The 132,505-nt window shown below is 45.3% G+C and overlaps 5 protein-coding genes and 86 non-coding genes across 92 annotated transcripts in view; 88 read left to right on the top strand and 3 right to left on the bottom strand.

Annotated features, from left to right (window-relative positions):
* Positions 1–11,205, bottom strand: part of hdac4 (histone deacetylase 4) — a 96,002-nt gene extending 84,797 nt beyond the window's left edge. The window contains exon 1 of the mRNA XM_067257289.1: positions 10,997–11,205. Within this exon, the coding sequence (XP_067113390.1) occupies positions 10,997–11,018 (22 nt within the window). The 5' untranslated portion in view covers positions 11,019–11,205. The remainder of the gene's footprint in view (positions 1–10,996) is intronic.
* A 27,878-nt stretch (positions 11,206–39,083) lies between these two features.
* On the bottom strand, positions 39,084–47,765 carry LOC136959990 (lactase/phlorizin hydrolase). Its single transcript, XM_067254262.1, has 15 exons — positions 47,679–47,765; positions 47,154–47,224; positions 46,974–47,054; positions 46,455–46,548; positions 46,126–46,207; positions 44,581–46,028; positions 43,727–43,995; positions 43,288–43,578; positions 42,982–43,180; positions 42,333–42,535; positions 41,779–41,885; positions 41,178–41,309; positions 40,798–41,021; positions 40,245–40,481; positions 39,084–39,938 (listed from the first exon to the last, which is right to left on the bottom strand). The coding sequence occupies exons 3-15, from the start codon at positions 47,010–47,012 to the stop codon at positions 39,712–39,714; spliced, it is 3,552 nt and encodes a 1,183-aa protein (XP_067110363.1). The 5' UTR covers positions 47,013–47,054; positions 47,154–47,224; positions 47,679–47,765; the 3' UTR covers positions 39,084–39,711.
* Positions 47,766–48,920: 1,155 nt separating this feature from the next.
* On the bottom strand, positions 48,921–54,622 carry gjc4b (gap junction protein gamma 4b). 2 transcript variants are annotated; one of them, XM_067261848.1, is made up of 3 exons: positions 54,441–54,622; positions 50,633–51,821; positions 48,921–50,407 (listed from the first exon to the last, which is right to left on the bottom strand). In XM_067261848.1, the coding sequence occupies exons 2-3, from the start codon at positions 51,786–51,788 to the stop codon at positions 50,394–50,396; spliced, it is 1,170 nt and encodes a 389-aa protein (XP_067117949.1). In that variant the 5' UTR covers positions 51,789–51,821; positions 54,441–54,622; the 3' UTR covers positions 48,921–50,393. The 2 variants fall into 2 exon arrangements, with proteins under 2 accessions (XP_067117949.1, XP_067117957.1); XM_067261856.1 differs by lacking the exon at positions 54,441–54,622 and adding an exon at positions 52,670–52,734.
* Positions 54,623–65,992: 11,370 nt separating this feature from the next.
* Positions 65,993–66,075, top strand: trnal-caa (transfer RNA leucine (anticodon CAA)). The gene has a single exon. It is a non-coding gene; the product is annotated as a tRNA-Leu (tRNA).
* A 448-nt stretch (positions 66,076–66,523) lies between these two features.
* trnal-caa (transfer RNA leucine (anticodon CAA)) lies at positions 66,524–66,606 on the top strand. The gene has a single exon. It is a non-coding gene; the product is annotated as a tRNA-Leu (tRNA).
* Positions 66,607–66,833: 227 nt separating this feature from the next.
* Positions 66,834–66,916, top strand: trnal-uaa (transfer RNA leucine (anticodon UAA)). The gene has a single exon. It is a non-coding gene; the product is annotated as a tRNA-Leu (tRNA).
* Positions 66,917–66,998: 82 nt separating this feature from the next.
* Positions 66,999–67,081, top strand: trnal-caa (transfer RNA leucine (anticodon CAA)). The gene has a single exon. It is a non-coding gene; the product is annotated as a tRNA-Leu (tRNA).
* Positions 67,082–67,251: 170 nt separating this feature from the next.
* trnal-caa (transfer RNA leucine (anticodon CAA)) lies at positions 67,252–67,334 on the top strand. Its single transcript has one exon. It is a non-coding gene; the product is annotated as a tRNA-Leu (tRNA).
* Positions 67,335–67,561: 227 nt separating this feature from the next.
* trnal-uaa (transfer RNA leucine (anticodon UAA)) lies at positions 67,562–67,644 on the top strand. The gene has a single exon. It is a non-coding gene; the product is annotated as a tRNA-Leu (tRNA).
* An 82-nt stretch (positions 67,645–67,726) lies between these two features.
* trnal-caa (transfer RNA leucine (anticodon CAA)) lies at positions 67,727–67,809 on the top strand. Its single transcript has one exon. It is a non-coding gene; the product is annotated as a tRNA-Leu (tRNA).
* Positions 67,810–67,979: 170 nt separating this feature from the next.
* On the top strand, positions 67,980–68,062 carry trnal-caa (transfer RNA leucine (anticodon CAA)). The gene has a single exon. It is a non-coding gene; the product is annotated as a tRNA-Leu (tRNA).
* Positions 68,063–68,289: 227 nt separating this feature from the next.
* trnal-uaa (transfer RNA leucine (anticodon UAA)) lies at positions 68,290–68,372 on the top strand. Its single transcript has one exon. It is a non-coding gene; the product is annotated as a tRNA-Leu (tRNA).
* Positions 68,373–68,454: 82 nt separating this feature from the next.
* On the top strand, positions 68,455–68,537 carry trnal-caa (transfer RNA leucine (anticodon CAA)). The gene has a single exon. It is a non-coding gene; the product is annotated as a tRNA-Leu (tRNA).
* A 170-nt stretch (positions 68,538–68,707) lies between these two features.
* On the top strand, positions 68,708–68,790 carry trnal-caa (transfer RNA leucine (anticodon CAA)). The gene has a single exon. It is a non-coding gene; the product is annotated as a tRNA-Leu (tRNA).
* A 227-nt stretch (positions 68,791–69,017) lies between these two features.
* On the top strand, positions 69,018–69,100 carry trnal-uaa (transfer RNA leucine (anticodon UAA)). Its single transcript has one exon. It is a non-coding gene; the product is annotated as a tRNA-Leu (tRNA).
* An 82-nt stretch (positions 69,101–69,182) lies between these two features.
* trnal-caa (transfer RNA leucine (anticodon CAA)) lies at positions 69,183–69,265 on the top strand. Its single transcript has one exon. It is a non-coding gene; the product is annotated as a tRNA-Leu (tRNA).
* Positions 69,266–69,435: 170 nt separating this feature from the next.
* Positions 69,436–69,518, top strand: trnal-caa (transfer RNA leucine (anticodon CAA)). The gene has a single exon. It is a non-coding gene; the product is annotated as a tRNA-Leu (tRNA).
* Positions 69,519–69,745: 227 nt separating this feature from the next.
* trnal-uaa (transfer RNA leucine (anticodon UAA)) lies at positions 69,746–69,828 on the top strand. Its single transcript has one exon. It is a non-coding gene; the product is annotated as a tRNA-Leu (tRNA).
* Positions 69,829–69,910: 82 nt separating this feature from the next.
* Positions 69,911–69,993, top strand: trnal-caa (transfer RNA leucine (anticodon CAA)). The gene has a single exon. It is a non-coding gene; the product is annotated as a tRNA-Leu (tRNA).
* A 170-nt stretch (positions 69,994–70,163) lies between these two features.
* On the top strand, positions 70,164–70,246 carry trnal-caa (transfer RNA leucine (anticodon CAA)). The gene has a single exon. It is a non-coding gene; the product is annotated as a tRNA-Leu (tRNA).
* Positions 70,247–70,473: 227 nt separating this feature from the next.
* trnal-uaa (transfer RNA leucine (anticodon UAA)) lies at positions 70,474–70,556 on the top strand. Its single transcript has one exon. It is a non-coding gene; the product is annotated as a tRNA-Leu (tRNA).
* Positions 70,557–70,638: 82 nt separating this feature from the next.
* On the top strand, positions 70,639–70,721 carry trnal-caa (transfer RNA leucine (anticodon CAA)). The gene has a single exon. It is a non-coding gene; the product is annotated as a tRNA-Leu (tRNA).
* Positions 70,722–70,891: 170 nt separating this feature from the next.
* Positions 70,892–70,974, top strand: trnal-caa (transfer RNA leucine (anticodon CAA)). Its single transcript has one exon. It is a non-coding gene; the product is annotated as a tRNA-Leu (tRNA).
* Positions 70,975–71,201: 227 nt separating this feature from the next.
* On the top strand, positions 71,202–71,284 carry trnal-uaa (transfer RNA leucine (anticodon UAA)). Its single transcript has one exon. It is a non-coding gene; the product is annotated as a tRNA-Leu (tRNA).
* Positions 71,285–71,366: 82 nt separating this feature from the next.
* Positions 71,367–71,449, top strand: trnal-caa (transfer RNA leucine (anticodon CAA)). Its single transcript has one exon. It is a non-coding gene; the product is annotated as a tRNA-Leu (tRNA).
* Positions 71,450–71,619: 170 nt separating this feature from the next.
* On the top strand, positions 71,620–71,702 carry trnal-caa (transfer RNA leucine (anticodon CAA)). The gene has a single exon. It is a non-coding gene; the product is annotated as a tRNA-Leu (tRNA).
* Positions 71,703–71,929: 227 nt separating this feature from the next.
* Positions 71,930–72,012, top strand: trnal-uaa (transfer RNA leucine (anticodon UAA)). Its single transcript has one exon. It is a non-coding gene; the product is annotated as a tRNA-Leu (tRNA).
* Positions 72,013–72,094: 82 nt separating this feature from the next.
* On the top strand, positions 72,095–72,177 carry trnal-caa (transfer RNA leucine (anticodon CAA)). Its single transcript has one exon. It is a non-coding gene; the product is annotated as a tRNA-Leu (tRNA).
* A 170-nt stretch (positions 72,178–72,347) lies between these two features.
* On the top strand, positions 72,348–72,430 carry trnal-caa (transfer RNA leucine (anticodon CAA)). Its single transcript has one exon. It is a non-coding gene; the product is annotated as a tRNA-Leu (tRNA).
* A 227-nt stretch (positions 72,431–72,657) lies between these two features.
* On the top strand, positions 72,658–72,740 carry trnal-uaa (transfer RNA leucine (anticodon UAA)). Its single transcript has one exon. It is a non-coding gene; the product is annotated as a tRNA-Leu (tRNA).
* An 82-nt stretch (positions 72,741–72,822) lies between these two features.
* On the top strand, positions 72,823–72,905 carry trnal-caa (transfer RNA leucine (anticodon CAA)). Its single transcript has one exon. It is a non-coding gene; the product is annotated as a tRNA-Leu (tRNA).
* Positions 72,906–73,075: 170 nt separating this feature from the next.
* Positions 73,076–73,158, top strand: trnal-caa (transfer RNA leucine (anticodon CAA)). Its single transcript has one exon. It is a non-coding gene; the product is annotated as a tRNA-Leu (tRNA).
* Positions 73,159–73,385: 227 nt separating this feature from the next.
* trnal-uaa (transfer RNA leucine (anticodon UAA)) lies at positions 73,386–73,468 on the top strand. Its single transcript has one exon. It is a non-coding gene; the product is annotated as a tRNA-Leu (tRNA).
* Positions 73,469–73,550: 82 nt separating this feature from the next.
* On the top strand, positions 73,551–73,633 carry trnal-uaa (transfer RNA leucine (anticodon UAA)). Its single transcript has one exon. It is a non-coding gene; the product is annotated as a tRNA-Leu (tRNA).
* Positions 73,634–73,715: 82 nt separating this feature from the next.
* On the top strand, positions 73,716–73,798 carry trnal-caa (transfer RNA leucine (anticodon CAA)). Its single transcript has one exon. It is a non-coding gene; the product is annotated as a tRNA-Leu (tRNA).
* A 170-nt stretch (positions 73,799–73,968) lies between these two features.
* On the top strand, positions 73,969–74,051 carry trnal-caa (transfer RNA leucine (anticodon CAA)). Its single transcript has one exon. It is a non-coding gene; the product is annotated as a tRNA-Leu (tRNA).
* A 227-nt stretch (positions 74,052–74,278) lies between these two features.
* Positions 74,279–74,361, top strand: trnal-uaa (transfer RNA leucine (anticodon UAA)). Its single transcript has one exon. It is a non-coding gene; the product is annotated as a tRNA-Leu (tRNA).
* Positions 74,362–74,443: 82 nt separating this feature from the next.
* trnal-caa (transfer RNA leucine (anticodon CAA)) lies at positions 74,444–74,526 on the top strand. Its single transcript has one exon. It is a non-coding gene; the product is annotated as a tRNA-Leu (tRNA).
* Positions 74,527–74,696: 170 nt separating this feature from the next.
* On the top strand, positions 74,697–74,779 carry trnal-caa (transfer RNA leucine (anticodon CAA)). Its single transcript has one exon. It is a non-coding gene; the product is annotated as a tRNA-Leu (tRNA).
* A 227-nt stretch (positions 74,780–75,006) lies between these two features.
* Positions 75,007–75,089, top strand: trnal-uaa (transfer RNA leucine (anticodon UAA)). Its single transcript has one exon. It is a non-coding gene; the product is annotated as a tRNA-Leu (tRNA).
* An 82-nt stretch (positions 75,090–75,171) lies between these two features.
* trnal-caa (transfer RNA leucine (anticodon CAA)) lies at positions 75,172–75,254 on the top strand. Its single transcript has one exon. It is a non-coding gene; the product is annotated as a tRNA-Leu (tRNA).
* A 227-nt stretch (positions 75,255–75,481) lies between these two features.
* trnal-uaa (transfer RNA leucine (anticodon UAA)) lies at positions 75,482–75,564 on the top strand. Its single transcript has one exon. It is a non-coding gene; the product is annotated as a tRNA-Leu (tRNA).
* Positions 75,565–75,646: 82 nt separating this feature from the next.
* On the top strand, positions 75,647–75,729 carry trnal-caa (transfer RNA leucine (anticodon CAA)). Its single transcript has one exon. It is a non-coding gene; the product is annotated as a tRNA-Leu (tRNA).
* A 170-nt stretch (positions 75,730–75,899) lies between these two features.
* On the top strand, positions 75,900–75,982 carry trnal-caa (transfer RNA leucine (anticodon CAA)). The gene has a single exon. It is a non-coding gene; the product is annotated as a tRNA-Leu (tRNA).
* Positions 75,983–76,209: 227 nt separating this feature from the next.
* On the top strand, positions 76,210–76,292 carry trnal-uaa (transfer RNA leucine (anticodon UAA)). Its single transcript has one exon. It is a non-coding gene; the product is annotated as a tRNA-Leu (tRNA).
* Positions 76,293–76,374: 82 nt separating this feature from the next.
* trnal-caa (transfer RNA leucine (anticodon CAA)) lies at positions 76,375–76,457 on the top strand. The gene has a single exon. It is a non-coding gene; the product is annotated as a tRNA-Leu (tRNA).
* Positions 76,458–76,627: 170 nt separating this feature from the next.
* trnal-caa (transfer RNA leucine (anticodon CAA)) lies at positions 76,628–76,710 on the top strand. Its single transcript has one exon. It is a non-coding gene; the product is annotated as a tRNA-Leu (tRNA).
* An 82-nt stretch (positions 76,711–76,792) lies between these two features.
* trnal-caa (transfer RNA leucine (anticodon CAA)) lies at positions 76,793–76,875 on the top strand. Its single transcript has one exon. It is a non-coding gene; the product is annotated as a tRNA-Leu (tRNA).
* A 227-nt stretch (positions 76,876–77,102) lies between these two features.
* trnal-uaa (transfer RNA leucine (anticodon UAA)) lies at positions 77,103–77,185 on the top strand. Its single transcript has one exon. It is a non-coding gene; the product is annotated as a tRNA-Leu (tRNA).
* Positions 77,186–77,267: 82 nt separating this feature from the next.
* On the top strand, positions 77,268–77,350 carry trnal-caa (transfer RNA leucine (anticodon CAA)). The gene has a single exon. It is a non-coding gene; the product is annotated as a tRNA-Leu (tRNA).
* A 170-nt stretch (positions 77,351–77,520) lies between these two features.
* On the top strand, positions 77,521–77,603 carry trnal-caa (transfer RNA leucine (anticodon CAA)). Its single transcript has one exon. It is a non-coding gene; the product is annotated as a tRNA-Leu (tRNA).
* A 227-nt stretch (positions 77,604–77,830) lies between these two features.
* trnal-uaa (transfer RNA leucine (anticodon UAA)) lies at positions 77,831–77,913 on the top strand. The gene has a single exon. It is a non-coding gene; the product is annotated as a tRNA-Leu (tRNA).
* An 82-nt stretch (positions 77,914–77,995) lies between these two features.
* Positions 77,996–78,078, top strand: trnal-caa (transfer RNA leucine (anticodon CAA)). The gene has a single exon. It is a non-coding gene; the product is annotated as a tRNA-Leu (tRNA).
* Positions 78,079–78,305: 227 nt separating this feature from the next.
* trnal-uaa (transfer RNA leucine (anticodon UAA)) lies at positions 78,306–78,388 on the top strand. Its single transcript has one exon. It is a non-coding gene; the product is annotated as a tRNA-Leu (tRNA).
* An 82-nt stretch (positions 78,389–78,470) lies between these two features.
* On the top strand, positions 78,471–78,553 carry trnal-caa (transfer RNA leucine (anticodon CAA)). Its single transcript has one exon. It is a non-coding gene; the product is annotated as a tRNA-Leu (tRNA).
* Positions 78,554–78,723: 170 nt separating this feature from the next.
* On the top strand, positions 78,724–78,806 carry trnal-caa (transfer RNA leucine (anticodon CAA)). Its single transcript has one exon. It is a non-coding gene; the product is annotated as a tRNA-Leu (tRNA).
* A 227-nt stretch (positions 78,807–79,033) lies between these two features.
* Positions 79,034–79,116, top strand: trnal-uaa (transfer RNA leucine (anticodon UAA)). Its single transcript has one exon. It is a non-coding gene; the product is annotated as a tRNA-Leu (tRNA).
* Positions 79,117–79,198: 82 nt separating this feature from the next.
* Positions 79,199–79,281, top strand: trnal-caa (transfer RNA leucine (anticodon CAA)). Its single transcript has one exon. It is a non-coding gene; the product is annotated as a tRNA-Leu (tRNA).
* Positions 79,282–79,508: 227 nt separating this feature from the next.
* On the top strand, positions 79,509–79,591 carry trnal-uaa (transfer RNA leucine (anticodon UAA)). Its single transcript has one exon. It is a non-coding gene; the product is annotated as a tRNA-Leu (tRNA).
* An 82-nt stretch (positions 79,592–79,673) lies between these two features.
* trnal-caa (transfer RNA leucine (anticodon CAA)) lies at positions 79,674–79,756 on the top strand. The gene has a single exon. It is a non-coding gene; the product is annotated as a tRNA-Leu (tRNA).
* A 170-nt stretch (positions 79,757–79,926) lies between these two features.
* On the top strand, positions 79,927–80,009 carry trnal-caa (transfer RNA leucine (anticodon CAA)). The gene has a single exon. It is a non-coding gene; the product is annotated as a tRNA-Leu (tRNA).
* Positions 80,010–80,236: 227 nt separating this feature from the next.
* On the top strand, positions 80,237–80,319 carry trnal-uaa (transfer RNA leucine (anticodon UAA)). The gene has a single exon. It is a non-coding gene; the product is annotated as a tRNA-Leu (tRNA).
* An 82-nt stretch (positions 80,320–80,401) lies between these two features.
* Positions 80,402–80,484, top strand: trnal-caa (transfer RNA leucine (anticodon CAA)). The gene has a single exon. It is a non-coding gene; the product is annotated as a tRNA-Leu (tRNA).
* A 170-nt stretch (positions 80,485–80,654) lies between these two features.
* trnal-caa (transfer RNA leucine (anticodon CAA)) lies at positions 80,655–80,737 on the top strand. Its single transcript has one exon. It is a non-coding gene; the product is annotated as a tRNA-Leu (tRNA).
* Positions 80,738–80,964: 227 nt separating this feature from the next.
* Positions 80,965–81,047, top strand: trnal-uaa (transfer RNA leucine (anticodon UAA)). The gene has a single exon. It is a non-coding gene; the product is annotated as a tRNA-Leu (tRNA).
* An 82-nt stretch (positions 81,048–81,129) lies between these two features.
* trnal-caa (transfer RNA leucine (anticodon CAA)) lies at positions 81,130–81,212 on the top strand. The gene has a single exon. It is a non-coding gene; the product is annotated as a tRNA-Leu (tRNA).
* Positions 81,213–81,439: 227 nt separating this feature from the next.
* Positions 81,440–81,522, top strand: trnal-uaa (transfer RNA leucine (anticodon UAA)). Its single transcript has one exon. It is a non-coding gene; the product is annotated as a tRNA-Leu (tRNA).
* An 82-nt stretch (positions 81,523–81,604) lies between these two features.
* Positions 81,605–81,687, top strand: trnal-caa (transfer RNA leucine (anticodon CAA)). The gene has a single exon. It is a non-coding gene; the product is annotated as a tRNA-Leu (tRNA).
* A 170-nt stretch (positions 81,688–81,857) lies between these two features.
* Positions 81,858–81,940, top strand: trnal-caa (transfer RNA leucine (anticodon CAA)). Its single transcript has one exon. It is a non-coding gene; the product is annotated as a tRNA-Leu (tRNA).
* Positions 81,941–82,167: 227 nt separating this feature from the next.
* Positions 82,168–82,250, top strand: trnal-uaa (transfer RNA leucine (anticodon UAA)). The gene has a single exon. It is a non-coding gene; the product is annotated as a tRNA-Leu (tRNA).
* Positions 82,251–82,332: 82 nt separating this feature from the next.
* trnal-caa (transfer RNA leucine (anticodon CAA)) lies at positions 82,333–82,415 on the top strand. The gene has a single exon. It is a non-coding gene; the product is annotated as a tRNA-Leu (tRNA).
* Positions 82,416–82,642: 227 nt separating this feature from the next.
* On the top strand, positions 82,643–82,725 carry trnal-uaa (transfer RNA leucine (anticodon UAA)). The gene has a single exon. It is a non-coding gene; the product is annotated as a tRNA-Leu (tRNA).
* An 82-nt stretch (positions 82,726–82,807) lies between these two features.
* trnal-caa (transfer RNA leucine (anticodon CAA)) lies at positions 82,808–82,890 on the top strand. The gene has a single exon. It is a non-coding gene; the product is annotated as a tRNA-Leu (tRNA).
* A 227-nt stretch (positions 82,891–83,117) lies between these two features.
* Positions 83,118–83,200, top strand: trnal-uaa (transfer RNA leucine (anticodon UAA)). The gene has a single exon. It is a non-coding gene; the product is annotated as a tRNA-Leu (tRNA).
* An 82-nt stretch (positions 83,201–83,282) lies between these two features.
* On the top strand, positions 83,283–83,365 carry trnal-caa (transfer RNA leucine (anticodon CAA)). Its single transcript has one exon. It is a non-coding gene; the product is annotated as a tRNA-Leu (tRNA).
* A 227-nt stretch (positions 83,366–83,592) lies between these two features.
* On the top strand, positions 83,593–83,675 carry trnal-uaa (transfer RNA leucine (anticodon UAA)). Its single transcript has one exon. It is a non-coding gene; the product is annotated as a tRNA-Leu (tRNA).
* An 82-nt stretch (positions 83,676–83,757) lies between these two features.
* trnal-caa (transfer RNA leucine (anticodon CAA)) lies at positions 83,758–83,840 on the top strand. Its single transcript has one exon. It is a non-coding gene; the product is annotated as a tRNA-Leu (tRNA).
* Positions 83,841–84,010: 170 nt separating this feature from the next.
* Positions 84,011–84,093, top strand: trnal-caa (transfer RNA leucine (anticodon CAA)). The gene has a single exon. It is a non-coding gene; the product is annotated as a tRNA-Leu (tRNA).
* Positions 84,094–84,320: 227 nt separating this feature from the next.
* On the top strand, positions 84,321–84,403 carry trnal-uaa (transfer RNA leucine (anticodon UAA)). The gene has a single exon. It is a non-coding gene; the product is annotated as a tRNA-Leu (tRNA).
* An 82-nt stretch (positions 84,404–84,485) lies between these two features.
* On the top strand, positions 84,486–84,568 carry trnal-caa (transfer RNA leucine (anticodon CAA)). The gene has a single exon. It is a non-coding gene; the product is annotated as a tRNA-Leu (tRNA).
* A 227-nt stretch (positions 84,569–84,795) lies between these two features.
* On the top strand, positions 84,796–84,878 carry trnal-uaa (transfer RNA leucine (anticodon UAA)). The gene has a single exon. It is a non-coding gene; the product is annotated as a tRNA-Leu (tRNA).
* An 82-nt stretch (positions 84,879–84,960) lies between these two features.
* trnal-caa (transfer RNA leucine (anticodon CAA)) lies at positions 84,961–85,043 on the top strand. The gene has a single exon. It is a non-coding gene; the product is annotated as a tRNA-Leu (tRNA).
* A 170-nt stretch (positions 85,044–85,213) lies between these two features.
* On the top strand, positions 85,214–85,296 carry trnal-caa (transfer RNA leucine (anticodon CAA)). The gene has a single exon. It is a non-coding gene; the product is annotated as a tRNA-Leu (tRNA).
* A 227-nt stretch (positions 85,297–85,523) lies between these two features.
* Positions 85,524–85,606, top strand: trnal-uaa (transfer RNA leucine (anticodon UAA)). Its single transcript has one exon. It is a non-coding gene; the product is annotated as a tRNA-Leu (tRNA).
* Positions 85,607–85,688: 82 nt separating this feature from the next.
* trnal-caa (transfer RNA leucine (anticodon CAA)) lies at positions 85,689–85,771 on the top strand. Its single transcript has one exon. It is a non-coding gene; the product is annotated as a tRNA-Leu (tRNA).
* Positions 85,772–85,941: 170 nt separating this feature from the next.
* Positions 85,942–86,024, top strand: trnal-caa (transfer RNA leucine (anticodon CAA)). The gene has a single exon. It is a non-coding gene; the product is annotated as a tRNA-Leu (tRNA).
* A 227-nt stretch (positions 86,025–86,251) lies between these two features.
* On the top strand, positions 86,252–86,334 carry trnal-uaa (transfer RNA leucine (anticodon UAA)). Its single transcript has one exon. It is a non-coding gene; the product is annotated as a tRNA-Leu (tRNA).
* An 82-nt stretch (positions 86,335–86,416) lies between these two features.
* On the top strand, positions 86,417–86,499 carry trnal-caa (transfer RNA leucine (anticodon CAA)). Its single transcript has one exon. It is a non-coding gene; the product is annotated as a tRNA-Leu (tRNA).
* A 170-nt stretch (positions 86,500–86,669) lies between these two features.
* trnal-uaa (transfer RNA leucine (anticodon UAA)) lies at positions 86,670–86,752 on the top strand. Its single transcript has one exon. It is a non-coding gene; the product is annotated as a tRNA-Leu (tRNA).
* A 543-nt stretch (positions 86,753–87,295) lies between these two features.
* Positions 87,296–89,017, top strand: cxcr2 (chemokine (C-X-C motif) receptor 2). The gene is made up of 2 exons (XM_067260806.1): positions 87,296–87,379; positions 87,771–89,017. Exons 1-2 carry the CDS (start codon positions 87,296–87,298, stop codon positions 88,854–88,856), a joined length of 1,170 nt encoding a protein of 389 aa, XP_067116907.1. The 3' UTR covers positions 88,857–89,017.
* Positions 89,018–95,225: 6,208 nt separating this feature from the next.
* Positions 95,226–110,651, top strand: LOC136967688 (proteoglycan 4-like). The gene is made up of 3 exons (XM_067261580.1): positions 95,226–95,240; positions 108,090–108,374; positions 110,223–110,651. Exons 1-3 carry the CDS (start codon positions 95,226–95,228, stop codon positions 110,649–110,651), a joined length of 729 nt encoding a protein of 242 aa, XP_067117681.1.
* Positions 110,652–132,505: the final 21,854 nt, after the last annotated feature.

The raw sequence follows: 132,505 nt of genomic DNA on the forward strand, positions 1-132,505 counted from the left end.
GACAGAAGCTTACAAAATAAGGTGAATTGAGAATAAACAGACTTGACCAGACGTTGCGAGGTGAGAGGAGATGCATGCAGGACAGCTAGTATCAGTGTTGGTCAGCTGCCCTGCTTTTCCCAGAAGCCTTTTTTTCCTAGAACAGTCCTGATCATTCTCCGCGTACTGACGCAACATCTGGAGACAGAGCGCTAAAAAGGCATTTCCTCTGATGGAGGAGCGAGCGGGTCGTTTGTTTGGACGCTGTCCATCGCGGATTAATATTTATATCAAGACACGGAGAGAGTTGGGGTAATCTGATAAAGAGCAACAATAACCGGGAGAATGGAGACATATGACGCAGTGGATTAAAGCTAAAGTGGAGGATGACGGCCTAGCAGACCATAGGTCCAGCCTAACGCTCTATATCCCCCACTGACACAGCTGTGGCCTGCTAAAAGTACGTCATCGACTCAAAATCGTGTATTGTTATTATAGAACATGCCTAAAAAAAAATATATAAATGCCTTGCAGAAGATTAGGTCGAGCAGGTCAGCTCCCATATTCCTCAAAGCATTTCAGTGGCTCCACTGCGAGCCTTCAGCTCTTTACCTGGGACGACCCAATTCGCTGCTGTTGACACACAGCTGCAGCACTTACAAGACAGACTGGCAAGATCAGATATTTAAACTGATTGAATAACATGTAAACCTAACCGCAAAGTTGGCAAAAGTTAAGCTAACGGTAGCTAACCATAGACATAATAAAGAGTAGACGCCGCATCGACTGCTACTGCCTACTGGCACTGACGAGCTGTGGGGCCGCCATCTTGGAACGGGCACCCGCTCCACTCAGTGTAATCTGTTAGGCTGGGACAATGAGCTGTCAGTGCATTTAATTAATCATACCGAACTGAATACCGAATAGATTTTCACACGGTTTGCTTTGCTGCAAAGGTCATACATGTAGCTATGATACAGGAAATGGTTAATCTTTTCACAAAATACAACCAATAGTATGGTGATGTTAAATCCTACTTGTGAAAAGTAATCCCCCCAGCCCTGTTTGCGATTGTCCGCCGATTTAAGCAGGAATATGCTGCACAGTGCTGGCATCTTGTTTATTCTTAGGGAGTCAGGTGGCTGAGCGGTGAGGGAATCGGGCTAGTAATTCGAAGGTTGCCAGTTCGATTCCCGGTCATGCCAACTGACGTTGTGTCCTTGGGCAAGGCACTTCACCCTACTTGCCTCGGGGGGAATGTCCCTGTACTTACTGTAAGTCGCTCTGGATAAGAGCGTCTGCTAAATGACTAAATGTAAATGTAAATGTATTCTGATGCTACGCAACTAGGAATTTGCCCTGACTATGATGGCGGCCGCATTTCTCGCGCCCAGCAGCCAAGGCGGCGTCTACTCTTTATTATGTCTATGTAGCTAACTAGCTAGCCACAGTCGCAAACATCACTAACGTCAAGATGTCACAAACCTGAGCGCGTTTACCGACACTACAGTAGATCAGTCCAGTAGCTCGTTAGCTTATTGGAGATATCTAAGCAAACTAAAACTAAAAAAAGACAGCTGCAGAAACACCACAAGCACAGACCAAGGTGATAACATCCTATGTAGCTAGCTATGTTTCCAGGCTGTGATATCAAAACCCGGTATTTTCGCCCTTACTGGTTAGCTGTACAGGCAGTGGATAATATCAAACTGGGTTGAGAATGTCTATTGTAGACTATGACTGTAACAACTGCAGTTCTAAGTGTGATGGCGGGTTATGCAAGAGCAGTAGTGCATATGTGGAAAACGAAAGTTGCATTTAATAGAGATAACAACTGCATGTGAGGTAGCAAAGTTAGCGTAGCTGTTTATGTTCGTTGCTATCCGACATGCCAAGTTTCTGCGCCAGGCCAGGGCTACAGCTCGGTGAGCGCTGAGCTAAACGTCTCCGGATCTCAAGGCAGCTTCCGGGTCTGATCAGACGCCACACACCGTGGAGCTGGATCACTCATTATCTTGGCAGCTCATCAACACGGTCTCTCCTCCCTGCTGGGCAGCAGGTATTAACACATGCTGCCTGGACAGAGAACACACCTACTGCCGCCTCAGGTCAGCTGAGGTTCACTTCATCATGGTGCGCTACAAAATATTTGTACTCTGCTATGGTGGGTCACAGAAAGGCCAAATTGTGTTCGTGTGTGTGTGTGTGCGCGCACGCGTGTTGGAGGGTGGAGTGCAGGAATGTGTGGACGTCACAGCAGCTATACTATCACCAGCTGTTCTCAACAATGAGTTGATCAGTCCCATACGCATGCACAAAAACATCACACACACACACACACACACAGGAGGGGGTCACTTGAGCATTTATGAGAAACCCTAACATCCACCAAGTCATTAGAGTTTGCTAGAGATGAATCCATGAGTGTGTAATCAGTGTTGGAATTGGATCTTGTTGTGTCAAAGCTTTTGTTAATGTCACTGAGTGCATCATTAATGTCACTGTGTGTGTGTGTGTTATAGTTGTGCCTCAGTAGGAAATGGTTCCACCACTGAGACAGAGGTTAGTAGTACCAGCTCTCACCATTTCCCTTCCAAGTGTTGATGATGTAGCTGGATTGGAGCTCACATTTTCTCCACTGAAATGTCCACTTCAAACTCTCGATCTCTCTCATTACCATCACATATCACCTGTATGGAATTACAGTTTTGTCCAAGACCTCAACTCACCCCTCCCTCCCTCCCTCCCTCCCAGAGCGATCCCCTCCCCTCTCTCACCCCTCCCTCCCTCCCTCCCTCCCAGAGCGATCCCCTCCCCTCTCTCACCGGGGCACAGGGGAGGGAGATGCACTCCAGGTCAAACCAGGACTCCTCAGCTTTGACGTCTCTGTGTGTGTTGTCAACAGCAGAGGGTAACGGACCCAGAGCCCCCCAGTCCCCCTCCCTGTGTTTGCTCTCTCGCAGCGGGCTGTTTGAGGGTCGCTGGACGCCATTTAACCCTAGAACCTCCACTCCGACCGCCGGTGAAACGAAACAGCGCAGATTGCGTCTTAGAATCATGGGAGAATGAAAAGGTCTGGATGTTTGTGTGCGAGGTCACAGTAAACAGCAGCGCCAGGAGTTAAGGTCTCCGTTTCAGAGCTTATCCCCGGATTAGTGCCTGGAAAAGTTCATTCTGCCCCTGGAGACCCAGGGAGACCCGAGCCAGGCCTACTGGGGTTGTGTAACCGCCCAACTTTGTTTTTTGTTTTGTTTTAGGCTGTAATATCCAGCGGAAGAGGAAATTACAGCCTTGGAACAATCCACCTGACTTCAAACGGGGTCCCTGTCCTAGTTCTGACTCAGTCTCTGCTTATCTGTCCTTCACCAGCCAGACGCCTGCCTGCGCCCCTGCACGCCCCCAGGGCGTCCGGAGTCGGAGGAATCAGGAGGACAGATGAGTGTTCTGGTGACAGAGCTGGAGTGAGCTGGGCCCATCCTCTGCAGGGTTTAAAAAGCGTGGCTCGCTCTAATCTACATTCATCCTCTGATGAACTCTGTTTTAGTTGCCAGATTGGTCAGCTGGCCTTTCCAAATGTAAACCTCTAGGCTGTGAGAGGTCTCCAGAATGCAGGTATGGCTGTAGAGCCAGTCCCCAGACAGATACTGAGAGGTCCCACATGTTGGAACAGGCTAGCATACGTGTGTGTAGGCACCTCCCTCCAGACGTGCCAGCCAGCGCTATAAAACACATAGCATCGTGGAAAGAACTTGGTAATTACAGCGCTAAGACACATGTGGAGTGGTTCAAACCACCCAACGGACAGCCTCACTGGCACACAGTATCAGGGTAAACAAACGGGAATTCAGATATTTCAGGCAGTCATGTATCCTGGTGAATGAAAACCAACTATCATTCTGCCTCCCAAGACACTGTCTTCTGTCAGGGAGCCTCTTTATGTTACAGAAGAAAATTACCAAGAAGAATCGGCATCACTCAACACACAGGACGATGATTTAGAGGATCTTAAAGTCAATTTGCCACAAAAGCACATAGCATTTGAGCACACTTACAATTTAATTGGTAACTTCCCCCTCTAGCGAAGCCCAGCCCAAACCACTCAATACATTCATAACAAAAAGACTAAAAGGATGAGCGTTTCGTTGGAAAATGAGATTAGTCGACTGAGATATTATGGAAAACAGTAGGAGAAATCACAATGAAGAGGCAGTAATCGTATTTCTCCACAGTCTCTTCCATTGTTCTCTTGAGGTTTTGTTTAGCCTGTTCCCACTCTGCCCTCACATCCATCCACCCATTGTGGAAATATTTCCAGCGACTGAATGAGAACAATAACATTTCTGTGATGCTCAACTGCAGCGACTCCAGATATGAAGGGAAGCTACTGAATCCATCAAGCGGTACAGTAAGACTCGTCTGCTAGGAAACAGATGAGAAACTAAGTAAGGCTTCTGTCCCCCGTGCAGTTTGGAGTATTAAACAATACAAAAAAAGACTTTGTAGAAGCCCTCTCCTCTGCTTGACTTCGATCATCTTGAGCCAACTTTAAAAGCCAGAGTCTGAAACACATCAATTAACACCCAGGACCCTGTTCCTGAGATCCTCCCTCCCCCAGATGAGGACTAATGTGGGCGGGGCAGCGGAGGTTAAGCCCCTCTTTTGAAGATTACGCTTCACTTTCCAGTCGCCCGTCCCAGACACTAGCCAGTCCGACATAATCCAGAGCTGTGGGCTTCTGATAGCACCAGGAGAAGGCCCTCCTCACCGGCAGTTATCAGAGGAGACAGACACAGCAGAACAGGGTCAGTAGGAAAGGTCAGATCATTAAGATAACGCAGAACAGTGTTGGAGAGCAGTTAAGGAGATGCCTGCTATGTGTGTCTGGATATCTGACAGTTTAGGCTGACATGCAAAATACATATAGATTTTTCGATATATATATATATATCGCTCTGGATAAGAGCGTCTGCTAAATGACTAAATGTAAATATATTCTGTCCTATAGTATTTAATTTAAAAACAATTATTAAAATCTAAAAACTACAATCTTGATTTGGGAACTGTAAGGAGTGAAACACGTTCCAGTTATTCTGTCCTGCAATGTTGCATCAGCCTGTTTGTCGTCATGGAGCTTGTAAACAGGTAATAACGAACCGCAATCCTCCGTGCTTAATATTGAAGAAAAAGATTAGGGAAGGAGAACTGTTTGTTATCTGTTGTTTACACTCTACTGTTTCTTGCAAGAAGATTAGTCCTCCTTTAAGACTCTGAATCATGTTCCCCCTTCTCTGATATGGAATAATCTTGGGGATAAATCTGCACTTGGCCGTGCACTTCCTGCAAACTTCACATGAATAATTCACAACCATCTGCCACGGATAGAGAGTTAGAAAATAACTCAAAAGGGTTTATGTGAAGCACCAGTCTGTTGTTTAACCCCCCCCCCCCCCCCCCCCAACCCCAAAAAACAAGAACCACACTCTCCCCAACCTAACGGCACTCTGCTTGAGGTGTACAGTTCCAACACGGGTGCTAGATGCAACTCTCACATCAGACAACCTGTTTGCTTAACATGAAATACAAATGTCTTCAAATATTACGTCCACAAAGAGTCCAGCATGAAAGTTATCTTACGAGCGCTTGCTGTGTCGGTTGGACAGCAGACATCTGCTCTGAAAGTGGAGGCTTGTATGGTCTGGATGAGCAGAGCCTGGATGAGCAGAGCCTGGATGAGCAGAGCCTGGATGAGCAGAGCCTGGATGAGCAGAGCCTGGATGAGCAGAGCCTGGATGAGCAGAGCCTGGATGAGCGTGCTGGTGTCTGGCTTGCTGTGTGTGGCTGTCAGGGCCTCTGCTCGCCTGGCTGGGCCTCCGGAGACCTGCCTCTCTCTGTTAGTGTTCCAGCCAGGGGAGTGGCCCCTCGTGACGACTTATTGACGCAAGATTCCCCGGCTGGGCCTGCCAGCAATTACCCACGGAGGGAGAAGAGAGGAGAGGGGGGACCTGGCTCTGACGAGAGAGAGTGCGTGTGTGTGTGTTGGGGTTAGCAAGACCTTGGCCAGGGCTATAACCCAGTTACAAAACGCCAAGCTACATGTCACCCAGCCAGCCACCACCTCCCAAGTATAACAGGAACAAAGGCTCTACAGTGCTCCCAGACCTGTGTTCTGGGAGCAGGAAACAGTTGGACGTGGACAAGTGTCAGCACTACTGTCTAAACAGTTGTCCACAGGTTGGATGAATTCCTTGGCTGCTCAAGGAAATAGACTCGTCTCAAGAGGAGCATACTCTGACATCCATGACCAGGCCAGGGACAGAAGCACTCTGTTGACATAAGTAAAGCTAGCTTTATATGACTTCGACTCCGATACGGACAGACAGACAAACGTATTCGGACGGATTCGATTTACTCTTTTGAATTTATAGTACTCCGAAGGCTGTGGGTGCTGAAAACAATTCACCGCCAGAAAAGTAGGTGGAGCAACATTTTTGAACCTTAGAGAAGCCTGCCACATGACGTATTTGTGTGTGGAACCAATTGCGGACCAATCACAGCCAAGGGGTATCCGTAAAATTCGTACGAGAGTCAGAAAATCAGGAGGTGCACGATGAGCTCTCCCGAGGGGCTCTGCGAGGGCTCGGAGAGGGCGTTCCACATCGGAGAGGGAGTTCCCTGTGTCCGTCTCCTTGAAAACTGAGTTGTATAACTTGGGCTTAAGGTAGCGCAACAAATTCTACATTCACAGACAAGACACCTGTATATACTTTTTCATCTAATCCAGGTTCTCCGCAGACGCACGGTCTTTACAAGGTCTGAAAAAAACACAAAGCTACTCGTCATCCGTGTGATGACATTGACTTCACCTGAACCACCTCCGGTCAATACGCCTACAAGAATAATGTGTTCATTTAGCAGATGCTTTTATCCAAAGACACATGGGGGGGATTTGAAACTGCAACCTTTTGAACTGCAGTGAAATGCATTACTGCTGAGCAACACCCTCTATTAGAACACAGGTCACAGTAAAAGCTTTTGGTTTTAAATGTTTCAAAACATAAACACCAGGAGTGTCTTGAATAACAGTGAAAAAAACTAAACAAAAAGGCACCAAAATATTCTGCTCTGGCCTCTTTCTGAGTTATTGAGATTCAACATCCGCTGCTAAAAGAAACAATCTAAGGCCGAAATGTATGATTCACCACTTCAAAATAAAGAACAAAAGGGAGGTTCAGAACAGCAGACCAAAGCTGAGAGACGTGTCAGTGGCCCTGCGTCACCGCGTGTTGCAGAAGCTGGAGAAGTCGGTTCCCCCGATGAAGGTTGCGCTCAAGGCCAACCATGACATCACCATGACAGCAGCACACCAGGCCTGTGACATCAGCACACCAGGCCTGTGACAATAGCACACCAGGCCTGTGACATCAGCACACCAGGCCTGTGACATCAGCACACCAGGCCTGTGACAATAGCACACCAGGCCTGTGACATCAGCACACCAGGCCTGTGACATCAGCACGCTGGACACAGCCAACACCGCCAGTGAATGTGGGTCTTTTTCAACAATTGCTCTTTTGTGGGAAAGTTCTCATAATCAGGGCAGCCTTTAACGCAGAGAGACTCGTCCAAATGACGCGACCATGCGTGTCAGGAACAGTTGGAAGCGGGAGAGGGCTAGCAAGCCGTTTGTGCAGCCACGAGCAGGACCTGCAGGCAAGATAATCCTGACACATACAAATGCATTCACAGGGAACTAAACTGTAACCTGTCATCATAACTGCAGACAAAAAACACTTTCATCACAACCAAACACATACATCTATGACAAACCACTACAACTACATCAGAGTCCATCCCACTGCCTGTGTGCTTGCAGATGTGGATGACACAGGCGTCTTCTAAACATAATTTTGAAAGAAAACAACACCATAACAAACCCTTTGTGTGGATATGTTAACTGACCAATTTGTCCAATGTTAACACTGTTTATGGAAATGTGAATTCTGTGAACTGTCAACAGGAAACAACCTTTGAACAGGAAACAACCTTTGAACAGGAAACAACCTTCCAGCACGGCATGCTCGTGACCAGGGTTTCTAAGAATCCAGACTTATTCACAGACTGCAAACATGCTGAAGGATGTTATCTAGGAATTGTTAACACAACACTAAAAACGGCAACTTAATAACTTCCTCACTTCTAGAAAGCCATAAAACCGTGCCAGATAAGAGGTGTGTAATCTTCAGTCTCGTGTAGCTACAACTACAAGCAGTAAAACATGCAACCTGGATTACAGGGGAGAGGAATGCCATGCGCCTCTCTGTAGCTCGTATTCCACAGCAGGGACCACTCTTCCCAGAGCCAACGTGACCACGCTTCCCAGAGCCAACGTGACCACGCTTCCCAGACTGAGGGCTGCGACCTGAACCCCAGACTGAGGGCTGCGACCTGAACCCCAGACTGAGGGCTGCGACCTGAACCCCAGACTGAGGGCTGCGACCTGAACCCCAGACTGAGGGCTGCGACCTGAACCCCAGACTGAGGGCTGCGACCTGAACCCCAGATTGAGGGCTGCGACCTGAACCCCAGACTGAGGGCTGCGACCTGAACCCCAGACTGAGGGCTGCGACCTGAACCCCAGACTGAGGGCTGCGACCTGATCACACCTTCCTCCCCTAGCGGCCCAGCAGTGGGTCCAGACCCCGTTCACCATGTGGCGCTCCCGGTGTAGTCCCCTCTCCCCTGCACCGTGTACCTGAGGAGCGTGTACTCCTCACGTACCTGAGCAGGTGTCTGGGACCACACGTACCTGAGCAGGTGTCTGGGACCACACACGTACCTGAGCAGGTGACTGGGACCACACACGTACCTGAGCAGGTGACTGGGAACACACATACCTGAGCAGGTGTCTGGGACCACACGTACCTGAGCAGGTGTCTGGGACCACACGTACCTGAGCAGGTGTCTGGGACCACACGTACCTGAGCAGGTGACTAAGGGGGGAGGGACTGGAGAGGGAGAGAGTTCACACCCTGGACCAGGGTTTAACCAGTAACATCCGAAGAAATGTGTGTTGCTTTCGTTGTTTGTTCCGTTTGTTTCATAAGATTAATCAGATCTAATAACCTACTCATAAAGAATGCCAATACAAATGGTTTTGCAACACATTTACCAGTGAGAAACTTTACACGCAACAAGTTTAAAAGGCAATATTCAGACAAGACAGGCTGATGCACATCAGACGCATGCATGAACAGGTAGAGACAAGACTCGTTGATTCAACATGATCCGAGTCAGGAAGGGAGCCAGTCCGAATACACGCATCACCAACTAGAGAAGCAGAAACACACAGCCTTACAGGATGGACTCCACACACACACACACACACGGCACCCTGCTGAAAATCCCCACTGAGCGCACACGCACACACAGGGCGTTTCGTAATGGGATTCCAAACACAATGAATTGATGATCAACGCTCAAGTCATTTCCTGCACAGTCTGGTATGAGGGCTGGGCAGGCGATCCTCGTCCGTGAATCTGCACCATGACTCAAGAAAAGCTGTGACAACTGGATGTTGCTTCAATACCTGATTTCATTTCCTTCAGGACCAATCCACTGGAATGAGTAAAAAGCTATATTGTGAAAACTAGTTTACAAGTTCTTGGAATTCATTCGTTTCACTGTATGTCATAGAACATTCTGCGGGGGTTTCTTCAAAAGACACACCCTACCTCTACTCAACGCAGCTTAAAGCATCCATCATTCACTTAGCTGTCATCACGGTGGTTAAAAGAGGGAGGAGCTGGAGGGAGGAAGTGAACTGGGAAGGGAATTAAGCATCCATTCAGCGCTGTGCCAACAGCAGTGGCACGGTTAATAAATGATTAAGACTTCCCAATGAGTCTAGACCGGCCTAGCCCAGCCAGCCTCTCAGCACAGCAGTAATCCTCTCCCTCTGGTTGGGGCTAGTACTCTTAGTGCTGCTTGCAGCAACTCGGCTAAGCTCTGAGAATCAAGCTTACCCAACTAGTCTGACACTGGGACAGATAGGAAAGGGGCACAATTTAAATTTCGAACCTCTTATTCCTTCTACTGGCATGACGGCTTAAGAGTCCAGGCAGATTTAATATTCAGACTTTCTGAGTGATCCTCCAGGAGAAAGCAGGAGTCACACATGGAGAGACAGACTGACCTTTTCCGATTAGCAGAACACTTATGTCACTAACATCACTAACCTGAACCCTAACCCCAACCCAACTAGTTACTGGGATGGGAGGGGCGGGTGCCCTAAGGGGCAGTAAACTAACCCTAAAAAGCACCCTACTATCCATGGACCATGAGGACAGGGCCATAGTGAGAGGAACGGTCCAATACCACTAACCCCAATTCCCATCTCTAGAAGAGGAAGCTTGGGTTAGCAGCAGGTGACATGAGGGATCACAGCTCTCCGGCCCAGCTTGTGGCCAGGGTAAAGCCCATTACACTGTTAGTGCAAGCCCCCGGATTACCTGTGAACCCACAGTCTCTCCCTCCACAGACACGGGGCTCAAAGGGGCGGCTAGACGTCTGGAGCCCCCCTAACGGTGCACAGGGTGGGCAACACACGGACAAGGTACAGCTAGATCCAGTGTGGAGTGACCTTGTTGGAGCTTCTGTGAGTGGCAGACACACACACAACACACACATCTAAACCCTCAAGGGGTTTCAACTAGTTTTGTAATGGCGAGCACTACCTTCACCCAACAAGACCTGGTGCTGTGTGCTCACCTGTAGAGACACACCTGCTGTCACTGAACACACCGTTAGAATAGCTCAGGCAGCCATCGGACGCTGATCTGACATCCTCTCACAAATACAGCAAAATAAGGCAACTTCACAGGCTTGACCCGCGCAGTTGTGAGAAAGTTTACAGAAGACTTAACAGGAAATTGTAGAAGAACAGACGCGCACACACAAACACGATTTAAGCGTTTGTTATTGTTCGTATCAAACCACCCAATCAGAGCCATTCTCTTACCTGGGCGACTACGTGAGCTCATTGTTCTGCTGCTTGTCTGGACTGGTGAGGAGGAAGAGGAGGATGAAGAGGTGGGATGAGAAGACCTCAGTGCTCCTCAGCGGGGGTGCTGGAGAACGCCATCTGTTGCCCTGGTGCTCGGGTAGCGTTAGGGAGGCAGCGAGGCGATGGAGAAGAGGGCTGGGTCAGAGGATCATGGTGGCACCATGGAAGGTGTCTGTAGATGTCCACCACCCTGTAGGTCTGCTGCTATGACGACTCTGTAGGCCGGCTGCTATGACGACCCTGTAGGCCTGCTGCTATGACGACCATACAGTGACTCCTCTGAGGCCCCCGGATCTGAGGAGTTAAGGTATTGATGGATGCAGAATGTTTACAACAACCTTGACAGGAACAGTGACTTCTGGTTTAAATGTAAAGTGTTGGCCAATGAACTACTCAATACTCTTGAAATATATTCAATATATTTATATATATAATATATTCAAAACTTCTTACATAGCCACCTCAAACCTTCACCACAGTGAAATACAACTCACAAGCTCTTTGTTTGGATGCGGTGAACTTTTTAGTACAAATGTGAATTGCGCTTTCACAGCCTGTCACAACATGTTACAGGTGACCTCACATACCAGGGTCACACTGACACGCACACCACAATACCACACATAATTGTGCTGATCTGAGTGCTTGTGAACAGCCTAGCCTGCAGGCTAGAATGGGTCTCTTTCAGGCTTCTCCACGATGACTCGTGTGAGGTACAGGGTGTGTGACTGCAGAGACACCGAGAAGTGTTCAACTGCCAACTAACTTTCTAACGTTGCAGTTGACCCCCACGACCCCAAGACGTATAGCAGGTGCCCCCATGTCTTCTCCTGGGAGGTCTCAGGAACACGTTCCCTCAGGAACACAGCGCCACAACCAGCTGCAGCACCTTCTGCTCTGAGGCTCCTACATCAGCCCAAATGGGTGATCAGGTTTTTTCTTTCCTCTGGAAAATTTGTTTCAAACATAAGTGTTTGTATTCCCCCCCACCTCCCTCTCTCTTCTGTGAAGCGCATTGTGTTGCCTCTTGGTATGAAATGCACTATATAAATAGCCCGTTCGCAACACGCCGTTTGAAACGCTGGCGCTCGGAAGAAATATGGTCTTCCTGCAGCGTAATGGAGTTCATTTCCCAGGCACGATGAGATGCTTTGGAGTAATCACGACGGAATAAAAATAACATGTGGTGTGGGATTGTGAGCGGTAAACAACAATTAGGGTCTTACGTGGCGCACGCCAAATGAATCACTGAAACGCACTTCTGCTAAGACAGGAGCAGCCGCCTCTCAGGCCTAATTGACTATGAATAATTCACTCAGGGAGCCGGGTTAGCTTAGCATCCATGTGTACTCCTCCACGCAGCCATAATTGGCATGTTGGTGTTTCGTTTTTATTAGCAGAAGGAACTTCTGTGTTGTTTTGGTTATCGTGACGGTCTCGGTTGAGAGTCATCTCTGAGAGTGATGAAACTGGGAGGGCAGGGGGTAACGGGTGTGGGGGAGGGCAGAAGAGGGGTCTGTATCATGGGGCAGGAGGGTGACGTGAAAGGGCCGCCCCAGTGTTGACACAACACTCACACTCCACCCTAAACTACACCCCCATCCTTTCTCTCCTCAACCGAACGTGGCTTCAGGGCAGCAGCCGACACCACAGTGAGACCATGCCTCAACTTGTGCTTGTTGAGAAATAGTTTCAGTTCCGAAACTTCATTCCATACCCCAACTGTCAGCCTGCTGAAACATTTCTTGTAGGAATGCAATGAAGAGGTAAGTAAGATATTAACACAAGCATGGAGGTGGACCCTGCAGGGTCAGTCAGGACACTGTGCATGGAGGTGGACCCTGCAGGGTCAGTCAGGACACTGTGCATGGAGGTGGACCCTGCAGGGTCAGTCAGGACACTGTGCATGGAGGTGGACCCTGCAGGGTCAGTCAGGACACTGTGCATGGAGGTGGACCCTGCAGGGTCAGTCAGGACACTGTGCATGGAGGTGGACCCTGCAGGGTCAGTCAGGACACTGTGCATGGAGGTGGACCCTGCAGGGTCAGTCAGGACACTGTGCATGGAGGTGGACCCTGCAGGGTCAGTCAGGACACTGTGCCCATCTTCAGACGTGAAATCATCTTCCCATCGTACCAGAACCTCCCTAGCCACATTTCCATGACCTAAACGTACCACGACATGATCCAACAGGCTAAATAGTGGAAGCAGTGTTGCTCTGATGAGACCATCTGGAGGTAGGTGTATCAAAACAAGAGTTCCTGTGACCCACTGCCTACATCACAACCAGCCAAGCCTGAAACAGCTGGACAGTCAGGTTAGTTAGACACAAGGAGACTTGTTTACATCATTATCACGCAACAACAGGACCCCAAGTTTTAGATTCAAATCGGACACAAATGCATGTGTCAATGCAATGTATCATGTGTCAGCTTTACACCCGAGACCACGACGGAAATGTAAGTTGAGACCTGTTCATCTGAAAGTAGTAAAACAAAACACAGTGGAGGGAAGGGGGAGGGTTTGAAAAACGGCCAGATAGTAGCTGGGGACTGCTTGATTTTCTGTGAACTCATAAAGCTTGATGAAGCTTTGTTCACCGTACAAGGCCACAGGAAACACTGCCAACAACAGTTCTCTCTGATGAAGAGCAGAAGATGGGTAGGGAGCCGCTTGTGTGGTGTGGGCCCCACAGGTGCAGAGGGAGGATCATGTTGTCCATACTAGACTCGACTCGGCTCGTTTCCGTCGCTAGCGTGAGCCGTCGCTAGCGTGAGCCGTCGCTAGCGTGAGTCCCGACACCCCCGCACTGTGCCATGGCGACAAAAGGCTTTCTATTCTCAGCCAAACAAAAAACAGGAAGTGGACACTTTCCCTGTCATCAGCCAAGCCTCCTAAACGACAGCTCTCCAGACTGCCTTACACAGCCATCCTCTCCCATCTCCGGAACCCTTTCCTTCATCCCTCTCTCCCTTTTATTCCACTCTCCCCATCAGCAGCAGGCCCCTTCCCCAGCTCTCCTCCCTCGCTCTGCTTCCACAGGGAAGCTTGAAGCCTCCTTCACACTCGAATCTACTACATTAAGCTGAGTGACTTAACACACTGGGGGATGATGGGAGTCTTGAACGCAGGCAGGCTGTTTCTGGAGCCTGGCGGTGTGTGTGTTGTGCTGGACATGCGTGTCGTGCTGTGTGTGTGTGTGAGTGTGTGTGTGTCATGCTGTGTGTGTATGTGTGTGTATGTCATGCTGTGTGTGTATGTGTGTGTGTGTGTGTGTGTCATGCTGTGTGTGTATGTGTGTGGGTGTCGTGCTCGGAGGAGCACATGTCTCTATGTCCCCAAGTAGACAGCCCTATTAACGGCCCTATTAGCTTTCATAAGAGAGACAACGACAACAAACACTCTCTTCTGACTGCCAACTTATCCTAATTGTTGTATTTGTTAGGAAGGGGAGTAGGAGGGCGGGATCAGTACCCTGATAGCCTATCAGGAGGGGCGCTGGACAGGCTTGGAGTGACAGAGAGGGACGGGTTCAGGGGGAACCTGGACCCACTCTCCATGTCTCCTCTCCTTCAGATGAGAGTTTTCAAGCTGTATCCATTCTTTAGCTTTGAAATAAAGTGATCCTTCTTTGATAACGGTGTTTGATACATTTATATTTAGTCATTTAGCAGACGCTCTTATCCAGAGCGACTTACAGTAACTACAGGGACATTACCCCCAAGGCAAGTAGGGTGAAGTGCCTTGCCCAAGGACACAACATAATTTGGCACGGCCGGGAATGGAACTGGCAAACTTCTGATTACTAGCCCAATTCCCTAACAGCTCAGCCACCTGATTCCCTATAACTATTACGAAAAGAATATGATCAACTCTAAGCCACGGGAGTAACCTGTGCTACGGTACAGGATACTGTAGCTTGATGCTCAACCAGGCAACTAATCCCATCAACACCTACCCCTGAGAAGATCGTCTGACAAGTTTAGTCGATCATCCTATGCTCTTATCTTTTAAGGACCTGAATTACACAGACCACGTCAGGTCAGATAAGTCTAATTATTTTACATTTTAGTGTATGGAATACTAGTAGGCTACGTGTAGTTCCATACCCTTAGTCGAGTCGTTATTAAGAAGTTGTCGCCAAGTCGTTAGTAAGAAGTGGTCGCCAGTACCAAGTGTTTGGAAGGCAGCTATGACCGTCTTCCTGGGAGGCCTGGAATTTACGAGTCTGGAGAGTTCTTGGGAGATGGAATGTGGAAGGAATAGCTTCCGCTAGAGCCTAAGCGCAAAAAGCCGAGATACAAACGTGAGGTCCAGTTTAGATAAGCGAACAGACTCCTCGATAGATAATATCGCCTCAACCGAATGATCTGCACCCGCAAACACCTTGTTGAAACTCATGACCATGCTTCTCAAAAAAAAGATGAAGAGATCGAATTCGAAATTAAGTCCATTGTTTGGGAGCAATTGTAGTGTATTGGGATGTTTCATAATGGCAATGTGATACACTGCTTACGTACCAAGTCAAACAAAAACATGTCCCAAATATTTTTGGATCCGTTCGTTTGTCCTAATGTTTTAATATGAATTTTGACGAACTGTGGCCAGTTTTGGGGCAAGAATGTCAGCGATACACACCTAATAAAATATCCTACTGTAGCCCAGGTTAAAATCTCTTCCAACTAAACTCTAAAAACTCTTCGAGCTTCAATTTACGACGTCGGCGATTTACGAACAACATGAAAACAACTGGCCGACAAAATAGAAAAATGAAAACAAACTCACTGACAGTGGCAGATGATTTAAATGGCATCTATTAGTGTCCTGCTACGCAAAATATATCGTCACAGTATGACATACTGCCTGAGAGGTTTTACCACAAACAAATATGGTTAATTTTTCAATGAGCCTAAATGTCAATGAACAGGGAAAAATTACCAGTACCAGCAGGAAAGATGAAAACAATTCCCGTCACAAATTGTTTTATTTACGAGACGTTCATTTGAACCATGTCGCTTATATTTTCCCTGGTAAACTACTTTAAACTGTTGAACAATGTCAATTCTGGTGTCGTAGCACTGTTACCTAAGACAACAATGTTGCACCCTAACGATACCTAAAATGTATTTAAAAATGTATCAAACTCTGAACACAGTAAAGTCTCCCAAATAAAATGCTCTACTCACGTGAAAATTGAGCTAGCACTCGGAGGAGAAAACCATATCAAGTTCACTTTGAGCTCCCGGTAGTAAACTACAGACTTCCAAATCAGACTTTATCCAGATTTTATCCACTTGCAATTTCTGTACTGGAGATGTGTTTAGTGTGTTTCTTTAAAGGCGGAGCGCTAGCAGAAAAACTACCCCCTAAACATTCATTGTTTTGATTGTTTTCTTGTCCCTTAAGGTTTCCTAGGTCCAGCAGCACGGTACCAGATTGTGGGGTTTAGGACCCGTTGGGGAAAGCGCCTGAGATCATTCACTGAAGAATTCCGCCATACTGGATTGTAGCAAATAAATCACGTGTCACGCTCGTTCCTGAATTTCCTCGGGGGCGGGGTCACGGGGCGCTGCAGGGTGAGTTTGACAACAAACTACTACATGAAACAGCAAAACCGGTATTGGATTCACACATTGGTGCGTGTGTTTTTGTGTGACACGGACAAAACTTCCTCAATTGTATATTTACAGTTATTTGTGGATTGTATTATATTGTGAATGTGAGCTATGCAGACTACACCCAAAGACACTCACTCAACAACATTCTTCACATTCACCAATGTTCCCTTTGAGTTTTACCGGTCTTCCAGTGAGTGAACGTGTAAATGAGTTAGTGGAATCAGGGCTGGAGGGTAGGCTAGGAGTGCTCAGTCAAACTCCTGTGCTTCACCTACGTCAACCTTAAAGGAGTAGATGCAAGGTGGTCTTGTATTGGGATATCAGCCACGTTTAACGATATAGAACCGCATGTAGCATGTGCAGCAGATAATCAGTAATCAATAATAATCACTACCCCTCAACCTTACATTCATTATCATTGATTTGTCTTACTCACTGATGAGGATGATGATGATGGTTGTGATGAGGATGATGGTAACTGGATCCCTATTACCACAGAAATGTATATCTTTTAATCGTTACTGTCGTCATAGAAAGCCTTAAATGTGCTTATGGAGAAAGCAATTAATCATTGTAATACATGCAGTTTTATTTTGTAATTTGTCACGACATCCTAAACTGAACAAATGGAGGATGCGTTCAGTAATCTGTTCCCCCAGGCATAGAGCCCTACGTAGGTCATCAGTGATGGGATGATGATATCATACAGAAACAGTATGTTTAAAACCCATTTTTATCTGTCTGAGTTGGACCAATGACGTCACTCAGTTACTGACTGCGCATACCTTCACAAAATAACCAAATAGTGCGGATTAACAAAATGCACAAGTTGAAAGCAGATTTGGATTTCTGCTCAGCGAATGTCGTAATCCCTTGACGCCCATAGCCTTTTTATTCTGTCTCTCTTTCTGTCTGTATCTATCACTCTCTGTTTCTGTGTGTCTCTTCTTGTCTCTCTTTCTGTCTGTATCTATCACTCTCTGTTTCTGTCTCTCTCTTCTTGTCTCTCTTCTTGTCTCTCTTTCTGTCTCTCTCTGTCTTTACATCTTTCTTTGTCCATGCCACAAAAACCTTTGATGCTCTGCAACTTCATGGCCTGTGTTCATAATGAATTGTCATTATTTATAGATGCCTCTCAATCTCTTCTCTTATTCTCTCTATATATCTGATACACCAATATGTACAGTAAAAGTACAGTCTATAAATAACTAAATATCTAAACTGGGCCATAGTCTCAATCTTTCTTTCCTACTCCATCGTTCCACCAGCTTAGTAATGGGGTAGGTGGGAGGACTGACGAGACCAAAACATTCAAATAAACCAGTGGGAGTGTTTGAGTAATCACTTGTTTGGACAACAGTCCATTATTCCTTAGTTACTAACAGATAACAATAACTTGTTTGCTGCCGTGTTTGTTTGCAAATTACCCTCATCTGTGTAATTATAAATGAATGGGAACCTTTACCTAATGCGACAGAAGTATTTGAATAAGAGAAAGCATCATCATAAATGCACCACAGCATTGAGTGGTGCCCTCACAACAGATTAGCATCAAAATACTTTGCCACTGACCAATCACAAGCAAGTGAAATGTTTTTATTTACCAACTGAGCTCTGAATATCCATGAGACTGTCAAACAAACTAAACTTCTTCATGTCTACCTGTGCATGAAGATATTTTCTGTTTAACTCTGTAATACCCAATTAAAAATTAAATTTCAACATCACCTTTAGCTCTCAAAAAAACACATTTGCACGACCACATTTACAAAACCAATGGGTCCTATTGTCTTGCCTTGCAAAGCTATTGGATACATTTGGTCTTTCAAAAAAAAGAAATTTGCAATTAAAGGTGACGTTGTAATTTTACAACAAGGGGTCTTACAGGGTTAACTCTTCGACACCCCAAAAAACGTAACTACAGGGGAGTCAGTTGGCTGAGCGGTGAGGGAATCGGGATAGTAATCCGAAGGTTGCCAGTTCGATTCCTGGTCATGCCAACTGACGTTGTGTCCTTGGGCAAGGCACTTCACCCTCACCTTGCCTCTGGGGAATGTCCCTGTACTTACTGTAAGTCGCTCTGGATAAGAGCGTCTGCTAAATGTAAATGTACAAAATTACCATCCTATGATAGGTGGTCACCTCTTCATTAGGCTTGTTTTCCAGTCTTCTAGCTATACAGTAGTCTTTCATCTCACCCACTGATGAAAGGACAGATGATTAATAGTGCTGTGCAGTACGTCAACAGACGCTCCAGTCCTCTGGAAAGATAATGGGGGGAGATCACTGTCGTTTTGCTCGGTTGTGGAAAAGGTAATCCCTTGCTGGACTGCTTAGTAAATCTGTACTGTAGCAGCAATGATATCACACTCTGCTTGCACAGGCAAGCCATATTTAGAGCATTAAGCCTTTTTGGTTGTTGTGATGGAAGGATAGATGGAGGAAAGGATTGATGTATTAATGGATGTGTTCATAAAGAATTGATGCGTTATGTTTTCAGGTTGGGGTTAGCAGTTTAGGAATTTTAAATGCATTTTATGTCTTAGACTCAAATCAAAACATTGATGAGACAGTTTGTCTACACAACAAATCCTTTACAAATGTACAATCCAATGGCTGTAAAAAAAAAATGGGGGGCAACAATAAAGCTCGGTACCAGGTTCTTCAACAAACTTTGATACAGGCTAGCACTCAGAACAGTTACTTGTATAACGTAAATGAATAGTTAAATAAATGAATGTTTGAGCATGGAGTTTAGTGTGAAATGGTTTCCTAGCAATGACACCTAGCTGGATGCTCTATATGATATTCGGTTGTTGTTTATCCTGTGAATGTGACACTACAGATCAGATGCTACAACTGTGGCATGCTAAGCTCCTTAATTCCCCATCTGAAATGGTGACGTGCATGTCTACAGTACTTGTATCTTGGTTTGTATTTCCGGCCCTAAAGGAGAGCTATTCAAAGGCTTTCATCATGGCTGTGTGACAACCCAGATCTCCCCCCGCTAATTTAATGAGCCCTCATCCCAGAGGGACCCATGGCAGAATCTGAATCACAAAATCATGCTGGAGATGTAACCGCCGGCCACTGACAGAAAATATGGCACATAATCAACCAAAACAAAAACAATGCAGGGGGAAATTAGCTTAATTAACTGTCTTATTTTTTCCGTCCTTTTTCTTTCTTGTAGAGTTATTTTTCGTCAAGAGAATTCCAATCACGCTTCCTCTCAACATTCTGCTGAGCGCTGATAAAAAAGAATTGGACTCCGGTGTAGATAAAGCTAGACTTTTTTCTTTCATTGATCAAAGCAGACCACCCCACCTCCTCCACCTCATCCCCCGAATGAGTAGAGATGTCGGGGGTGGAGAGTAGCAGATGGAGGTGGGTGGATGGGGGGGGTCCTTACCAATGCTACACAAACACTCCCAATCTGACAGAGCGGGGGACTAGACACAGCCACATCAGACCCCCATCCCAAACCTCTTCCATTTCCATGACTACATTTGGAGATTCCGGCCCACATATATGTGTTGAGAATTGAGTTGGTTTTAGCGTGGGAGGGAGTTTCAAACAGGTTTAAAAAAATGTGTCACTTGGTTTGAAATCCAGAATGACATGTGTATATGTGGAGTCTTATGGGAAGCAAAGGGTTATTGGTGTGCATCCTCTCGTAATCTTTAGCAAGCATAATCTTGTACTAGTCTGGGTCTAGCCAAACATACAGTTCCCCTTTCTATCCCTTTTCTTTCCATATCAATCCATAAAATGTACGTAGTTAGTAAAGCTAGGCATTTGGCCTTATGACAAAACCAAAATTGAAAAATAAAAGACCACAAAATTAATCCTGCACTTCAGAAAACTCAACCAATCTCCCGCCGCTGTTTTGGAAACTGCAGCAAACATGAAAGACCTCTTATGGTTAAAGCCTAAAAAGGATGGACTCTTGATGCAGCAAAATACAGATAAGAAGCTGGGAATTACACCAACGTTTCATCTCAGTTCTACATCCTAACTGGAGCAGAGAGTCAGGATCTCTCTATACAGCTTAGCACCCCTGTTAGCACTGCACTCTTTCATTTCAGTACTAGCAGGATTCTCTCAGAGGCTAATAGTTCCACAGAAAAGGAAGTGGAACATGACTCACTACATGTTGGTTGTATTGTTCTGTTCTGTGGAGCGACAGCCATTCCCACTGGTGACATAGTTGATCACTTGTCACTTGCTAAACTGTTGCTGAGCCCTGTTACCAGAGGAGTCTGGAGTGAAAGGTTCCCTTCAATCTCCAGCGGTGAAACATCCACCCATGGTGCATCTCAAATGAAAGGTACTGTATCGTAAGTGTGGATGAGGATTCATAGAATTCCTTTTTTAGGCATCTCACTGAAATGGCTGGTGGACTCTGTTCCTCTTTACTTCTCTCCCTCTCTTTGTCCACCTGCCTGCCAGTCTGTCCGTCTGCCCGTCTGCCTGTCTGCCTGTCTGCCTGCCTGCCTGCCTGTCTGTCTGCCAGTCTGTCCTTCTGCCTGCCTGCCTGCCTGCCTGTCTGTCTGTCTGTCTCCTCATACAAAACCACTATTATTTGTTCCTGAGTGAGAGTAGCGAGCCACAGGTGGTGATTCCATTACGTGGAGGATTTGTTTACATCCCTAAACTGATGCTGTCTCTGTCTTACTGATATTAGATACTTTAAGAGGCTTGACTTTAATTTGTCACTGCAATTAACTGTCAAGCCTCCCTTTCTCTATTGCTTTCCCTCTGTGTCCGTCCTTCTCTCTGTCTCTCCCTTTGTCTCTCTCTCTCTCTGTCTCTCTCTCTGCCTCTCCCTGTCTCTCTCAAACACTCCACTGTATCTAACATTCTCCCTCGTGCCCTGTCTCTCTCTCTCACACATACATTCTCTCCTGCTCTCTGCTTGACACACACTCCCCCTCTGAAACTTCCCAGATTTAGTTACAGTGTATGTGTCTTCTCGGGTATGTGTCACCATCATTTAGCTGGATGTGATGTATACCGGAGCTCCGTATGCAGGAACACAGTGTCCTTGATGCTTATTACTTTACCCTCTCAGTTTGTGAGTCATTCATAAACGTGCCCCTTTTCCTCCTTTACTCTCTCTTCTCTCTCCCTCTCTTCCCCCCTCCCTCGAACTCTTCTCTCATTCCCTCTCTTCCCCTTTCTTTTCTGTCTGCTCAAGCACATGGTGTACCCTCCGATGTAGCCACCTCTCTCGTCCGTCTCTGGAAGATAATTCTGTCTTCCGTTGAACGCAACGTGAACAAGGTGTCCGCTTCAAAAAACGAGGATTCTTTTAGCTTGGAGGAGAGCAGAGAAGGAGGGAGGAGTGTGGAGAAGGAAGGAGGAGGAGAGCAGAGAAGGAGGGAGGAGGAGGAGTGTGGAGAAGGAGGGAGGAAGAGGAGAGCAGAGGAGGAGGGAGGAGGAGGAGGAGAGCGGATAAGGAGGGAGGAAGAGGAGAGCAGAGAAGGAGGGAGGAGGAGGAGAGCAGAGAAGGAGGGAGGAAGAGGAGGGAGGAAGAGGAGAGCAGAGAAGGAGGGAGGAGGAGGAGAGCAGAGAAGGAGGGAGGAGGAGGGAGGAGGAGGAGGAGGAGAGCAGATAAGGAGGGAGGAGGAGGAGAGCAGAGAAGGAGGGAGGAGGAGGAGGAGTGCGGAGGAGGGAAGGGCACTGATAACCCTGGCAAGCTTTGAATGGTATTTATCTCCGATTAACACTGACCCCCCCCACTTCGCCCCCAAGGCACATCCTTCCTCTGACATACACACATCTACTCTCTCTCTAATACACACATCTACTCTCTCTCAAATACACACATCTACTCTCTCTCTAATACACACATCTACTCTCTCTCTCTCTCTCTCTCTCTCTCTCTCTCTCTAATACACACATCTACTCTCTCTCTCTCTCTCTCTCTCTCTCTAATACACACATCTACTCTCTCTCTCTCTCTCTCTCACTAATACACACATCTACTCTCTCTCTCTAATACACACATCTACTCTCTCTCTCTCTAATACACACATCTACTCTCTCTCTCTCTAATACACACATCTACTCTCTCTCTCTCTCTCTCTCTCTCTCTCTCACATCTACTCTCTCTCTCTCTCTAATACACACATCTACTGTGTACTCTGGTGAGGTTCATTGATGTGAGCTCATATGGTCATTCTTATCTCACTTCCTCTCTTCTTCCGCTCTCCTCCACGGGACTCACTGACTTTTCATTTCCCCCTGTCCCACATTCCCCACGTTCCCTTCAGCCAGTGAAGTGTCCTCAGAGAGGGACGGAGCCAGCGCAGTCAGCCTCCTGGTCTGCCACCGGCGCTGGGTAGCCACTGCGTCTCTCTCTGCCTGACAATCAAAACCTCTACCCCCATAGGTTCCTGTTATGTAAGCAAGCCAATTAGCAGGGAGGATGAGAGGCAACATGCCAATCCGGATGATGATTGGCCAGGCGTGCTGGAGACAGCGTGCCATGACACTCGCTGGGTGCCAAGGTGTGCTCTGTCTCTCACCCTGAAGAGCACTTTATTTATCATACCTGAGTGAAATCCTTCAGTGTGAACAAGAAGACGTTTTTAAGTAGGTTCCTATTGTACTAATGTTGTAGCTGTACAAATGGCACCATATGTGTCAGTGGATTTTTGCAAACTACACATTTAGATGACAATGAAAGAGGAAGAAAGGGAACACAGTCAGGGTTTGAAACAGGAAAGTTTGACAAAGTCTGCAGCTTTTCATGACAAGCGCTGTCACTGAGAAACTTCATCCAGAAGAAATGTTTACAGCAAATAGTTTTGAGGATGATTCTGTGTCAAGTTTGTCAGAAATGATGAAATGTAGTTTGGGGATTTCTCATGGAAGAACAGAAAGAATGCGATATGTGATGGTACATCTTTATACAAGTTTAGCCATCCCAGAGTTGATAGGAGACAGCTGAATATGTTTCCTAATTCCATGACAAAATACAGAAACAGTTCACATTTTATTTCTCAGTGTCATGACGCCAAATCCACATATAATTGCTGTCATAAGTCAACATACAGACTGAGATTAGTTACTTTGACAGCTAACATAATTAGATGAAGATTACAATGACAGAAAAGGGGTATCCGATGACAATGATGTAAAGTGACTTTAACTAAAAGAAACCAGAAAAATGGTGCATCGAGCGTGTAATATGTTACCTTCTTTGTCACAAAAGAAAACAGTCTGTTTTGATGTCAGGTGAAACCGGAAGGTGAGTTTGCACACACGACACGAGAGTCGGCAAATTCGGACCCTAAGCCTAGCTTCATGGCTGGATCTTTATGTTTCCAACAGGAATGCAAACACACGTTCCCCCCTAATAACAAAAGCTTCATGAGAAAACAACATTAGTTCCCACCATGGATGATAAATCTATTTAAGCTAAAACACGTCCCTAAGATGTCCAGGAAAAAGCACTGTGCCCTGTCATTGTAATATTGCTTTGACAGCAGTGGCTGGATTTCCTGCCTGTTATGACGGGAAGATCAATTTGCAGCGAAACCTCTGATATCCCTCGACTACCCCAGAGACCAAAGTGCTATCTTTCAGCCAGATAAAGTTAACGTTGGCACATTTGTACACCAAGGCTAATGCAATCTAAGCGGGGAGGAGGGGAGGAGGGATGGAAGGGGAGGAGGGATGGAGGGAGAGTAGCAGGAGAAATACCAGTGCATGTGAACTGTGCACAATTAACTGAAGGAAATGCATAGCCTCTCTCAACCCCATTGCTGGATTGTGGCCTTGCTAGAACAAAGCGTTCCCTTGTAGATTCAACTTAACCCAATAATGCTGCCTCTTTTCCATTATCTTATTTAATTTTGCAATTTCTGAGCCACCCACGGAAGAAGAAATGGCTAACAGGGCTTGAGCTTGTCTGTCCTGCTAACTGGATAAAGCTGCTTCCCTGATGGTCAGCTATGTGGAGACCTGGGTTCAGACTGGTGACCCAACCCTAACCCTTCGTTAGAGTCAGGTCTGAACACAGCGCGGGTGGAGACAACTTTTCATCTCTGTCAACTTGTCTCTCTCTCTTTCTCTCTTTCTCTTTCTCTCTCTCTCTCTCTTTCTCTCTCTCTCTCTCTCTCTCTCTCTCTCTTTCTCTGTCTCTCCCTCTGTCCCCCCTCTCTCTCTCTCTCTCTCTCTCTCTCCTTATTTCGGTGTCTTTGCCACTGGCTTTCTGTTACTTTTCATTTTCCATCTGTTACTGTCCCTGCCTTTCCTTGTTCGTTATCTATTCTCCCTCTTTGTCTCTCTCTCTTTCTCTGTCTCTGCCGCTAACGAGAGCCCCACAGCCCCCACAGCCCCAGCCCCCACAGCCCCCACAGCCCCAGCCCCCACAGCCCCCACAGCCCACACAGCCCCCACAGCCCCAGCCCCTTCAGCCCCCACAGCCACAGCCCCCACAGCCCCCACAGCCCCCACAGCCCCCACAGCCCCCACAGCCCCCACAGCCCCAGCCCCTTCAGCCCCCACAGCCCCAGCCCCCACAGCCCCCACAGCCCCCCAGCCCGCACAGCCCCCACAGCCCCCCAGCCACCTCAGCCCCCACAGACAGCCCAGATCACAGAGGAGCACGCTAACGATCAGAGGGACAGAAGGAGACTTTAGTCAGGAGAACAGTCACGCAGAACCCTTCAAATAGAATGGAACTATATTCTTCTCCCTTTATTTCATTAAAGGGAGCTGTATATTTGTGATTGGCAGGAGCCACAGTTTCCTACGATACTGAAAGCATAAAATGGTAGCCTCAGCAACAAAGACATCTTTTTAGTAACCAAATATTTATACATGCAAGAATTTCATGGAGGCTGTGAACAGTGTGAGAAGAAGAATGCTCCAGATTTCTGTTACTAGCCATGAATAGTTGCAGGAGACAACATCCCACTAACCCACTTACCTGTGAACCGAACCATTCTAGAGAGAACACACGGCTTTGAGCTCCAGTGTATACAAGACCCAGAAGAGAAACATGATGTAAGGCAAGCTCTCCCCTCGCTCCCGCTAAAGCAGGAGGAACACTGCGCTCGCAATTAGCAACAGTTAGCAGCCTCCCGCTATCCCTCCTCCACAGAATAAGCTGCAGTAAGGGGATAAGAAGGATTAATGGCATCCATACCACAGGCCAGTTAACCAATCCTGTTAAGCATAGCCAAGCATGGTGGCAGAGGTACAGCCACACGGACGCCCCTTCTACACTGCCAGGGACAACGCTCTCTGTGACAGCCACACCTGGCAGCCATGACACCTTCCACACACAGTCTCTCCTCCTTGTCTGACTCTCTCTTGTCTTTTTATGCCTTTCCTTCTCACTCTCTCTCTCTCTCTCTCTCTCTCTCTCTCTCTCTCTCTCTCTCTCTCTCTCTCTCTCTCTCTCTCTCTTCTAGCCTTCTTTCTTACTTTATCCACCCCTCTCTCCTTCTGCCAGCCTCATTCTCTCATGGTTCGTTTCAGCAGAGATTATTAGTTGGATTTCCAGTCAGTTCCTCTCAGTCGAGGCCCTGCTCCACATCAGTCAAGCTTCTGATTGACCGGCAGGTGAGGTGGAACGAGCCACGGATGAAAAAGGATCAACAGAACAAGCACAAAGTGAGAGAGTGATGAAAACAGGAACCTCAACAGTAACGCAACATCATTTTTGATAAGCTTTGTATTTGTAAAGTTGCTTGTGTGTGTGTTGAGGATCTAGTACTTAAGGCTTCAGCATATTCAGGCTGGCCTTGTGACCTGCAGTGTATACATTTGCAAATGTCAACGGCAATTTTTTGCAGAATTAATCAATTGTGATTAATTCATTTTAAGCTCTTCTGTTCTGTCTCTGTCTTTCACACACACACACACACACACACACACACACACACACACACACACACACACACACACACACACACACACACACACACTTTCTGATGCTAGTTATTTGTTACACTTTCTCATACTTTGACCTCTCTGTCACCCACTGCAGTAATTAAAAACCAGGTCTGTGTTCTTTGCTCTCCTCTGGCTTATTTTCCACCTGTAACTTCAGCTTGGTCACAGCTGGGTGAGGAGAGGCCTTTTTCTTTCAGCATATTTGTTGAAGACAGAATTGTTTTTCATCAAATGTGACTTAAGGGCTTTAAGACTGTGTTTGTGAGTGTCTCTCCAAAGGTTTGGGTGCATTATTGCTCTTCAACAGAGAATATAAATATTGCTTTAGGTCCCACACATCTACTTGAAACCTCGATCAATTGGCGGCGTACATTGTTTTTGTCTTGTTGTGCATTGAGATTAATTTCGAGCTTTTTTATGTATTTGGAAGTAAGCTCACGCCCGAAGCCCACGTCATGTTGAAGTAGAGTTGAAAGGAAGTGAGCGAGCGAGTGAACGAGCGGGGAGCTCTCTGCCAATAAAGCTCACGACGCAGGGCTGACACGAAACACACCTCTAATCCTCTCCAGCGCACCCTGGCAGCACTGAGACAGTCGAAACACACCTCTAATCCTCTCCAGCGCACCCTGGCAGCACTGAGACAGTCTCTGGCTAGGGGAGAAAACCGGGAAGCTTCGATCCAGCCTACTCGCTCGGACTTGAACCGGGAGAGACGTCTCCATGGTAACGGAGGATGATGGTCTCTTACATAACAGCGGCTATGCACCCTGACCCGGAGGATGGACGGCGACACTGTGATGGTTTTGTAACCGGCACTCTGGGTGTCTGAGGGGGTGGGGGGCGGCTGGGTGAACACAGGACAGATTTGGAAGTCGTGTAAACACATTGGCTGGGGCTAGGTCAGAGGGTTTGCTTGTATAATGATATCATGGACATACACCCTGGCCCAAAATACCTCCAGCTCAAGATTCAGAAGATCACCCTCCCAAGTGAAGTCCCCTTGTTATAGGCTAAGGCTTCTTTGTTAAGCCAAATGTATTTTGCGAGCGTAAAAGTTAACACATTTAGTCAAATATATAATTTAAGACAATACAATTGATGGAAATTGTCTGGTCTGTTTTGAAAGTACCTACACTGTAGTCTGTGAATGTGACTTAATATGTTGTAATTCTTTTACAAATTACCCTCTTATCATTTGAAAATAAACGGAGCGAGAATGTTTTTTCAGAGATTCTTTAAATTCAATTATACTCTATTGTTTGTAAAAGCACAAGTGAGCAGTTGTATGAATTTGTGCTCAACAATCTGTTCATAGAGTCCAATCAGTGATCAAGCACGTAAGTGAAGTGTATTTATTTCCAGTTCAGAATCTGACACGTCGAGCTATATTACAACACCCCAGACTCTTCACCTTGCTCCGCTGTGGGGAGAGGGGCGTCCTACCGCTGCTGTTCATATCAAACCATTACCTCTGACAATTACACAAGGCCATAGATGACTAATGAACACATCTAGATGTGGAAGTGCCTGGAGAGATCAAATTAATCCCTGAAATTTTCCCTGTAGTCTTTTTAGTTATTAGCGATGATACTCGGCTCTCCATAGCGTAGGCTACACAAGCGTTTCCGCCTTGATGTGCGCAGTCAATTTCCTCAAGCTTAATTTCCACCGTGACGGGGGCAATCGCAGAAAGTTGCTTTTGTCGCTTGAATCATCCACTTTGAGAAGTTGAGGAAAATTGATTTTTATAAGGCTTGTTCACGCACCCTAAATAACATTTCAACTGCACGTTATTATGACTTGACTGTGAACACATAGATTTCATTGAATGTCATCTTTGAAATAATATGCGTTTGTGCATTTGTGCATGTGTTTACATGTTGATTTGTGTGTCTTGGCGCGTTGACTTAAATTGCATGTTTGTCTTTCTGGTAGGGTGTCAATGTTTTATGTTGGAAAATAAACACAGTTGAAAGTTTTTTCATAAAGCCAAAGTATAGGCCCTGATTTCTAAAATGCAGTTTAAGCCCATTGTGAAATGTAAGAAGCTCTATTAATTAATTAACTTTTAATCCTTTATACAAATAATTTCAAACTATGGCCAACCAATCACTGTATCCTTTAAAGCAGTCCAGAGTATTCTGGGAACATGAAGACGTCTGTGAATTCCTAAAAGCTTTAGAAAGAGAACCTACTTCCTCAGTCAACCAGTAATCTGCCGGTTTTCAGCAAGATGAAATGCATTACTTGAAATCCATCGCAGTCACACCTGGGACTTAATCACCTCGAGTTGAACCATTTCCTTCTCCCTGCCTTTGGCCATTTGGAGAATGTGTACTTGTGTATGAATGTGGATCACAGTTCCAGTGATATTCGCAGAAGGACAAGGACATGTTTTTCGGAGTTTCAGCGAACTACTTGAAAATAACAAAGAGTGGATCTGTGAACTTAAAATGTGCAGCATTGAGGACCATCCTGAGAAAACCTGCCAACATCTCTCCCCTCACAGCTCGCTGGTAGAGTGGGGTCCATTTCGAATCAGGAACTAGGCGAACACCCAGGATCTTCACATGATTCATCCATAATGCAAACATAGAGGGTGTGTTTTACTGAATTGCAATGCGACATATTCTGTCCCACATCTATCCTAGTCTGGAAATCCCTGAGAATGGCTCTAGCTGGCTGTCTGCGGACTGACTCAAATGGATTCTGAGCTTCAGTCAGAGCATATGGCAGCTGTGCAAATGGCACAATCTGTACGGCTGCCTGCTTTGAAACACTCCAAGAGGCTGTAGTTAGAAAACATGGCTGTCAGCTCCTGCCCTCGTCTCTGCCTGGTGGACATCCTGCCCTCGTCTCTGCCTGGTGGACATCCTGCCCTCGTCTCTGCCTGGTGGACATCCTGCCCTCGTCTCTGCCTGGTGGACATCCTGCCCTCGTCTCTGCCTGGTGGACATCCTGCCCTCGTCTCTGCCTGGTGGACATCCTGCCCTCGTCTCTGCCTGGTGGACATCCTGCCCTCGTCTCTGCCTGGTGGACATCCTTCTCCAGCTTCCACAGACAGTGACAAATACACTGCTGATGTAGAATCGGCTTCCCACGCATCGATATACAAAGGATTTCAAAACACAAGTGCATTATTAGAGGCAGTCATTAGGAAGAGAATGCTTGAGGTGCTTTTGTCTGTGGAATAATCAAAGGCAGAGGAGCCTGATTAACAGGCATGACAAAACCTGGTTGAATGAGTCCTCGGATAAACAGCAGCAAATCTACTTCTCAAGAGGGAAGAAAGAGGAGGGTGAGCGAATGGATGAATCCGGAACAGGAAATGTACTGGATGAGTTTAAGGGCTTGCTGTGGATGACAAGCAGGCTGGTTGGGTAGTTAGGGGGGAAGACACACACACACTTGTCAGGTACTGCAGTTGTTCCCTTCATGTCTGGCCCCAATCCAGGTGCACCTAAACTGGTGTACCAACCAACCAGTGTGGAGGCAGGAGGCAGGAGCCATGAAGCAGGAGCCATGAAGCAGGAGGCAGGAAGCAGGAGGCAGGAGGCAGGAAGCAGGAAGCAGGAGGCAGGAAGCAGGAGGCAGGGGGCAGGAGGCAGGGGGCAGGAAGCAGGAGGCAGGGGGCAGGAAGCAGGAGGCAGGAGGCAGGGGGCAGGAGGCAGGAAGCAGGAGGCAGGGGGCAGGAGGCAGGAGGCAGGGGGCAGGAGGCAGGAAGCAGGAGGCAGGGGGCAGGAGGCAGGAAGCAGGAGGCAGGAAGCAGGAGGCATGAAGCAGGAGGCTTTCTTTACTATATAAATTGTTTTTATCCAATTCTGCCAGGAAGACCTATTCGTATCGGGCGGCCCAATCTGGAGCGCCACAGAGACTTTGCTGCCAAACACACCAAATACAATATCTAACACAGATGTGCTCGCGTGCCAAACAGAGGAGCCTGTTGTGTTGACATCGTGAACGCTCTTTAATAATGTGGCAATATGTCTTCCCTCTTTCTCTCAGCACACTCTCTGGTAATTGGTTTGTTTCAGGTTATGGTTCCACCGCCCAACTATGTGAACTGAAATCATAATGTAGGATGATAAAAATGTGCACGAAACACTTCGAAACGTGTATTTGACGGCTTAATGTGGATTTCGGAATTCTGCCGTGTTAGATCGCTACATTACGTCTTTGTCACCTTTGATGGCCTACCAGCCAAATTGATTAGTCACATCTGGGAGGATTGTATAATGGACTTAATGCAGGGAAATTACATATAATATCTTAGCTAAACCGGAGTGGTAGATGCAAGATAACTGCTCTTCGTGTGAAGTTTCTAAAGAGTTTGTTCATTTGCACTGACAAGTTTTAGGTCTACGTTAATGGAGGCTCAGATCCTCATCAGATCTTATAGAAGACGTTGAAACACTAGCTTAGTTTAGCCTCGATGTCTGAGTCGCTAAAAGGGGACCGTTCACAGTTCCCTCCAGTGCCACCCTCTAATTACAGCAATTATTTGAGAGCAATAAGTAGACTTTTCCCTCCGTACAAGATGCTAACGCTGTAACCTGAGATGGTGTATTAATAGCTCTTCCTTACTTTCATGCATCCGTTGCTAAGTGAAATCAAGGTACACAATAGAGCCGCAAGCAGTATTAAAAATGTTACATGTCATCAAATCAGTTTTCAAAAGAACAGTGGGTGAGTCGGCTCCGAATCGAAGCTCAATACGGTTCTCTTTACAAATACACAACTTAGCTTTATGTATTCAAAAAAGTATACTCATCAAACATCTATTTAATCGGAAACGTAAACAGTCACGAACACAACGATTAAGAATTCAAGTGATTTTAAGATGTTACTAAAATAAACAAACATCCACGCAACAACAAACATCCTCCTACAGTGATGAAGTGTTCCTTCCCATGTGTGGGTCCACAAGGGATAGAAGCCCTCCCATTCTAGGTCGATGTTGCATCACCAGCACAGCACAGCACTAGTAACCACCAGCCCCATGCTTCCTCAACTGAACCCCAATGTGCATGGCACTGTAACAGCCCCCTATAAGCCCCAGCCTGGCACCCGCACACAAACAGAAGGCCAGCACACCAACCGCCTGGCACCACACAGCACCCAGACATCACTGGGGGAAGGGCCTTGCGGGGGGAATGCTGGGACACATCCTGTCAGCCTGGTGGTGCTATTAATTGTTTCCGGAAAAACTGTGGCAGACCGGGAGGAATATTGAGAACTAATTGAAGGGCTGGATGTGTACATCTGTCAGATGTGGCCGATCAAACGATCCGTCTGAGCCTGGCCCCATGAGGGGTGGAAGGATGAGTCAGCAGACAACTTGTCTGTGATGAGACAAGGTTTTAAAACTTTTAACGCAAGGTTAAACATGGCTGTGTGACAGATGCCAGAGTGGCTGTCTGATGTAAGTCAAACTAGGATGGTGGCGTGTTTTCCGCTGGGTTGCGTGTTTGTCACACGTGTGCGTGAAAACAACGTTTGAGAACACAACAGCGGAACAGGTTGGTTGCATGAGGTTCAGTGGCGTCAAATGATTTGAACCATTACAGCTCCTATTAACTTGTGGACCTGCTAAACCTTTTTGTACTTTCGTATTTTATTGTTAAATCCACATGATTAAACGCCTCAACATGAAAAGGCTCACCAGGGGGAAACAGGTAGCTGCTGGGTTTGATTTGATTTAACAGTCTACTCACACTGTGAGATAAATGAAGGATATATCAAAGTCACTTGCGTGTCACATGCAACACGACGGATGTGGCTGATGTTACCGGGGTAATTATCTATCTCTACAAATAGCAGCTAAGTGATGTAGTGTGTTCAGGGACTTCTAGTGAGCTCTGAAAGGTTACAGCTATTTATTCTCTCACAAACAAGGAATCAATCAGAGCCATGCTCTTCAGGAGCAATCAGTCAAATAACCAAATTAACCTTTTATAAAACAGATAATTTCTCTGAATAACCCAGCAACAAAGGCCCTGCATGTCAGCCTATGACCCAGCCATGTAATGGCTATGCTAATCAGCACAGTCGGGTGATCACAACTGTCTTCACAAGGGAACAGAAAAGAGAGAGAAGGGAATCAGAATCAAGTTTAATCGCCAAGTAAGTGTACACAAACAAGGAGTTACTATTTACTATGGAGGGCATTTGCATACAGGAAATGTATAATAAACATATTGAATAGAACAGGATAAGGGAGGGTTGAAATGTGCGTCCTCAGATTATGTGTGTGGGGCTGAAACCTGATGGAAATCTGTGTGACTTCAGTCTGCGTGACTTCAGTCGGCGTGACTTCAGTCTGCGAGACTTCAGTCTGTGAGAGTCAGTTGTTCGCAGGAAGCTGAAATTGTATTTGACCCTTGGTAAACATCGATGCATTTTGTTCATCCTGCAAACCTTCAGTTGGCTGTTCGCCAGCTGTTGGCAATCCTGCTGTTTCACTGCAAGTGCCAGAAACAGCCAGCCAGCCAGCCAGTCAGTCAACCTTGGGAATGCACCAATACTCACACAGCCCCCAAATGTCTTTGAATGACCAATCCAGACCTGCCAAAATCAGCACCACACCATCCTCCATCAACTCAAAACTTTGAGGTATTTTTTTTCTCAAACTCTCAGAGGGGTCTAGACAAACCAACATCTGGTGGCTAGAAGTGACTGGCGTGTTCAAAGGAAAGATCCGGAAAGCACAGTGGTACCCACAACAGGGATCACTCTTTTCAATTTCCTGCTCCAGTTTCCACTCCAGTTTTATTTTGTGTAGGGACCTGTAAACTGCCAACCACACAGAGACCAAACACAGTATTTAGCTAGTAAAACGGCGTAAGGGAGTGAAGAAGAAATTAGATTCTGCAATAGCATGATGGAGGAGCTGCAGGACTGTTCTCGTGCTGAGATGACCGGGGTTTCTTTTACCGAGCAGGGGTTTCAAACTCAAGGAGCTGAGACATGTAGCCACCATAACACTGTGCAGATCTGATTAAATGGACTGTGACTAATGCTGTCACTGGTCTATCCAAGGCAGTTTTAGAAACTCCTACTCACAATCATTTCATTTCAGTAGATATAAAATGTCTGGTGTGGAGCTGGAGGCCACTTGCTGTACCCAGCAGCCTCTCTCATCAGATGCCCCTCACCCACACGTGTGTTACTGTGTGTGCCCGCTTCACTAATGAGCCTTGTAAAACTTTACAGACAGCTACATGCTAACCAACCTGAATGACCACATCCAAGGTTGCCACAGAGACCAGACACAACAACAACCCAATGAACATTTATAAGCCTACAATATTTTGAATATTTTTTTTAAATATAAAAGTGCACAAAATGCAAAATCTCTAAAGTTGCCACATGTTGCATGTCACAACTATTTTTGTTGAATTGTTATACTCACACACTCATTTCTTTTAAATGTACAGTAACATAAATGACCTCTACACTGTGATTTATTTAACAAGCAGTTTCTATGAGGGGACATAAATAACCAAATTCAATACCTTTGCATGAATTATTTGTGAAGCATATCTGTGTCTAACAGCAGTGTCCTCTCTATGAACATGAGGCTTTTTACGGTCAACATGACTCTAAGCTACATCGTATGACTCAGGGAAACCAAAGACTTGCTTCCCCCAAAAACAGAAACTGTGAGAACAGCTCTGTTTCTTCTTGTGAAATCGAAGCCATTTTCCCCTCTTTGAGGTTCCCAGGGCCAAGCCTGTCTGAGGCCATGGAAAAGGATTTCAGTAAAAAGATTTGCACTTCATCTTCAGCATGTGAGGATTGTCATCAGGAACGTTATTTCCCATCCTTAGTCCATCCCACTAGCACGTCAGATGAACGGAAAAGGAGCTTGCGATTCACAAATACATCAAACTGAGTGTCTCTGGTAGGATCAAGTGTAACATAGAAGGTACTGGGTGGGACTAGTATGTCCACTGTACTGTATTTGTCATCCATCTTTTTCCATTCAGGGATTACGCTAAATCGAATTATTCCACTATGTATATCTTGATAAAAAGTAAGTATTCACACAAGATGTTCTGCTGTCAACACCCAGACAGCGCAGCAGTTAAAGCAAAACACTGGTCTGAAATATAGTCACCGTACTCTACACTGGAGTAGCACTTACAAACATACTCTGCATCAACACTCTGCTGAGCTCAGAAGGGTTACAGAGAAGCCCGCAGGCTGTATGTTTTTAAGAGGGTGGTGGATCATATCGCTGGCTCCCAGCTGGAAACATTCTTCCAGTATTACATTGCTATTATTGAAGAGAAAATATTCCTGCTCGGTTTGGGGCGGGGTTGGAGGGGGGGGGGCTCCCATTCCTTGTCCCATCCCGGGGGGGGGGGCTCCCATCCCGTACCAATAATGTTTTCCTGCTCTAGCGTTTCCAGTGGGAAGAAGCCCTCTGCCTCTTTCCTGGAAAGGGAGTGTGTGACACAACCAAGGCTCTGCAGAGAGAGAAAAACACACCACTGTGTTCATACACAAAACCCCTTTTCCTCAATGAAAGTGAATATATGTAGCTCCATGAATTGACTTTCTCTTCAATACAGAGATGTACACGAGGTTTAACACATAGGATAACGTAACCACATGAACTACATGAAATACCAAACTATAGGTTCGCCTGGCTATAGCTTTGTTTCATTCTTGGTATTTTAGGTTTGATTCTAGTCATTCCAAGCCTAAAACAAACTGTTGAGTTTTACAAAAGTTTATTTCAAATGCCACAAATATACCATCATAGATTGTAGAGCACGATCTCTCCAGTCACAGGCTTTGCAAGAACCCTGTCGGACCTCTTGCTCCTGCAGACACCATCCCTCCCTCACACAGACCAGCACAACTCTTTCTCATTGTTCCTGAAAGAACTACTAAGAAATGGCTTGGGTGCAATGTGATATTCAAGCAAGATAAAAATCAATGGACATTTAACAAAAAATGGTTGGTAAATGTCACCTGCTTCCACTTAACAATACAATAAGAATCTTCTACATTCACAGACAAAGCGTGTCAGTTCTAAAAGCAAACATACCCAAAGTACTGGAAAAAAGTACCCTTTGTTTATCCAGGCAAGTGAACGTGGAACCGGCATCGAAGGTGTTTGGCAGCGTTGCGTGAGTCGGAGCAGTCTGCTGGCTCAGGGTGTTGAGGGGATTGACCGGACTCCCTGCTGGGCGGGACCACTGAGGGGGGGGGGACCATGCAGAAGATCCACCTGTGGAGAGCTAACGCGCACTTCCTGTGGAGATGGAGTGTTGGTCTGAAAAACAGGTCTTGAGGTCCAAGTAGGGGGCCTGACGAGGGCCGTGTTTTCTCTCAGTACTTCTTGCGCTGTAGCTTTTCAATGTTCTTCACTCTGTTTGGGGTCTGATGACGTGCTGACGAAACGTAGCAGTTCAACTGTTTTATCCTGTGTGTTCACCATGGGCAGCATTGTGTCATGATAAATCTTCACCAAAACATATTTTTAAGGCAATGGGGAAAACACCGGATGTATATAATTTATTAAATTATTGCACCATTAATATGACATGAGAAAATGCACTTATTTGGACTTTTAAGTGCAAAGATAATCTAGAGTAAGACATCCGGTCTCATAAATATATAATACAATACAGACTGTCCACAGGTCTGTGGAGTGAAGGCCTGTATAAGCAGTATAGACCTGCAGATAATTGTTGTCTTACTGTAAGCTATAGGTACTGTTAGTTGTTCTGAACATTTGGAGTTGTCATGTTGTACACCAACTCTAACACCTTCTTCAGGCACACAAAATACTTTCAAGTATACAAGAGCATCAACATCCCTGTTTGTCTGGTTGTTTGTTGGTAGGTGAAAATGGTTTGCCTGTAATGATGTGTAATGATGTGTTAGCGCCCCCTGGTGGTCAACGGATGACACTGACAACAAATGTTTTTGAAGATACATACAGTAGCTGTACCTTTTATTAATATTATACACACAAGTTTTACACTGACACAAACAAATTTTCAAGTATAGTGAGAAATGGCATTCAAACTGTAGGGTTGATTTCAGAGGACAGTGAGTCTCAAAGGTTTGATTTCTACATTCACTAAGGTGGGTTCAAAACACAGCCTGGTCCGTCATGGGCCAGGCTGTGTAGTCAGCGTAGTCTTTAAAGGCTTCTATGATGGAGGCATTGGTCCGTCCTCCACAGTCTTTGAGAGCTTGAGGAAGGTCCCACTGGTGCAAGGTGACAGCAGGTTCAATGCCAGACTCAATCAGAGTGTTGAGGAGCTTGTCGTAGTACAGAGGCCCTTTCTCAGAACGGCCCTCCTGGTGGCCGGAGGGGAAAATGCGGGCCCAGGAGATGAGGAACTGGTAGGTGTTTACTTGGAGACCTCGGAGCAGATGCACATCATACTCCACCTTGTGGTAACTGTCACAGGCAAGGTCAGCCGTCTGACTCTCATGACCATAAAGGTCCCAGATTGTCTCCCCTTTCCCATCTTAGGGTTAGGGTTAGGGTTAGACCAGCCACCCTCAACCTCGAAGGACTGACTGGAAGTAGTCCACTGGAAGCCTGGAGGGAACAACTCATTCAGGAAGTCATCTCTCTCATGGTGGGGGCAATCCACCCTCACCCCCATAGATATATATAAAGACTAGATGTCTTACGGCGGAGTCTAGAACGTCCGCACATGGCGGCCATCTTGCTATGGTCATTTAAAAAGTACATGTAGCATCAACACAAGGTTATGGGTGAGCGAGTTGACTGTAGCAAGATGGCCGCCATGTGCGGACGTTCGACTCCGTTGTCCGGCAACGCGGACGAGACATCTACCCTTTATACATATCTATGCTCACCCCTAGTGATACTTTCCCCCAAATATGAGGCTACAATGGGCCAGCAGTGAGTGTTGTTCTTGTTTTCATGTGTTAATGAAGCTTTAGACTCTAAGTATCTGTGTCTTTGTAGTAAGTGCTGCAGTAAATCCCTCTACGTGACTGTAGATGAACAGATATGGAAAGCTGTTAGCAGTTAATGATTGATGAGAGGTTACAGATAATGGTCATGATTACAAAGAGCCAACTCGAACATGCATGCAATAAATATCCTCAATACACCTGTATAACCGTGATTATACATTATATCTTAACTAAAGAAATGCAGCACACTTAAGTCTCTTTTAGTTATGCATGAATGTTTGCAGTGTTCACTCAAAATAATTCTCATGCGATAAATACAAGACATAATCCATCAAATCAAAGAGAGGTTTCACCTTTGCCAGGAAACATGCGATGGTAAAGATGGTAGATGTTGGCGTGGGCGTAGAGCGCATTTTGGAGCCCTGCATCTCCCAGTTCATCAAGGTGACTCAGTGTCACCCAACAGCGTGCAAGCCTTCCAAACTCCAGGAAGGTGTATTCAGCAATCTGCTCAAAGCTCTCGGGAAGAGAGGGGCTCTCCCAGCCCCCATAGCTGGGCCGGAGGGCTTCTGGCACAGCAGAGCGATGTAAGACCACCAGGGGCTGGAGGCCTGAGTCCAGCAGCTGCTCCAGCAGGGTCCGGTAGCAGCTCACCACAGCATCATCAGGCTGACTGGGGAGGCCTGAGGGCAGGAGGTGAGCCCAGGACAGGGGCACTTTGAAGTGAGTCGCCCCCCTGCTCCGGAGGAGGTGGAAGTAGTCTCTGGTGTCCGCTGGGAGAGGATGACTGCAGTCAAAGACATTCAGGTTGTCGTCCTTCTCTATCTGGGAGGTGAGGGGTCCTGCCAGTAGCATGAAGTGCTGTTCTCCATTCTCTTCATAACAAAGTCAGCTATAGATACCAAGCAGTTGAAGGGAGAGAACCCTCCACAGATACATCATTGTGTACAAGTGAGGGTAGTTTGTTGAGTCCATGCATCACACACATTTTATTGTGTTGATATTTACAATCTTGAACTTTCACACATGAACTTTACGTTTCATAACCATTACGTGGTTTCATAACTACTTAAATCATTTCATAAGGATTTGATGGTCATAGACCTTTGTTATTGTGATGATTTATTGTGCTTGGAATGTTTATAATTGCCATATTATTTCTGATAAAGGCAGGGAGGTGACATAAGCAAACCGAATAATACATTTCTGATCTGAATGTCAATTCCTTTAGAAGCTAAAGAAAAATGGGTCTTGTATTTTTACATCCCTCATCCCAAGATGAAAAGTACTCAATGTACAGCATGTGCCAGTCTGGCTTGTCATTACTACAAAGCACACAAACTTACAAACGTAGCTTCTCTTAAGTTGAGGAGTGTATGCCAGGTACTGATTAACTGGCAGGAGAGACCTTGTTTTTCTTGAGGCTCTCAAGACAGGTCACTGTTGATGTGTATCTTGTAGTGATAGTACTGGTAATTGTACCGCTGAGCCTGAAACCAAGGTCTTAACTAAGCTCATTATACAAGAGATCGAAGAAATACAATTAATGTGATGACCACACATTGAATTTATTATTTATCAAATAAGCTTCATGAGGTTAATCAGCAGTAATTTGTACATACTAAATAAACAAATACAAATCAGATGTACAAGGACGTACATCTTGCTGCCTGTAAGATCAGGAACCTATTTTGACATGTGAGGTCCTGTTGTATTAGTTGGGAGTATGAGTTCATTGGCATTATTCATTTTTAATTGACAAAGCAAGACAAATGCGTATTCACTGGTGATTTATTTAGACCTTTTGTAAGCACATACAAGAACAATGAAACATTTAATGAAATAGAAAGAATGTATCCGTTTCATCAGAGTAATTCTGCTTTTGGTGTCACTTTAAATCATACAAACATATGCACTGGACTGAATAACATAAAAACTGAATTACTGTGATTCTTGTAGAAAACACTTTTCTGATTTAGCAATTCCCACACAGTCCCACATGTATCTGCTTAAGTATGAAGCAAGGAAGCTACAAGCCAGCTTGATGTGAAAGTATTATAGAATAATCCATATATTACCACACCACTATTAAATATGCATTGCTATTGATATGAAGTAAGTCCAACCACTTGCAAATGCAAGTATTAGCTGGGTTTACTGTCATGCCGGCTTTGTAAGAATGAGTTATTGTCCAGGTGACTCATTTGAAGACTGTTCTCCTTAGAATTTCTCCCTTTTATCAAACTGTATAGTTTCCACATTGGATCGTTTGTTCCTCTGTTTTGTCTTGAAGAAGCAGTAGGCCATGGTGAAGACTGACAGAGCAGCCGCCAGGAGAAGAGAGAAGATGACATAGAGACCAACTTCTGCATCTTCAGATGACAGATCCATACCCAGGAAACTCACAGCATTCACAGCGGTAGGGAGTGTTGGAGGTACAATCGTACCTGTGGCAAGAATAAAATGAAGGAAAAGGATATTCATTGACCAGCCAGGGACATTCAATGTTTTATAAAGCATAGTCTTGGTATGACAAACTGTGCAGTTTGTCATACCAGTGAGCAATTACTGTCTATTAAATATGTGAAAAAATCCCTTCAATTGACTTTCTGTCTACTTTCTGTGTACTATTACATCTTAAAACAAAAACACAAAAAATGAACGGTGTAATACCAGCAATATATCAGATGCTTGTTGCTAGTGTGAAAGACAGTCCCAACAGTGGGACACACACACACACACACACACTCTACCTTCGGGGTCTGGGTTCAGGCACTCGTGGGGTCCCAGAGCCGGATCAGGAAAGCCGTTGCAGGTGATGATAGCAGCATAACGAGCTACAGAACCTTTGGCTACGCGGGGAAGACTTGGGTCAGAGTGATTCACATAGAACAGTCCGAATCTCTCACTAAATCCGGTGGCCCACTCCAGATTGTCCATTAAAGACCAGGCGGTGTATCCTCGAATGTCCACTTTATCCAGCAGATATGCTAAAATAAAGGATTTGTTTGCATTAGAAACTCTGCCACTTTTACCATCTAATACTTTTTTAAATTGGCATTTCTCATATTGTTATTGTTATCCTTTGTTTTTGGAGGTAATTTTTCTTTCACTTTACTTGTACGAATGCATTGAAGTACAAACGGAATAAAGTCAGATAAGTTTATATCGCTACTGTCCATCTATCAAGGTGCTTACGGTTATTATATATATATACATATATATACGTATACGTATATATATATATACAGTATTATATATATATGAGCTATTGCCCCTGTCTAAGTTAATATGATTGTTTGATACCCTTGAGGAGTTGATTGATGTAGCTGTCATGGTAGTGGGATCTGTGAATGTCGTTGAGGTTCACAGGACCTCGTTCCGAAATGCCGTTTTCTGTGATAATGATGGGAGGGTTTCCATATTCTTCTTTAATAAAGTTAAGAATTTTTCTGAATCCGAAAGGAGAGACCTTTAGCCAGGAGGAACCTGAATCAAGCCAGCTACGGTCTGCGATTGTCCCTGCACCCCTGATACACATGAGGGGAAAAGATGATTTGACACACTGTGTAGTAAAACAAACAGTAATCATGCAACACATTTTTTTCATAAAAATGACTTTATACATGCCAGTACCAGTTAGGGTGTGGTGTCAAAAGCACAAGGTCATAGGCTTCCAGTCTCACCTATCAGCATCATAGTGCTGCAGATTCCCATAGGCCACAGGAAAGGCCAGGACAGTGGTGTAGTGGTTGAACCCAAAGTAATCATGGGTGCCTTTTATCCTCTTGATCTGCTCAGGGGTAAACTCAGGAAGTCTGTGGAAAGACCACGATACAGTTATCTACCATTAAAATAAACTTCTTAATTTCACCGTTGTCAATATAATGAGCACAAGGGATGATTTGGTACTGATTTCTTAGTAGTAGAAAAGATGACAAAGCACAGACAAAGCAAATCATTTTTGGTCGAAATATTAGTCATGCATAAATAACTAACAAAATGTGTGTATAAGATACTCCATCTCCATTATAGGCACTAATCTTTAACCAGATCAACATGTGAATATTTTGTATATTAGCCCATTTTAGCCAACACCACTCAGATTGGATGAATTTTGATCTGAGGACATTTACAGTAGGTATGATGGTGCTTTTGATCTGAGGACATTTACAGTAGGTATGATGGTGCTTTTGATCTGAGGACATTTACAGTAGGTATGATGGTGCTTTTGATCTGAGGACATTTACAGTAGGTATGATGGTGCTAAAATTATAATTTGCATACCGAGACTTTTTCAAGCCAGCAGCAAAGCTTCTCTCTCGAATGATGGTCTTCATTGTTTCACTATAGTCTCCATTGAATACAGGGTGAGCAAACCAGCCTATGTAGAACTGCAGCAACAGCACGTTATTGGAAAGGGTCAGATGTTGTAAACACATAAATCAACCAGATAACACAAAACACAGAGCTACATACTCACAGCCAGAAAACCAACCATCATTCTCCCCTTTTTTACACATCGTTATCTTAGTACATTAGGAAGTATCTTAGTTATTGGAAGTGTGTAGCTACCTCTCACATCTCTACATGACACAGTACCTGTAATCTCTCACATCTCTACATGACACAGTACCTGTAATCTCTCACATCTCTACATGACACAGTATCTGTAATCTCTCACATCTCTACATGACACCAGTACCTGTAAGCTCTCACATCTCTACATGACACAGTACCTGTAATCTCTCAAATCTCTACATGACACAGTACCTGTAATCTCTCACATCTCTACATGACACAGTACCTGTAATCTCTCACATCTCTACATGACACAGTACCTGTACGACCCGCCGTGCTGCATCCACATCCTCCTGCTTGTTGGGATTCCGAGGCTCTGACCAATCAGAGTTGATTGTGATGGAGATGATGCCGCCCTGCTTTGCTCGGTAGGTGGAGTTGTAGAGGTGCCACGCCTCGGCATGAGCCTTGATCAGGTTGTGGCCCACGATGTAGGGCAGCGTGCCCGGTCTGAAACTGATGCCTGCCCATAGATGGAACTATGAGTCAGAGACCTGAACTGTGTCTCTCTTTAATATTTAATCTATGACATCAATTCTACTTCTGACAACACCTGAGCAGGATGAAAAAGCAAAGATCCCAAAACTTTTTGGCAAAAATAGTTTTGCCCCAAAAATATTTGCAGAAAAATGATTTTCTGGAAAAATTGGATGTAACATTGCAGCATCCCAAATGTTGCCATCAGAAATGTTTGGGGTCAATTTTTTGGTGGTCAAATTTTTTGTTTTTGGGGGGGCAAGAAATATTTAGTCCCACAATTTTTTTTTTCAAAACATTTGGGCAAGAAAGACATTCTGCTAAAAGTTTCTTCGCAAAACAAAATTTGAATTTCTCCATTTGAGCAGCCTGAATTTTGTTCTATTTGAATTTCTGAAGCCACTGATTTGCTTCCATAGTCCTGTCTGTTACCTGGGGCAGCAGCACCATAGCCATGGCCAACATTGGCTACATTGTAGGGTTCGTTGATGGTGATCCAGAACTTCACTTTGTGGCCCAGGCGGTCAAAGATGAAGTCAGCATATTCAGTAAACCTGTCAACAATGGTGTCATTCTCCCACCCGCCAATATCTTGTAGTGCTTGTGGAAGGTCCCAGTGATAGAGAGTAATCTGAACACAGAATCAGACCAGGACAAAAAAGGAGGAAGGATTGGATGCTGAGTCAGTCAGGTGTGCATAGTTTGATAAAAATTCAGCAAAGGCTTTGTCAGACTCACATGGGGTTGGATGTTGGCGGCCAGAAGAGCGTCTACTAATCTGTCATAGTAGTTCAAGCCGGCCTCGTTGATGTGTGCAATGGTGCCTTGAGGCATCACTCTAGGCCAGGAAATGGAGAACCGGTAGTGGGTCACCTTTAGCTTCTTCAAAATGGCAACATCCTCTTCTATCTTGTTGTAGCTATCACATGCGATGTCTCCTGTGTCATCGTTGAAGACTCGGAGAGGGGTGTGGGCAAACTTGTCCCAAATACTAAGGCCCTTTCCATCTGCTCTCCATCCCCCCTCAATCTGGAAAGACAACACTGTTAAGGATCTTTCGGTAACACTTTAGATGCAGATGCTTGGCTTAAACAATACAATGACTGTTTGTTGTTCATGACGTTACAAATTACCGCATCATACTTGATATCCTGTAGTGTTCTAATTAACTAGTTACCTGATAGGAGGCTGTGGCTGTGCTCCAGATGAAGTCCTTTCTGAAGTGTCCATACAGCGGCTTCTCATCCTCGGTGAGGGGAAAGCCATTGTCCCTGATCACCTGACTGTAGTAGAGCCCTGAGCGTTTAGGAGTCCTAGGACGGCTTAATTGGGTGAAGTCTACATGGTACAGCCCAAAGCCTACGGTGTAGCCATTGAGCCACTCAAAGGAATCCATCAGAGATGCTGCAGTGTATCCTCTCACCTTCACATTGTCTAGGTTATGAGCTGTGGAGACATAAGACACAACGGTACTTAGGAATGGTTTGCTGGACCCCATGTTAGTTTCCTCAAGGATCGCAATGACTCTTGCTTAGAGCCTTGCTGCTCTTGTTGGTTAGTGGTAAGTGATATAAATTGTTGAAATATTTTTTACTGTTGCTTGCTTTTCTACAGGTACACTTGCACTTATAGCGATTCATGTTGTTTAATTGTAACTTGTTTAACTACATGCTCTTGTGGTTCTTCCCTTTGGCACTTATTTTGGTTGTTCACAATATGTGCTTCATGTTTTGGCTACCCGCAATGTTTTTGGGGCTATCTTGTTGTTATCAGTGACCTATGCACTTTTGTAAAGCTCTCTCTTGGAAGTCGCTTTGGATAAAAGCGTCTGCTAAATGAATACATGTAAATGTAAATTAGAGCATCCAACTTTGTTTACAAAAGAAAAAGAGAGTAGGAAAATGCTTAACAGTTGCAGCAGCTTTATCCGGCGGAAAACAGACAGCAACCTTGTAAAAAGCACTGAAGGTGACACTGATAACACTGTCAAGCTTTTTGTATCGATAAATTGTAAAGTATTTAAAAGTTTACCTTTCAGAGCCTCATCAATATATGTTTTGTAGTAGAATATTCTGGCAATGTCATCCACAGTAGTCTTGGTGTCTGTAGCAACTCCATTCTCTGTGATGTAAATTTCCGGATCTCCATACTCTTCCTTGATCCAGTTGAGGAGCCTTCGTAAGCCCCATGCTACCGCCCTCTGTTTACTGATAGCAGTTGTGGGGGCGTCACTGTCCTCCTCCTCTCCCAAGTCCTGGTCAAAGTCGTAGGATTCAGGAGAGAGCCTGGCAGTCACGTGACGAACTATCTTTGTTGTGTAAGCGTTTATGCAGAAGACATCAGCAGTTCCCTGGATGAAGGCCTTTTCTTTTTCAGTGAAAGTTGGAAGCCTTGAGTCTGTCAGACCCTGGAGCTCACTCTTATTCCCCACCTGCCACTTCATTGCATCGGGATAGTCTCCATTCCTGAAGATAGGATGTGCAAACCATCCCAGCTGGAACTGAAGGGCTCGATCAGCAGCAGCTATCTCCCGAGGAACGTTGATGTCTTTGGGTTCAGCCCAGTCAGCATTGAGGGCAATGGACACCAAGCCTCCTTGGGACTGACGGTACTTGTCATCATAGGTGTGGTAAACCGTGGCATGTGCCTTCAGAAGGTTATGAGCAATTTTATATGGACCATATCCAGGATTCACTTCATTTGGTGGGATCTGCCCAAGACCATATCCTGACCATGCGATAGTATAGGGCTGGTTGAAGGTCATCCAAAACTTCACTCTGTCCCCAAAGGTGGAGAAGCAGAAGTCACAGTATTCATTGAAGATGTTGATCATCTGGATATCTTCCCAGCCGTAAAAGGTTTGCAGGACTTGAGGAAGGTCCCAGTGGTAGAGTGTTACCATGGGGGTGATGTTAGAAGCAAGGAGACCGTCAATGAGCTTGTTATAGTAGTCAACTCCTTTCTGGTTGAGGGAAGTGCGGAGACCTTTGGGAAAGATTCTGGACCAGGACAGAGAGAATCTGTAGGACTTGACCTCCAGAGCCCTGAGCATTTGCAGGTCCTCCTCTAAACGGTTGTAGCTGTCACAGGCCACATCACCAGTAGCATTCCCAGGAATGTTACCAGGAGTAAAGTTGTCCCAAACACTCGGACCCTTCCCATCTGCGTTCCAGCCTCCTTCAATCTGGTAGGCTGAGGACGCCACTCCCCAGTAGAAACCCTCTGGGAAGTTACCGTAATGATACAGTTTCCTCTCAAAATTAGACTGACCAGAAAACTTCTCCCAAACAGTCTTGGATGTGGATGGTACTTCAGATGGTGGTAAAGAGGGCCGTTGTAAAGTGATTGGAAACTTTTGAGCCCACTTGAAACCTGAAGGGAGCGACTCATTCAGCGAGCTTTCCCGCTCTGTTTGGTCCTGGTTTCTAAACTTTTCCCTCAGGCTCTGGTAGCCTCTCTCTGAGACTTCATCTGAAAAACTGGTTGCAGAAGAATGATGTGTTTAAGAATACATATACGAGAATGTCTGAAGACTACTTTTGCAAAGTCAAACATTCAAATGGTTCTACTTGTTACCTAGTAGAGTCCATCTTGACCAGCTCACTTAATAAGTCCACCATGTAAAATCCCAAAATAGGCAGGTCCTGGTTACTCAGAACTGTGATGTATTCACAACACATATGCATGGTATCATTTTTATATTTTTTCACTTAATAATAATAATAATAATAATAATAATAATAAAGATGTATATGTATACTGTTTCTTTAATATTATAAAAATACACATTTATTATTCATTATTATAATGAATAATATCCTTCATTATTATCAAATACTTTAGATTATAAAAGTTACGAGAAGCAATTTGCCACTCACGGTCAGCAATATATTTTTGGGATTTACCTTTTAGAAAATCTTCCAGAGAATGTAATTGGTCCAAGGAACAGCCCTTGACATTCATTTTATAAATCAGAATGCCTATGTACCCACTGGTCCACTGAAAAACAACAATGTGAGATCAAGAAAAATAATTTTCTGTGTATATCTGTGTATATCTGTGTATATCTGTGTATATCTGTGTATGTCTGTGTATGTCTGTGTATATCTGTGTATATCTGTGTATATCTGTGTATATCTGTGTATATCTGTGTATGTCTGTGTATGTCTGTGTATATCTGTGTATGTCTGTGTATGTCTGTGTATATCTGTGTATGTCTGTGTATGTCTGTGTATGTCTGTGTATGTCTGTGTATGTCTGTGTATGTCTGTGTATATCTGTGTATGTCTGTGTATGTCTGTGTATGTCTGTGTATATCTGTGTATATCTGTGTATGTCTGTGTATATCTGTGTATGTCTGTGTATGTCTGTCAGAAGGGGGAGTGGATGACAGCACATTAGGGAGAGATTGATGCTTAGCCTACCTGTAGCCTTTTCAGCTCCTCTGCAAGGTTTGATTTCATGCAGTCATATTCTATCTGAACAGGCAGGAAATCCAGGGACCTCTAAATAGGAAATACATATACAGTAGATGAGAAATTTCTTATCAAAATCATTAAAACTCAAAAGATATTTTTTCAGGTGTATCTTGGCTTTATCCATACCGTGAGCGTGGATTTATGTTCAGAAAGAATGGCTAGATTGCTTGTGCTCAGTACAATCGATACACGTCCCCCTGCGAGAAAAGCAAATGCATAACTTTCAGGTTGAATATAAACCAAAAATCATGTACACAAACTCTGCATTATCTGATCTACTACTACATATAGATATCACATACCAAACATGAACACAATCTAGACTACTTTAAAGTAAACACTTCCAACATTTGTAGTAAAAGGGAAAAATGTGATTGTTTTGTGTGTCAGCAAAATGATCTCTCTCCCTTTGCCCCAGATCCTAAACATTACAATGTCATGGTTATGTCAACACTTAACTAAAGACAATCTCTTCAGATAAGCCTAGCAATATGCATATGCTATTGAGGTTGAAGGCTCAGGCTGTGCAATACAACTGATAAGCACATTGTAGATATGCAACACAAGTCTCAAACACCAGGTCTTGACCGGTGAATAAAAACGGTAAAACTAGGTGTGTATTTTTGATGGTTCTTTTTAATCAAACCTTACCGTTACCAGGGAACAGACGATGATAAAGATTGTAGATGCTGGCATGGGCATGGAGGGCATTCTGTAACGGAGTTGGAGAATCTGAACCCTGCGCTTCACCGTCCAGCTCCTCCAGGTGACTCAGTGTTATCCACGAGCGAGCCAGTTCACCAAACGTCATGAAGACAAATTCAGCATACTGCTCAAAGACCTGTGGTAGTCCCTGGCTCTCCCAGCCCCCATAGCTGGGCCGGAGGGCTTCTGGCACAGCAGAGCGATGTAAGACCACCAGGGGCTGGAGGCCTGAGTCCAGCAGCTGCTCCAGCAGGGTCCGGTAGCAGCTCACCACAGCATCATCAGGCTGACTGGGGAGGCCTGAGGGCAGGAGGTGAGCCCAGGACAGGGGCACTTTGAAGTGAGTCGCCCCCCTGCTCCGGAGGAGGTGGAAGTAGTCTCTGGTGTCCGCTGGGAGAGGATGACTGCAGTCAAAGACATTCAGGTTGTCGTCCTTCTCTATCTGGGAGGTGAGGGGTCCTGCCAGTAGCATGAAGTCCTTGTCATCTTTTTGACACCAGCAACCACAAACAAACAGAAGGTGAAAAGTGAGAACCTGTAACAGGTACATCATCCTAGCCGGCGTAATGGCAGCTAGGTATATGCTAGGAAGCTCTCACATGAATACTGTACTCTCACTTAAACTCATCATTACCTCAAACCTAACAGATAGGGAAGGTCCATTCAAATAAGGTTGTATGGCTGATAGGGTGATAAGGAGACTGGACTTGAGACATTGATAAGGATAGATTCCTTGTCAATGTTTTCAACGTCAACTTTATTTATCCTTCAAAATGAAATTAGTGTGCAGCAGGGGTCAGAAACACATACACAGAACAGCACCGCCAAATGCCAACAACATTACACAACACAGAACACACAATAGACACCTTCCCCAAAACCCAATGACAAGTGTCCAATTGGGACAGTAGCCTACAACATGAATCCATCACAATGGCCATTGGCAGGAATAATAAAAAAAAAAAGATATCTAGATGTCAGCCAAGTGAATTTAGGTTCCTAATATCCATAAGAATGAAGGAATCTCTGGCACGACCAGTTCTTAGCATAGGTAGCATTATTGTGTACATATTCAGATTTACACAGTTTACACATCTAACTGGCTTATGTTACAAAGCTAAATCCAATAGTTATACCTCATTGTTGAGAAATTATCGGTCCGCAAATGAAAAAGGACAAATGTTGGTTCAAATTTGATTTATTTAGGAAACACAAAAATACAAATACAAAAAGTATAAAAAAAGTATGAGTCTCAAAAATGACTTGAGATGACAGTTTACTCAATGGCACTAACATGATGTAATACACTAATGCTATCATTTAGTGCACTTTCAAGGCATCTTGACTCCACCCACCGTTCTATAAACTCATAAACAAATGACCGTTCATAACCTTCATTGAGGCTACAGCTTGGTATCATCAATGACTTAGGTTACCAACCGATATGCAGCACAACATTACGGATCCATCCCATTTAGAATTGCATAGAAAACCAACACAAGCCTAAAAAAACATTTAGGATGTCATAATATTTGGCGCCTTGAGATGATTTCTGAGCACATCACAAAAGGGTTACATGTTGATACTTATAACCAGTGACCACAAGAAGCCAAAGAACTAAGCTTAATTGTATATTGTGGCATCAAGATTGAGTATACCACTGGTTAAGTTGTAGAAAAAGTAAGAATAAATGGACTGTCCTCAATCTAGTAAACACAGGCATCACAAAAAAGTGCCCATTGCACTCGTACTTCACAAAAGGCTGCCTGCATCTCCAACAGGAATGCCAAGATCAGCCAGCCAGTTCAACCAAACAAAAGGAAAATATCAAAGCAGTATCAAAACGTTCAACAGTATAAAGACAAGCTCACAATTTACATGTATTCAAGCATTACCCAGGTTTATTTTGTAATCCTTTGGATAAAGGCACCTTACAGAGGATTCCAGTTCAGACTGAACAGATGTGGGGGGGGTCTTTTGCTATGATCCTAAAAATAAAAACATACAAAATGTATAAATCTATTTACAAAATGATAGCCCTTTGTTCAACTCCTAAAGAAGACAGCTATTTATTATTTTAAGTTCAAACAACCCAAGTACCTCAGGCCCTCCTGTAGCTGCCTCTAATCTAGAGGCCTTGGCCTCCAGCCCCCCAGTGCACAGCTATGAGCACTGACTCACTGAGGTCAAATCTTCCACAAAAAAACTAAAATATTTTGTACTCCTCAAAGTACGTCTTGCATTTTTGTGCTGAACTTGCCTGACTTGACATTATTGGAAGAGAAATTGTAAACTCTGATGGCAAGGAAACCTTGAGATGCAGCCTATCCCACATAACGTTGACCAGGGGAGTAAAAAAAAAAATATATATTAAGAATTACCTAAAATTCCTAATTCCTAGACAAAACGAATATAAAACTAAAAACAACCCAGCGGCCCTGAGGGAAGAACAGGCACGAGGTCTCATTCAGGTAACAGTTTATGGGCACTTTATGATCTTGAGAAACACGTGATCAAGTAAAGCCAGGAGGGGGCGGTGGGGGGGAGGGGAAGCCAGCCCCTGGTCTGGGTCCGGGCTCAGCGCTGATCCTGCCCACACCGTGAGACGCTCCTGTCTGTGTAACATCCATGGTGTGAACGTTTTAGAGGGAATGATTAGACTTAGGCTCGGAGACCTAAGGACGGAGAGAAGATGTCCATCAGTGACACATTACGATTTTTTGAAGACATTGTCATGACTTGACTGGTAAAAGCAACAGTAAAAAAGTGTTTACATCTTGGTTAACTCACGATACAATAACTTGATCACTTAATCAATAGTAAAATATTATTTTAAAATAAAATGGGAAAAATCCAAACTATCATCAGCTCTCATCATGACCACTAGAAGCAACATTCACCTTTCTCGCAGGTGCTGCCCTGCTTCTCCTGGGCAAAGTTCAGGCGGTTCTGCTCCACGGCCGTTCCGTTGGACTCTGGGCTGCTGCTGCGTGAGGGGGTCCTCTCGTCGTTGTGGTAGGCCAGGTCCAGGTGCTGCTGGGCCAGCTTCAGGTGCTTCCGAAGCCTCTCCAGGTCCCGCGACGACGAAGACTCGTCTCCGAACGACTCGCGGCCCGAGTCGGCCAAGTTGTCTCGGAACCCCAGCTTCCCCGGCAGGTCTTTCTTCAGCGCCGTGCTGTAGCCAGGGGGCGCTGACGGCGCCTTGCGGCACAGAGAGGGCCTCTGGCTAGAGAGAGCCGGGTGTCGGGGGGTGGGTGGTCGAGAGCGCGGCCCGCAGAAGCAGTCTCTCAGGCCACTGACGCCCAGGTGGATGATCTCCAGTATCGTGAACAGCAGACAGAGGGCGCTCACGCCGTACATGATGAGCAGGAAGATGGTCTTCTCTGTAGGCCGGGAGATGAAGCAGTCCACAGTGTGAGGGCAGGGCGAGCGAGTGCACACGTAGGAGGGCAACACCTCCAGGCCGTACAGGATGTACTGGCCGAACAGGAAGGCGGCCTCGAAGGTGGCACGCGACAGGAGCTGGAAAACGTACACCTTCATCAGGCCGTCGCGCTTGATGCGCCTTCGCCCGTCGTGCTTCTTGCTGGCCTTCTCGGGGGCGGGCTCCTTCTCCTTCTCCACCTCGATCTCCTCGGAGATCATGGGGTCCTCCTCGCCGTTGTCCTCCGCCTCCTCGTAGTCGCGGTTCGCTCCGCGGCTCACCATCGGCATCCTCTTCCGGCCGCGCGGCTGGTACTCGTCGTCGCTCATGCGGGCGATCTTGTGCATGGCGAAGCCCAGGTACATGATGGTGGGCGTGGTGATCATGATCACCTGGAACACCCAGAAGCGGATGTGCGAGAGAGGGGCGAAGGCGTCGTAGCAAACGTTCTCACACCCAGGCTGCTGGGTGTTGCAGACGAATTTGCTCTGTTCATCGTAGTAGATGGACTCCCCCCCGACGGCTGTGAGCACGATGCGGAACACGATCAGCAGCGTGAGCCAGATCTTGCCCACGAAGGTGGAGTGGTTGGAGATCTCATCGAGTAGACGCGTCAGGAAGCTCCAACTCATGGTGCGTCTGTGGTCCTGGAGGAGCTCTCAGATCTGAGGAGAGGAAGGATCTGATTACAGCTGAGCGACAACATTATCATTAACTGTGGAAATTGTGAAAGTTAAATATGTCGTGTTACCAAAAACATTCCAGATTAACTCACTGGTAGGATGCATTGGCAGGGTAAGAAATATGATTATTGTTGATTAACAGTCCAAATTTACAAAACTGACCAATTCCCTGATTAGAGAATTTCTATTATATCTTTTAAGATAATATCTGTTCATGGAGAAAGCTGTGTAAATTGGATTAAAATGAACAAACTGGATCCTCAAAAAGAATTGCACAATGCAACAGACAATTAGCAGGAGTAAGACACTCCCAATGACCACCAGGTGGCGTTCATTTTCAAGCTTTAAAGTTTCAACAGTTAATCATCTCCGAGCGGTCGGCATATTTTACACATTGGAGATAAGCTCAAACAGGGACCTTTGACAACATTTGAATCCTGCTGTGGAATGCTTCGTTTTGAGGGGAGTGTAATTCAACAGCTGTTAATCTAGCCCTTTCCATTAGCTGTGGCGGCTCTGACTTCAACATTTACACAAGCTCAACATCTTATCTTAAGCTTCATGGAATTTGCCTCAGAACAGAATCAAGCTGGTCTTACTGCTGTGCATGCAGTCAAAATGTACATTCACAACTGAATGTTTGAGTTTAATCAACTTCACTATAATCTCACAAGACACCAATTCACACCCTGTTCACATCATTTGAGTAAATAAGTTATTCTGTTGTTGTCATTTGACAGTGGAAGGCTAGAGCTTTTAGAGCCACCCCTCAGATGACTAAGAGAAAACACCAGGAAGCTGTAGACTACGTAACCTAGTAAATTACTTACCAAAACCTCTGGTTTTCACTCAACTACTGGAATCCAGGAGTGTTAAAAGTAATCACATGAAAGAACATAGAGACACTAGTGCTTCTTGAGACTTACAAGAACACTCATGTTTGTGAAGATGACTCATGTGTTCAGGTGAAGAACACCTGAAACCAATGGAACTTAACAAGTGATTAATTAGACTTTTGGTTTGTGTGTTTAAAAACACGAGTGGCAACATTATTTTGTAATCTTTAGGATAAAGGCAACTTAGAGGCTTCCAGTTCAGACTGTACACACTTTTTTGTTGCTATTATCCTAAAAAATAAAAATAAACTTTGGCAGGCTGTTGCCAGGACAGGGTTTCTGTACTATTCCAAGTGCCGTTCGGGTGTTGGAAGTGATGTCAGTGAGTCAACATGTCCAAACACACCCATATGGGTACTACTGACAGGGGTTTTGATGTCACGATCCATGACAAGTGATGAGATGGAGTTAAAATCGATAGCCCGCTCTGTCACTCGTAATGTGGGTTAGGGTCAGGCATGGCCCCAGGGGCAGTGGTCGTTCTGAGAGCATAGTTCAATCTAACGTCCATGTTATGGAGTCAACTATCTTTTACTTTCCAGGGATGAAATAAACCCACATTGAGCATCTAGTGACACCTCAGTGCTATGTCCATCCTCTCAGATGGTTCCAAGATGGACACAAGACACCCTTCAGTTAATAGTTTTCTTTTTGGCGTGTGTGTGTGAAATACTGTGCTGGGGAAGCCGTAAGCAGTAAGTCAGCCATAAGCCTTAATTAACTTATTTCCTCCATGCTCCCAAGACCTGGAACCCTTTCAAAATAACTTTTGGTGACCCTGTTACGTGTCAACATATATGAAACAGAAAATCTGCAACATTTTAGATGTGGATTTCCATAGTGAATTGGAACTCCGGGCTAACATTCAACGCAGCCAGGTCGCCGCGCACGCTCAGGGCTTACCGTGTCCAGGAGCATAAAACGTGGAGCTAAAAGAAACTCGATTTATTTACAAAAGCAACAAGAAACCTGATGTGTGCCATTGTGTAATTTAACACGCAAAAAACGTCAAGAGGACGCAATGGGGAACAACACCGTGCTGTAAATAATCTGTGCCACTATGCATGGGTACTGTTATCTTGATAACCAGTTTAATTGTCCTTGCACCCCCTTTGGGCTGTTGTAAGGTGGGTGCAAGCCAACAACCCCCTAATTGAGAGGTTTCCTGTTGCCACGAGTCCGTTGTGCGCGAGCTTCAAGCGTCTCGTGCGTCCCATCGTCTCCATCACCTGGCTAGCGAGCTAGTTCCAGACAGCCGTTCTTCAAAATTGTACCTAGCTGGCTTACTAAAATCATGCCTTACATGTCACCACTGGCCGTTTCAGTACACAACTTACAGCATACATGTAATAGGGACTTTATACAGATGTAGCCAAATTAATGCCGCATTTGTGCTGCTGGATAATGTCCTACGAGACGCGCGCAATACTTAGCTTGCTAGCTATATGAATAGCTCAAGTTGCTGACCATCTACATACATCCCATACCGACAGTGTATTGTCTCGGAGGTTAATAATAAGAGGTTGCTCGCTAACATTCACAAGAGTAGCTGTTTGGAAGCTTTTATATAATTTTATATTCACCAACAATATCTCAATTGGAAGCTGACTAACATCTAGCTTGCATGCTGCCGCTAGCCGAGTAAAAAAATACTTAACGCATTTCTTTGTTAATGTACGGCTAAATTACCATTGTCTTAGCTTACCTCGAGATGTAGATTTATTCCTCAGTCCCTTGAAATCTGAACGCTCAAAAAACTTGTGTGCGCTTTCCCCTAGTTCCCTCAGCTATACAACAAAGCGTCACTCTTCACAAGTCCGTTCAGTTCAAGTGGCTAGTACGAGACCAGCTCCTTCGAGTCGGGGTTCCAAATGGTGGGGTGAAGACAAAGAATGTCCCAATTCCCCCCTTTTCTCCTCCCCGTCTATGCATGCGTACCCCACACCCTAAACGCGAGTGGGAGGTGCGTTGTGAAAGATATTCAACGTTACTGATGCAATACTTGGAATATCGTCCATACATGCGATTTAAGTCTTTTGACTTCTATTTTTAAGAGTAGACACAGAAGTCCTCCCAATTATTTATATATAAAAAATTATAAAAAAATGGGGGAAGGAATGGAAGTCTATATTTTCCTGAACTATCATGCTGGTTGGTTGGCTGTAGTATCTACTTTGGAAACAAGCCTTGTTTTCCTGTAGGAGTGGGTGTTCGGAAGTAGTTGTCACTTGAAACCTTTCCTCCACCACACTACAATGATGGGTGGGCCTCCTTCACAGGCCCCATAACGATTGTCCTTGTTTTGAAACTACAAGCACAATGGTGGCACTGTGAAAGCAAGGCTGTGGTAGATGGTGTGGTTGAGGTGGACTGGGGACGTAGACCTTTATAGACCTTGATTTATGTTTCCTCTTCAAGGCAAAATTGGGTCTGTCCAGGTCGGGCTGATTCCTTGGCACGCTCTCTTAGTGAATCACAGACACATTGTTTACTGCTCAGCATTTTGTCTTGATGCTTAATCAATGCCCTCCTATTAGTAGTGTGACAGTGTGTCCCATTTGCCATCTACGCCATGACATCAGCTTCCATTGGAAGGTGATAAATCCACTTTAGTGATTACAGTTCCCAGACAACTATCGTGCCCTTGTACCTGTGATAACATTTCGTTGAGCTCAGTTCTGAACTTGGATTTAGTTCTCTTGGCGACCAGTCTAATAATCTTGCAGTTTCTTGGAATCGTGTTATCGCCAGTGTGCAAGACAACACTGCTTCACAAACCGACAAGCAAACCGATTCATACACGTGTTTGAATGGCTTGCAAAAGTACTACATTTAACCGTGGACCTCTGTGTTTTTTTGCAGGTCTTTTGATTTTCTGCCGAGGCTCTTTGGAACCGACCGTCTCATAGAATTGGTCTTTATTGTTTAATATCGGTTCTAAACAGGAAGGTCACGACAGGAATGTCTTACCCTTCCCCTTTCTGGGGTGGGGGCATTGTAAGCCACAAGCATGCTTTCAGCCAGACACTAATGTGTCCTAATTAAACACACTCCAAGGTCCAAGGAACACCAACTAGCGTCACGGTTCTTCAAAACAACAGAATGAAAGGTGTGCCTCTTTACAAAACACATAATAGAAGTCTGTGAAACAACAGGAACATTCATGGGGTTAATGTGATTGCGTTGGTTTTTTGTTGTTGGTTTTTTTTTTACAGAAAAAAGGGCTTTGCCAAGAGTTTGCCTTCATGCATGTGACCTGATCGAGCGTGAATCACCACCTCGTTGTGTTCAGCTTCCTCTCTCTGTCACTGCTGGTTACACCCTGAACTGGGAACGTGTGACCCAGCAACTGGTTTGCGGCGGATAACTTGAGCAAGATCTTTGAGTGGCATCACGTTCCTCCACTTCAAGCTTGAGTTAGGGCTTTTTTGTCAGATTTGGGGATCACTGCTGTGGCACGGTTAGTATGAAAGCAGAAATATGCTCCAGACTTCCCCATAAACATGGCACAGAGGTTATTGAGGAGAACATGTTTAACTCAAGCATTACGCAGTGGCATTACTCAGCAGTTAAACGTTTCATGTGATTCAACTGTTATTTTTCTTTTTCTGGAAAACCTGAATGACAGTAGAGGTGGGGTAGAAGATAAAGATTTGTTACGGGAGACAGTTTGCTGTTTTCAAAAGTACATATATAACCTGCGATATAACATCAAATTGAGACTAACAAGTCACGTGCAGAAGCTATGCTTCCTGTAGTACTCCCTTTTACTTTCTTCATTCTGATTTGAATGGAGCTCAAATGGAACCGTCTCCACGGCACACTGACCTGTCATACTGTGTCCTCCACTCATGGATCTGATGAGTGCTGCTGTTCCAGTTCCCTCCCTCCCCCCCCCCTCCCCCCCCTCTCTCTCTCTCTCTTTCTTTTTCTCCTTTCTTTTTCCATATACTCATTTAAATTTATCACATTTAAAAACTTCACCTGTCAATCCAGAAACAGAGTGTACTTCCCCTGCCCATCTGAAGTGTTGCCAGAAGAAAGTCAGGTAGCTTTAACAAATTGCATCTGTAGGTTTCTGACACACTAAAGTAATTAAGTTCAGCAGTAAACCTTCCCTGGATTTCTACACTTTCATTCACAGTTCTACACCCAAGCTGAGGAACATGCCAGGAAGTCTAATGGTCACCATATGTGTTACGGACTTTGCATCTAATGCAGCTCCTTTGAGAACCACTCATGATCAGAGTCTTTACATTTACATTACAGTTCAGTTGCAGTTGTTAACAAGTAGTCAGTATACATAAGGACTTGGACTTGGACACCTTATCCAGCTCTTGCTCCCTTTGTTGTACCAACGTAGTTAATAATATGCATAGTTACAATTTTATAGTTGTACCCTACACATTTTTCATGTTATTGACTGCTTTCTTAAAGCTGCACTAAGTAATAATATAATTTAAAATAAAAGTCCATGCTTTCCTCCAGCTCGAGTTTGATTGACAGTGGTGTCGTGAAATAAGTCAAGGAGGAAGGCCTGTCTCGCCGAAGGCGATTGGCTGAAATAGGAGCACTGGAACATAATTGGTTGTAAAGTAGCAGCACGCTCCAAAAATGATAATTGACATTCCACTGGGACTGATTTGTTTGTGTTGCTAAGCAACTCTTAGAGGGCTTTATTAGCTTACACAAAATGTTTAAAGGGGACAAAACCTTTATTTCTTTCACTGAAAAAATATATTGCACCTTTGAGTTCCAACTGTTGCTACGACTGCGGTTGTGAGGTACAAAGGATGAAGAACAAGGCCCAGGAAACCGAAGGGTCGTAAAGCAGGACCTGAGAGGAGCCGTGCCCTTCGCACCTGGCTGCATCTCCATCTGCTCACAGACAGGTGTGAAATAGGAGTCAGGTGGCTGAGCGGTTAGGGAATCAGGCTAGTAATCTGAAGGATGCCAGTTCGATTCCCCGCCGCGCAAATTGAAGTTGTGTCCTTGGGCAAGGCACTTCACCCTACTTGCCTCGGGGGGGAATGTCCCTGTACTTACTGTAAGTCGCTCTGGATAAGAGCGTCTGCTAAATGTAAATGTAAATACTTAAGCCACTTCCTCCTTTCTTACGGTTTCTAAGAGGTCTTTTAGTACATTTACATTTATTAATTTAGCAGACGCTTTTATCCAAAGCGACTTCCAAGAGACCAGTCCAAGAGACTTTAGTGGAGACCAGGGCCCAAAACAAATAGCGCAATTTCTTGAGAGCAGTAGTTGTAGCTGGCCCCATGTGCTCAGTGGGGGAGTTTGGTGTTTAGTCTGTGGTGGATGACACTGAGACATTCTAACCACAACTTAGTCCAGGAGACTAATAACAAAGTCCCTCCCCCTAAACCTCAAGCACATGTCCACATGATTACTGCAGCTAGCTGCATCTGGAGACAAGTTTGTGAGTTTCCATAACTGTGCGGTGGTTCAGTTGTGGTTATTAACAGTCAGATTCACACGGACAACGTTACAGCATCTTCTTTATAAGCACATTTTAGATTGAAGGAACATTTATTACAATATACGTAGATTCTTTTTTTATACTGTTTGGTTTATAATGAGAGATGAGAGCCTTTTAAATTTTGTTAGCCTTTTTTTATTGATTAGGAGTCAACAATACATTAGATGAAGAAGAAAAAGCTCAATTTAAGTCTGCAAATGTGGAGGCGATGTTGTGGTTCCCCTCACTGATAATTTATTATTCATAATATTTTTACAAATAATTTCATTTGACTCATCCTCAGGCAAGCACACCTCACACACAAAGAGCAGTTCAGCTGAGGATAACGGTCTCTAAAGCCTTTCTGTCGTAAGCTGTGACACTGGTGTCCCTGATCAGCATTGCAGCTCAGAGAGCATGTGGTTCTACGGGGGATGGTAAGGCTGCTTTGCTGCAGCTTCACAGCAGACGTAGCATAGGGGGTGGAGGCCGCAGTACTGGGGTGTGTGTTGGCTACAGTTGCAAGTCCTTGAAGCGAACCCCTCTATTTATTTCACGCATGCGCACCCAACCCCCTCCCCTGTGCACTCAGGTTGCAAACGGAACAGCGTGCGCAGGACAAAGAGCCCCCAACCAGATAGGGGGAAGAGGGTTCGGTGTTGCCAAGGAAACCAGACAGCCCCACCCCCCAGACCAGATGGTAGGTTGTGGTCGGGGGTTGGTTAAAGTGGCGGCAAGAGATGATTATCAGAATCAGAATAGGTTTTTATTGCCATGTAAGTTAACACAAACACATAATTTACTGTGGCAGGAAGGTGCATATTATCACTTCTTTTCCCTCCTGAACAGTAACTGCTGTCTGTCTGGGTCGGTGAGACTAGTTAAACACACCATTAAACACACTGTTGTGAAAGCAGAGAATAAAATGGGGTGCGTAAATGTAACTGAAGTAGTTTGATGTAGATGGGTTACAGGGAAACCAAGGAAAGGTCTTTATTTCTCAGTAATCATTTGAGGTAATATGTACACAGTCAGAAAATGGGCACATTTGGTGTTTTGACTTAAGTGTATGACTGTTACTGCACAACGAGGTCAAGGAGACTAAACATTGGAGCCCCTCAGCTCAAACCAGCATATTTCCACTGGCACGTGACTGCACACAGCAGCTGGCTGCATCTGCAGCCAAGCTTGCGCAATTCAAAACTCTATCATTGTTCCCATAAAGTCATAAGTTTAATTTAATGGTGTGGAAGAATCCCCTCTATTCAGGAAATCAATGTTGAGTTCTGATTAAGTCAGCATGACTTTACCTGACTGCTAGCCGTAGATGTTTTGGAGACTTGGCAGCTATTTTAGTTTCGGGGGTTAGAGGGAAAACTGTGCTGAGTAAATGCTAAATCACGACACACGTTCTAGAGTTTCAACCCACAGAATCACAAGAATGAGATTTATGTCGTCAGCCAAGAGAAAATGTGCAGGATTGGGGAATGTGTGCATAGCAAAATGTATATTTCTTGTATAAAAATCATTAGGACACACATTCTGACCAGTCTGCTTCCTTCTTTACAATATTTTTGGCCATCAAGAAATCAGCGTAGTTTGGTCTGTGTTCCCGTGGAGGAACATCTATCAGTGTACCTTGAATAGGCCTCAGCTGATCTCCATTCCAATTACTCACTGCTGTCTCTCTAACTCAACAAAGAGGTTGTGAGAGTGCTGCAATCAGTCTTCACCCTAGCTATTCACACATCCCAGAGTTATCAAGGGAATACATCTCAAGTAACAAAACAGTCGGGTAAAGGGTACGTATGCTTGCACGTGTGTGTGTCTATTTGGTGGTGAAGGAAGACATGGTTTTCCTCTGACAGCTTGTCCACTGTCTGCGCACACTCTCTCATGCCTAGGGCAGAGTGTCATAAGACTCCAACCATGAGAAGTGACTGGGGTTACACTTCAGGTTACACAGGGGGAGAAATATCAGGCAACACAAGCCTAGATAGTTTCAGAACAATTACAGGGGTTACTGTGATTAAGCAATAAGCCACTTTCTTGCATCTTATTCAATGTCTTTTTTGTTTTTAAACACTTTAAGCAGCGCTGTGTTTATCATTTGGTATCATAATCAGGCACAGAGCGCATGGCGTGGGTTTCAGCACCGCTGTTTGTCTCAGCAACAGCAAGAAACTCTGGCACAAACGCAACTCTGTCTGCTGAAATGCCTAAGAAAATGACAGTGTGACTGCCCATGCCTGTGTGGAAATGTTGATGCTTACCATCTGGTGCAGGAGGGGTCAATGTTACTGTCTTTGTGGTGCAGGGAGCAGTACAAAATAGGTTTTGTGGTAGAGCTAGACAGGACATGAATAACTACTTTGTCTATACAAAATCATTTGGAAGACAGTTGCGTTTCAAACAAAAAAAGTTACTTTTTTATGCTTAGCAACAGTGAGTATGATCTGCTCAAATAAAACCACCCATTTGTAGTTGTGTTATTTGGTGAGAGTGAACTTCTATTCTTGTTCAAAGTGTCAAAACATTTCTTTGAAGAGCAATAGACCTCTCTGTCCTGAAACACAATCCTGTCTTTCAAGAGGCCGCTTCTCTCCCTCACAAACATCTCCCTTCAAGGCCCTAACTGGACATGAGGAAGTCACCAACAGTCTCAGTACAGTGCTTTTTGTGACTGTTTGCCTTTACGGACTACTCTGGATCGTCGGCCCTTGACACCCAACCCCATCAGCAAACAGGGGTTGGTCTTTAGCATGACAAAGGGGGAACGAACGCATGACAAAAGGATTGAAGGGCATGTGCCGCTGAGTCGTGGTGAAGGTCGTGGGTCGTAGCTCTGCTCTCTTGCCTGTGAACAGCTACTCCTGCGAGTATGTCTCCTAAAACCATCTGTAGAGGGACAAAGAACCGTGGCCAACTCTCTGAGAGACATCTGCTCTGATGGTTTCAGACGTCAAAACAGTTCAGTAACACGCTATTCTGAAATGGAATACAAAGTTCTAAAGGCATGAAATTATCATTGTAGAGACAGACACCCCTGATGTATCTTGAACATAAATTTGTTCCTGACTGACCTGCCTGATAATGATAATAGAATAATTTAATAAAGCTACAAATAAAAAAGAATAAGATTAATTACATAATTAAAAACAGAATAGAATACATACACAATTTTTTTAAATACACACATCCTATACATACAATGGAGGAGGGCATTTTTATTGTACACACAAACAGAGACATTTTATAGGACTATCCAAATTGAACCAATGTGTGTTCCATGTCTGGGTACTTGCTGAAGTTCCAAGCTAAAGATTTTTGGGTGAAGTGACCTGTTTGCTTGGCGTGTGTTCAGGAACTAGAAGGCATGTCTTGACAAGAGGACTGTAGCAGGCAAATACAGTAAGTGTGTGAAGAGCGGTTGCCTGATGCAATGCTCAATATACACTCAACCATTATCACACACTGAAGAAACAGGCCAGGGCAAGTCCAAGACAGGGCAGACAATACATCTGGAGTCAAGAGTCCCCTGTGAATAGTTCCACACATTCATGACAAGTTTCTAACTTTCTAAAGAGAAATCATCCCCAATTTCTCGGGCGAATGACGAAGAAAGATCTTTTGTCGAACCCTCCTACGTAAGCCCTGTGTGTTTGTTGGGGGAGGCTCTGAGCTCACCGTGCCCGTTTCTCAAGAGTCTGTTCAAACACGAGCTAGACTTATAGCTCAGGTGTCGCTCTTAGCAAGAACACCCTTTAGTCTGTTATGTGGCAATTATGGGTGTACACAGGGAGGCAGGGTATAGGGAGCCTGAGGAACAGTGTTGACACAGTTTCACATTCACAATAGTGTTCGCTTTTAACTACGGACACGTGTAGAACATCTAAATACTTATGAGGTACAATCATTGCTTGTAAAAAGGGACATACAACTGTTTTCAATCTGATTTTAGTGCAACAAATTTGTGGCTTTGCATCTCAATAACTAGGCTATGTAGACATTCATACAGATACCCTTATTAAACGTAAGTGTTTGTTGGAAAACCAGATCTTAGAGAAAAAGAGGTTAGCTGAACCAAGGAGGGATGTGTAATTTGAGATCCGAATTGGAGGATGTGGTGGAGCAGATTTAGTGAGAGGGGCTTCAAACAAAGAAGGGATCAGGGAGAATTCAAGGTAGGTGTTCAAGCATCTAGTGACGTGAAGGACTCAAGGGTGAGGTGAGGCTTAATTTGGAAAAGTCCGTTGAGACTGGACCAGACAGAAAACTGGGTGTGTTCATGAGAGTGTAAGGAGGGAATGTGCAGAAACTCAGAAGTCATAACTTGGAAGGAAAAAAAGTAGGACTCAATTCTTCTAAATGTGTTCACATTGCGTTTGGTGTGGGACACACAAACACACACGACCCACCAAACACACACACTTATATACACACTTATATACACACTTGGGTCCAGTTTCACAAACATGGATTAAGCCTATTCCTATTTGAAAAACTTTTCAGTGGAGATCCTAATGGAATTTCTCTCTTATTTGAGGTCTTATCCATGTCTGGGAAACTTGGCCTTAGTGTGCCATCATTTATCTTACACAGATATGAAAGTTGCATCCAAAAATATTGAAACGTACATCATTGCCTGCTAACACATTGCTGAACACCATTTAGCAACAAAACAGTATAGCTTTTTAATGGTAGGGGAGTCATCTTAAAGGAACATTTAGGCAAAATCTTATGATTTGAGTACATAGCGTCACTCCTGGTATCATATGTAGAATAATAAAATCTGTGATGACACACGCCATTGTGTATATTCTGATTCTGATGCTGGGAAATCATACTATAAATGTTACAACAGAACTAAATATTTGTTTTAGGCTTACGCATTAACATTCAGTTTGGCTCGGTCTGATTACCTTGAATCGGTTGGTTTTGCCTCACTGTTGTGCCCAAGTGCTTGAGGTTCATTGACGTGTATGTTTTTCTTTGTGTGTGTGTGTGTGTGTGTGCTCTAGTCTGAACAGTGAAGTGGTTTTTCTTCCCAGTTCGTTTTTTTTCTTCAAGTTGTGTTGAATGCGGAGCGTGAGGCAGCTGATTCTGAGACAAAGCCCCACAACATTGAGTCGTCAGTCATGTAGAGGGTCCCATTCTGACAATGACAGTCATTAAGATGGTGATCATGAAAACAAGACAATCACTCAAGGACAGCAATGTATGAGACAATGAAGTCTGTTCGTATTTTAATCGTGTACTGGTGACAGACTGCTACAGGTGACGTGCGTAAAGTTCAGTTATTTGTGGAGAAATGACCTCTGTGAGGAAGGATGTATTTTATCTGTAAACTTCAACATTTTAGACTGGTCATTTATTTCTGTATATCTTTTTCCTGTTCACAATACTCCCATGCTTGTCATAGCATCACTTCAGCCACACAACTAATGTAGATGATTACACATACTTTTCTTAAACCACTTTTCAACACCGCAACAGGTAAGCACAGCCTAAATGGGGTTTTTTTAATCAGGGAAGTCCCTACACTTCTTTAGATTATGATAGCTATAACATATCAAGCAGTGTTTGTAAACATGCATGCTTTGGGCCTGGGGAGGAGGGATGTGGAGGTCAGTGTGCAGACATGGGGGCAGGACCAAGGGGTTTACTTCACAGACCCCCAAAAAAGGATTGCTTTGTGAGAACAACCCCAGGTATGTGAACCCTTTTTCAGCCACTTGTAAAACACAAGCAGCCTTCTGTGGAAGTTTTCAATGGCTCCCTTCTTTCCTGTGAAAAACACCGGATATTTAAGGCTTGACTCAGATACTTCAGAATATGCCAATTGGCAATGTGGAGCTGTTCTTGAACTGCCCGGAGTGACCGTCACTGGACCAACTCTTCTAAATAGATACATTAAAGCATTCCATTGGAGCATTCTACTGTGACACAAAGGAAGTGTGTTCGTTGACACAGTCACATCTGTGTATACTGCAACCAAACATCCTGTTTGAGGTGGTGGGTTTGTTGAAGGTGGCACTGTACCTTTATTGGCTTGTAGTCAGTGCATCTTAGGTTCTTAACCTGCCAAGCGCAATATCATGCGTTATACCTACTGTTAGTGTGTCCATTTGAGATACAAGGTCAAATTAGGATGTTGGCAATATTGTCAAGTGTGCCAGAGTCAGGGCTAATAGTCTTGAGCTAGCATGTTTCCATTGTGCTGGCAATCATACAGTTATGTGGTAAGTGGAATGAGCGTGAATTTCTTTTTTCTGAAACAGGGACTGTATCCTTTCCAAAGTCTTTTCTCTTGGCATTGTAATCTACAATAAACTGCACTAGTCTAAAAGAAAATGTATTGACAACTAACATCTGTTACTCAAGACATTCAACCAGGGGATAGGTCTCTGTGAGAAATATGTCAAAGTTACTGGATGTTTGCCAAGTAACAAGATCCACAAGTTCAACAGGAGGGCAGGCAAATCCATGAAAAAACACATACGATACAGACTAAGACCTGACAGTAAGAACGATGTCTCTGACTATCTTTTTTTGTTATCGTTGAAGAAAACTGTAAATTGAACCTTTTCTGTTAACCTCATTTGTATTGGTTTTTAGGAAAGCCAAACACTGAGCTAACTATTTACAACAGTTTGAGTCGACTCTTTAATTTCATACTAGTAAACGGATACATGTTGAGACATAAAGTAAGAACCTGTCCCTCACTGGAACCTTAATGTATAACTTTCAAATGTACAATGATCAAAACACATACACATACATTTAATACATATTAACATGATAGACATTTGAAACACTTGTCAAATCATACGGCTAAGCAACAAGTGACAGTTGAGATGTGCACCAAGCAGGGAAGAACTGCTCCAACATCTCTGTTTCCTGCTTGATAGCAGGATAACCAGCAAAAGGAAGACAGCTTCTATCAGGAGGGTGTGGGCATGAACCAGGCACAACAATAATTAATTTAACAGACACACAACTCAGAAGCAACAAGATATCAATGATGGAAGTATGTACATGATCTTAGGCTTTTTTCCTGAAGGAAGCATTGGATCTTAAAGATATGGTATAGTGTGGAACATGTACCATATTAAGAAACATACACACTTACTAGAAAGTATCGAGATTCAAACAAGTGTCTGAAGATAAGAGTCAGTAACAGGTGACAGTTGGTTAAACACAACCTGTGGTTGGGACCGGTTCCCAACTGGTCCCTAACAGGAATGTGCTGATTGAGTCAGTCCTTTAAATAACTAACATTTGTTTTTTTTAGAAAATGCACACCTTTTGGATGGGTTTCTGAAAATGTAATGATGGATACCATTCCTTATCTGAGAGGCTCAACTTCTCAGTGAAATAAAAGAGAGACACTGTCAGGGACCTCAGTTACCATGGAATAGCTTTAGTTAAAACATCTGATTCTACATCTGCAGCCTGACCAATATATGACAGTTTGCATGAGTAGTGTGAAATCCATTGTGCCCTAAAGTTCAACAAACACACAATGCCTTTCTTACAGCTGTTGAACCACTGACTCTCTCGACTCTAGACTGTTGATTTTATTGAACATGGGTAATTCTGATAAGATGATTTTCAGTAGCTGCTGCCCTCTAGTGGTGCAGAAGAAAATACATTATTGTACACATCTGTATTATAAATCCTTGTGTGTTCGAACCCAAATCCTGGTATTTACTTGGATCGATTTAGCGTTTAGTTGATGGTTTGACGTCTGCTTTAGGTTGAATTTCTTTCAGTATATAACCAGGATGGCCGAGCGGTTAAGGCATTGGACTCAAGTTCCAATGGATGTAAATCCTCGTGGGTTCGAACCCCACTCCTGGTGTGTACTTGGATTGATTTAGCCTTCGGTTGTTGGTTTGACGTCTGATTTAGGTAGAATTTCTTTCTGTAGATCACCAGGATGCTTGAGCGAATAAGGCGTTGGACTTAAGTTCCAATGGATGTAAATTCTCGTGGGGTTGATCCCCACGCCTCGTACTTACTTGGATCCATTTGGCCTTTAGTTGATGGTTTGACGTGTGATTTAGGTTGAATTTCGTTCTGTAGATCCCCAGGATGGCCGAGCGGTTAAGGCGTTGGACTTAAGTCCCACTCCTGGTATGTTGTTGTTGTTTGATGGACACATTTGGCCTCAGATTGTTGGTTTTACAGGTGTATATCCTTGTTGGTTTGAACCCCGCTCCTTGTATTTTGGTGAAGTTTTAATGAGAAACTTAGCCTGCGGTTTTTGGTTTTACATACATTACGGGTCGAAGTAAAAGCTTTCCATCACCAGGATGGCCGAGCGGTTAAGGCGTTGGACTCAAGTTCCAATGGATGTAAATCCTCGTGGGTTCGAACCCCACTCCTGGTATGTACTTGGATTGATTTAGCCTTCGGTTGTTGGTTTGACGTCTGATTTAGGTAGAATTTCTTTCTGTAGATCACCAGGATGCTTGAGCGAATAAGGCGTTGGACTTAAGTTCCAATGGATGTAAATTCTCGTGGGGTTGATCCCCACGCCTCGTACTTACTTGGATCCATTTGGCCTTTAGTTGATGGTTTGACGTGTGATTTAGGTTGAATTTCGTTCTGTAGATCACCAGGATGGCCGAGCGGTTAAGGCGTTGGACTTAAGTTCCAATGGATGTAAATCCTCGTGGGTTCGAACCCCACTCCTGGTATTTTGGTGATGTTTTAATGAGACACTTGGCCTGTGGTTATTGGTTTTACATCCATTTCGGGTCCAATTAAAAACAATCAATGACCAGGATGGCCGAGCGGTTAAGGCGTTGGACTCAAGTTCCAATGGATGTAAATCCTCGTGGGTTCAAATCCCACTCCTGGTATGTTGTTGTTGTTTGATGGACACATTTGGCCTCAGATTGTTGGTTTTACAGGTGTATATCCTTGTTGGTTTGAACCCCGCTCCTTGTATTTTGGTGAAGTTTTAATGAGAAACTTAGCCTGCGGTTTTTGGTTTTACATACATTACGGGTCGAAGTAAAAGCTTTCCATCACCAGGATGGCCGAGCGGTTAAGGCGTTGGACTCAAGTTCCAATGGATGTAAATCCTCGTGGGTTCGAACCCCACTCCTGGTATGTACTTGGATTGATTTAGCCTTCGGTTGTTGGTTTGACGTCTGATTTAGGTAGAATTTCTTTCTGTAGATCACCAGGATGCTTGAGCGAATAAGGCTTTGGACTTAAGTTCCAATGGATGTAAATTCTCGTGGGGTTGATCCCCATGCCTCGTACTTACTTGGATCCATTTGGCCTTTAGTTGATGGTTTGACGTGTGATTTAGGTTGAATTTCGTTCTGTAGATCACCAGGATGGCCGAGCGGTTAAGGCGTTGGACTTAAGTTCCAATGGATGTAAATCCTCGTGGGTTCGAACCCCACTCCTGGTATTTTGGTGATGTTTTAATGAGACACTTGGCCTGTGGTTATTGGTTTTACATCCATTTCGGGTCCAATTAAAAACAATCAATGACCAGGATGGCCGAGCGGTTAAGGCGTTGGACTCAAGTTCCAATGGATGTAAATCCTCGTGGGTTCAAATCCCTCTCCTGGTATGTTGTTGTTGTTTGATGGACACATTTGGCCTCAGATTGTTGGTTTTACAGGTGTATATCCTTGTTGGTTTGAACCCCGCTCCTTGTATTTTGGTGAAGTTTTAATGAGAAACTTAGCCTGCGGTTTTTGGTTTTACATACATTACGGGTCGAAGTAAAAGCTTTCCATCACCAGGATGGCCGAGCGGTTAAGGCGTTGGACTCAAGTTCCAATGGATGTAAATCCTCGTGGGTTCGAACCCCACTCCTGGTATGTACTTGGATTGATTTAGCCTTCGGTTGTTGGTTTGACGTCTGATTTAGGTAGAATTTCTTTCTGTAGATCACCAGGATGCTTGAGCGAATAAGGCGTTGGACTTAAGTTCCAATGGATGTAAATTCTCGTGGGGTTGATCCCCACGCCTCGTACTTACTTGGATCCATTTGGCCTTTAGTTGATGGTTTGACGTGTGATTTAGGTTGAATTTCGTTCTGTAGATCACCAGGATGGCCGAGCGGTTAAGGCGTTGGACTTAAGTTCCAATGGATGTAAATCCTCGTGGGTTCGAACCCCACTCCTGGTATTTTGGTGATGTTTTAATGAGACACTTGGCCTGTGGTTATTGGTTTTACATCCATTTCGGGTCCAATTAAAAACAATCAATGACCAGGATGGCCGAGCGGTTAAGGCGTTGGACTCAAGTTCCAATGGATGTAAATCCTCGTGGGTTCAAATCCCACTCCTGGTATGTTGTTGTTGTTTGATGGACATATTTGGCCTCAGATTGTTGGTTTTACAGGTGTATATCCTTGTTGGTTTGAACCCCGCTCCTTGTATTTTGGTGAAGTTTTAATGAGAAACTTAGCCTGCGGTTTTTGGTTTTACATACATTACGGGTCGAAGAAAAAGCTTTCCATCACCAGGATGGCCGAGCGGTTAAGGCGTTGGACTCAAGTTCCAATGGATGTAAATCCTCGTGGGTTCGAACCCCACTCCTGGTATGTACTTGGATTGATTTAGCCTTCGGTTGTTGGTTTGACGTCTGATTTAGGTAGAATTTCTTTCTGTAGATCACCAGGATGCTTGAGCGAATAAGGCGTTGGACTTAAGTTCCAATGGATGTAAATTCTCGTGGGGTTGATCCCCACGCCTCGTACTTACTTGGATCCATTTGGCCTTTAGTTGATGGTTTGACGTGTGATTTAGGTTGAATTTCGTTCTGTAGATCACCAGGATGGCCGAGCGGTTAAGGCGTTGGACTTAAGTTCCAATGGATGTAAATCCTCGTGGGTTCGAACCCCACTCCTGGTATTTTGGTGATGTTTTAATGAGACACTTGGCCTGTGGTTATTGGTTTTACATCCATTTCGGGTCCAATTAAAAACAATCAATGACCAGGATGGCCGAGCGGTTAAGGCGTTGGACTCAAGTTCCAATGGATGTAAATCCTCGTGGGTTCAAATCCCACTCCTGGTATGTTGTTGTTGTTTGATGGACACATTTGGCCTCAGATTGTTGGTTTTACAGGTGTATATCCTTGTTGGTTTGAACCCCGCTCCTTGTATTTTGGTGAAGTTTTAATGAGAAACTTAGCCTGAGGTTTTTGGTTTTACATACATTACGGGTCGAAGTAAAAGCTTTCCATCACCAGGATGGCCGAGCGGTTAAGGCGTTGGACTCAAGTTCCAATGGATGTAAATCCTCGTGGGTTCGAACCCCACTCCTGGTATGTACTTGGCTTGATTTAGCCTTCGGTTGTTGGTTTGACGTCTGATTTAGGTAGAATTTCTTTCTGTAGATCACCAGGATGCTTGAGCGAATAAGGCGTTGGACTTAAGTTCCAATGGATGTAAATTCTCGTGGGGTTGATCCCCACGCCTCGTACTTACTTGGATCCATTTGGCCTTTAGTTGATGGTTTGACGTGTGATTTAGGTTGAATTTCGTTCTGTAGATCACCAGGATGGCCGAGCGGTTAAGGCGTTGGACTTAAGTTCCAATGGATGTAAATCCTCGTGGGTTCGAACCCCACTCCTGGTATTTTGGTGATGTTTTAATGAGACACTTGGCCTGTGGTTATTGGTTTTACATCCATTTCGGGTCCAATTAAAAACAATCAATAACCAGGATGGCCGAGCGGTTAAGGCGTTGGACTCAAGTTCCAATGGATGTAAATCCTCGTGGGTTCAAATCCCACTCCTGGTATGTTGTTGTTGTTTGATGGACACATTTGGCCTCAGATTGTTGGTTTTACAGGTGTATATCCTTGTTGGTTTGAACCCCGCTCCTTGTATTTTGGTGAAGTTTTAATGAGAAACTTAGCCTGCGGTTTTTGGTTTTACATACATTACGGGTCGAAGTAAAAGCTTTCCATCACCAGGATGGCCGAGCGGTTAAGGCGTTGGACTCAAGTTCCAATGGATGTAAATCCTCGTGGGTTCGAACCCCACTCCTGGTATGTACTTGGATTGATTTAGCCTTCGGTTGTTGGTTTGACGTCTGATTTAGGTAGAATTTCTTTCTGTAGATCACCAGGATGCTTGAGCGAATAAGGCGTTGGACTTAAGTTCCAATGGATGTAAATTCTCGTGGGGTTGATCCCCACGCCTCGTACTTACTTGGATCCATTTGGCCTTTAGTTGATGGTTTGACGTGTGATTTAGGTTGAATTTCGTTCTGTAGATCACCAGGATGGCCGAGCGGTTAAGGCGTTGGACTTAAGTTCCAATGGATGTAAATCCTCGTGGGTTCGAACCCCACTCCTGGTATTTTGGTGATGTTTTAATGAGACACTTGGCCTGTGGTTATTGGTTTTACATCCATTTCGGGTCCAATTAAAAACAATCAATGACCAGGATGGCCGAGCGGTTAAGGCGTTGGACTCAAGTTCCAATGGATGTAAATCCTCGTGGGTTCAAATCCCTCTCCTGGTATGTTGTTGTTGTTTGATGGACACATTTGGCCTCAGATTGTTGGTTTTACAGGTGTATATCCTTGTTGGTTTGAACCCCGCTCCTTGTATTTTGGTGAAGTTTTAATGAGAAACTTAGCCTGCGGTTTTTGGTTTTACATACATTACGGGTCGAAGTAAAAGCTTTCCATCACCAGGATGGCCGAGCGGTTAAGGCGTTGGACTCAAGTTCCAATGGATGTAAATCCTCGTGGGTTCGAACCCCACTCCTGGTATGTACTTGGATTGATTTAGCCTTCGGTTGTTGGTTTGACGTCTGATTTAGGTAGAATTTCTTTCTGTAGATCACCAGGATGCTTGAGCGAATAAGGCGTTGGACTTAAGTTCCAATGGATGTAAATTCTCGTGGGGTTGATCCCCACGCCTCGTACTTACTTGGATCCATTTGGCCTTTAGTTGATGGTTTGACGTGTGATTTAGGTTGAATTTCGTTCTGTAGATCACCAGGATGGCCGAGCGGTTAAGGCGTTGGACTTAAGTTCCAATGGATGTAAATCCTCGTGGGTTCGAACCCCACTCCTGGTATTTTGGTGATGTTTTAATGAGACACTTGGCCTGTGGTTATTGGTTTTACATCCATTTCGGGTCCAATTAAAAACAATCAATGACCAGGATGGCCGAGCGGTTAAGGCGTTGGACTCAAGTTCCAATGGATGTAAATCCTCGTGGGTTCAAATCCCACTCCTGGTATGTTGTTGTTGTTTGATGGACACATTTGGCCTCAGATTGTTGGTTTTACAGGTGTATATCCTTGTTGGTTTGAACCCCGCTCCTTGTATTTTGGTGAAGTTTTAATGAGAAACTTAGCCTGCGGTTTTTGGTTTTACATACATTACGGGTCGAAGTAAAAGCTTTCCATCACCAGGATGGCCGAGCGGTTAAGGCGTTGGACTCAAGTTCCAATGGATGTAAATCCTCGTGGGTTCGAACCCCACTCCTGGTATGTACTTGGATTGATTTAGCCTTCGGTTGTTGGTTTGACGTCTGATTTAGGTAGAATTTCTTTCTGTAGATCACCAGGATGCTTGAGCGAATAAGGCTTTGGACTTAAGTTCCAATGGATGTAAATTCTCGTGGGGTTGATCCCCATGCCTCGTACTTACTTGGATCCATTTGGCCTTTAGTTGATGGTTTGACGTGTGATTTAGGTTGAATTTCGTTCTGTAGATCACCAGGATGGCCGAGCGGTTAAGGCGTTGGACTTAAGTTCCAATGGATGTAAATCCTCGTGGGTTCGAACCCCACTCCTGGTATTTTGGTGATGTTTTAATGAGACACTTGGCCTGTGGTTATTGGTTTTACATCCATTTCGGGTCCAATTAAAAACAATCAATGACCAGGATGGCCGAGCGGTTAAGGCGTTGGACTCAAGTTCCAATGGATGTAAATCCTCGTGGGTTCAAATCCCTCTCCTGGTATGTTGTTGTTGTTTGATGGACACATTTGGCCTCAGATTGTTGGTTTTACAGGTGTATATCCTTGTTGGTTTGAACCCCGCTCCTTGTATTTTGGTGAAGTTTTAATGAGAAACTTAGCCTGCGGTTTTTGGTTTTACATACATTACGGGTCGAAGTAAAAGCTTTCCATCACCAGGATGGCCGAGCGGTTAAGGCGTTGGACTCAAGTTCCAATGGATGTAAATCCTCGTGGGTTCGAACCCCACTCCTGGTATGTACTTGGATTGATTTAGCCTTCGGTTGTTGGTTTGACGTCTGATTTAGGTAGAATTTCTTTCTGTAGATCACCAGGATGCTTGAGCGAATAAGGCGTTGGACTTAAGTTCCAATGGATGTAAATTCTCGTGGGGTTGATCCCCACGCCTCGTACTTACTTGGATCCATTTGGCCTTTAGTTGATGGTTTGACGTGTGATTTAGGTTGAATTTCGTTCTGTAGATCACCAGGATGGCCGAGCGGTTAAGGCGTTGGACTTAAGTTCCAATGGATGTAAATCCTCGTGGGTTCGAACCCCACTCCTGGTATTTTGGTGATGTTTTAATGAGACACTTGGCCTGTGGTTATTGGTTTTACATCCATTTCGGGTCCAATTAAAAACAATCAATGACCAGGATGGCCGAGCGGTTAAGGCGTTGGACTCAAGTTCCAATGGATGTAAATCCTCGTGGGTTCAAATCCCACTCCTGGTATGTTGTTGTTGTTTGATGGACATATTTGGCCTCAGATTGTTGGTTTTACAGGTGTATATCCTTGTTGGTTTGAACCCCGCTCCTTGTATTTTGGTGAAGTTTTAATGAGAAACTTAGCCTGCGGTTTTTGGTTTTACATACATTACGGGTCGAAGAAAAAGCTTTCCATCACCAGGATGGCCGAGCGGTTAAGGCGTTGGACTCAAGTTCCAATGGATGTAAATCCTCGTGGGTTCGAACCCCACTCCTGGTATGTACTTGGATTGATTTAGCCTTCGGTTGTTGGTTTGACGTCTGATTTAGGTAGAATTTCTTTCTGTAGATCACCAGGATGCTTGAGCGAATAAGGCGTTGGACTTAAGTTCCAATGGATGTAAATTCTCGTGGGGTTGATCCCCACGCCTCGTACTTACTTGGATCCATTTGGCCTTTAGTTGATGGTTTGACGTGTGATTTAGGTTGAATTTCGTTCTGTAGATCACCAGGATGGCCGAGCGGTTAAGGCGTTGGACTTAAGTTCCAATGGATGTAAATCCTCGTGGGTTCGAACCCCACTCCTGGTATTTTGGTGATGTTTTAATGAGACACTTGGCCTGTGGTTATTGGTTTTACATCCATTTCGGGTCCAATTAAAAACAATCAATAACCAGGATGGCCGAGCGGTTAAGGCGTTGGACTTAAGTTCCAATGGATGTAAATCCTCGTGGGTTCGAACCCCACTCCTGGTATTTTGGTGATGTTTTAATGAGACACTTGGCCTGTGGTTATTGGTTTTACATCCATTTCGGGTCCAATTAAAAACAATCAATAACCAGGATGGCCGAGCGGTTAAGGCGTTGGACTCAAGTTCCAATGGATGTAAATCCTCGTGGGTTCAAATCCCACTCCTGGTATGTTGTTGTTGTTTGATGGACACATTTGGCCTCAGATTGTTGGTTTTACAGGTGTATATCCTTGTTGGTTTGAACCCCGCTCCTTGTATTTTGGTGAAGTTTTAATGAGAAACTTAGCCTGCGGTTTTTGGTTTTACATACATTACGGGTCGAAGTAAAAGCTTTCCATCACCAGGATGGCCGAGCGGTTAAGGTGTTGGACTCAAGTTCCAATGGATGTAAATCCTCGTGGGTTCGAACCCCACTCCTGGTATGTACTTGGCTTGATTTAGCCTTCGGTTGTTGGTTTGACGTCTGATTTAGGTAGAATTTCTTTCTGTAGATCACCAGGATGCTTGAGCGAATAAGGCGTTGGACTTAAGTTCCAATGGATGTAAATTCTCGTGGGGTTGATCCCCACGCCTCGTACTTACTTGGATCCATTTGGCCTTTAGTTGATGGTTTGACGTGTGATTTAGGTTGAATTTCGTTCTGTAGATCACCAGGATGGCCGAGCGGTTAAGGCGTTGGACTTAAGTTCCAATGGATGTAAATCCTCGTGGGTTCGAACCCCACTCCTGGTATTTTGGTGATGTTTTAATGAGACACTTGGCCTGTGGTTATTGGTTTTACATCCATTTCGGGTCCAATTAAAAACAATCAATAACCAGGATGGCCGAGCGGTTAAGGCGTTGGACTCAAGTTCCAATGGATGTAAATCCTCGTGGGTTCAAATCCCACTCCTGGTATGTTGTTGTTGTTTGATGGACACATTTGGCCTCAGATTGTTGGTTTTACAGGTGTATATCCTTGTTGGTTTGAACCCCGCTCCTTGTATTTTGGTGAAGTTTTAATGAGAAACTTAGCCTGCGGTTTTTGGTTTTACATACATTACGGGTCGAAGTAAAAGTTTTCCATCACCAGGATGGCCGAGCGGTTAAGGCGTTGGACTCAAGTTCCAATGGATGTAAATCCTCGTGGGTTCGAACCCCACTCCTGGTATGTACTTGGCTTGATTTAGCCTTCGGTTGTTGGTTTGACGTCTGATTTAGGTAGAATTTCTTTCTGTAGATCACCAGGATGCTTGAGCGAATAAGGCGTTGGACTTAAGTTCCAATGGATGTAAATTCTCGTGGGGTTGATCCCCACGCCTCGTACTTACTTGGATCCATTTGGCCTTTAGTTGATGGTTTGACGTGTGATTTAGGTTGAATTTCGTTCTGTAGATCACCAGGATGGCCGAGCGGTTAAGGCGTTGGACTTAAGTTCCAATGGATGTAAATCCTCGTGGGTTCGAACCCCACTCCTGGTATTTTGGTGATGTTTTAATGAGACACTTGGCCTGTGGTTATTGGTTTTACATACATTACGGGTCGAAGTAAAAGCTTTCCATCACCAGGATGGCCGAGTGGTTAAGGCGTTGGACTCAAGTTCCAATGGATGTAAATCCTCGTGGGTTCGAACCCCACTCCTGGTATGTACTTGGATTGATTTAGCCTTCGGTTGTTGGTTTGACGTCTGATTTAGGTCGAATTTCTTTCTGTAGATCACCAGGATGCTTGAGCGAATAAGGCGTTGGACTTAAGTTCCAATGGATGTAAATTCTCGTGGGGTTGATCCCCACGCCTCGTACTTACTTGGATCCATTTGGCCTTTAGTTGATGGTTTGACGTGTGATTTAGGTTGAATTTCGTTCTGTAGATCACCAGGATGGCCGAGCGGTTAAGGCGTTGGACTTAAGTTCCAATGGATGTAAATCCTCGTGGGTTCGAACCCCACTCCTGGTATTTTGGTGATGTTTTAATGAGACACTTGGCCTGTGGTTATTGGTTTTACATCCATTTCGGGTCCAATTAAAAACAAACAATGACCAGGATGGCCGAGCGGTTAAGGCGTTGGACTCAAGTTCCAATGGATGTAAATCCTCGTGGGTTCAAATCCCACTCCTGGTATGTTGTTGTTGTTTGATGGACACATTTGGCCTCAGATTGTTGGTTTTACAGGTGTATATCCTTGTTGGTTTGAACCCCGCTCTTTGTATTTTGGTGAAGTTTTAATGAGAAACTTAGCCTGCGGTTTTTGGTTTTACATACATTACGGGTCGAAGTAAAAGCTTTCCATCACCAGGATGGCCGAGCGGTTAAGGCGTTGGACTCAAGTTCCAATGGATGTAAATCCTCGTGGGTTCGAACCCCACTCCTGGTATGTACTTGGATTGATTTAGCCTTCGGTTGTTGGTTTGACGTCTGATTTAGGTAGAATTTCTTTCTGTAGATCACCAGGATGCTTGAGCGAATAAGGCGTTGGACTTAAGTTCCAATGGATGTAAATTCTCGTGGGGTTGATCCCCACGCCTCGTACTTACTTGGATCCATTTGGCCTTTAGTTGATGGTTTGACGTGTGATTTAGGTTGAATTTCGTTCTGTAGATCACCAGGATGGCCGAGCGGTTAAGGCGTTGGACTTAAGTTCCAATGGATGTAAATCCTCGTGGGTTCGAACCCCACTCCTGGTATTTTGGTGATGTTTTAATGAGACACTTGGCCTGTGGTTATTGGTTTTACATCCATTTCGGGTCCAATTAAAAACAAACAATGACCAGGATGGCCGAGCGGTTAAGGCGTTGGACTCAAGTTCCAATGGATGTAAATCCTCGTGGGTTCAAATCCCACTCCTGGTATGTTGTTGTTGTTTGATGGACACATTTGGCCTCAGATTGTTGGTTTTACAGGTGTATATCCTTGTTGGTTTGAACCCCGCTCTTTGTATTTTGGTGAAGTTTTAATGAGAAACTTAGCCTGCGGTTTTTGGTTTTACATACATTACGGGTCGAAGTAAAAGCTTTCCATCACCAGGATGGCCGAGCGGTTAAGGCGTTGGACTCAAGTTCCAATGTATGTAAATCCTCGTGGGTTCGAACCCCACTCCTGGTATTTTGGTGATGTTTTAATGAGACACTTGGCCTGTGGTTATTGGTTTTACATACATTACGGGTCGAAGTAAAAGCTTTCCATCACCAGGATGGCCGAGTGGTTAAGGCGTTGGACTCAAGTTCCAATGGATGTAAATCCTCGTGGGTTCGAACCCCACTCCTGGTATGTACTTGGATTGATTTAGCCTTCGGTTGTTGGTTTGACGTCTGATTTAGGTAGAATTTCTTTCTGTAGATCACCAGGATGCTTGAGCGAATAAGGCGTTGGACTTAAGTTCCAATGGATGTAAATTCTCGTGGGGTTGATCCCCACGCCTCGTACTTACTTGGATCCATTTGGCCTTTAGTTGATGGTTTGACGTGTGATTTAGGTTGAATTTCGTTCTGTAGATCACCAGGATGGCCGAGCGGTTAAGGCGTTGGACTTAAGTTCCAATGGATGTAAATCCTCGTGGGTTCGAACCCCACTCCTGGTATTTTGGTGATGTTTTAATGAGACACTTGGCCTGTGGTTATTGGTTTTACATCCATTTCGGGTCCAATTAAAAACAATCAATGACCAGGATGGCCGAGCGGTTAAGGCGTTGGACTCAAGTTCCAATGGATGTAAATCCTCGTGGGTTCAAATCCCACTCCTGGTATGTTGTTGTTGTTTGATGGACACATTTGGCCTCAGATTGTTGGTTTTACAGGTGTATATCCTTGTTGGTTTGAACCCCGCTCCTTGTATTTTGGTGAAGTTTTAATGAGAAACTTAGCCTGCGGTTTTTGGTTTTACATACATTACGGGTCGAAGAAAAAGCTTTCCATCACCAGGATGGCCGAGCGGTTAAGGCGTTGGACTCAAGTTCCAATGGATGTAAATCCTCGTGGGTTCGAACCCCACTCCTGGTATGTACTTGGATTGATTTAGCCTTCGGTTGTTGGTTTGACGTCTGATTTAGGTAGAATTTCTTTCTGTAGATCACCAGGATGCTTGAGCGAATAAGGCGTTGGACTTAAGTTCCAATGGATGTAAATTCTCGTGGGGTTGATCCCCACGCCTCGTACTTACTTGGATCCATTTGGCCTTTAGTTGATGGTTTGACGTGTGATTTAGGTTGAATTTCGTTCTGTAGATCACCAGGATGGCCGAGCGGTTAAGGCGTTGGACTTAAGTTCCAATGTATGTAAATCCTCGTGGGTTCGAACCCCACTCCTGGTATTTTGGTGATGTTTTAATGAGACACTTGGCCTGTGGTTATTGGTTTTACATACATTACGGGTCGAAGTAAAAGCTTTCCATCACCAGGATGGCCGAGTGGTTAAGGCGTTGGACTCAAGTTCCAATGGATGTAAATCCTCGTGGGTTCGAACCCCACTCCTGGTATGTACTTGGATTGATTTAGCCTTCGGTTGTTGGTTTGACGTCTGATTTAGGTCGAATTTCTTTCTGTAGATCACCAGGATGCTTGAGCGAATAAGGCGTTGGACTTAAGTTCCAATGGATGTAAATTCTCGTGGGGTTGATCCCCACGCCTCGTACTTACTTGGATCCATTTGGCCTTTAGTTGATGGTTTGACGTGTGATTTAGGTTGAATTTCGTTCTGTAGATCACCAGGATGGCCGAGCGGTTAAGGCGTTGGACTTAAGTTCCAATGGATGTAAATCCTCGTGGGTTCGAACCCCACTCCTGGTATTTTGGTGATGTTTTAATGAGACACTTGGCCTGTGGTTATTGGTTTTACATCCATTTCGGGTCCAATTAAAAACAAACAATGACCAGGATGGCCGAGCGGTTAAGGCGTTGGACTCAAGTTCCAATGGATGTAAATCCTCGTGGGTTCAAATCCCACTCCTGGTATGTTGTTGTTGTTTGATGGACACATTTGGCCTCAGATTGTTGGTTTTACAGGTGTATATCCTTGTTGGTTTGAACCCCGCTCTTTGTATTTTGGTGAAGTTTTAATGAGAAACTTAGCCTGCGGTTTTTGGTTTTACATACATTACGGGTCGAAGTAAAAGCTTTCCATCACCAGGATGGCCGAGCGGTTAAGGCGTTGGACTCAAGTTCCAATGGATGTAAATCCTCGTGGGTTCGAACCCCACTCCTGGTATGTACTTGGATTGATTTAGCCTTCGGTTGTTGGTTTGACGTCTGATTTAGGTAGAATTTCTTTCTGTAGATCACCAGGATGCTTGAGCGAATAAGGCGTTGGACTTAAGTTCCAATGGATGTAAATTCTCGTGGGGTTGATCCCCACGCCTCGTACTTACTTGGATCCATTTGGCCTTTAGTTGATGGTTTGACGTGTGATTTAGGTTGAATTTCGTTCTGTAGATCACCAGGATGGCCGAGCGGTTAAGGCGTTGGACTTAAGTTCCAATGTATGTAAATCCTCGTGGGTTCGAACCCCACTCCTGGTATTTTGGTGATGTTTTAATGAGACACTTGGCCTGTGGTTATTGGTTTTACATACATTACGGGTCGAAGTAAAAGCTTTCCATCACCAGGATGGCCGAGTGGTTAAGGCGTTGGACTCAAGTTCCAATGGATGTAAATCCTCGTGGGTTCGAACCCCACTCCTGGTATGTACTTGGATTGATTTAGCCTTCGGTTGTTGGTTTGACGTCTGATTTAGGTAGAATTTCTTTCTGTAGATCACCAGGATGCTTGAGCGAATAAGGCGTTGGACTTAAGTTCCAATGGATGTAAATTCTCGTGGGGTTGATCCCCACGCCTCGTTCTTACTTGGATCCATTTGGCCTTTAGTTGATGGTTTGACGTGTGATTTAGGTTGAATTTCGTTCTGTAGATCACCAGGATGGCCGAGCGGTTAAGGCGTTGGACTTAAGTTCCAATGGATGTAAATCCTCGTGGGTTCGAACCCCACTCCTGGTATTTTGGTGATGTTTTAATGAGACACTTGGCCTGTGGTTATTGGTTTTACATCCATTTCGGGTCCAATTAAAAACAATCAATGACCAGGATGGCCGAGCGGTTAAGGCGTTGGACTCAAGTTCCAATGGATGTAAATCCTCGTGGGTTCAAATCCCACTCCTGGTATGTTGTTGTTGTTTGATGGACACATTTGGCCTCAGATTGTTGGTTTTACAGGTGTATATCCTTGTTGGTTTGAACCCCGCTCCTTGTATTTTGGTGAAGTTTTAATGAGAAACTTAGCCTGCGGTTTTTGGTTTTACATACATTACGGGTCGAAGAAAAAGCTTTCCATCACCAGGATGGCCGAGCGGTTAAGGCGTTGGACTCAAGTTCCAATGGATGTAAATCCTCGTGGGTTCGAACCCCACTCCTGGTATGTACTTGGATTGATTTAGCCTTCGGTTGTTGGTTTGACGTCTGATTTAGGTCGAATTTCTTTCTGTAGATCACCAGGATGCTTGAGCGAATAAGGCGTTGGACTTAAGTTCCAATGGATGTAAATTCTCGTGGGGTTGATCCCCACGCCTCGTACTTACTTGGATCCATTTGGCCTTTAGTTGATGGTTTGACGTGTGATTTAGGTTGAATTTCGTTCTGTAGATCACCAGGATGGCCGAGCGGTTAAGGCGTTGGACTTAAGTTCCAATGGATGTAAATCCTCGTGGGTTCGAACCCCACTCCTGGTATTTTGGTGATGTTTTAATGAGACACTTGGCCTGTGGTTATTGGTTTTACATCCATTTCGGGTCCAATTAAAAACAATCAATGACCAGGATGGCCGAGCGGTTAAGGCGTTGGACTCAAGTTCCAATGGATGTAAATCCTCGTGGGTTCAAATCCCACTCCTGGTATGTTGTTGTTGTTTGATGGACACATTTGGCCTCAGATTGTTGGTTTTACAGGTGTATATCCTTGTTGGTTTGAACCCCGCTCCTTGTATTTTGGTGAAGTTTTAATGAGAAACTTAGCCTGCGGTTTTTGGTTTTACATACATTACGGGTCGAAGTAAAAGCTTTCCATCACCAGGATGGCCGAGCGGTTAAGGCGTTGGACTCAAGTTCCAATGGATGTAAATCCTCGTGGGTTCGAACCCCACTCCTGGTATGTACTTGGATTGATTTAGCCTTCGGTTGTTGGTTTGACGTCTGATTTAGGTAGAATTTCTTTCTGTAGATCACCAGGATGCTTGAGCGAATAAGGCGTTGGACTTAAGTTCCAATGGATGTAAATTCTCGTGGGGTTGATCCCCACGCCTCGTACTTACTTGGATCCATTTGGCCTTTAGTTGATGGTTTGACGTGTGATTTAGGTTGAATTTCGTTCTGTAGATCACCAGGATGGCCGAGCGGTTAAGGCGTTGGACTTAAGTTCCAATGGATGTAAATCCTCGTGGGTTCGAACCCCACTCCTGGTATTTTGGTGATGTTTTAATGAGACACTTGGCCTGTGGTTATTGGTTTTACATACATTACGGGTCGAAGTAAAAGCTTTCCATCACCAGGATGGCCGAGTGGTTAAGGCGTTGGACTCAAGTTCCAATGGATGTAAATCCTCGTGGGTTCGAACCCCACTCCTGGTATGTACTTGGATTGATTTAGCCTTCGGTTGTTGGTTTGACGTCTGATTTAGGTAGAATTTCTTTCTGTAGATCACCAGGATGCTTGAGCGAATAAGGCGTTGGACTTAAGTTCCAATGGATGTAAATTCTCGTGGGGTTGATCCCCACGCCTCGTACTTACTTGGATCCATTTGGCCTTTAGTTGATGGTTTGACGTGTGATTTAGGTTGAATTTCGTTCTGTAGATCACCAGGATGGCCGAGCGGTTAAGGCGTTGGACTTAAGTTCCAATGGATGTAAATCCTCGTGGGTTCGAACCCCACTCCTGGTATTTTGGTGATGTTTTAATGAGACACTTGGCCTGTGGTTATTGGTTTTACATCCATTTCGGGTCCAATTAAAAACAATCAATGACCAGGATGGCCGAGCGGTTAAGGCGTTGGACTCAAGTTCCAATGGATGTAAATCCTCGTGGGTTCAAATCCCACTCCTGGTATGTTGTTGTTGTTTGATGGACACATTTGGCCTCAGATTGTTGGTTTTACAGGTGTATATCCTTGTTGGTTTGAACCCCGCTCCTTGTATTTTGGTGAAGTTTTAATGAGAAACTTAGCCTGCGGTTTTTGGTTTTACATACATTACGGGTCGAAGTAAAAGCGTTCCATCACCAGGATGGCCGAGCGGTTAAGGCGTTGGACTCAAGTTCCAATGGATGTAAATCCTCGTGGGTTCGAACCCCACTCCTGGTATGTACTTGGATTGATTTAGCCTTCGGTTGTTGGTTTGACGTCTGATTTAGGTAGAATTTCTTTCTGTAGATCACCAGGATGCTTGAGCGAATAAGGCTTTGGACTTAAGTTCCAATGGATGTAAATTCTCGTGGGGTTGATCCCCACGCCTCGTACTTACTTGGATCCATTTGGCCTTTAGTTGATGGTTTGACGTGTGATTTAGGTTGAATTTCGTTCTGTAGATCACCAGGATGGCCGAGCGGTTAAGGCGTTGGACTTAAGTTCCAATGGATGTAAATCCTCGTGGGTTCGAACCCCACTCCTGGTATTTTGGTGATGTTTTAATGAGACACTTGGCCTGTGGTTATTGGTTTTACATACATTACGGGTCGAAGTAAAAGCTTTCCATCACCAGGATGGCCGAGCGGTTAAGGCGTTGGACTCAAGTTCCAATGGATGTAAATCCTCGTGGGTTCGAACCCCACTCCTGGTATGTACTTGGATTGATTTAGCCTTCGGTTGTTGGTTTGACGTCTGATTTAGGTAGAATTTCTTTCTGTAGATCACCAGGATGCTTGAGCGAATAAGGCTTTGGACTTAAGTTCCAATGGATGTAAATTCTCGTGGGGTTGATCCCCACGCCTCGTACTTACTTGGATCCATTTGGCCTTTAGTTGATGGTTTGACGTGTGATTTAGGTTGAATTTTGTTCTGTAGATCACCAGGATGGCCGAGCGGTTAAGGCGTTGGACTTAAGTTCCAATGGATGTAAATCCTCGTGGGTTCGAACCCCACTCCTGGTATTTTGGTGATGTTTTAATGAGACACTTGGCCTGTGGTTATTGGTTTTACATACATTACGGGTCGAAGTAAAAGCTTTCCATCACCAGGATGGCTGAGCGGTTAAGGCGTTGGACTCAAGTTCCAATGGATGTAAATCCTCGTGGGTTCGAACCCCACTCCTGGTATGTACTTGGATTGATTTAGCCTTCGGTTGTTGGTTTGACGTCTGATTTAGGTCGAATTTCTTTCTGTAGATCACCAGGATGCTTGAGCGAATAAGGCGTTGGACTTAAGTTCCAATGGATGTAAATTCTCGTGGGGTTGATCCCCACGCCTCGTACTTACTTGGATCCATTTGGCCTTTAGTTGATGGTTTGACGTGTGATTTAGGTTGAATTTCGTTCTGTAGATCACCAGGATGGCCGAGCGGTTAAGGCGTTGGACTTAAGTTCCAATGTATGTAAATCCTCGTGGGTTCGAACCCCACTCCTGGTATTTTGGTGATGTTTTAATGAGACACTTGGCCTGTGGTTATTGGTTTTACATACATTACGGGTCGAAGTAAAAGCTTTCCATCACCAGGATGGCCGAGTGGTTAAGGCGTTGGACTCAAGTTCCAATGGATGTAAATCCTCGTGGGTTCGAACCCCACTCCTGGTATGTACTTGGATTGATTTAGCCTTCGGTTGTTGGTTTGACGTCTGATTTAGGTAGAATTTCTTTCTGTAGATCACCAGGATGCTTGAGCGAATAAGGCGTTGGACTTAAGTTCCAATGGATGTAAATTCTCGTGGGGTTGATCCCCACGCCTCGTTCTTACTTGGATCCATTTGGCCTTTAGTTGATGGTTTGACGTGTGATTTAGGTTGAATTTCGTTCTGTAGATCACCAGGATGGCCGAGCGGTTAAGGCGTTGGACTTAAGTTCCAATGGATGTAAATCCTCGTGGGTTCGAACCCCACTCCTGGTATTTTGGTGATGTTTTAATGAGACACTTGGCCTGTGGTTATTGGTTTTACATCCATTTCGGGTCCAATTAAAAACAATCAATGACCAGGATGGCCGAGCGGTTAAGGCGTTGGACTCAAGTTCCAATGGATGTAAATCCTCGTGGGTTCAAATCCCACTCCTGGTATGTTGTTGTTGTTTGATGGACACATTTGGCCTCAGATTGTTGGTTTTACAGGTGTATATCCTTGTTGGTTTGAACCCCGCTCCTTGTATTTTGGTGAAGTTTTAATGAGAAACTTAGCCTGCGGTTTTTGGTTTTACATACATTACGGGTCGAAGTAAAAGCTTTCCATCACCAGGATGGCCGAGCGGTTAAGGCGTTGGACTCAAGTTCCAATGGATGTAAATCCTCGTGGGTTCGAACCCCACTCCTGGTATGTACTTGGATTGATTTAGCCTTCGGTTGTTGGTTTGACGACTGATTTAGGTAGAATTTCTTTCTGTAGATCACCAGGATGCTTGAGCGAATAAGGCGTTGGACTTAAGTTCCAATGGATGTAAATTCTCGTGGGGTTGATCCCCACGCCTCGTACTTACTTGGATCCATTTGGCCTTTAGTTGATGGTTTGACGTGTGATTTAGGTTGAATTTCGTTCTGTAGATCACCAGGATGGCCGAGCGGTTAAGGCGTTGGACTTAAGTTCCAATGTATGTAAATCCTCGTGGGTTCGAACCCCACTCCTGGTATTTTGGTGATGTTTTAATGAGACACTTGGCCTGTGGTTATTGGTTTTACATACATTACGGGTCGAAGTAAAAGCTTTCCATCACCAGGATGGCCGAGTGGTTAAGGCGTTGGACTCAAGTTCCAATGGATGTAAATCCTCGTGGGTTCGAACCCCACTCCTGGTATGTACTTGGATTGATTTAGCCTTCGGTTGTTGGTTTGACGTCTGATTTAGGTAGAATTTCTTTCTGTAGATCACCAGGATGCTTGAGCGAATAAGGCGTTGGACTTAAGTTCCAATGGATGTAAATTCTCGTGGGGTTGATCCCCACGCCTCGTTCTTACTTGGATCCATTTGGCCTTTAGTTGATGGTTTGACGTGTGATTTAGGTTGAATTTCGTTCTGTAGATCACCAGGATGGCCGAGCGGTTAAGGCGTTGGACTTAAGTTCCAATGGATGTAAATCCTCGTGGGTTCGAACCCCACTCCTGGTATTTTGGTGATGTTTTAATGAGACACTTGGCCTGTGGTTATTGGTTTTACATCCATTTCGGGTCCAATTAAAAACAATCAATGACCAGGATGGCCGAGCGGTTAAGGCGTTGGACTCAAGTTCCAATGGATGTAAATCCTCGTGGGTTCAAATCCCACTCCTGGTATGTTGTTGTTGTTTGATGGACACATTTGGCCTCAGATTGTTGGTTTTACAGGTGTATATCCTTGTTGGTTTGAACCCCGCTCCTTGTATTTTGGTGAAGTTTTAATGAGAAACTTAGCCTGCGGTTTTTGGTTTTACATACATTACGGGTCGAAGTAAAAGCTTTCCATCACCAGGATGGCCGAGCGGTTAAGGCGTTGGACTCAAGTTCCAATGGATGTAAATCCTCGTGGGTTCGAACCCCACTCCTGGTATGTACTTGGATTGATTTAGCCTTCGGTTGTTGGTTTGACGTCTGATTTAGGTAGAATTTCTTTCTGTAGATCACCAGGATGCTTGAGCGAATAAGGCGTTGGACTTAAGTTCCAATGGATGTAAATTCTCGTGGGGTTGATCCCCACGCCTCGTACTTACTTGGATCCATTTGGCCTTTAGTTGATGGTTTGACGTGTGATTTAGGTTGAATTTCGTTCTGTAGATCACCAGGATGGCCGAGCGGTTAAGGCGTTGGACTTAAGTTCCAATGGATGTAAATCCTCGTGGGTTCGAACCCCACTCCTGGTATTTTGGTGATGTTTTAATGAGACACTTGGCCTGTGGTTATTGGTTTTACATCCATTTCGGGTCCAATTAAAAACAATCAATGACCAGGATGGCCGAGCGGTTAAGGCGTTGGACTCAAGTTCCAATGGATGTAAATCCTCGTGGGTTCAAATCCCACTCCTGGTATGTTGTTGTTGTTTGATGGACACATTTGGCCTCAGATTGTTGGTTTTACAGGTGTATATCCTTGTTGGTTTGAACCCCGCTCCTTGTATTTTGGTGAAGTTTTAATGAGAAACTTAGCCTGCGGTTTTTGGTTTTACATACATTACGGGTCGAAGTAAAAGCTTTCCATCACCAGGATGGCCGAGCGGTTAAGGCGTTGGACTCAAGTTCCAATGGATGTAAATCCTCGTGGGTTCGAACCCCACTCCTGGTATGTACTTGGATTGATTTAGCCTTCGGTTGTTGGTTTGACGTCTGATTTAGGTAGAATTTCTTTCTGTAGATCACCAGGATGCTTGAGCGAATAAGGCTTTGGACTTAAGTTCCAATGGATGTAAATTCTCGTGGGGTTGATCCCCACGCCTCGTACTTACTTGGATCCATTTGGCCTTTAGTTGATGGTTTGACGTGTGATTTAGGTTGAATTTCGTTCTGTAGATCACCAGGATGGCCGAGCGGTTAAGGCGTTGGACTTAAGTTCCAATGGATGTAAATCCTCGTGGGTTCGAACTCCACTCCTGGTATTTTGGTGATGTTTTAATGAGACACTTGGCCTGTGGTTATTGGTTTTACATCCATTTCGGGTCCAATTAAAAACAATCAATGACCAGGATGGCCGAGCGGTTAAGGCGTTGGACTCAAGTTCCAATGGATGTAAATCCTCGTGGGTTCAAATCCCACTCCTGGTATGTTGTTGTTGTTTGATGGACACATTTGGCCTCAGATTGTTGGTTTTACAGGTGTATATCCTTGTTGTTTTGAACCCCGCTCCTTGTATTTTGGTGACGTTTTAATGAGAAACTTGGCCTGTGGTTTTTGGTTTTACATCCATTTCGGGTCCATTTAAAAACAATCAATGACTAGGATGGCCGAGTGGTCAAGGCGTTGGACTTAAGTTCCAATGGATGTAAATCCTCCTGGGTTCAAACCACACTCCTGGTATTTTGGTGATGTTGTAATGAGTAACTTGGCCTGTGGTTATTGGTTTTACATCCATTTCGGGTCTAATTAAAAACAATCAATGACTAGGATGGCTGATCGGTTAAGGCGTTGGACAATTTACAATGGTGTAACTACTCGTGGGTTCGAAACTCCCTCCTGGCATTTACTCCGATCGATTTAGCCTTGATGGTTTGCTGTCTGATTGAAGTTGAATTTATTTATTTCTAGCAAATATTTGTCTCATGTGAATGTCAATGTTTTCTTTTCATGATAGAGTTAATAGGGTTCCCATCCTAAAAACATTTTACCTGTACTACTGGCTGTGAGGTGTTGTCTTTCTTACACCTGTCTCGCTTTGTCTCTCAGTTTTTTCTTGCTCTCTCTCTCTCTCTCTCTCTCACAGTTTTTGTGGTTTGGCTCTTTAAAGCTGATAATATCCGTGAAGCTGTTTACTTCCTACATTGTTTCATCATAGAGCAGTCATTATTTTGAAATCCGTTGAAACACTGTTGGGGACTGTAAAGACAGAAAAACAGAAATAACATGAGAACGACTCTTTTCCTCATCAGTCATTTTAATTTTTTAATTTTTTTGTCCATGGCCACTCTCGAGGAAGAACATAGCCTGGTAAGAAGTTAAAGTCTGTTGCCATATGTACAGTATATTTTAAGTAATTTACTGCTATCTCCAAAGTCAGTTGATAGATTACCACAAAGTTGAATAAAGTGAGCATATTTATTACTTGGTTCTTCTGGTCTGTTATCTGTTCATCAATTTGATATGAATCCACTTGTGCTCGAGCAAATGAAAAAAATTTTTTTTTATTGGACAATCACATTTGATGGTGACTGTATATAACTGAATGTAAATATAATTACTTGAAATGTAATTTTCACCTAGGTGTGTTAGGCTAGTATGACACTATAGTACTTTTGTTGTTGTCCACTTTTGTTCATACATTTGTTTATTTGTTTTTCACAACAAAAACAAAAAATGAAATTTCTTTCATTAAACACAGACCACAGTCATGAGAGAAATTGAAGTTGACTATCACCTCTTCGAGGACACCAACTACACAGACTTACCTCTGGATGAAAAGGTCTCCTCTGCCCCTTGTAGTCTGGCCGTACAGGGTTTAAGCAGTGTGGGCCTCATGATCACCTACATCACCGTCTCAGTGCTGAGTGTGATAGGAAACAGTGTGGTCATCTTTGTGATATGTTCCATGGAGAAGAGCAGGACTTCCACAGACATCTACCTGATGCAACTGGCCGTGGCCGACCTCCTCTTTGCTCTCACTCTTCCCTTTTGGGCGGTGTACGTGTACTCCCAATGGATCTTTGGCACTTTCCTCTGCAAACTCCTATCAGGACTGCAAGAGACATCCTTTTACGGAGGTGTCTTCCTACTGGCCTGCATTAGCGTTGATCGCTACCTTGCAATTGTGAAGGCCACCCGGGCTCTGCCTCAACAGCGCCACATGGTGTGGCTGGTGTGTGGCGTGGTCTGGATGGCGTCTGCTCTGCTGTCGTTGCCTGTGGTACTTCAGAGGGAGGCCATGATGCTGAAAGATCAAGGAGACCAGATGCTCTGCTACGAAAACCTGACAGTTGAGAGTGGCAACCGCTGGCGAGTTTGTGTCCGCGTCCTACGCCACATACTGGGGTTCTTCGTACCCCTCGGGGTGATGGTGGTCTGCTATGGGGGCACTGCCGGGACTCTGTTCCGAGCCCGAAACGGACAGAAACACAAGGCCATGCGTGTCATCATGGCAGTGGTTTTTGCTTTTGTGCTCTGCTGGCTTCCCTATAATGTCAGTGTTTTGTTGGACACACTCATAAGAGGGCAATCTCTTGGTGGGGTGACCTGCAGTCTATGGAGCAGGGTGGAGCTTTCCTTGAATGTGACTAAAGTGATGGCCTTCATGCACTGTGCTTTGAACCCAGTCCTGTACGCTTTTGTGGGGCAAAAGTTCCGTAACCAGTTGCTGGTTGCTCTGTATAAGCATGGCATGCTCAGCCAGAAGACAATGATTGCTTACAGAATAGGTTCTGCCAACAGCTCTGGAAGCCTTAGATCCAGGAATACCTTTGTTACTGTCTAGATGATCTCCCATGAGGACTGCTTCCATCAATCTATGTGTTTGGGTGTGAGAAAGTGTTTTAGATAACTTTTCTTTGATCACAGGGGCAGAACATGTAGTTAAACATGATATGTAGTTTTATTTCTGTAGAGTACTTGCTTTTATGTCTATTGATTCAATGCTAATCTTAGTTTGTGTGTTTTGTGCACAAGAAAGCTTATTTTGTTGTGATAGTCATATTGAAATATTGTGTAACTTTTTGACCCACAATATAAAACAGAACAAAACATTTGTAACATTCTGCAGCTGGTGTTATGAAGGTTGTGTGGTTGACAGGCGATATGCTCAATCCAAACAGTAGTTTAGTCAGTAGACAAGCCTTATTGCAAAAATTGTGTTTATAACCCAAGAAAACCTGTTTGTGGTAATTAAGAAAATCTTTTTTTCTAGAGAATGTGTGTTTCCAAGAGAGGAAGTGTGATAATGATCGTTTTGACACAATCTGTCAAAACAGTTTCAGACTAAACTTGTGGTGCATTTGCATGTATCAACTAAATGAATAAGTCCAATGCAAAAATACACTCTAAAAGAGAAGATGAGTTTGCGGAACTATTTTTTTAAATTCCTATTTCTTCCTATTTTAGTAGTTTTAACAGTACTTTGTTCCTTACATTCCCATTAAATATCAGACACATTAAGCCTAAATAGGAATAATATGTTCCTTACTTGAACCATCAGACCATAAGAGTAAAATCTCATACAAGTTGTAAATTTGAACATTTAGTGAGCAATTTAGAATGTGTATTCATGCAATACACTATGTATATTTCAGCAACAGTAACTATGTTTTTCAATAAAAATATGTCTATGAATCACTGTCACCTGTTTCATTTTCTGGACTGGAGACACATGTCACAGGCCTTCCTACCATGCCGACCTTCAGAGCTTTAGTTCTCATGTTGACACACGTCACTCATACCTCATACACACCAAGTTTCAAGTTCATCAGCCAGTGTATTCATAAAGGTACACTGGATTTCTTTGGTCCTGCTCATTTTGACAATCCCTAGAATCCTGTCTGAACCTATAATAATAACCTACACCTAGGAGAAGTCCTAACCTATATGAGCTGCAATACTACATCAGTTTAGGAAAGCTTGTCATTTAGTGCTTTCAATTTAGGCTTGCATGCCTAATGTGTAGGTTCAAACATGAATTGGTTAAGAATAGAGTAGAGTCAAGGTAGAAAAGAGCCAGCCTCTTTTACCTTTTCACCAGATTGTTCCATGTTATTAAGAAGAGGGTCAAATAACATTCTTGTTCTTAGTTCCACCACAAGATGGGGTGCAGCCCTAATTATCCGCCCCACACTGAGCCAGGCTGCCAGACACAGTGGAACCATCCAGAACAGCCTGACAGGTCTCTAAAGGAGGCCACAGAGAGCAAACAAGGGTCCTCATGTTAGCTCATCGTTGAGTTGGCTGCATCTACGAGTGGAAAGCTGCTTGTACCATGAGAGACAGGCAGAATCTAAACTGTAGGCCTTTGGGTCACTTGCATAATCATTGTCTCTGTGAAAAAGTCTTAACGCTCAAAAGTGACATGTAAGAAAAGGAACGTATGGTCCCTAGAAAAATAAGTAAGAGTGCTTCGGAAAACAAAGTGGAGCTATTTATTAGGCCTGTGTTCACTAAGTCTCTAACATGGTTCCCTAGCCACAGTAAATCTGGTGTTGCAAACACATTGCCTGGGTATAACAGTACAGGAATACCTTACACTGGCATGGTAGGGTTGATGGCGTGATGCCAGCATATGAGTGCTGTGGATGGAATCACTGTCACTCGCCACCTCGCCCTTAAACCCTGATTGGGAGGCTGTTGGCTCGGCTTCAGCGAGGGCAGATGTCTCTCCTGCCTTCCTGGTCCGGTCTGAAGCTCCTCTCATTACTCCATGACTCAGCCTGGTATGCTGCGGCGGGCAGGTGCTCTGCAAAGCTGAGCAGTCACTAAGGAGGGAATGGGAATTAGCTGGACCCAGAGACCCAGAGAGAAAGCACTGTTCTCTTAACCTTACTCACCTTCTTTTACTTGAGCTTACTACAACTTAACCAAGTGCTATGTAGGTGAACAGATCGTACAGTTCATTGTTTTCAGTATACATATTATATACTGAATCAAAATATATTTGGATGCATATAATATGTATAATAAAGTTAAGGGACATGCAGTATGATAGCAGCACTATGGATGCAGCTCTTCAAAAACGTTTTTTCAGTATTTGATCAGAGTTGAAGGGGGAGCTGAAGAAACCTTCCAAAACCAGAAAATGTTGTAAACTGTTTCACCAGCATTCCTCAAACTGAGGTAGGAAACCTCAGAAGCTGTAAACCGTGTGCCTAAATGTCACTTTTCTGAAAATCACCCTCACATGCCTTTGAATGTCTCCTTGTCACATGAGCTTGACCCTTGACCCCAGCTCTGCCGCAGCTTAGTGCATTGAGACTCGCTGATCCCAAATGACCCTAGAGGACACAAATCTAGTCCGCCAAACTACTTTGACCTCAGGGCTGTTTGAACCTGAAGTCTCACTGCTGTCTGTGCTCATCGATCAAAGTAAAATTATATCCTTTCTGTTTGAAATAGGTGTGTGTTCTCTGGAGTGATTATTAAATGTTGCTTTGGGTGGGTGTCAGAAAGTATGCTTTGGGTTGTGTTACGTGGTTTCCTGCAACCAACCTAAACCAATCCTACCAATCAGCCTTTTGAACATAAATAAAATAAAATGATACATTGTTCATCAGCATGGTGTAGGCCCCTCCCACTACACACCTCACAGTAGGGTTGGGGGCGTGGCCTTGCTCTCCAGACCCCTCCCCCAGGCCCCTCCCCCTGCACCCCCCCCCGGCACAGGACCCTGCTGGCTCAGGGGAGCCTGGAGCAGAGAGGACAGAATCGGGATCCAAGGAAGTATTTTCCTTCCCTGCTGTCGGTGTGGCCACATGTTTTCCTGTGAAAGGAACGTGTGTGTAGTCCAGGATTATATTGGTTATTCTTTGTAGGCCTAAACAGTATTCTTCTTGTCCGATATCCTTATGTCCATCATAAGATGTTCCTGAAACTGTTATAATATCACAGAAAGAATACACCTTTTCAGTTGAAGAGGTTGGATCCATAATGGGTCTTTCCAACTCAGAGAGATCAAAACAAAACACTTCCTTCTCATCATATTTGTTTAGCGATAACATGCAGGTTATAATAATATGAAAACAACCATTCTACAGGAGTCACCAACTTTGGTTGGCATAGTAAGTATATAGAAATATTATTGTTGTAGGGAGCTGGAGGTGCTGGGATCCTGGGAATCGGTTCCTTGACTGTGAAAGAGAAACAGTGTGCAGTAGACATAGTAACGTTGAACACAGCCGGTCCTGTCATATGGATGCATTAACGAGAGAGGTTTATTTTCTGCGTCTGTGGTCCTAGGACTGTGATCCTAAACTGGATGGGAAAATCTGACCTAAATTTATGTTTTACAGATCATAACGGAATTCAAAAAGAGAAGATTATGTGACACAGGCACCATGATCCCCTGACCCTGGGGGACTGGACCTGCACAGGCACCATGATCCCCTGACCCTGGGGGACTGGACCTGCACAGGCACCATGATCCCCTGACCCTGGGGGACTGGACCTGCACAGGCACCATGATCCCCTGACCCTGGGGGACTGGACCTGCACAGGCACCATGATCCCCTGATCCTGGGGGACTGGACCTGCACAGGCACCATGATCCCCTGATCCTGGGGGACTGGACCTGCACAGGCACCATGATCCCCTGACCCTGGGGGACTGGACCTGCACAGGCACCATGATCCCCTGACCCTGGGGGACTGGACCTGCACAGGCACCATGATCCCCTGACCCTGGGGGACTGGACCTGCACAGGCACCATGATCCCCTGACCCTGGGGGACTGGACCTGCACAGGCACCATGATCCCCTGACCCTGGGGGACTGGACCTGCACAGGCACCATGATCTCCTGACCCTGGGGGACTGGACCTGCACATGCTGACATCATTTTCCTCACACCAACACCCATTCCATACCAGAACGTCTGAAGTCCAAACATATCTGACACAGAAACACAGAGAAACACAAATTTTAACAGTTGGCCTACAAGGGGTCAGGTGGCTGAGCGGTGAGGAAAGCGGGCTAGTAATCAGAAGGTTGCCAGTTCGATTCCCTGGCCGTGCCAAAATGACGTTGTGTCCTTGGGCAAGGCACTTCACCCTACTTGCCTCGGGGGGAATGTCCCTGAACTTACTGTAAGTCGCTCTGGATAAGAGCGTCTGCTAAATGACTAAATGTAAATGTAAGTAAGCGTAGCTCAATAATGCCTTTACAGTACAAGCTCTAGCGTAGTATGTTTACCTGTTTTGGAGTTCATAGTTTGTTGACACATTTCCAGTTACAAGTATCTTCATATTTAATTCATTGACCCTTTGAAGGCGAGTGTATGTTCCTTTGTGATAAAGTAAAAGTCTTATCAGGGGTAACATAGGTCCTAAATGGTTGGGTAGTCGACTTGTGCCAAGTGCCATGTAGTGGTCAAATAATGAGGAGATGCATCTGACTGAAGGATCGGTTTTTAGAAACTTTCAGGTGCAGTTTCATATGATGATGTTACACTGACTTGGACATCGATTAAGTGTGCCAGTATTTCCCTCCCATTATTCTGTCATTATATAAGTCAATAATGTTTACTGTTACCGTAGTAGTCGTTAGCTAACAGGTAGGCTACTTTATTTTCACCCCGGAAAATAAGGAAATTGCGCTTTTATTTCTTGTTATTAAAATAATATGTAGGCTACTCATGAAACGTGCTGCAAAATACTGACTTATGGAAGATGTGTTAATAATTTCAGTAATAGTAAATGTAGTAATTTAAATTACTTTGTAATATAAATTTTTTCAGAACTTCAAAGCCAGAGCACCCATACCAAACACCAGGTCTTTTTTCTTTTCTTTTTTTTTTCCATTCCAAAACCCAGCCTATTCTGCGCAGCGGGAAAGAAGTTAGTTCAAGGTGGGATCCTACATGAAGGTTTAGAGAGAAACGAGCTAACTTTTGTGATGGAATGGTCCAAACGGACATTTAGGAAATAAGTTTCAAATACTTAAACATCTTTTTTGCAGTTATGTATTTCCTAGTCTGACTTTGCAAACCGTTTTTGCTCAGGTAGAGCGAGCGGTTTTAGTTTCATACGTGCGTTTGTGGATGATGCGACGTTACTTCGATGTATATTGGAAAATATACTCTGATTTATCAAGGTTTTGAATGGGTCTACGCGACTGTGATCTGAATTTGCCTGGATGGGATGCACCGTGAGTTTTATCTGTTGTGAAGACGACCTACAACAAATGCCTCTCGACCAAAATGAGGAGAAAAAGAAAGAGGGTGGAAGACTTCTGAATAAGGTAAAGACAGTTGTCACGCACTTGCAAGCGTTATCACCGGAGGAAAGTGGGCGTAGAACGATAGGCTTTGAACTTGAGAACTGGGTAAATGTTGAGCGAACGCCATGATTTATTAACTTGTAGGGTTAACCAACATTGTGCTTTACGATTGCTCCTGATGAATTAAACATATTATACAAAGCACTACATCTACTAAATCGCATACACATGGGCTGTGGTTTGTAGGCTGTGAATATTAGGCAACATGCATGAATATTTTCATATTAATGTGAGGGTCACTTAACAGCCTGTTGTTAATCCCACCTGTTGCAGAAACTGTAGGCTACCTTTTACATCGGATCATGGGTATTGATCGGAGCCACCTTTTTTTGATCGATTATTATCGTAGTCGCTATTGCTCAGGCAATATTCAAATGTGTTTAAATTATGCGCTCAGACGATGTGATCCAAGATGCTTGTGTGAGGCACTATGCTTGGAAATGAATAGGAAAAAGTTAATACTAGGGAATACTAGAAATACAAACTGGACTGCTTCGAAGATCAGACGCACACAAGAGCTTCCTGACAGGCACTTATAGATGTCAACTAGACATCTGCCTGCCGACCCACAACATGGTGGTCTTCAATCCAGTCTGACTCCTGAGAGGGGGAGGGGGGGGGGGGTGTTGGTCACAGGGGGTCAGGGTGAGCAGGCCTGCAGGAGAAGGGGAACAGGGTCTGCTTTGTGGTCGCTGTCTCAGGGGTGGCAGGAGAGGACTGGAGGAATGTAGTCTGTGTGACCTGTGCTCACAACCCAGCCTGATTCATCCAGAGTGGTGGAGGATGTTGACGGAGGTTGATGGAAGTATTTTTTTCCAATCGTCCTTTAGTTGGACGTCCTTGACTAACGATAGTGTGGCAGACAGGAGTCACATGACTCAGGGCAAGGTGAGCTGTAGCCCCATGGGGTTGGTGCATGTGCAAGTGTTCGTCTCCTCGAGATACGTGGGTTGCCAATCAGAGCTTGCCAACATCCACAATAACCCTACGTTCCCTCCTGGAGTTGTTTCTGCTTGTTATCTGATGATTACAAGCCTTGACTGCTCAATTAAAGAAATACAGGGAGGTTTAGGGCGAAGAATGATGTGAGGTTAATAGTTGTGTAAAATCATGGTTCAGTTTCTCTGCTTCAGTCCCACTGACACTGGGTCTGTGTGCGTGTAAGCACTCAATACACTGTCTGGATTTGACTTGGTTTCCTGTGGGTAAACTAATCAGTGGTATGCTGGGTGTAATTTGGAAATTGTGGGAATTATAATTTCAAGTGCCGGTATAATCAGCCTTTTGGTGTACCACAGAAGAAGGAGGTGAGTGTTGCTGTTGAATGAGCACAGCCCCTGGGTACATGTTGTGTCATTCATTCTTAGATGAGGATAGGTGGTATTTGGCTTTTGTAATTTAGAAGACTTGGCAAGCTTCTGTTGATTATTAAAGATAGAGCTGGCGCGTAAGGTACCCGCCAAAAACAATGTTTTGTTTTTACTGCCTTTCATAAGTCTGTTGGCTGCGATCCCTGTCACATTCTACGTGAAGTGATTTTCCCCTCCTCTTACGTAAACAGCACACCGTGCACCCCCAGCCCCTGACAGGATGGAGATGAGAAAAAAAACAACAAAAAACAATAAACACTCCCAGACAGCAAAGCACCAGTGTCAGAACTATGAAGGGGTTACAGAAAAAGGTGTCTGTCTTCATTTAGAAAACACTATTATCTACTATGACCTCCTGATCTCAGATGTTCTACAACTGAACTATATCGTAGTCAAACAAGCTGGTCTTCAATGCATCTCTGACAAGCTAATGGCACTGCAGCGGACTGTGCAGTCACTAGGAGAGAGTTCTGAACGTTAAGAGACATGACAGGTAAAACTATGGAAGGAGATTAGGTTAGATTCTAAAGCCGAGAAAGGACAGCAGCATGCTAGTCTTTCTTCTCAAAACACACTTACTAGATGCATCAATCAGAGGACCACTGCTTGTTCCCAGACAGTTCCATCCTCCTTTTGAACAAACAAGTTCTTCTTTTCACCCCTCAAGTGGGGATGAATCAGAAGGAGAGAGCAAAGAGGGAATCTTTGAGGACAGGGAAGTAAGATACTGCAGGCTGAAAGTGACAGATGTCTATACGAGAGAAGTCAGATCACTTAGGAAAACCGGAACACCCTGGATTAAGTCTGGAATGCATTTTAAGTAGAAATTGGAAGCAGTCACTTAGCTTTGGGTCTGGAACCACACGCAGGTCTGGGTCTGGAACCACACGCAGGTTTGTAAAGGAGCTGATGCTGGACTGCGTTTTGTCTTTGAACTTGTCAGCACACAGTTGTTAAAAGTGTTTGTGTGCACGTGTTACTTAGCCTAATAAAGGGAATATAAATAAGTGCAATCAAGAAAGCTCTAATGGCTGTTGCATTTGGCAGAAGGTCATTGCGATCCTTTAGATTTACAACTCCAGTTTGCATCTACACATCGTCAGGTGTTTACATTTACTAACCCTAACCCTAAACAATGCAGTCCTTTACAAAAACAAGCTGCCTGCGGCTTCAAAGTTATCCTTGTCTCTCCCATAGCTGGGCCCATGTAACTCTTTTCCCTGTAGTCTAAACCCCAACTACATTTAGACGCATGTACAGACACACAAATTGCAAACAGACACACACACGCACACACACACCTCCGGGCATGACTGATCAAAGGTAACTTGTTTTATTAGCCACGCTGGCTTAACAATTGTAGTTTTTTTTCTTATTGAAGAAGCAAAAAGCATATGGACCACAAGGGTGTTTTCAAGGCTATCCATTTCTTTGATATGTGATAAGAACGGAGGACTGTTCTCTTTCTAATCGTGTTGGGCTGTGTCCTCTCAGACTGCAGGCGTCACAGCCCCAAACACCTGGACCTCGTGGAAGGCACCTTTTCAGAAGAAAGGGAAAACAAAAAGGATTGCACAATACCTAAGGGAAAAAAGGATGTGGGTGGATTTGACTCCTTATTGGTTGACCACAGATGCAGAGACTCCTTATTGGTTAATGTTTGGAGAACCAGGAAGCAAAATATTGACTTATGTGGTGGCTTTTCTCTTGAGTAGTGTCTGATTATTTAAGGTAATGTAACTCTGGAGTTCCCAGTAATGCCAATGCTAAACTGTAGCAGCTGGGAGATGCCTTACCCAAGAATCTTTGCATAATTACAATATTGCATATGGTTACAATATCTGCAAAATATCCCATTGAAGCCTATCAAATCCTCTCCTATGATCCTATGAATTCCCACCTTGGTTTCTTCTGTTGTCTGGTGCTTCCCCTGCCTCTGAGATGATTTGATAAGGTATGCAGTGAAGTGAAAGTTCCCCGTCATCCCATATTGCATTCCAGCGGCTGTAAGAACACAGAGTCACCTCTGTGCTGAGGCTTTGGCCCCGCCCATCGTCTCCCTCTTACCTGGCAGCGTTGACCTGCACAAGCCCCTAACAGACAACACTCTGTCCATTTTTTTATGGAAAAGTGCCCAACCTATGCTTGACTTGGGAGTGGGTTTACGTCAGATTGAGTGTCACTCCCATGATTGAAGGATTTTCGTTGTCAGCCCACCACAGTGGAATAAGTGTCCCAAAACAATAATATCAGGTATGATATCAAGTATTGTTTTTTTCTGTGCACATTCAGCCATGCTGGTCTTGGGACTGCGAGGCCCATTGCAGCAATTGATAAAGATCAAGTATGCTTTTCCAGCTGTGTTTGTTTAATAGAAATTGAGGTTTCTGGGTCTGTTGAGAGCTCTTTGTTGCTCTTCCCATCAACCAACTGTGTGCCATCAGACTGTGGTCAATGTTTACAAGCCTTTTAAAGGACACAGACAGGTTCTGGAGGGTCAACATTTGGACACGAGCTACAACAGAGTCATGGTGCTATTCAGCTTTTTGTTATATTATTCTGAAACGTTAGTTACTGTAGTTGAAAGTGGGATTATTGTTCATTTTTGTTGACTTGGTCATGATTTAGTTTTGCTTACGGCCTTGGCGTCTGCAGAATCTTGAAAGTTTATGCCAAGACATCACTTCATGGCTCTTCCAAAAGATTGTGATGATTTGGTAGAAGAACCAGTGACTCTGCATGTCACAGACCCTTCTCTGAACCGTTATTATTATTTAGTAGACGTCTATGGAACAGGGAAGTCAGCCATGACATCATGGGAAGAAGACTCCCATGTACGTCAAAGTAGAAAACACAGTTGCCTGTAGTGAAGATCAGAGTGATCGCTGGATCTGACATGTCTCACTCTTCTCCTCATCTCCCTGTGGTGGCGTTTGGCTTTGTCTCCCTGTTGTTCTACAGACACACAACCTGAGTTCCTGAAGTTCCCTTGAACCTATTCTGCTTGGCAAATACCAGACCCATTCTTCATATGTCAATGGATTTCAGTGTGTCATACCAGACTTAACTAAATACAATGGTAATAGACATTTGATATACCGTAATCAAGTAGGCCTTAGCCACTGTATAGAGTTGACTGACTATTCGCCATTACAGTGATGAAAAAGCTACTCCTAATGTTACACAAGAGAAAGCAACTTTCAAACCGCCCACAGGGTGAAGATAAGCCCCACTAAGGATGGCACAAAGCATTAGAAGAGTTGGGTTTCATTCTAAGGAGGAGATGAAGAATAGCACCCCGTTTACAGGAAGGATCTGATTTTTCTCACCACCCACTCGTGGCTGAAGTTGGTCCACAGAGATAATGGACACATGACTAAGAATTTGACAGGTACAGTGTCAGTGAAATTTGGTTTTCCGTGCACTTAACCACTTTTTTAAAATGAGTTTAGCAATACACTTGTATCTGTTTAAAAGTCAAAGACTGTGACCGTATAAGTAAATGAATAGTATGCGGTCAAAACATGTTAATCTGATCAACAGATATTTCATTCACAAAATGGCTTTCAAGACATCGCTGATGCAGTGATGCAGAAAGAGGCCCACAGAGTCTTGCACTGGAAGAGAACAGGACACAATAGACGTTAATACAGTCACTTAGTGCAGCTTTAATTCATCTGGCACTGCTTTGAGGTTAGAACGACAGTCCAAATGATAGATAAAGGACAAAGACGAAGACTTTCCCCCCCCAGTCATGGATGTGTGCTCCTGTATGGCTGAATGCTGAATAGAGGGCCAACTTAAACACCTCTGCTTTGGGGGACCTGTGGTATGACAGGGACATAATGCTGTCCATTTATACCATCCAGTTTTCATTTCTTTGTGGGTGGATGAATGTGGCCTTTATGCGCCGGTTTTGTTGACATTTCTCGGCTGTGAGGGATTTTCTTGTCTTCTTTCTGATACTTGGCAAGGGAACGTGGCGATCAGTCTTGGCAACGTTGAAACCCCCAGTCTGGTGCCTTTTGTAGCTGCTCGCATCAGGACACAGTGAGAGACAGAGCTCTCCCAGGTTGTCTCGCATCAGGACACTGAGAGACAGAGCTCTCCCAGGTTGTCTCGCATCAGGACACTGAGAGACAGAGCTCTCCCAGGTTGTCTCGCATCAGGACACAGTGAGAGACAGAGCTCTCCCAGGTTGTCTCGCATCAGGACACAGTGAGGGACAGAGCTCTCCCAGGTTGTCTCGCATCGGGACACAAATGTGGCTTTTGTCAAGGTTATGTGGCCAACTAGGTTGGATGCCATTCGGCTCCGAGGGTAATTAGTGCGACAGCAGAGTGGGGCTGAGGAGGGCAGCCCAGGTCGACCAATCATGTTTTCATCATCGGGAGAATGTTTTTCTTCTGGGAGGTTATAAATCCCTCTTTTGACATGCTGCATTTACTCTGAATACACACAGGAAGAAGGCCCTGACTGTTTTCTCTCCATTTTGTGCAGAAGCTTGTAACAAGCTGTGGCAGATCGTTGTGCCCGAACCTTCCCTTACTGTTTTTAAAGGATAGGTTTTCACATTTCCACATTCCACTGCTGAGGAATTTCATAGGTATTTGCACTGGAATGCTACATCTCAGTGTGCTGTGAGGGATAAAACGACTATCGGAGAATTTAGCTTCCCAGTGTTTAGCCTGGGAAAAGGATGTCCACTGTCAAGTTGTTTGATGTGTTCAGTTCCTGTAGGTGTCATGGTTATTTGTAAGATGATGAGGAAATTACTAAACTTTGGGCTGTTTAATTTGAATAGTAGTTTAAGGGATTGTCAAGCCCCATAACATTGTGATGTGTGTATCTGCTCTGAGCACCACTGAGCAGTGCTGCTAGAGAGAATGAGCGATATGACAACTATAAATAGGCAGAAGAGATGAAACATAACACCCATGTGTAATTGCTGCACATGTGCTGCATGTTATCACTCTAATCCCAGGTTATGGAGCGAAGCTTTGTGACCCCTAATCAAATCAAGGGTTCGGTCAGTTGGTCGCATATGTTGCATTGCCTGAAATCCCCTCACTTGCATCCATTGCATACCATCCATGTGCTGCACCTAAAGCTTCATTCAGATACAGTCCCTCCAGCTGGGCCCTCATCATCGTGTATTCTTGCACACAATGGACAGACATTTCTTTCTCAGAAGTTAATCTGGCACTTGTAGGACTCCTGACCAGATCAGAGCGAGGCTGGGGCTGGGCCTCTATCTGCGTCTCTCTGGCGGCTTCTTAAAATAACCAGAATACCACAAGGCCAAGCTGTTCGTTGTTGCTTTGAGTGGTCCCTCAAATTACGATCAAAATGTCTGTAAAACAAAATTTAAGATTTCTCTTTAATACAGTTACATGACCACTAATCTTTGACCATTAATCTTTAAAACTGTTTTTAAAGTATCTTAGGACAACTCTGTTTGGCTTGTGCACCCTAAAGCAACAAATGAGAAGCTAGATAAGCTGTAGCCATGGTAATGCCAGTTGAGACTGCCACTGCTGAGCAGCACTAATATTGTTTTTGGATTGAATAGAATTCAAGGGGTTTCACCTGTGTGCATGACCTGCACCCAACCAAACAAGCACGTGCAAGGATTCCTGTGCAACTTCATAAATCACCAATGTAAACACACTGAAGGGAAGTTTGTTGTTTTGTGATTCTTTGTAACAACAATTGTGGCACATATGTTTTCATATTTCTACAACAAAAAGTTATTTACCATGCAAAAGGAAATATTCACTCACTAAGGTTTAACTCTCAAAGGTTGACCATGTTAAACAAGAATCATTCTGACCTCACACAGAGACAAGACCTCCATTGCCTTGTCCACTTGTGGAATGGATATAAACGTTGAGTAATTTTGTAGATAAAACAGTTCTATTTACACCAGTAAGATTAGATACCATGTATTTTAATGAACAGTGTAGAACAATCTAGTTTTGATGGATGTAGTATCAAAATCGACAAGTTTTACTCTCCATGTCCGGCACGCATCAGTGAGGTTGATAACGTCCCTTTTCGAGGCACATTCCTGACCAGTCTTCTGGCTTGGTGTAGCTGGCCCTGCTCTTATCCGCACCAAATGTTTATTAGCTAGCTCGCTACAATGGAGAGATGACCTTTAAGTCAGATGTCGATGTGCTGTATTGTGTCTTACTTTCACATCTTCATGGAAACAAGTGTTTCTCTCCTGAATGAAGAGTGAGAGAAAAGCTACTGCTTTTTGGGGCTTTCATAATTCAGACTCCAATCTTTTGAAACTACATTTCACTCGGTGGTCATGTGGTTTAGGAATAGGAGCTGTGAGCTAATCCCATGGGAATAACTTGAAGCAATAATATGATATTTCGTCTGTACCTTTTAAAAACCATCTGTTGCTTTGAGGAGAAAAAAAAGCAAGGCTCAGGGTATTCTCTGGGTTATCTGACATCACTAGAGCTGAAACACCAGATGACGCAGATAATGCTAGTTTCCATGTCCCTCGTTCAGCAGCTGGGCCAACACGTGAGTGACACTCCTGTTTATGTCAAGTCTGGGCGCTCGGTTGACAGTCTGACGGAGAAGAGAGAGAGGGGGGGGACATGAAAGCAGAGGAAGAAGACAAGTAAACAGAGAATTTACATTCCATCCTGTCTTTCATGTCGGGGCTTCACGTATAGTCAAAACAATCAAGGCGTGCTGTCTCATTTCTTCTAGGAAGCTCGGAAAGGTATTTGTCGCCACGGGGAACAAAGTAAACGTACGGTGTTCGATTTCAAAGAAATATTGATGTTGAGGTCAATGGTCTGCCAGGTGTGGAGGCGTCTTGGAGCTGAAGACGATAAGACAACATGAGATGTGATGTTGGCTGGCCAGAGACGGTGTGTGGTATCTGTCCAGCAGGGGGAGGTGTTGTCATGGTTGTATTTCGTTTGTCCGATGTGGTGGCATCATTGACAACATTGTTGTTATAGATCCAAACAAAGTCATCCTGAATGCCCCTGTTGGTTGTGGCAGAACGACCGTTCTTCAGACATGATATCCTGTTTCTCATGGAAACCACGTCTTGTCTGCACTCATTTGACTCGTCAGTCTGTACTCCCTGTATGGGAGTCAGGTGGCTGAGCGGTTAGAGAATCGGGCTAGTAACCAGAAGGTCGCTGGTTCGACTCCCGGCCATGCCACATGACGTTGTGTCCTTGGGCAAGGCACTTCACCCTACTTGCCTCGGGGGAATGTCCCTGTACTTACTGTAAGTCGCTCTGGATAAGAGCGTCTGCTAAATGACTAAATGTAAATGTACAACACAAACATCCAGAGCAGCATGATGTCTAAACAAGGGCTCTATAGGAATCCATTCAGTTAAATCTGACAATAGCCTTTTTGACACAAAGTTCGCAGAAAATCAAGTGTTAGACATCCATTTCAGTGTATCATTCTTACGACTGCCCAATGGTACGTTTGCTTGAGCCACACCCATCAGGCCCCCTCCCTCCGCCCCTCCGCCCCTCTGCCCAGAGAGCACATTCTCCCCAGTGCTTCACAAGTGGATTTTATTTGTGTATTTCTGTGCAACATGAAACTTTCCTGGGTATACCAATGACGTGAGGCAGTTTCTTCCCCTTAAAGTCACATTTACGGACCTCAAACACACATTCTTTGGACGGCATCTTGCTTCGATCAGTCTGCATTTACAGAAACATCCAGTGTCATTCCTCGCCCCAACATGTCGTCATCTCTGTGCGTTATCGGTATAAAAACATAGGTGATGTCATGGCCAGCACATGTTGAGCGTGTAGAAACCTCAGGTTCGTAGGTCCTGGGTGTACCTCCTCAGTCCTCTGCTGGGGTTCTTGGAACGCAACCAAGAGGTGATGCAATGCATCCCGCCTCTTAATGGGAGGACGGGGGGGGGCCGGGCGGGGGGAGGGGGTGGGGACGGGCTCTGTGACCTCAGGGAGGTGACAAGGGTCAGGGAGGACCTAGTAAAGTGGGCGTGGTGTTGTGTTTATGGCCTTATTTGTCTCCACTGCACACAAAGGGGTTGGAGGGGCTGTTGTAGTAAGCCCCCTGCCCCCCCCTCCCCCCCTCTGTTGTGCAGGAGATCTACTTCCTGCTGGGGACATAGGGCTTCCTGTGCAGTGTTGATGGAAACTCTTTTCCCATAATCCTTGTGTACACTCCGCTGGCTCTTCTGCTGGCTGGCTGGGAATAGACTGTTCTCAGAGCATGTCTCTATTTATACCTGCTTTCACTGACCAAACACAAACACATACACAAGTTACAAACAACTCCTTTGTCCCAGCTACGTACATTCTGCATCATCTCATCTCTCTCTAACCCTCCTCAGAATCCCCCTTCTACAAAACATGTCAATGTTGCCGTACCATTTCCAATCAACATGTCACTTTTGAAATGTTTTCCATGCAGCGCCTGCTGCAAACACTGGGGCTCGTCTGACCTTCCTCTGCTCCTGTCTCTGACCTTTCAACCCCAGCTCTGCTTCTGCTCCACATCTGGCTCCTGGTCGTCTGGGACTACCAGACACTAGTTCTCTGTCGCTCCGTCCAAGTATTCCTGATTCAGAGCTTGCCTAAGACTAACTTCTTAGTCATGTAGCTATGCTTGGTTAAGTTAGCTTGCCAGACCGTTAGCTGTAGAATTAGCCTCGCCACTATCTCATATTCTCACTAGAAATGGACACAACGTTTCTATGAGACATTTACACTGATGAAAACCATTCAGTCATCTCAAAATGCAACTTTGGAAAAGTCTAATTCACTTTGATGACGTCTAAATCGCTTAGAGATTTCTTACACTGTGAGAGTTGGGAAAGGCCATCCCCATGGAAATTTCAAACCTAGAAGAGAATGTTATTTATCTCTCTCACAGAGGAGGTAGATCAATCAGTTACTCTTATTAGGCACTAAATAACCTGTGTTTTCTTATTTTCATCATCGTTAAAATGGTGCAGCTCAGTCTAAATGAACTTGGCTGGACAACTTTCCCTGTCCTGTCAATGATCAACCAGGAAAAGAGGCTTCCTGGAGAGCCGGCCAGAGGCTCTGGCAGGCGCAGGTTAAACGTTGACCTTGGCCTGGGCGAACAAAGGCTCTTGACACCCTCACACTGCTTGTCTCTCCATGATGTGACTCTCTTTCCATTGCGTGTGTGTCTCTGTGTGTGTCTCAGTGTGTGTGTGTGTGTGTGTGTCTGTGTGTGTGTGTGTGTGTGTGTCTCTGTGTGTGTGTGTGTGTCTGTGTGTGTGTGTTATGTGTATACGTGGGTCTCAGTACAACTGAGAATGGAAACTTTAGTTATTATTGTAATTTTGCGTGTGTGTGTGTATCTGTGTGTATATCCACAGTATGTGTGTGTGTATCCACAGTATGTGTGTGTGTATCTACAGTATGTATGTGTATGTGTGTGTGTGTGTGTGTGTGTGTGTATCTGTGTGTGTATCTCTGTGTGTGTGTGTGTTTCCTCTCCCTTTTGCTAACAATGCTTCTCAGGAAACATGTCAGGATAAAGGCCAGACCCTGTCTCTTCTGTGTGTGTGTGTGTGTGTGTGAGTGAGAGAGAGACACACTCACTATGGCACAGCCTCTGTGAGCCCAGATAAACTAATTTGATATTCTGGACCATTACTGGATTTGGGAGCCAAGCAGGAGTGGCTGTCCTGGAGAGAAGCTCTGCAATGTCCTTCTGGCCGGTGAGTTCCCTGATGAGACGTGTAAGAGGGGGGTCAGGGTCTGAGTCTGCCTGGAGAAGCCTTGCATTCAGTAAACAACACAGCTCAAAGTGCACAGCTGTCTCATATAACATGTGATCTCATGTTTGAGAAGATGGCTTTCAATTTGCTGATGAAAAACAGGGCATTTTTTGTAACTGATGTTGCCATACTTTTGCCCTCCAGCCATGTCTTTTTTCACAGAAGTGTTGTTTTAGTCAACCTGATAAGATAATCCATCTGGATTTATATATATCGAAATAATGCTTTGTGCCTGTAATTATAATATTATTTCAAAGTCTTAATTCTAAATGAAAAACCTTTTTCATGTCAATCTATGTTGGGAGTTAAGAGCTATCGTGTTCCCTGGATTTACCCTGGATGCCTTTCAGACTCATACAAAAAAGAAAAAAGGTAGTCAAAATGTTATAAAGCTCTTTTAATCCTGTATTTCATACGCCCGAGCTCTATAGAGTTGGTTGACTGTGAGGATTGCCCTGTTTCTGATGTGCACAGGCATGCTGTGTTTGTAAAGACGGCAAACCTAAATCCTGACCTTGCTGACGCTCTCACAGGTTCATTCTCTGACAGCATAATAGTATTTTAACAAGCAATTTGGTTGAGATAAGATTAAGAAGGGAATAAGATATGTTACTGTACTGTACTGTCTTGTGCCCTCCAGATGACTGCACAGCACGTCCACAATGAATCGTACTGTAGAATTCATTGTTTATTAGACTCAAATTAGCTGCATGTTTTTGTGTTAAGTCCCTCCTTTGAGTTCAAAGCTTTATAAAAGGATGCAGTTTGATTTGAGCATATTTTTGTGTCATGTGCTGATAGAAAAAATATAACTGAGAGAAAATAATGGTTTTAGGGTTAGTTGTGCCTGGAGTCATGGAGACCAGATAGAATTTCTCAGTAAATGAAGCCTTTTAAAATCCACGTTGAGATATTATCCCGTTTCAACAGTCGTCAGTCTGCTCTTGAGTAAAGGCACTTACACAGTTGATCTGGCACCTAAAGACAGACAGATCAAAGGTCCCCACGGAGAACCATTGAAGGAAGATAGTTGTGAATGTTTCTTTCTTACCGGTCACTGGAAATATTTCAGCTTTAGATGTCTTTCAGTCCTGCTGCTTGGAGGTGTTTACCATCCACAGCAAGTCAGCTTCTTCAAGGGGAGCATGTCTCCACGCCCAGGCTGGGAAAACATGTGGCCTCTTACTGCCGTGGGTCGGGGCAGTCCCAGGGTCACTACAGCTCCTACTTGGACTCTGAATCTCCTGACCGTGGCAGACCAGTAACCCAAAACAATTGTTCTTCCTTTTCCCTGTTGACATGCTGGATTACTGAAGGAAATGGGACTTCTTGAGTGAGCTCGACACGCTCTGCAGCAGCTGGCTTCGGGTTAGGTGTAGGGTTAGGTGTAGGGTTAGGGTTAGGTGTAGGGTTAGGGTTAGTACCAAAATCTTTTTCAGCTTTTTCCCTCTTTGGACTAAAATGGCTATTGACATTCTTGTGAATGCATAGGAGATGCACTGGTTTTATCTGAAGCACACCAGTGATTGTCATTAAGTTTTGGACCTTAAATCCACATGCACTTTATTCCACTTTATTTTTTTATTTTTTTTGAGGCATCTGGACAGCTAATTACTTTATGGGTCCACAAAATGTACTAACTGTCATATGAAAGCTGGATTCAATAGAGCACTAAACCAAACATCTTTCAAGGTGACTCATTTCTACGTCATCATTATCGTCCCTCGAAAACAGGCCCAGTAGTTTATTTATAACCGTGATTAAGAGAGGAAACACCTGAACAGACCTTCTCATAAAGGGCAGAGTCGCGTTACGTGCGATACACTGTACACAAAGGTTGGTGTGCCTTTGAGGACTTGTCCTGTGTAGAGGGCTTTCATGTTAAGAACAGCAACCACAGGCTTTTATAAGATGACATTGTTGAACATATTTATGTCAGGCGAAACGTGGGAAGTCAGATTTAAGTCAGATTTTTATTTTTATTTGGAACATGTATAAAAAACGTAAGAGAACTAAACAAGAGTAACCTCCAACTCTCCACTGTAGCTACATATTTAATGTCTGAGAAGGAGCAGGAAGATGTGAATACTTTAGGTAAACAGTAGGAATGTACAGCTAGGTCTGCTCATGTCCTGGAAGCTAACACCAGCTAGGTCTGCTCATGTCCTGGAAGCTAACACCAGCTAGGTCTGCTCATGTCCTGGAAGCTAACACCAGCTAGGTCTGCTCATGTCCTGGAAGCTAACACCAGCTAGGTCTGCTCATGTCCTGGAAGCTAACACCAGCTAGGTCTGCTCATGTCCTGGAAGCTAACACCAGCTAGGTCTGCTCATGTCCTGGAAGCTAACACCAGCTAGGTCTGCTCATGTCCTGGAAGCTAACACCAGCTAGGTCTGCTCATGTCCTGGAAGCTAACACCTCAGTGCGGTTCTTCTCACATGAGTTTTAGTTTTCATCCAGAGTCGAAAAGATCGATATCGGGCCTGTTTTCATCATAGTGGTGGTTCTGACACCAGTCCTATTGTTGCCTCTGTACGTCTGTACAGACCAGAGCTGTTCCCCCGGGATCTCTCCCAGACATCTCTCAGCAGCACAGCCTGGGTCTCAGAGGAGCTGGAGAGTCCCTGGCCGCCCCACCCTCCCCTTTCATCACCCCGCCCCCTGCCCCCTGCCCCCTGCCCCGGCCCCCTGCCCCTGCCCCCTGCCCCCTGCCCCCTGCCCCGGCCCCCTGCCCCTGCCCCCTGCCCCCTGCCACCCGCCCCCTGCCACCCGCCCCCTGCCCCCTGCCACCCGCCCCCTGCCCCCCGCCCCCTGCCCCCTGCCACCCGCCCCCTGCCCCCCGCCCCCTGGTATAATATCACGGTGTGATTCATGAGCAGTAATTCTGCATTCACGGCGTCAAATATACAGAACATTTTTGTTATCAGATGTGATGTTAAAGGCCACATCAACAGGGTTTTGGGAGGTCTGTCATGAAGTTTATCTGATAAAATGTTTTCAGGTGAGCCTGAAGCTGGTTTGTAGAGCTCAATATTCAAGGTCTTGAAAAACCTTTCTGTGTATCCTTCGTGCACGAAAGGTTTGACAATGTGCTTCTTTATTTCCCCCTTTTGTTCTCTCTGTTTTCTCTTGCTTTCTTTGTCCCATTTTTTCATCACCCCGTTATGGTTCCTCAATTTGGGGAACAAATGAAAGCCAATCAGGAAAGCCCATTCAGTCCCTAACACATGATGCAGGGTTCTCCAGACAGCCCAGAACCCCCTTCCTTGGCATCCAGAACAATCCTCCACCCCTCCCTCGCTGTCTCGTCTGGAGCTTTATCCCTCGAGTTTAGATGATCGCTCCCCCTCCTTTATCTTCACTCACCAGACGAGTTGTGACTAAATACTCAAGTTGAAGTTGAGATATCATTTGGGTACATTACTTGGACTGTGAACCTGTGCCTACCCGGAGCTGTGTTCTGGAACGTGACTGAACTCCCTGTGGGGGGTGGTGGGGGGGGGTGGTGGATCTCTGTTCCCCTGCTCAGGGGCAGGGGGGCAACTGGGGGGCTGGAGGATTAGTGGATTCAGCTTGAGGGTACCTCATTCAGTACCCGCATGCACCCCCAAATATTATCATCTCGCTCCCACCGCCAGCTCACCGCTCTGCTTAGCGTTGCCCTTCTCTCCAGCAGGAAGTATTTTGATTCCAGGTTTGGATTGGCTCGTTTGGGCGGCCTAGTTCTAGCTGTGTCTGCGGCTTGGGGTCCATTTCTCGAAATGCAAAATGAAAACCTTACTTTAATTACCCACTGCCTCTGTAAATCATGTACTTTAGCTGAAATCTCAGTCCTTAAAATGGCTTTTGTTGATTGATTGAGGAAAGAATTGGGGTAATTGGATGTATTATCACAGGCACGTTATGGAGGACCCCTGCTGTGTAGATTTAATTAGAAACTTGATCTGAACAAAACAGTCTACTTTGGCTGTTCATCTGAACAGGTCCACTTTTCAAAGAAGCTTGCAAAGTAATACAAGCATTCGTTCTAAACGCTTTCCGTTTATAAATACAGATGTTTCAAAATATAAATGGCCCATGTGGAACATTTTAACAAATCAGACAACAAAGTTTTCCCATGACGGGTGTAAAAGCTACACATGACATCATCGGGGCCTTTAGCCAAACCTCATGACGCTCGTATTGACAGCTGAATTATGGAGTAAAATAAGACATGGATCTCCAACTCTACTTAGTGAATCATAAAGTAACTGTGTCCACACTTAACAAGCTGAGGTAAACTCAACAGGGAAACGTGCTGATAGCTTCTCGGTTTCGTCTGGGCATTAAATAGGGGTGGTTTTAGTGGCGATTCAGATGGTTTTGGAGGATCCAGACATTCTGTGTTCTGATGGACACACTGGGATTTTAAGGAAAATAGAAGAGAGTAAAGTTGAGCTGTATGATTATGTTGCCTCAGCTGAAAGGGAAAACGCACATTTTACTGTTAAAAAGTAATACGGGGTTTGCAGTGACCTAGTACATAGTTTTCTTAAAATGTCTATAAGAAATGACATGAAAAATGAAACACCCCCAGGCCTCTGAAACAGAAACACCCCAGGCCTCTGAAACAGAAGCACCACACTCCTCTGAAACAGAAACACCCCAGGCCTCTGAAACAGAAACACCCCACTCCTCTGAAACAGAAACACCCCAGGGCCTCTGAAACAGAAACACCCCAGGCCTCTGAAACAGAAACACCCCAGGCCTCTGAAACAGAAACACCCCAGGCCTCTGAAACAGAAACACCACACTCCTCTGAAACAGAAACACCCCAGGCCTCTGAAACAGAAACACCCCACTCCTCTGAAACAGAAACACCCCAGGCCTCTGAAACAGAAACACCCCAGGCCTCTGAAACAGAAACACCCCACTCCTCTGAAACAGAAACACCCCAGGCCTCTGAAACAGAAACACCCCGCTCCTCTGAAACAGAAACACCCCAGGCCTCTGAAACAGAAACACCCCACTCCTCTGAAACAGAAACACCCCACTCCTCTGAAACAGAAACACCCCACTCCTCTGAAACAGAAACACCCCACTCCTCTGAAACAGAAACACCACAGGCCTCTAAAAACACAAGCGTCCACCTCCCCCTGACCCTCCTGTAAACAACGGGAAGCCGTTTCCCAGCTCCTCGTCAGGTTTCTGGGAACAGAGCTGGCTTCACCAGTGTCATTGTGAAACTGGAAGAAAAGCCCAAGCCCATTGTTCAGGGTTTCAGACAGACAGGAAGTGTGTGTCTTCAGAACCCTGTCCCTCTCTCCCTGGTGAAAGCATCTATCTCCCTGGTGAAAGCATCTATCTTCTTGCCAGCATTGTGCAAGTTCCTTTATAAGAGCAGCAAATCGCAAGGTGTTAACGTTACAGGATTCCACCTGGGAAGAGCTGTAGCTTCACTTGTGTTTCTCCAATATCCAAATCTTAGTTTGCCTGTCAAGGGAGCGCTTTGTTTTGATTTGAGAATGATGGACTGATACATCTATCATATTTCTTGCTGATTTGTGCTTCCTCATATGGAAGCTACTAGACTCCATGAAAACAGGAAGCTGTGGAGATCCACCCAAACAGGGGCTTATCGCACTACCCATTTCCACCAAAACCTGCAGCTTGTCACAACCCTCGGTCCCCTCACTTCCTCTGTGGTGGAGCAGGAATGGTTTCCTGAGAGCTGCAGCACTGACGTGGAGCTGTCGTAATGACTGAAAGAGAGACTTTGGAAGAGGGGGGTGGCAGCGAAAGCTTCTCTATTTATGCATTTATTTTTTATATATATTAATAATATATTTTGTCTCTTTGTTGGACAGTTACAGTGAAGAGTGACAGGAAAGGGAGGGAGGGAGGGAGGGGAGGGAGGGAGGGGAGGGAGGGAGGGAGAGGGAGGGAGAGGGAGGGAGGGGAGAGGGAGGGAGGGAGGGGAGAGAGGGAGAGGGAGAGAGGGAGAGAGAGAGAGAGAGAGAGAGAGAGAGAGAGAGAAGAGAGAGAGAGAGAGAGAGAGAAGAGAGAGAGAGAGAGAGAGAGAGAGAGAGAGAGAGAGAGAGAGAGAGAGAGAGAGAGAGAGAGAGAGAGAGAGAGAGAGAGAGAGAGAGAGAGAGAGAGAGAGAGAGAGAGAGGAGAGAGAGAGAGAGAGAGAGAGAGAGAGAGGGAGAGAGAGGGAGAGAGAGGGAGAGAGAGGGAGAGAGAGGGAGAGAGAGGGAGAGGGAGAGGGAGAGGGAGAGGGGAGGAGGGAGAGGGAGAGGGGGAGGGAGAGGGGGAGGGAGAGGGAGAGGGAGAGGGGGAGAGGGGGAGAGGGGGAGAGGGGGTGAGAGGGGGAGAGGGGGGGACAGAGGGGGAGAGGGGGGAGAGGGGGAGAGGGGGAGAGGGGGGCAGAGGGGGAGAGAGGGAGAGAGGGGATGCAGCAAAGGGCCCAGTTCCTCTGCCAAAGGTCTCATGTTATTGTACAAAAAGGAGAAGAGGTTCACACTAAACCACCTCCAGCCACAGAGACACACAAGCATGGAGGCTGTTGTTGTTGTGGACACCGACACGTGTTTTGTGAGTCGCACAAAACTCGCACAAAAAGTACTATTGAACCATACTGTGATGATTTATGCATTGAATTGATGATCTAATATGTGCTGCAAGCTTTGTGTTACGATATCAACTCTAGTATCAAGAGAGTGTATTTTGTAGTTTGTATTTCAGTCACACCCCCATTGCCTGCCTCTCTATCTAATTTGTAGTATCTGTCGATATTTGTCTACGGTCGTAATAGCTTTTCACTCCCCTTGCAACGGCCCTTCTGGCTAGCTGGGAACTCTCCAGGGAGCAAGAGCTCATTGGTCATCGGAAGACCCCCATTGTGATTGGTTTGAGACTGTCAATCTTAATTAGGACCCCCAACTTTCCTTCTAACAAACACACACACAGACACAAACACAAGGATAAAGTAATCTGTCCATCAAACATAACACTACTGCATAAACACACACACACTCAAACTCATACCCATTCCTATTTGCATGTTTTTTGTAGTGGATATATATATATATATTTTTTTTTTTTACAGCATTGACTTTTGAACACAAGGAACATTGTGAGAGAAAAATGAAATGCATCAGGCAGTAACATCCCTATGACATCTCTACAATCATTACTGTCCATAAACATGTTGTGAGATTGTTAGTTAGTGTGTCTGTTATGTGAGTAACAGTTATGTGTCTGAGTTGGGATAACCAGTGACCTAATTCTGAGGTGTTATCTTGGTAAACCCAGAGTCTTTGTCCTGGAGCCCCCTGTCACATTAGTAGTCTCTCCAGTGTCTGGTTAGACTCTCCCCTCCCCTCATCTCTCCTACCCTCATCTCCTCCTAATTCTGTGAACGAGAGTGAGAGAGAGAAGATGAGAGCCTGAGAAGAGACAGAGAGAGTGTGTGTGTGTGTGTGTGTGTGAGAGTGTGAGAGAGAGAGAGATAGAGAGATAGAGAGATAGAGATAGAGAGAGAGAGAGAGAGAGAGGGGGGGAGAGAGAGGGAGAGAGAGTGAGAGGGAGAGGGAGAACTGCAGCTTCCAGCGAGACAGAGGAAGAGAGGGGAAGAGGGGTGCAGAGTGTGGATGGATACGGTTGCTGGGTGTGACAGCTGAAGTGGGAGGGGACCGTGTTGAGCAGGAGATGACCTCCACGTCCCGCTAGCTCCAGCCTGAGAGGGGACACCATCTTGGAGACCGGATATCAGCCCTGCATTCCCCATCTCCATGCCCCACCGAGAGCTCCTCTGACTGGGGCGCTGGGAGACAGACGAGGGAGGAAGTGCTGGAGGTGGAAGAGGAGCGAGGGATCGTGGTGGAAGGCGTGCAGAGGAGATCATGAGTGGACTGGGATGGTGTGTTGCCACAGTCTTCAGTTGGGCGAAGTTTTTCTTTTACTGCCTCTTCCATTCAGGAAGTCCAGGAAGGATAAACTGAAGGTATGTGTCTACCTGTTATCTGGTTCCACTTCCATTTGAATGGATTTCTGGGAATTTCAGTGTGTGCAGGAGATCCAGGCTTTCTCACATCATTTGGTATAATTTCTGTCAGTTACTCACTAGATACGGCGACTGAAGTCCCTGTGACTTGAGGTCTTTAACACAGTTGCACTCATCCCAGGTCTTTAATTCCATGTGAAGACTGAAGACCAAGCCTTATTACCTCTCCTTGAGGAACGTTCTGCATGTTGAATGTTTACACAGATCTCCTTAAAGTAAGTGGAGTGGACTGTCCAGCAGGGTGGATGGGATTGGATGTAGCTAAGATGAAGTGGTTACATATAGGATACCTTAAGATCCATTAATAACATGTAGTGCCTTATGTAGGAGAGGTTTGGGCCTAACAGATTTGTTGGAATTTTTTCTTTCAAGCTTTCTGTAAGTAGTCTGATCGAGTAACACACAGCTTTTGCACCTCTGCCGAATCTCCTGTACCTTTACTAATGACCAGTAGAGGGTGCTGCAGGCTGGATCTGGTGCTCTGGTGCTGCGATTGAGTCAGTTTGGAGGTGTGTACGTGTGTGTGTGTGTGTGTTTGATTTGTCCACTCAGAGGGGTTTGTGTGTGTGTCATTTGTCCCACTAGTCACAACCTGTTCATGTGACTTTTCATCCTCCGCCAAGTCCCCCTTGGTCCCTGCCAGAGTCCTCCAGCTGCCATATCTGGGCTCCTGATGACAATGGAAACAATGGCCAGAGACGTGCCTGGAGTCTGAGATAGGAGGAGGTGAGATTAGGGCGTCGCACATCTACGCTCAGACTCACACAAACGCAGACTGAGACGTTAATATAAACACGCCAGCAGACACTAGTGTGCACAGGAAATAGAGAAACACACACACACAGGGCAGGATATTGCTCTGCATTTATTTCACAAGGGCACCGTGTCAGATCTGTCCTTAAGCATGCAGGACGTCAGTCCTGAAAATACAGCCACCCGTCAATGTCCTCATAAACACATGTACGCACACACACAAACACACACACACTGACAGGACACACACATACTAACCACACACACTTAATTAAAGGAGAAAGCTTTTTCTGTCTGGTTGCCTGTTGGGCCGTAGAGAGGGATTGTGGGCAGAGCAGGGATCTTGCTAGACCTTCTCTCCTGGTCGCTCATTCATCTTCCTCCCCTGGCACTTTGATGGCCCAGCCAGGCTGCTCCGCTGTGTGGCTGCACTGAGGAGGAAGGAGCGCACTCTCCCTCTCATTTAACTAATGTCCCCTCAGGTCATAAATCAAGGGGAGTCAGATGGCTGAGCGGTGAGGGAGTCGGGATAGTAATCTGAAGGTTGCCAGTTCGATTCCCGGCAGTGTCAATTGATGTTGTGTCCTTGGGCAAGGCACTTCACTCTACTTGCCTCGGGGGGAAATGTCCCTGTACTTACTGTAAGTCGCTCTGGATAAGAGCGTCTGCTAAATGACTAAATGTAAATGTAAGTCCTACGCAGGCCTTGTCTCACTTCTCCAAAACACAAAACATTAACTAAATGTTCCACTGTAGGTTAAGATACCATCATTAGTGTTCATGTTGCCTGGTAGATGAGATGCGGTTACTTTGCGCTGATGCTAATACTGTAAATACAGACTGTGCCTTTACTCTGGTCACCAGTACTGTTAGAAATCCTCACTTCTGATCCATGGTCTCCTGCTGCACTGTCTTAATGCACAACGTGCCCCTGGATAAGTGTCTGCTAAAGGAATTACATGTGATTCAGTTGATGATAGTTATGTTGAAAATTATTCATCATTGGATCCAGGTGGATGAATCTCAAATTAGACGTTCTTTCATGCGTCAGCAATTCATGGGATTAGATTGAGTTGGTCTCAAATGAATTAAATGATAATCCTCCTAAAATGGTACTGATGAAGATTTGTCCAATTTTATTGTCTTAAATCAATCAAGTTGTGTGTTGGAGCTTAGAGCTAGGTTACTGCTGGGTTTGCATCGTTGATTTCCATTAGTGATATCTCGTTATTCCACTACAGCAGAACGATATGCAGTATGGATTCTGTAAATGCTATGACCTCACATCTACAGAATGTCTCATGATTAAATAGATTTCCTGGCTGTAGATTTCCAGACTGCTTTTTTTCATTGGATATGTCTGATGTGAGCTGAATTGTGGAGCATGTCAGCTGAACTTGGCTCAGAACAGCCTCCAGGGGTTTGTGAGTGATTCAAACTAAAACTCGGCCCTGGGGAGAAAGAGAGGGTCTTTCTCTTAACTCCTCTGAAACGTTTTTGTTGAGGAGAGAGGGCTGTGACTGCTAAACGACCAGGCTGTGGTGAGTTGTAGCACACCGAACAACCATGGAGGGTACGGAGTGATATATTGGTAATGACGTGTACATTATGAATATCTTATCTGGAAGGGAATATAGATGTTGAAAGGAGGAGGAACACTGTTGACCTCAGGTCGGTGTAACGGAAGGGATTATCTCGTTTGGTGTTTCGTCTTAGTTTGAACCTGGCTGCGTAACGCCTTTCCTTCAGGTGAGCAGACGTGACATGTAGAAACCTAGACACACTGGAAGCGATCTGTTTAGTCTAGACTTCCACTGCTACACAAGCAGTCTGTTTGTCTTGTGAGTTCTGTCACTGGCCTCCTGTCCCTGGAGCGCTGGCCTGCCTGACAGACACCCCCCTGCCCCGTCACACCCCCACTCCGCTCACCCCACCGCCCCGCCCCACTCACCCCCCCGCCCTGCTCCCCCCCCCCTCCCCCCACCCCGCTCACTCCAACATGCTCTTACACGTGAGGGTTAGACCCAGAGAGGGTGTGTCAAGGGCTTTCCACAAATGAGATTGGGAGGTGGGACAGAGTGGAAAGAGGAGGGGGAGGGGGGGGAGGGGGGGCACGAGGTGAGGGAGGGGGGAGGGGGGGGGGACGGGGGGGCACGAGTTGAGGGAGGGGGGAAGGGGGGAGGACTTCCTGGATCAGTCAACAAGAGGCCCTCCCTCTTCTAACACAGTCCAGGAGTGGAGCTCATACCAGTCCTGATGGAACACACTCCACTGTTGTTCTGTGCACGTAAACACACACACACACGTTTACAAAAGAGTGCCTGCACGCCACGTGTTGTGTGTGTGTTTGTTTTGTCTGTGTGCATGTTCCAGTTTGAAACAGGTGCTTCCTCACCTGTTTGTCATATTTGGCCTTCAGAGGTGGAAAGCTGGGCTGCTTCCTACGCAGGTTTCAAAGGGATGTAGTTTCCAGCGTGGGATTAGTACTTCGCCACCAGGGGGCACTGTTGCAACTCCATACATGATTCATTATCACTGACTTCCTGATGAAGTAAAACTCTCTCTCAGAGGACGGTTTCTGTCCAAACAACCCGTGTCGGAGTTCAGGGGACCTAGCTAGTTGGGGTAATCCACTGCATGGTCCATGGGGAGAGGTAAAGCTGTCTGCTTTACCTCTAAAAAACCGTCTACTGTTTCTGACGTATAAAGTTGTTTCTATTTCATTGCATTTTTACCAGGGCTTTATGTACGCACACAACCGGATACACTGTGTTCCCCGCTACTTCTGTTATTATTATTATTAACGTATTCAGCCTTTCCACACGGTACATGAGAACAGACTGAGAGCAGCACTGCACAGTTCCCTGAGCCCCAGAACCTGAGAGAAACAGGAGAAGGTTGCAGTCTCAAAAGCGTAAGCTCCTCAGCTTTGTGTGAGGACAACTAAGCTGTTTGGACAACATTCAAACACATTGTCATTCAATGACTCAGTCGCCTGCACTGGAATAGCCTTCGATATCAGTCTCTCACTTCGTCTTCCTCAAAGGAAATATCTACTTGTAAACATAAGTGATGCTTTGTTGACGCGTGACAAACAAAAATACAACGAGAGTTGTAAATACCCCTATCCTGACTGTCTTATAGATGTTGATGCTGGGGTGAGAAGGGTGTGGAGGTGTGGTGAGAGGGGGTGAGGAGGGGAGGTGGGGTGACAGGTAAGGTGAGGTGTGGTGAGAGGGGGTGAGGTGTGGTGAGAGGGGGTGAGGAGGGGAGGTGGGGTGACAGGTAAGGGGAGGTGTGGTGAGAGGGGGTGAGGAGGGGAGGAGAGGGATCATCAGTGGCTGTATTCCTCCCTTCAACACCATCCTCTGCAGGCTGGTTCATCTCTGAAGGGTTAGAGGGCGCAGAGAAAATACTGAGGGACTAGTCCCCTTTCACTGTGTGTGTGTGTGTTCACTGTGTTTGTTTGTGTGTGTGTTAGATGTGGAACACATGGGGAGTGTGTGTGTGTGGAAGGGGGGGATATTGTGAACAGTCAGAGATGCTCATGGGTCTCTGTGCATTGCAAGTTTAATATATACGTGTTTGTCAAGAAAGATAAGTGTGTGTGTGTGTGTGCGTGTGTGCGTGCGTGCGTGTGTGCACGTCCTCACGCCTCATTGAAAGACATGCAGTGAAGAGGGGCTTGAGCTGGGAGGGGGCTACCATTGCTAACATTGATGGCCGGTGAGAACTTAATGAAGCAGCTTTGCTTCCCAGCCCTGCTGGGGTCTCTCTAAGAGGCAGGAGCTTTCTGCTGGTGGGGCCTCTTTGATGGCACTGTTCTGGCCTGGAAAAGGAGTAATGCGTTTTCCGGAGTTGGTTTATGTCTGGGGAGGAAGCAAGCAGGAGTGAGAGAGTATAGCACAGAGGAGATTCACAGATGATTGAGTAAAGAGTTTGAAGAGGGAAGAGAGGGAGGAGAGGAGGGAGACACTTGATGGGCCATGCTTTAGACACCGTGCAGGAGAGTGGAAGAGGATGAGAGAGGGAGAGAGAGAGAGAGAGAGAGAGAGAGAGAGAGAGAGAGAGGGAAAGAGAGAGAGAGGGAGGGAGGGAGGGAGTGAAGGAGAAAGGGAGAGAGCTAATGAAAAATTAAAGCAAAGTTAGCATAGACTTGAATGAGCAAGGGTGCTGGGAGGGAGGGTTGGGGGAGGTCAGTGAGAGTGATGGGGGGGTTGGGGGGGGTGGGAAGGCGGAGAGGAGGGATAACAGAAATCAGGGGGGTCAATGAATGAATGAAAGTAAGAATGAGGAGAGAGAATGAGAGAGAGGGGGTAGATGGGGAGGGGGCAGGAGGGGCCAGGAGAGGAGGAGGGGGAGAGATGGGGAATGAGGGAAGTCCCCACTTCTCTAGACACCTCCCCCTACGCTCCTGTGGAGAGGGGCTGCCTGACCCCAAAAAGCTTTGTGAAAGTTCTTCACTGGAGGGAAAGAGAAACGGAGTGGGAAAAGAGAGACAGGCAGGCTCCACCAGAGAGACGTTGGGGAAAGCAAGTGACACAGAGAGAGAGAGAAGGAGAGAACAAGAGAGCAACAGTGATAGAGGCAGGATACATGAAAGAGACATAAAAGGAGAGAAAAGTGAATCGAAGTAGAGTGATAGACCAGGGAGAGTGACAGGAGAGATAGATCGAGAGGCAGTGAGAAAAAGCAGAGGGGATCAAGTGAGTGAAAGAGCAACACACCAAGTGAGCGATAGAGAGAGAGACAGAAACAGAGAGGGAGAGGGAGAGAGAGAGGAAGAGACAGAAAGGGAGAGAGAGAGACGGAGAAAGAGAAAAAGAAGGAGGAGAGCCTGCTGCAGTTTGTCTCCTGGCTCTTCCCAGGCTGGTCATGGATTTGCTGTTGAGGAGCTCTCTCCGGTGTGGGCTAGTCAGGGAGTGTGTTCCTGCTCGCAGGAGCTAAAGCAGCTGCAGACCCTGCAGGAGATCAAGATGCCCTCCGTGTCCCTCAGCCTACCTGCCGCCCTGACCGGGCGAGCGCGTACCTGGGTCTGCCTCTCCTGCATGCTCTGGGTGAGCCACGCATGTTTGTCTATGTGTGTGTGTCAGTGTGTGTGTGTGTCAGTGTGTGTGTGCGATCTTGTTTTCTGAAAGTGTGCATCTGTTTGAGTGTGAAGGGTTGTCCTGCAAGGTGGTCCACACCGTCAAGTGGAGTATGCCCGTGTTGTCTGGGGTTAGGTGGGTGGTAGGGTGTCCCATTGAGAGAGCTACAATATTGTAGGTGTGGGATTAAGCATGATCTCTGTGTGATTGGGTTGTTAGGGGTTACTGAAAATGTTGATTCTGTGAGCGGCACTGTCCAGAAGATTTTGAGATTCTTGCTCTCCGTCTGGGTTGACCTCCCTGCATTACCTCCATCCTAGCCCTAAAAGATGGGCTGCTCTGTTTGGACACAGGGTAGAAGTAAATAGGCTGGTGCTCTCTCTCTCTCTCTCTCTCTCTCTCTCTCTCTCTCTCTCTCTCTCTCTCTCTCTCTCTCTCTCTCTCTCTCTCTCTCTCTCTCTCTCTCTCTCTCTCTCCCCCCTCTCTCTCTCTTTCTCTCCTCTCTCTCTCCCCCCCCCCTCTGTCTCTCTCCTCTCTCCTCTCTCTCTCCCCCCCCTCTCTCTCTTTCTCTCCTCTCTCCTGTCTCTCCCCAGCTTTCACTCCAGCTGGCCCAAACACAAATCTATTTTTGCTCTCTCTTGTATAATTTAATCTGCCATGTGTTTTGCTCTCTGAGGTGTGTGTGTGTGTGTGTGTGGAGGGTCGGGGTCTCAGCGTGTGTTGTGAAACGTGTGTCTCCATGTGCTGAGAGGGGTGTGTGTATGTGGTCCAGGGGTGTGCTTCTCGTTATGACTGCGTCTCAAAACTGTCTGTAAACTCTTTCTTCCTGCCTCCTCTTCTTTCATCTGGACTGACCTCATGGAACTGGACCAAAGTATCCTTATAGACACGGCAAGCTGACCTCCGTCTTGCTGTCAGCAAAGTCAGATTTGCTGTGGGATAGGTGGAGAGCAGAGGAACAGAACAGGAGAAACACCCCGATTATTGTCTGAAAGTTTGATTGGCAGTGATTTCATATAAGATGCCAAGGAGGAAGGCCCACCTTGCCAATTGGCTGGAACAGTATATCTGGAACATAATTGGCTGGAAAGTCCACTTACACAGGGCTGTCTGTGTTGCTAAACCACTCTCACAGGGCTTCATTAGCTTACTCAACATGTTTATAGGAGACAAAACATATCTTATTTTACAGAAAGTAATCCTATTGTATCTTTAATAGTCTTTTGAAATGCATCCTTTATGGTTCATGACTGGCCTCTGTTACAAAGCTGGATGTCTGAAGAGACTATAGGTCTGGATAATCTTGCTGACCTCTTGATCAGTTAATTAGCATTCTTTCTTTTGGGATCGGGGGGTTGTAAAAAGATCCCCAAGCCACCTAACTAAGCTGGGCTAACTGATGGACTACATCAGAGAGCTGGATCACAATGTGGATTACTGCAGGGGCTGGATTCAATCAAACTTGTTTCAGCTTTGTTTTCTTTGGGTAAAAGGACTTCACTGTACTACCTGCGTGCTGGTCAGGCTTACGTAATGTCCATGTTTACGTGTACATATAACTGGTCAGGACACTTTCTAGCCACTTCAGATAGGATTTTGTGGAAAAACAGGCATTCTGGTTTTGATGCTGATATTCGTTTAGCAACTGTGTCATTTCAAAGCATGGACCATACACAAGATGTCTTTGAAATGTGTTTTAAAGATGCATCCATGAGTTCTTACTGGTTTTACAAGTGGTTAGGGTTAAGGTTAGGGGAGTCAGGCAACTTGTAGGAGTCTTCTTGTAGGAGTCTAGGCACAATAGAGAGAGATATGCCTACAGCTGCAGAAACTGTTACAGGGAAAGAGCTTCTCATTGGACCAGACGGTCTCAATCTGCTTGCCAAGCTCAGAAAATACTGTTTTCCTAACTTCTGGAGCGTCCTGGACACATGGAGGTTTTCCAGTTTACAGACAAACGGCTTGAGGAAAGACAGGAAATGACAGACAGTACGCAGGAAATGAGGAGACATTGCTTTGGGTGAGTTGTGGGGTGGACGATGACTTCAGAGGGCGTGAAAGAAGACCTCAGAAGGGAACAACATCTAATACCGGCAAACTGCTGTCCTTCCTAAAGACATTCTGAATAATAGATGAGATCCAAAAAGGAATTTAGTGCTAGATTCACAAGGTTTCACTGAAAAGGTCAATCACAGAGAAGCAAATGTCCTGCAAAGGCATAAAAACATTCCCCTAAAAACCTCAGCTCATCATTCAGGAACGTTTTAGTCTACAAAAAATATTTCTTAAGGAAATGGATTTAAAAACAGAGAATACTCAAAAGGACATTGTTGTGCACAGGAAGTCAAAGGATTTGTACCAGTGCGTTGAAGGCTACTTTTACCGATACGCAAGAGCTTTAGAGGGATTTTAAATGAAGTGGGTGGGTTTAGAGCTAGCTGCCAGAGTTGTTGTTCCAAATACACTTGACAGAAAACCAGCACGACCATGAGCCACAGCAAATATTGACCCTTGGCTAACCTCCGAGCTGTCAGTGAGGTCAAGGAGCTTAATGGGTTGATCAATGTCCATTAACCTGTCATGAATCAATCTTCAGATGTCTAACCTGCTCACCTGACAGCTAGTCTCAGGGATTTACTGTGTATTTTGGTCTAAATAATAATAATAATAGGTTTTATTAGGGGGATGCCTTTTAAAAACGTATTTTGTAAAATGTGTCTAGATAGGTGAGTTAAGAACTGTGGAGATCAAACATAAGAATCTGAAATCAGGGGACTGATGAAACATATATGAAACATGTACACTGGGAAAGATAGGAAAGGCTGGAGGTTTTAGACAGTACAAAGTAGATGTGTTTTGAGGAGTCTTAAGAATGAGGTGGCTGTGTCGGCCGGTCTGTGAGTGCTATGGTTTACACCAGAACGACACCAGAAAGTTTCAAGTTTTTTTTAACCTTCTTTTTTCAAACATTTAAAACTTTTTTTCTGAAATTTTGTTTTCACACATAACACGACACCATAAAAATGATAATTTTTTCTAAACACAAGTTTTTGTACTTTTTTTTAAATAGGAGAGAGGAGGAGCGGAGAACAGAGAAGCCTAAAACAGAGTACAGTATAGCAGAGCAGAGTACAATAAAGTACAGTAGAGTTTAGTATAGTCCTCATCAAGTACTCATCAATGATACAAACTTGTTCAAAACTTTTTTCAACTTTCGAAAGGTTGAAAACATATATTCTCACTACTGCAACCTCTCATTACTGCAGCCTCGAAAAAAAGTTTTAAAGGTAGAATTAGTTTCCTACTTTTTAACTTCATTACTGTTTCTACCTTCACAAGTTCCTAGGATTACCTCCGATTTGAATGAAAAACGTTCCACATGTGGGGCCCCTTGTGAAATATGGCAACATTTTCTGTAATTGCAACATCTGGCATTGCGTTGCCCCAATGTTTTGGAGCCATAATGGATTTACCATGCAGTGGTTTTCCAGCATGTCTTCTCCATTTCATCATCCTGAAACCCAGTGCAGTCCGACCCAAGCGCCATCATGGACTCTACACACTCTGAATGTGTTTCCCCAAGCCAGTGCCTATATAACATAGAAACCCCCTCTTCGCCTCATGCTCTGAGAGGATCCTGCCTTCACTCTGGGCAGGTTAGCTCTGGTGAGCGTGCTGGAGCATGGTGTTCCCCTCTCTGCTCCCTCACCAGACCCTGCAGACACTGGAGACCCTGAAGACACCAGGGTCTCTGCAGGTTTCACCACGTCCGGTCTCAACCATCACCAGTCTTTCTGATACTCTGTCGTATTACCAAATCTAATCTCTGTCTCCCTTTATTTCTCTCTCTTTCAAACCTTAGGGAGTCAGGTGGCTGAGCGGTTAGAGAATTGGGCTAGTAATCAGAACGTCGCTGGTTCGATTCTCGGCCGTGCCAAATGACGTTGTGTCCTTGGGCAAGGCACTTCACCCTACTTGCCTCGGGGGAATGTCCCTGTACTTACTGTAAGTCGCTCTGGATAAGAGCGTCTGCTAAATGACTAAATGTAAATGTAAACCTCGGTCTCTCTCAGCATCGTCATGATCATATCCATGAGATCCATTGCAGATCCAGTAAAGGCTGATCCTGTGCTGGCTTGCTGAGTCTTGTTAGCTGAGATCATGGCTGCCTGTTCTCATCAGGTGGTGTGTGTGATGTATGGGGGTGCTGGTGGGGGGTTGTGGGAAGGGAAAGTTTGGACCAATCAGGGAAAGCATCTGTCTTCTACAATATATCGGACGTTCTTTGAGAGTCAATATTGATTTGATTAGCGGTTTGGCTAGGATGCTCGTTCATTTTTTACTCTCTCTGTGTGTATACATTGTGTTGTCCGTGTGGTTGAAATAACATTAAGATGAAACTCCTCGTACATGTGATCTCTGGGGCTATGTGTGTTTGTCTTCAGACATACTGAACACAAACACACAACAGGCATCTACAGACAGAGACCATCTGGTCCTCAGTGCTGGGGTCTCAAGCAGGAACACTGGACCGTGTTGTGAATGCTCGGCTGCATTCACGTTACTCACCAAGAGATGACTTTTGGCCGGCTTTGTAAAGGGTTAGGGTTAGGTCGTGTTTGGGTTAGGGTTAGGTTGTGTTAGGGTTGTAACCAGTTGTGTTGTAAAGGACCTGTGAAGTACTCTATAACCTAAATAACCTAATTCTTGCAGAGATCATACTCCGTTTAACATACTGGGTTTCCTTAGTTGCTACATACTTAGTACAAAATGGCTCTAGGATGAGATCTACAGCACACACCAAGACCTTCAAAAGTACAATCAGATTCACTGAAATCAGCCATTTATGAGGTGTTGTGAAATGTTCTGCAGGTCTAATCTCCCTCTAGTATGCCCTAGATTTTAGGACTAAATTGAGAACAGCCAGATGAGGACTTGAGTTCTTCTGGCTTGATCTAGTGTAAAACAGGTAGAGTTTGCTATATAAGGAGACATGCAGGTTTTTGGTGCTTGGCTCAATCCACAAAATGGATGTGATACGTGAGATGAATAAAGGAGTTGGATAAAAGGGATCCGTGCTCTTACTAAATTTGACATCCCGAAATACTGAGAGTAAAAAAACAGAAACTGATTAGCCCTAATCCAAGTGGAGGTCAAAGGTTAGGGGTCGCTGAGCAGGAAGTGAGATGGCTGTGTGCCTCTGTCTCCGTTTAAACCCTGAGCTGGAGAGGTGTGGGAACCTGGTAATGATTACGCTTTCAAAGAGCCAACTAGAACCATGTGGGCCCCAATACTGGAGCTCCAGCCTGAATAGAAAATAGGTGGGGGAAGACTGCTGCTAACTCCCTCAGATGTCAGCATCACCCAGCTCCTCATGTGCTGGCTGGCTGTGTGTGTGTGCTCCCATGCTCCTCCATGCTCCTCCATGCTCCTCCATGTTCCTCCATGCTCCTACATGTTCCTCCATGCTCCTACATGTTCCTCCATTCTGGCCTACAAGCATTGTTGGTACACCTTCCATGCCATTGTATGCCTGGACTTGAGCTCTAGTAATACCTGTAGAAAGCGTTGGTCTAATGTGCATATACTTTGTTTCTATTACTCTCACTCTGTTTTAGTTTCTGGTGAACGATATCTGTAACCTTATAAGATTGTGTTTAGTCGTGGATGTTTGTTGCTGTGCTGCAGGAGAGCAAAGATCTCTCTGCGGGCTGTTTCCCATCGCTGCCAGCTTTGAGACGGGCTGCTCAGAGTTTGTTTTCCTTGGTTTGATACCCTCCTCTCTTGTATTGATAGTGCTGCTCTTTGACACCCGTACTAATCGGGGGACTAGTTTCCTGACAGCCAGGGATACAGCTCGCTGATGACAACAGCGAGGGTCTGACTGGGCACGGCGCCCAGCCTGGCTGAATCCAGACTGCCAATCACTGCATGGGCCTGCTGTGCCGGATGTGGCGCTGGGCCGATCAATCCCATAATGATCTCTCCTCCTTCCTGGTTGTCTGCATCCAAGCAGAACTTGAGTTGACGAGGAGGGGGAAGACAGTGTTGCCTAACAATGGCTGTCAGGATGTCCAGAGGCAGCAGGCTGGACGAAGTCAAGCTGAGGAGAGGACAGAGAGAGGAAGGAGAGAGGAAGGAGAGAGGACGGAGAGAGGAAGGAGAGAGGACGGAGAGAGGACGGAGAGAGGACGGAGAGAGGACGGAGAGAGGACGGAGAGAGGACGGAGAGAGGACGGAGAGAGGAAGGAGAGAGGACGGAGAGAGGACGGAGAGAGGAAGGAGAGAGGACGGAGAGAGGAAGGAGAGAGGAAGGAGAGAGGAAGGAGAGAGGACGGAGAGAGGAAGGAGAGAGGAAGGAGAGAGGAAGGAGAGAGGACGGAGAGAGGACGGAGAGAGGACGGAGAGAGGACGGAGAGAAGACGGAGAGAGGAAGGAGAGAGAACGGAGAGAGGAAGGAGAGAGGAAGGAGAGAGGAAGGAGAGAGGAAGGAGAGAGGAAGGAGAGAGGAAGGAGAGAGGAAGGAAAGAGAACGGAGAGAGGAAGGAGAGAGGAAGTCTGCTGGGAACGTCTGGGGCTCGTGTCAGGCTGTGTCGCTGAGGTCCCAGCGCCTCATGCCAGGCCTGTGTGTGTGTCATAACTTCTCATGGTTGAGAAACATTTTTTATGACTGACCCTTGCTAAAGTTGAGCCATGTGCTGTTTAATGCAATATCATAATGAGCCTCAAGTGACACAATGGACTGGAGGAGATGATTTTGTAACCACGGTCAGTGGAGCTGAAACTGCCATGTAGGACATGGATGAAGTAGCGGGCAAATAACACTTTCTGGGAAGCATTTTTCAGGGTAATAATTGGCAGTTTTTCACCAAGATTTCACCATATGAAACATTAGCGTTTCATGTCAATCCAGGTTGTGAGAGAGCAAAATGTTTTGGTTCCACAAAACAATAGCTAAGCCAGGAGGATTTGCAAATGTTTAAAGATATCAAGTCAAACAAAACATTTACGAACTTGCCAAAATGGTTTTGCTTAAAACCAAACACTTTTATTTTGTGTGCATCACTGTCATTACATGCCATTATAGTTGTGCAATGATGTTGCTCCATTTATGGAGCATCTTTATCCTTGTGGAATGCGAACAATTAAGACTTGGAATCATGCACTTCTTGGAATTTCCTTTGCAAACTTAAAGTTGTAAATCATAAGCCTATTGGATGTTTCCTGAATGTCTAAAACCACAAATAAAAACACAGTCTGTTTAAGGGGCTATTGGTCCCTGTGCACTGAACAGAATCATAGTGAACAGAATCATGAATGTTGCTGGTTTGAACTGTTGTAGGGATATGGATGCACAAGTTCTGATTCATTTGTATAGTCGAGGCCTCGACTCCAGTTAAGAGGCAGATTCAGCATATGAAAGATTAGCCTAACCCTAACCCCCATGCTGTCTACAGGATGAAGTCTTAGGAAGAAGGTTGAATAATATGTTTCATTCAGTTATGCTTTTGACTCGGGACCTCAAGGCCTGTTAGTTAAGTGACCCTGAAATTATTTAAGATTTACAACGTTAGCAAATATCTACACCTGTTGCTTCTTGTAGAGTGGAATGAAAGGAGACTATAATCCAAACTAAACTCAAGTATTTGAGAATCTCTCTCTCCCTCTGTATCGCTCCCTCTCTCTTTCTGTAGTCTATCTGTACTTTTTCAGTTCTCTTGGTCTGGGAAAAAGAGGGGGATTTTTCCACTTCTGGATGACTGAGTAATCCTCCCTGGGATCTCACTGAGATGAAATGATGAGAGGAGGAGAGACAGGGGGAGGAGAGGAAGAAGAGAGGGGGAGACAAGAGGGTAGGAGAGAAGGAGGAGGAGAGGAGAGAGGGGGAGGGAGAGGTGCAGCAGGAGGCAGAGAGAGATTGGAATGCCTGAGGTGGATTTCCCCCCTAAATGAAAAGCAGGTGACCGTGTAAGGGAGGGAGGGGAGGGGGGCGGAGGGAACAGGGGAGAGGAGAAGCAGAGGTCACATGCCTGCTTTCATCTGCAGAGCTGCAGTAGTGGTCCTGCTCCCAACCCTCTGAGTTCACAGCTCAGCCCAGCTCACCTTCACATGAAGCAGTTTGACCACCGACGCCTAGCTCTCATACAAACTCCAGAATATCATTCCATATCTGTCTCACAAATATCAGAGCCATATCACCTGACAGCCAAAGCTGAAATCATGGTTTTGGAAAAGAGCCTAGAATGTGAACATTTGCAAGTCAAGTATTGATGTCCATGGGAATGTTACATTAAACGTTACAGTATATGGATTCTTTTCTGTTTTGTTTCAGGAAGTTGAAGGGTTTTTGGAAAGTCTTGGTGAGGGGGGCTGGCTCGCGGTCGGTTAACAGGGTTTGTGGGCTGGGTATTGCTGCTCAGAGACCCCACCACTAAGTAAACATATTAGTCATAATAAATTGTCTCTTTGGCTTCCTTGCCAGAGTGCCGGTAATCCAAACGTTCAGGAAATCTTGATCCCTGTCATTGTTTTGACTTGCAGATAGCAGCTAATTACAATCAGACGTGAGCTCCTACAATAGTCTCTTTGTCAAGACTTTGTTTGAAATGCGCCATCGACGGTAAACATGACTTTGAGCCAACTATCTTGTCTATGGATGCGGCTTTGCGGCCTCAAATACAAGTTTTTGTCGTTTGTTTGCGAAGGGAGCTTATTCACCCCATGCCCGTGCGTGGGATGAATAATTCAGTCATCTGTTGCACGGCAGATGACTTGCTTGGTTTTTACACAGAACACAGTCTGATTTCTCCTCGGGCCTGAGAACACAGTCTGATTTCTCCTCGGACCTGAGAACACAGTCTGATGTCTCCTCGGGCCTGAGAACACAGTCTGATTTCTCCTCAGGCCTGACTCGCCGATCCCACAATATGACCGTTATTCAGACCACACGGACGCCGAAGGACCGCAGGAGACGATGCTGCTTCACCTGGGATGTGGACATGTTACTGTCACCTGGGATGTGGACATGTTACTGTCACCTGGGATGTGGACATGTTACTGTCACCTGGGATGTGGACATGTTACTGTCACCTGTTACACCCCGTACCTGTTTCGCTTGCGATTTCTTATTTTGAGTGCAAAAGTGAAGCGTACGCTTCTTGACGTGGCGGTAGTGAGGAGAGAGCTGACGATGAGCTTCAGCTTGTCCAGAATGACAGGGACAGGACGCTGGGACAACAGCTCCCCTCTTGGAAGTCGTTGACCCCAGTGCCAAGAGGCATTCCTGGGCAGACCCCAGAGCCTGCCATGGCTACCAGCTAGGTGGGGGTGGTTGGGGTGTTGGTAGATGTGGGGGTAGGAGTAAGGGTGGAGTGGTGGTGGGGGTTGGGGTGGGGTGGTGGGGTGTCGAAGCTGCAGCATTCTGCTGACATAGCTATGTTTCTGTCTTCTGTCTGATTGAACCCAGAGATTCGCTGGCTTCCCTACAAATGAATCTGGTGTGGCCACACCCCACCCCGTCCACCAGACACCCCCACTCACAGACGAGGTGAAGCAGCCCCCCATCCCTCCTCCAGCAGCTCCATCTCCTCCAGGCCAGACACTCACATCCTACGCTCCATTATCGCATTTCCGAGTGGGGCTCTGTTGTTGTCACGTGACCTATGAGGGGAGAGGGGGGAGGGGAGAGGGGGGAGGGGAGAGCTGAACAGACTGGGAGATGGGAGGATGTAGTGAAGGAAGAGAGAGTGGGGGGGAGACAGAGTGGACTGTGTTCTACGGGGGAGGGCGGGGGGGAGGTCAAAGGTGAGAACCCCCTCTGGCTGAAGTGCATTTAGGAGATGAAGGACCACAGATTTGTGGGAGAGTGAACAGGCGGGTGAGGGAGGGGGGAAGAGGGGTGGGGGTTCTAACAGGGTAAAGGGGATGTGTTGGAGGAGGGGGGGGGGGTGTATCTGAGTGGGGGTGGTCTGGCTGGACAAGGAGGAAAGGCATCACACACACTCAGTCCCCGTTGTAGCAGATGGTATCTGCAGCAGTGGTGTTTCTGCAGTCCCTCTCTCCCACATGGTGTCCCCGCCCCTCTGCTGTGGAGAGCTGCCACTTATTCCCCCTGACTGGAGCTGTCCAGGAGTCCAGACCCCATCCCCTGTCCCCCATCCCCTGTCCCCCATCCCCTGTCCCCCATCCCCTGTCCCCCATCCCCTGTCCCCTGTCCCTGTACTGTACAGGACAGGGGCTCTACATTCATACTGGACCGATGGAAGGAAGGCAGGATTAGATACTGTTTTGACTTTTCCATACTATGCCTAACATCTCATTTGCACTCAAAATGCACACTCACTGCTTTTTAACCGATACCTACCGCAGTCGTGTCATTACTGAAAGCTGACAGCACTATTTTCCCCCAAATTAAGTCAACGTGTTTTTTTAACGGTTACTGGGAAAAAGCCTGCCGTGCACAGCACTGGTCCTCAACACAGGCCACAAGTGAGCCGTTAGTGCCTCCATTTTATTTTATTTTTTTGTGACGATCTATTACCCAGACGATCTATTACCCAGACGATCTATTAAGCAGACGTCAGAACCTTTTTACAGATGCTTGGGTTTCAAGCGCTTTGTGTGGGGTGTGGAACTGGTTTTATAGAGAACTGTCTTGCAGTACACTGTAGATGTGTGTCTGTGCGTTGGGTATCTAACAGGTATAAACTAAACCACTCAGTTCCAACACCTCACAGAGAGATGACCTGCAGGTGATTCGCTGTCCTGAAGTCTGCTGTTCTCACCTGAGGAGCCGAGAGTGAAGCACTTTTTGGTTTAAAATCCAAAGAGGAAACTCAAATCTAAAATCTGAGGAGGTTTTTCAAGGTGACGTTATTTCCAGGTTCCTCGTCTCTCCTGTGTGATTGCCTGTCACCACCTGGGTCTGGAGTGAACACACAAGCGTTTTCACTCACTTGACTGAAACTTTTGCGTACAATTGTTCTCAGTCTGTTGACGTAAGTGGTTGTAGATAATGTTTGTGGAGGTTATAAAGAAGGTTATTAAGAAGGTTATAAAGAAGGTTATTAAGAAGGTTATTAAGTAGAAAGTAAAGACAATTATTAAAAGGCTTGTGATGTCACTCTACAAGCAGCCAACATTTGAGAAGCAAATTGCATTCCAGTTTGGCACAAAAACCCAATAATTTTGGTTAGTTAAAAAGGCATGTTGCGAGCTACAGTTAATTTGTGCTTCTACTGGAAAAGTAATCTACCACAACACAGTTCTGAATGTAATGCCTGGGACATCGGTCTGGTTGAAATATACGATGGCGCTTTCACTGTGTCAGAAAAACTTTCTGTTCTCACTGTCCTCTGTTGTGTGAAGTTTAAGAGTTGAAAGTTGAGCCAGGCTGTGTGAAGGTGTGTTGTACTGTAGGTCATCACATTTCACCCTCTCTGGAGACGCCGTTGCCCTCTGGGAGCTGCTGGTAAACGTGTCTGTGTGTCTCTGTCCCTGACGGTGGACTGAATACAATACCTTGTTCTTTTGTGTGTGTTTTAGTTCATTAGACTGGGGTTAGAAAGCTACTGTTTAAATGAGAGAGAGTGAAGTCTTGCAGGGAACCATGATAATGGCAAAGGGAAACGGAAGATTGCCAAGGTTTAGTGCACATGAATGGAAGGAAGATTGTTTGGTCTTTCAGCCACTAACAAAGATCTGAACCCCTCAATGTACGTTCCTGCATGGTCAAGACCCCAGCAGCCAATTAGTAAACATACCAATATTGTGTGTGTGTGCAGTGTGTGTGTGTGCAGTGTGTGTGTGTGTGTGCAGTGTGTGTGTGTGCAGTGTGTGTGCAGTGTGTGTGTGTGTGTGTGTGCAGTGTGTGTGTGTGTGTGCAGTGTGTGTGTGTGTGTGCAGTGTGTGTGCAGTGTGTGTGTGAGCAGTGTGTCTGTGTGCAGTGTGTGTGTGTGTGCACTTGTGGGGGGCGGAGTGTTTGGGTTCCTGTTCCCAGGAGATTAGTGCTTCAGCGAGGGGTGTGTGTGTGTGTACTGGCAGCGAGGGGTGTGTGTGTGTGTGGACTGGCTTTGGCCCCGTGCATGCTGGGGAACCTATTGGAGCTGCCTTCCTTTGTGCCCGTCAGAGAGAGATGGAGGCAGGGCAGCATGGAGGCAGGGCAGCGTGGAGGCAGGGCAGCATGGAGGCAGGGCAGCGTGGAGGCAGGGCAGCGTGGAGGCAGGGCAGCGTGGAGGCAGGGCAGCGCCAGCGAGGACATTTACATGGTTGGCAACCCTGTGGACTACATTCCAGAGAGACACGCCTTGTGATCGTATACCCCAACGATCAGCCCCACCCCTCTCTGCCTCTCTGCCTCTCTGCCTCTCTGCCCCTCTGCCCCTTGCATCAACAACCCCTCCTCTACCCCCCCGACCCCCTCACCTCTCCCAAACGTACCCCCCCCCCCCCCCCCATCCAAACAATAAACAGACTCTGAGTGACGCTTCGCTAATGAACGGAAACAATTAAGTCCATGAAGGGAACCCTGCTATATTGTTTGCAGCGTTTATTTACGTGGCATTTAGGGGGTAAACAATGGATCTGGGTCTTTTTTATTTTGGCGCCAAAAGAGAGAGGGCTGTTGAGGGAAGCTTGTTCGTCCATCAGAGAGAGGGGGTGCTAAGGTGCTGGGGCGGCAGGCACTGATGGGAATTAAACCCCAAGTCCATTTGGCACAAGCTGCCCCCAGACCATGACCCCGGCGTCACCCCCCCCCCCCCCCCCCCACACACACACACACACACACACAGACACACACACACACACAGACAGACAGAAGAGAAAGTAAACTGGATTAGCATGTGATGGAACATGACAGACTGTAGAGGGGTAGGGTTCTTTATTCCCAAAGTGTTGTGCTTCCCTAACCCCCCCCTCCCCCCTCTCTCTTCCCCCTCCTGTCAGGAGGGTTGGGGGAGGGGAGGGGAGGGGAGGGGGGAGAACACTAGAAGCCTGTTTTCGGGGTACTCTTTAGAGTAATTCTGAATAGACAGAGATTGAGACATTTTTCCTGTCGTGTGTGTGTGTGTGTGTGTGTGTGTGTGTGTGTGTGTGTGAACGTGTCCCCT

This window comes from Osmerus mordax, chromosome 2, assembly GCF_038355195.1.
Source record: "Osmerus mordax isolate fOsmMor3 chromosome 2, fOsmMor3.pri, whole genome shotgun sequence".
Taxonomy (NCBI): domain Eukaryota; kingdom Metazoa; phylum Chordata; class Actinopteri; order Osmeriformes; family Osmeridae; genus Osmerus; species Osmerus mordax.

What these genes read in the sequence shown, in the direction of transcription:
- LOC136959990 (XM_067254262.1), bottom strand. Translation starts at nt 47,012, where the DNA reads ATGAAATCAAACCTTGCAGAGGAGCTGAAAAGGCTACAG. An exon ending in TCTGGAAGATTTTCTAAAAG is followed by an intron (nt 46,208 to 46,454) that starts GTAAATCCCAAA and finishes AATACATCACAG; the next exon opens with TTCTGAGTAACCAGGACCTG. An exon ending in CAGCACTATGATGCTGATAG is followed by an intron (nt 41,022 to 41,177) that starts GTGAGACTGGAA and finishes CATGTGTATCAG; the next exon opens with GGGTGCAGGGACAATCGCAG.
- gjc4b (XM_067261848.1), bottom strand. Translation starts at nt 51,788, where the DNA reads ATGAGTTGGAGCTTCCTGACGCGTCTACTCGATGAGATCTCCAACCAC.
- cxcr2 (XM_067260806.1), top strand. Translation starts at nt 87,296, where the DNA reads ATGAGAACGACTCTTTTCCTCATCAGTCATTTTAATTTTTTAATTTTT. An exon ending in TCGAGGAAGAACATAGCCTG is followed by an intron (nt 87,380 to 87,770) that starts GTAAGAAGTTAA and finishes CATTAAACACAG; the next exon opens with ACCACAGTCATGAGAGAAAT.
- LOC136967688 (XM_067261580.1), top strand. An exon ending in CCCCCTGGTATAATATCACG is followed by an intron (nt 108,375 to 110,222) that starts GTGTGATTCATG and finishes CCTCTGAAACAG; the next exon opens with AAACACCCCAGGCCTCTGAA.